Source organism: Rana temporaria, chromosome 8 (genome assembly GCF_905171775.1).
Source record: "Rana temporaria chromosome 8, aRanTem1.1, whole genome shotgun sequence".
NCBI classification, from domain to species: Eukaryota; Metazoa; Chordata; class Amphibia; order Anura; family Ranidae; genus Rana; species Rana temporaria.
In genome coordinates this window covers 65,059,670-65,203,848 of record NC_053496.1, presented here as the reverse complement: position 1 = coordinate 65,203,848, position 144,179 = coordinate 65,059,670, and the positions used below count along the sequence as shown (strand labels likewise).

General features: G+C 43.9%; 2 protein-coding genes across 5 annotated transcripts in view; both read left to right on the top strand.

The window, feature by feature from the left end:
• POLL (DNA polymerase lambda) overlaps positions 1 to 14,833 on the top strand; it is a 52,055-nt gene extending 37,222 nt beyond the window's left edge. For all 4 annotated transcript variants that reach the window (XM_040361928.1, XM_040361927.1, XM_040361929.1 and 1 more), the window contains one exon: positions 13,967 to 14,833. In XM_040361928.1, the coding sequence (XP_040217862.1) occupies positions 13,967 to 14,328 (362 nt within the window). In that variant the 3' untranslated portion in view covers positions 14,329 to 14,833. The remainder of the gene's footprint in view (positions 1 to 13,966) is intronic.
• Positions 14,834 to 62,925: 48,092 nt separating this feature from the next.
• On the top strand, positions 62,926 to 131,246 carry LOC120947014 (mucin-4-like). The gene is made up of 8 exons (XM_040361926.1): positions 62,926 to 63,169; positions 84,934 to 84,994; positions 90,201 to 94,824; positions 104,878 to 105,030; positions 116,074 to 116,224; positions 124,582 to 124,718; positions 130,434 to 130,538; positions 130,928 to 131,246. Exons 1-8 carry the CDS (start codon positions 63,136 to 63,138, stop codon positions 131,069 to 131,071), a joined length of 5,409 nt encoding a protein of 1,802 aa, XP_040217860.1. The 5' UTR covers positions 62,926 to 63,135; the 3' UTR covers positions 131,072 to 131,246.
• Positions 131,247 to 144,179: the final 12,933 nt, after the last annotated feature.

Here is a 144,179-nt window from a genome sequence, read left to right as displayed (position 1 = left end):
CAAAGCAAACGTTTATCGAGGCACAGTTTATTTTTTTTATGTCATTTTATATTAAAAAAAATCCCTAAAATATTATTTACAAATATATAAATGTGTTGTTTACATCTGCAAGGATAATGGGACACAAACTGTACATCCTGTTACTTTATTTTACCTTCCATTGTAGGCTAAGTGAGCCTTGAAAGTGTAAGCTTATTTCCACTAGTCTACTTTTCAGGATCTTCTTCTATGGTGATTGGAATCACCCTCATGTGCCCCCAGATGCTTATTAGACTTGTTCCCATTTAAAAAGGATTTTGTGAAATAATGGTCTGCACCCTTCTTCCAGTGGCCCACCTAAACAAGGAAACCATGAAGGCAATGGAGGGAGTTCCTAAATTCAAAGATCCTACAGATCACTAGTTTAAATCCTTTCTGGCTGGTAGGCCCTGCCTCAAACCTATTTTGCAGTGACCTTAAATGAATCTCTCTACTGCAACAGTGGATTCATCACTGATAAGACTATGTGAAGCAGATGGATGGAGCTTTATGCTTTAGTTGTGATGGCCTGCTGGAAGCATCTGGACTTGTCTCCCATATTGGTCTTTGTCAATACACCTGCACAAGGCACGCTGGTTAAAGTTCTGGTCAACCCTGCATTCAAGGAGCACCTGACCTGCATAGTCTTCAAGGAACATCATCTCTGCGGATCGACCTTTGATATTAATAATGATGCCAATAGGGGCAAGAGCACCCAACTGTGAAAAACCTAGGGAAAGGCTTGCCAAGTCTTATTTCCCTCTCATTTCTTTACTCCCTGAGTATGTACATCTTGGCCTAGAGCTGCACAATTCTGGCCAAAATGAGAATCACAATTTTTTTGCTTAGAATGAAGATCACGATTCTCACGGCGTAAAATCTTTTACATGTATGCAAAAAAAAAAAATGGGCTAACTTTACTGGCTAGTTTTTTTTTTTTTTTTAATTAAAGTAATTTTTTCCAAAAAAATTGCATTTAAAAAGACTGCTGCGCAAATACAGTGTTACATAAAATATTGCAACAACCGCCATTTTATTCTCTAGGGTCTCTACTAAAAAATTATATAATGTTTGGGGGTTCTAAGTAATTTTCTAGCAAAAAAATATAATGATTTTAACTTGAAAAGAGCAGTCAGAAAAAGGTTTGGTGTTTTAAGTGGTTAAACGTTCCTAATTTACATAAAGAAGTCAATGTGATACAATGTTTAGAGTTAACTTTCCACTGATAAAGAATGTTTTCAAAACTTGGCAGGCTGCCCAGACTTGGCAGATTGCCCAGACTTTGACTTTTGGCTGAGAGCAGAGAGGAAATTCTTTGCATACCAACGTGTAGAGAGAAAATTATTTTCATGTCAAAGATCATGAAACCCTGTGTCAAGAATCACAACGGGAAACGATTGCGATACCGATTCTTGACGATTTATCGTGCAGCTCTATCTTGGCCCTTTAAAACTTTTTTCTCCGGCCACCCTCAATGTCTGGGGTAAGAAGCCTGCTAAACTTTCAGAAAATTCTTGCCCCCACTTTACTAAACTGCATAGTTTGCCTTTTTAGCTGCAGAATGATATTCCAGGAATACAAATGGAACCTTCATCCCCAACCCCCTCGTAGCCTCCTTAACTTTATCCTTTGTAAGTCCCCACACAGATTAGCAGAACTACCTCTGCCCCTTTTTGGAGTCTACTATATTGAGTTATTATTCTCCGGCTCTTGCTAGTTTGGTCTCAGGAATAGTATTCCAACTGGATCACTCTTCTCTTTTCCAAAGAGAACATCTGCCTTTTTTGAGGCCTGTAATTCCAACAATCCACCAGATCAGCCTTTCCCTTCCATTTTTGGCTGTGGTAAGTTAGGTAGTGTACCTACAGGTTTCCCTTGGCCTCGTCTCAGAACCCTATTTGTGCTTCAGGGTGGCCCCAGTGTTAGCCCTGGTGTGTTCTTATAGAGTCCTTATTTCCCATTGTTTTTGGCGACCGCCTGTGGACCTTCGAAGCAGACTGTGAACAACATATCCCTGATTTTGCAGATGTCTCGTTGCTTTCGTGACAGCCTGGATCTTCAGAAATCAGTGCTGTGCTGGAATACTCTCACCCTCTGCAGACAACTTGGCCCAGAATGTTTCTTCCGCAAGAAAATCATGTCCTTGTTCTCATGGCTGACCACCTCTCAGCTGTTGCATTGGAGTTGTGGATCTGTGGATAACCCTCTTTGAGACAGATGTGTTCTCCAGTCTGTCCCCAGACTGTTTCAACACCACACTCTGGTGTTTTGGAAACACCTTGGCTGAGTTTTTGAGCAGAGGATCAGGAAGTTCCTGGTATGCTGGATCAGTCTTTCAGCTCTGGAATTGGGTAGGTCCGCCCCTAATGACAGTCTGGATACCAAAATGTGTTGGTTGGAGCATGCAATGTCATCCTGCACAAGTGGTCTGCTGTTTTCACAATTTATTTCTACCAGGGGGAGGTTGTGGCCTCATTTGATGTCGGCTCTGGGGTAAGGTCTTTCTGGCTGCTCTTTGAGATGTAAGCAGTTTGCCATTCTCTGTTGTTCCTTGGTTTGTTTGCTGTGTTGCCCACCCCTCAGTTGAACTGCTTTTGGATGCCACAAAAGTGAATTTCCTTCTATGTCCCTTTAATGGAGATCAACAAGGGCCACATGAAGTCATGCACCTTCTGGAGGAGGATTGGACATTAGCAAACAAAATAAAATTGTAGACTACCTGAGAATAACCCCTTATACTCCCCAGCATACCTCATTTCTGTAGCAAAGCAGTACCAAGAGCATGATCATAAACAAAGAGAGATGAGCTCTGTGACCCTCTATATAGATTCAAATAAAAGTGCAAAAATCCTCTTATTGCTGAGATTTCCCCTTTCTGCCTGTTGAAACTGTTTCTAGTGGGGCAGGAGCTGATGCAAACCTTCTCTAATCTAGGCCCTAAATAGCAGTAAAAGCCCAAATGGGACTGTAACATACACTTTAATTGTGACCCTGCTATGATCCCTGTCAGCTGAATTTCTGGTTTAGGAGCAGTGTTTAGAAAAAGACTCCTACTTAAGGCCAAATCAAAATTTAATGCATGGTAACAGCTGGTAAAACACACATTTTCATAAATGTTATAGCAGTGCATGGCATGCTGTGTGTTTTTTATATCGTTAAAAAATAAACCGTCCAATTCTGGCTGCATCCTGGTGTTTTTGCAGCCAATTCAAAAATAAATGGGCTGCCTTAAAGTGGAACCTGAAGGTAACAATTTTTTTTTTCATTTTGGAAAGAGTGAGGGAAAGTTCTAACCCCTGTCATGTTTTTTTTTTTTTTTTTTTTCTTGTTATCGGTTTCCAAATGAGTAAATTTCCCTTTACTTCCTGTTCCATATCCACAACAGGAAGTAAAAGGAAATGCTTCCAAAGTGAGGGAAATCCCTGGTAGTCACCAGAGTCACTAGAACTAGTGTCCCCGTGGGAGGATTTTTCCCTCGATTTTGTTCAGATGACCACCTAAAGTTTGGGATTTTCTTTCCCTTTCTGTAATTACAATAACCAAGACAAATCGAAAGGGTACATTTCTTTATAAGGATTTAAACCGCAATAAACACCTGCCAGGTGTTATAATCCCTTTAAAATATAAAGCTAAAAAAGGTTTTGGCTTCAGTTATACTTTGGGTAAAACTGAACATTCAGTTTAAGGCCCCATTCACATTGGGTGTTTAGACCTATGCATGGGGTTTCGATGTTTAGCCACCTGCAAAGGGCACAGGTGCACTGTCCAGTGCCACTGCCAGCAGCCTGTCTGTCAAGCTCTATGAGAGTCTGACAACTGTGCAACTGGATGGGGCCTCCTGTGTTATTTCCATTTAGGGCAGTATGTTCCCAGGGAAGAATGCCTGAAATGCAAACTGTACTGACCAGCTGCACCAGCAATAGGACTCGCGTAGAGTTTGACAGGCTGCCGGTGATCTGCCAATATGGTTCCGGCTATCCAGATGGTTCCTGTAAGGACTGCGCAGGCGCAATCCTTGCCGACGGAAATCTCCGAACCTCGGCCGGCATCCAGGGCGACGTGGAATTTGAGGAAAGTGGCCAGTCGGCCTCACGTCCTCGCTTCGCTCGGCCTCCTGGCTCTTTTTTTAACATCCTCCAATCCACGGGGATGTTAAAAAATGAGCCTGGATGCCGGTCGAGGTTCGGAGATTTCCGTTGGCAAGGATTGCGCCTGCGCAGTCCTTACAGGAACCATCTCATTAGGGGAACCTTAACGACAAGTCACCGGCAGCAGGACTGGATGGCGCACCTGTGCCCTCTGCCCATGTCTAAATGCTGGAACTCCCTGCCAGGGCACTGGCAGTTTCAAACCTGCATTTATATGCGTTCAAAGGACATTTTTGAATGCATATACTGTACATGCATGTAATGAATTTTCAGTAGTGCCATTCCCACCAAGCATTTTCCTGTGTAAGTAGTGAGTCAGTTTAGCTGTGTGTAGAGGAAATAGAATTCAGTGTGTTCAGGATTCCAATTAGACACGCAAAACCTGACTAAACGCATGTAAACATGACTAAATGCAGTTAAAGCAAGAACATCTAAATGCAGGAAAAGGGGTTCTGGGAGACATAAAAGTTGTATATACTTCTCAAATCACTTTTTCTGCAGTTAGAGTAGCTAAATGCAGAAGTGTGAGCGTAAAAATAAAATTGCAGTTTATTTTCATTAGAATAAACCACAGCCTGAGTAGAAAAGTCTGGTCCCCTGGCAGCAGCATATTGCACAGAATAGCCCTTGCTCTCTGTGTGGAGACCTTGGTTGCAAAGTTCTGACATGCCCTTTGGTGTATCAGAGCAAGAGCTCTCCAATCAGCAGGAATCAAGTGCTTTGCTGATTGCAGAGCCATGGGTCACAGAGAGCAAGGATCCTTCTCCACAGTATGCTGGCAGGGGGCAAGCTTTTCTACTTGGGTTGTGGCTACATTCTAAAGAAATATGACTGCAAGACTGTGGAAACTTCTGTCTTGATGCACATAGCTGATATTTAGCTGATTTAAACTAAATTTTTAAAGGGGCTTTAATACATTAGTCAACATCACAACGTTTAACGTGAGTTCAGCCAGTTGCATTGATCAGTCAATGAAACTTTGTAAAATGATTGCAAATGTACACTGCAGTTACTGTTAATGCAGATCATGGGCTTGTTCTGTAACATGCTCCAGCCATAAATATAGCACAAAAAAGGACAGCAAGGAATTTTTAGCAGGATCAACAGGTATTTTTTGCACCTAGTGAATAGATGTAACACAATGCTTTCATCAATGTATTTAAAAGACGTTTTTTCACTTGTGGATCAAAGATGTGCACTTACTTTTGCTCTCTTGTGACCCAGAGTCAGCGTATGGCGGGCTATTGCCCTCTATCAGCTGACATCATAGAGCTGCTCCAAGCGCTGGAAGGATCCTGACCATATTCTCTGGATCCACCAGTTGCCTAATTGACAAGTGGCTCTGGCTTTCAGCCAGCTGCACCCGCTCCCTCTCCTGCCCAGCGCTTCCCTGAGAGGCAGACCAGAGAGCAGTGGCTGACAGTCACTGCTCGCCACTCATAAGAGACCTAAGAACAGAGCAATCAGCAGTCATGTGGTCGTTTATGCAGGCCATAGATTATGCAAAAACAATTCTGCAACCATCGCTCAATTCCTTCCATGGAGCTATTGTGTTCTCCCTGCCAGGAGAATGCAATGATTTTTGCTAGTAACTATAGCCGACGACAATATTCGTATGCAGAATATCTGACATGCTGGTACGATAAATCGACTTGGGTACAATGAACCTGCCCATAGATGGTTTGAATCTTGGCCGGTCCCTGCTGAACTGGCAGAGATTCAAATCATCTATGGGATAAAAGTGGTGTGATATAGGGGTAGTGGCGCAGCCTAAGGATGGTTGCTGGATATCCAATTACCAGTGTGTTGATACCTAAAACTCCATGTAGTGTGAGGGTGTGTCTAAAATTTTTCGGACACCTCTGTACGGTGGGCTCATAAGGACCCCCAAATTGGTTTCAGAAGGTGACCCTATTAATACATTTCAGAATTCCAGCAATGGGTTCTAAATCTGTGTTGCTTGTTTGTGCGTGAAATATCTCTGTGATAAATAGTAGTGGTAATTGGGAATATCGGCCCTAAGCGACCAGTGCTAATAGGTATTGATGCCTATGGGCAATGGGAATAAATGAACAATTAGCATAAATTGTAGAATTTTTTTTTTTTTTTTTAAATAAGCAATGGAATCTGTGATTCAATCCTGGTTCTTAAGTGTGTGTCAATTGTGAGTGTGCCAACTCATAAGTGGAAATCCTGAATGATCAAAATATACCTTAAAAAAACTAACTTTGGTCTCCAATTGACCAGAAGAGTGAACCATAAAAAATATATATCAATTTAGTAAAAAACAAAAAAAAAACATAGGGGGAAAAAAAACCATGAACCCTGGGATGTCCACTGATTGGATAAAGTGAAAAACCAATATGATCAACAGTATAAACGTGTGCCTTGATCTTCAGTGTGTCATCCGTGCACCCCCCCTGTTGGATCCCCACTCACCAAATAGATGTCCCCAAGAAGGGGTGTAGAGCCTTAGGGTATCAGGGGAAGTCTGCTGTTAGCTTTCCAGCTGTCTTCAGAGGTATGGTGTCCTCAGCGGGGTGCAGGAACCACATAGAGCGTTGTTTAAAAATAAAAAGAAGAGTCCGCATAGAGTGATATCAAAAATACTCTGGGCAATGTATTAAAATAATATATAAGTATCAAAAATGAAAATAAACAGGCTTGCAAGCAAGATATAAAAACAAGTGTCAGCGAACTAACACAAAGCCGTTCCCAAGAAGTCAAACCCAGGTGAGTACCGCTATGACTTTCTCAAAGGTCAGAAAGTCTATTGGACGAAACGCGTCAGGTGACCTAGCAGCGTCAGACGTCACACGTCAACGTCACTTTCCTGGGTAGCGAGAACAGTGAGGCGTGGAACGCAAATCGATACACCATACGCTCGCCATCCAGGATTGAATCACAGATTCTATTGCTTATTTTTTTAAAATAATTTTCTACAAATTATGCTAAGGCTTCATTTCCACTGACGTTTTTACAGCCACTTTTCTGAGCGTTTTTTACAGCTTAAAAACGCCTGTCCATGTTATTCTATGGCATCATGCCCACATAGGCGTTTTTGAGCTGCAAATGGCATAGGCGTTTTTGAGCTGTAAAAAAAAACGCAGGACCAGGGCGTTCTGAAGATCCAGAGTAGAGCTGTAAAAACGCCAGACGTTAAACGCTCAAACGCTCAAAAACGCTACCGCGGCATTTTTAAAGCTCCAGCTCACAAAAATTTTTTTTTTTTTTTTTTTTGACAAAATAAACATGGACAGGCGTTTTTAAGCTGTAAAAAAGGCTAACAGTGGCTGTAAAAACGCCAGTGGAAATTAAGCCTTAGGCCTCATTTCCACTGGCGTTTTTACAGCCACGTTTCTGAGCGTTTTTTACAGCTTAAAAACGCCTGTCCATGTTATTCTATGGCTTCATTCCCACATAGGCGTTTTTGAGCTGCAAGTGGCATAGACGTTTTTGAGCTGTAAAAAAAACGCGGGACCAGGGCGTTCTGAAGCTCCAGAGTAGAGCTGTAAAAACGCCAGACGTTAAACGCTCAAAAACGCGCAAAAACGCTCAAAAACGCGACCGCGGCATTTTTAAAGCTGCAGCTCACAAAAAAAATTTTTTTTTTTTTTTTTTTTTTTACAAAATAAACATGGACAGGCGTTTTTAAGCTGTAAAAAAGCCTAACAACAGTGGCTGTAAAAACGCCAGTGGAAATGAAGCCTAATTGTTAACTTATTCCCATTGCCCATAGGCATTAATACCTATTAGCACTGGTCGCCTAGGGCTGATATTCACAATTACCACCACTATTTATCACAGAGATATTTCATGCACAAACGAGCAACACAGATTCAGAACCCATTGCTGGAATTCTGAAATTTATTAATGGGGTCACCTTCTGAAACCAATTCAGGGGTCCTTCTTATGAGCCCACCGTACAGAGGTGTCCGATAATTTTTAGACACACCCTCACTCTACATGGAGTTTTAGGTATCAACACACCGGTGATTGGATATCCAGCAACCATCCTTAGGCTGCGCCACTACCCCTATATCACACCACTTCTATCCTATTATACACTCCTCCTTTGGGAGGTTTACTAGGGAGGCAGCAGCCCATACACCCATATTGTAGCGCGGAATTCAATATTTTCACTCAAACCATCTATGGTCAGCTTTAGTTCTTGGTCTTAGTTCCGGGTGGGACAGCTACAGCATACAGATGAGTATGTGTGTTTTTTTTTTATGTTCCCCCAAACTTCTCCTTTTCAAAGACCAAAAGGGAGAAAACAAGAGAAGTTCATTGCTAGGGTTACATACACTTTCACTACTTCACCTTTCACACCTGTACACCCCCTATGGACCAGAGCAGTTTTTAAATTTTCTGTATGGACTAATTTTGCAATGACTTTGTCCCCAAAAAAACTATGTATTATTTTGTTATCTTAAAGGGGTTGTAAAGGTAAAAAATGTTTCCCCATAATAGCTTCCTTTACCTTAGTGCAGTCCTCTTTCACTTACCTCATCCTTCCATTTTGCTTTTAAATGTCCTTATTTCTTCTGAGAAATCCTCACTTCCTGTTCTTCTGTCTGTAACTCCACACAGTAATGTAACTCCACACAGTAATGCAAGGCTTTCTCCCTGGTGTGGAGTGTCGTGCTCGTCCCCTCCCTTGAGGGGGCGAGCAGGAGAGTCAGGACGCCCACTAACACACAGCTCCTTTCTCTATCTGCAACGTAGAGAGCGTCCTGACTCTCCTGTAGTCCAAGGGAGGGGGCGAGCACGACACTTCACACCAGGGAGAAAGCCTGTTCTTCTGTCTAACTCCACACAGTAATGCGAGGAAGTGAGGATTTCTCAGAAGAAATTACATTTTAAAAGCAAAATCGAAGGGTGAGGTAAGTGAAGGAGGACTGCACGAAGGTAAAGGAAGCTATTTAGGAGAACATTTTTTTTTTTTACCTTTTACAACCCCTTTAAGTAATGATAAAAACAAGACTTTCTTTTCATGATATTGTCTTGCGTTAATGATTTTCTTTTTACAGTGCATCCAGAAAGTATTCACAGCGCTTCACTTTTTCCACATTTTGTTATGTTATAGCCTTATTCCAAAATGGATTAAATTCATTATTTTCCTAAAAATTCTACAAACAATACCCCATAATGACCATGTGAAATACGTTTGTTTGAACTCTTTGCAAATGTATTAAAAATAAAAAAAATCACATGTACATAAGTATTAACAGCCTTTGCCATGACACTCAAAATTGTGTATCCTGTTTCCACTGATCATCCTTGAGATCTTTCTACAATCTGATTGGAATCCATCAGTGATAAATTCAGTTGATTGGACATGATTTGGAAAGGCACACCCCTGTCTATATAAGGTCCCACAGTTAACAGTGCATGGCAGAGCACAAACCAAGCAATGAAGTCCAAGGAATTGTCTGTAGACCTCTGAGACCAAATTGTATCAAGGCACAGATTCAGTGAAGGGTACAGAAAAATGTCTGCAGCATTGAAAGTCCCATTGAGCATGGTGACCTTCATCATCAATAAATGGAAGAAGTTTGGAACCACCAGGACACTTCGTAGAGCGGGCCGTCCGGCCAAACTAAGCGATCGGGGCAGAAGGGCCTCAGTCAGGGAGGTGACCAAGAACCCGATGGTCACTCTGACAGAGCTCCAGCATTTCTCTGTTGAGAGAGGAGAACCTTCCAGAAGAACAACCATCTCTGCAGCACTCTATCAATCAGGCCTTTATGGTAGAGTGACCAGATGGAAGCCACTCCTCAGTAAAAGGCACATGATAGCCTGCCTGGAGTTTGCCAAAAGGCACCTGAAGGACTCTCAGACCATGAGAAACAAAATTCTCTGGTCTGATGAAACAACGATTGAACTCTTTTGGCCTGAATAGCAAGCGTTATGTCTGGAAGAAACCAGGCCCAGCTCATCACCTGCCTAATACCATCACTACAGTGAAGCATGGTGGTGGCAGTATCATGCTGTGGGGATGTTTTTCAGTGGTAGGAACTGGGAGACTAGTCAGAATCGAGGCAAAGATGAATGCAGCAATGTACAGAGACATCCTTGATGAAAACCTGCTCCAGAGAGCTCTGAACCTCAGACTGGGGCAAAGGTTTATCTTCCAAAAGGACAACGACCCTAAGCACACAGTCAACATAACAAAGTGGCTACCGGACAACTCTGTGAATGTCATTGAGTGGCCCAGCCAGAGCCCATACTTGAACCCGATTGAACATCTCTGGAGAGATCTGAAAATGGCTGTGTATCAACGCTCCCCATTCAACCTGATGGAGCTCGAGAGGTCCTGCAAAAAAGAATGAGAGAAACTGCCCAATAATAGGTGTACCAAGCTTGTAGGATCATACTCGGAGACTTCAGGCTGTAACTGGTGCCAAACAAAGTATTGAGCAAAGGCTTGTAAATACTTATGTACATGTGATTTTTATTTTTTTTTGCAAATAATTGGGGTATTATTGGTAGAATTTGAAATTTGAAAATAATTAAAGGGTCACTAAAGGAATTTTTTTTTTTAGCTAAATAGCTTCCTTTACCTTACGGCAGTACTGGTTTCATGTCCTCATTGTTCGTTTTTGCTTTGAAGTAGCTGTAATTCTGCTGTGATCTCCACACTTCCTGGTTGCCTGTTTCCTTATAACCATCGTACTGGGAGATTTTCACGGTGGTCTAAGCTGTCATTACTGTGTGTCTAAAACTCCTCAGAACCAATCAGATTCATTTTAAAAACAAAACGCTGCCCTGGATTTGTTTGTTTTTGTTCCGTGAGTCTTCCCGACTCACCTCTCACCCGGAACTTCATGTATGTACCTTTAAAACCGAAAGTGAAACTAGAGGCACATTATATGATAGATTAAATTAAATTTTTAATCATTTTTAAAAGGAATCAGTTAACTTTTATGTCTCTATACCCAATAAACAGTCATTTCAGCAAAAAAATAATTTCCTTTAGTGACCCTTTAATACATTTTGGAATAAGGCTGTACAGTACCTGCCGCCGAGAATGTGTTTTTAGCACGACGGCATCGCACTGATTCTCGGCGACAGGGTGCCGACATCTCGCACTCGCTGGAATAGTAAAAGCACATTCCAGCAAGCGCGTCATAGAAGCGTTGGGAGATCCGACTTGGATTCCCGCCAATTCTACACGTGTGCGGCGTTTGTTATGAATCCTAAGGGGGAACTCCCCGCCGGATTTTAAATAAAAATCCGGCATGGGTTCCCCCCTCAGGAGCATACCAGGCCCTTAGGTCTGGTATGGGTTGTAAGGAGACCCCCCCCCTACACCGAAAAAAACGGCGTAGGGGGTCCCCCTACAATCCATACCAGACCCGTATCCAAAGCACGCTACCCGGCCGGCCAGGAAAGGAGTGGGGACGAGCGGCCCTCCCCCTCCTGAGCCGTACCAGGCTGCATGCCCTCAACATGGGGGGGTTGGGTGCTCTGGGGCAGGGGGGCGCACTGCGGCCCCCCCACCCCAGAGCACCCTGTCCCCATGTTGATGAGGACAGGGCCCCTTCCCGACAACCCTGGCTGTTGGTTGTCGGGGTATGCGGATGGGAGGCTTATCGGAATCTGGGAGCCCCCTTTAATAAGGGGGCCCCCAGATACCGGCCCCCCACCCTAAGTGAATGGATATGGGGTACATCGTCTTCGGGTGGGGGCCGCTCTTCTTCGCCGCCGTCTGGTTCTCTTCCACCGCCGGGGGGGTCGCTTTTATAAAAGCGCCCACCCCCCGGCGGGTTTCCTCCGACGTCTTTGGCGGGGGGTGGTGTGCTTCTCAGGGGGGGGGGCTTCTTCTTCCGCTATCCGGGGGGGTCTTCTCCGCTATCCGGGGGGTCTTCTCCACTCTCCGGGGGTCTTCTATGTTCGCCGCTCTCCGCTGTTGACTCGGCGCACCCCGGTTCTTCCTCCCGCTGTCCGGTGCCTTCTCCTTCAGGGCTGAACGTCTTCTTCTGTGCTGTGACGTCGTCTTCTTCTCTTCTTCTGCCTTCTCCCGATGTTGACACGTCGCCTCTTTTCGCTGCAATGACAGGTGCGCGGTTTGCATCTGACTTATATAGGCCTCACAGTCCCATCATGCTCCGGTACCCACGTGATACCTACCCACGTGGGTAGGTACCGGAGCATGATGGGACTGTGAGTCCTATATTAGTCAGATGCAAACCGCGCACCTGTCATTGCAGCGAGAAGAGGCGACGTGTCAACATCGGGAGAAGGCAGAAGAAGAGAAGAAGAAGACGTCGCAGCACAGAAGAAGAAGACGTTCAGCCCTGAAGGAGAAGGCACCGGACAGCGGGAGGAAGAACCGGGGTGCGCCGAGTCAACAGCGGAGAGCGGCGAACATAGAAGAAGACCCCCCGGATAGCGAGGAAGAAGCCCCCCCTGAGAAGCACACCACCCCCCGCCGAAGTCGTCGGAGGAAACCCGCCGGGGGGTGGGCGCTTATAAAAGCGACCCCCTCGGCGGTGGAAGAGAACCAGATGGCGGCGAAGAAGAGCGGCCCCCACCCGAAGACGTCAAAGAAGAAGCCCCCCCTGGTGAAAGAGCTAAAGAAGACAGGGGGGCCTCCGGAGCAGACTAATAAATTATTTTAAAAACCCGTGTCATTTTTAGTAACTTTAACATTTTTCCTCCAGGTGAATGGGTAGGGGTACGATGTACCCCATATCCATTCACTTAGGGTGGGGGGCCGGTATCTGGGGGCCCCCTTATTAAAGGGGGCTCCCAGATTCCGATAAGCCTCCCGCCCGCATACCCCGACAACCAACGGCCAGGGTTGTCGGGAAGGGGCCCTGTCCTCATCAACATGGGGACAGGGTGCTCTGGGGTGGGGGGGCCGCAGTGCGCCCCCCTGCCCCAGAGCACCCAACCCCCCCATGTTGAGGGCATCGATTTGTTGTTTCGATATACAGTTTTCACTAGGCTCCATTCACACTTGTGTGACTTGTCAGGCCATGCTTCCCAATGAGTATCGTTTATCTGTGCCACTTGAAGTCGCGGTGACTTTAAAGTAGTTCCTGCACTACTTTGGTCTCGCTTTTATTCGACTTGACGGCCATTGACCATCAATGTAAACTCTCAAAAGTCGCATCTGCATGATCTAAATGTAGCACACACATGATCTAATTCTGTAGCACACCATCACATTGGTCAAAGCAAAAGTTGCAATGGAAATTGCACGATTTTGAAATCGCACAAGTGTGAATGGACTAAAGTCCTGTACACACGATCGGTTTGTCCGATGAAAACAGACCGATGGACTGTTTTCATCGGACAAACCAATCGTGTGTGGGCCCCATCGGTTTATTTTCCATCGGTGAAAAAAAATATAACATGTTTTTTAATTTTTCCTATGGATAAAATAACGATCGTCTGTGTGGAAGTCCATCGGTCAAAAATCCATGCATGCTCAGAATCAAGTCGACGCATGCTCAGAAGCATTGAACTTTTTTTCAGCACGTCGTAGTGTTTTACGTCACCGCGTTTTGGCACGGCCGGATTTTTGACTGACGGTGTGTAGGCAAGACTGATGAAAGTCAGCTTCATCGGATATCTGGCAAAAAAAATCCATCAGATTAAATTCCATCAGATATATACGATCGTGTGTACGAGGCATAAGGGTAACCTCTGCTGTACATTCTTACTACTTTGTTTGGTTTGAATTTCCTAAGACAGGTTTACTTTCAAAGAAAAATATTTTATGTTTAGCTGGAATGTTTTGAATAGATCACTTGGCAATTATTGTTTAATGTTTTTTTGACCCTCAGGATTCCTCACCGATGATTTGGTGAGTAATGAAGAAAATGGAACTCAGAAGAAGTACATGGGAGTATGCCGCCTCCCAGGACCAGGGCAGAAACATCGGAGACTTGATATCATAGTCGTGCCATATTCAGAATTTGCATGTGCACTGATGTATTTTACCGGCTCAGCACATTTTAACCGTTCCATGCGTGCTCTGGCCAAAACAAAGGGGATGAGTCTGTCTGAGCACTCCCTAAACAAGGACGTGGTACGCAATGGCAGTGTGAAGGTTAATGCTGGCTATCCTTTACCAACGCCAACTGAGAGGCATGTATTTGAAATCCTTGGGCTTCCTTTTAGAGAAGCACATGAAAGAGATTGGTAGACTGGAAAGATTTTAAAAAGTGGTTTGAATTCCTTTTTGCACACGTGTAATATATAAATTGTCAGATCATAGGGGTTTATAAAAGAAAAATGAATGCCTCCTAAACTCTACATACATTCGGAGCATACCCTCCTGAGCACTGTGCCCCTTTTAAGATCCTTTCCCGAGGGGGGGGGGGGGGGGATATAACAGCAGCAATACAATGCAACCTTTTAAGCGACCATGTTTACCCAGTCTTGCAGTGATTTTATTTTAAAGGGGTTGTAAAGCCTTGTGTTTTTTCACCTTAATGCATCCTATGCTTAAGGTGAAAAAACACCTTGCACTCTCCGGCCCCCCCGAGCATCTGTTTGCTTACCTGAGCCCCAAACCTCCATGGGTGCGCTCACGCGTCGTTCTCCCCGCGGCCTCTCGGCTCTTCATTTGATAGATAGCAGCGCAGCCATTGGCCCCCTCTGCTGTCAATCAAATCCAATGACCCAGCCGCCAGGGGGCGGGGCCTGGTCATACACTCGGCGGCTATGTACATCGAGTGTATGACACGGGAGTGCGCCTGCAAGGTTACCCCCTTCGAGAGAGAGCTTCCCAGAGGGGGTTATCTATTGCGGAGAGGAGTCGCCGTGGGACCCCAGAAGAGGACGATCGGGCCACTGTGCAAAAACTGCACAGTGGGGTAAGTATGACATGTTTGTTTTTTGTTTTAAACACAAACCCATAGTATCACTTTAACCCTTTACACAAAGTCCGTGCTGCTCAGAACTTTCCCCCACTATTCATTTGATTTAGTAACTGTTTTAAATAGAACTGACACAGTTGATTACAGCCTGTGATACGTTTCTAATTTAAATACGCTTTATTTACACAGTTACATTTTTAGGACAAGCTTTGGAGTTCACCTCCTGCATGTACCTTCAAAGCTTGTCTTGAAAATGTAACTGTCAGTCCAGATTAAATAAGTATCACAGTCAGTACTCAACGGTGTTGAAGCAAGTGCACTAATATGGATACAGTCATCTTAAGCAAAATGGAACTCAAAAGGACTGCTGTGCATTTTTTTTACAGAACTTCATCACACAACAAATATTAAATGGTAATTGAGCTGTTGGCCTTGATTTTAATTGCTTCTACTTTAACATTTTAAATGATCTGCTGTATGTAAAACATGAATGTATGGTGTTAGAGGAAGACATTTATTTATTTGATGAGATTATTATCAGTGCAACACACATTTGCTGTCACTTTGCATTTGCTTTCTTTGAAAGTTCATTCTGCCTGTTTTATTATACATTAACCTATATTACAGAACCTTTTAAGATCCTTTAGAACCATGTTTAGTATCTGAAAAGCTAGGTCCCCCAAAATGTCATTTGATTAGTGGGTATGTATTACCATGTTAGGGCACATAGCAGCTGCTTAATTTGCGGACCTGTCTTTGTAAACCGAAAATGAAAATAATGCCATGAAGCTCCTCCGGTGATTTCTTCATGTTCATGTCAGTTAAAATTTCCTCTATGCTCCAGTAACTTTAAAGTGGTTGTAACCCTTATAGTAGATTAAAAAGCACAGTTGCTTTTGCCCCATTTTAAGCTGTAAAAAACCTGGCTGATCCTGCCAGTTCCTGTGTCCCCCTCTGTGTACTGACCACAATAATCATGGCTGCTGAGCCCTGATTATCGTGGTCAGTTTACATGCTTCCGTCATCCGCGGCTACCCTCTGTCCCCCTTCCTTTCTGCTTGTCAGCTCCTGTGTGTGAGCAATCTCTGCCCCCCTCCTGATGCAATGAGTAGCAAAAGTAAACTGTTAACAAAAAAAATCACTGCCAGCCCCCCTTGTATAGCTATAACACACTGTGTAACTGTTTGTTGAAAACGAAGCATGTAAATACCCTTTTTCAGATCTCTTCAGGCCAGTCATGTGACTTCTGGCCGCACAGCGGTCACATGACCTCCCCGGCTGACATCAGAGGGAGATCAACCTGAAGAGATCTGAAAAAGGTATTTACATGCTTAATTTTCAACGAAAACTCACAAACGGTGTTATGGCTGCATAAAAAAGAGGGTCTGGCAGTGAATATTAAAGGCTACAAACACCTTAATACTGACTCCTCTAATACTGGTGGCAGCATCAGCAGTGAGGATGGGGACTTGTGCAAGTCCAACCTTACAGAACTAGGTTTTTTACATCAACGCTACATACAGTTTTGCTCATAAGTTTACATGCCCTGGCAGAATTTATGATTTCTTGGCCATTTTTCAGAGAATATGGATAACACAAAAACTTTTCTTTCACTCATGGTTAATGTTTGGCTGAAGCCATTTATTAACAATCAACTGTGTTTACTCTTTTTAAATCATAATGGCAACAGAAACTACCCAAATGACCCTGATCAAAAGTTTACATACCCCAGTTGTTAATATTGTGTATTGACCCCTTTAACATCAATGACAGCTTGAAGTCTTTTGTGGTATATGTGGATGAGGCTCTTTATCTTCTCAGATCATAGAGCTGCCCATTCCTCTCGGCAAAAAGCTTCCAGTTCCTGTAAATTCTTGGGCTGTCTTGCATGAACTGCATGTTTTGGGATCTCTCCAGAGTGGCTCAATGATGATATTGAGGTCAGGAGACTGAGATGGCCACTCCAGAACCTTCACTTTATTCTGCTGTAGCCAATGACAGGTCGACTTGGCCTTGTGTTTTGGATCATTGTCATGTTGGAATGTCCAAGTACGTCCCATGCTCAGCTTCCTGGCTGATGAATGCAAATGTTCCTCCAGTATTTTAACATACTGCATTCATCTTGCCTTCAATTTTGACCAAATTTCCTGTGCCTTTGTAGCTCACACATCCCCAAAACATCAGCGATCCACCTCCATGTTTCACAGTAGGAATGGTGTACCTTTGTGCCAGAAGGTTTGAGGCTTGTCTCTGTGCGGTATTGGTGTATTGTAAGCGGGATACTTTTGCCATTTGCGTAGTAATGGCTTTCTTCATGACGACTCGACCATTGCCTCATTATTGTGTGTCTTGAAACAGCCACAGCACATGTTTTCAGAGAGTGCTGTATTTCACCTGAAGTTGTTTGTGGGTTTTTTTTTTTGCATCCCGGACAATTTTCTTGGCAGTTATGGCTGAAATTTTAGTTGGTTTAGCTGACCGTCGTTTGGTTTTAACAGAACCCCTAATTTTCCACTTTTTGATTAACACTGCTAATTAGCATTCTCAATTCCTTGGATATGTTTTTATATCCCTTTTCTGTTTTATACAGTTCAACTACCTTTTCCCACAGATTGACAATTATTTTGCTTTCCCCATGACTCAGAATCCAAAAATGTCAGTGAAGCACTGGATGAAAGATGCAAGGGTCTGTCAGGAGTCCTGAAACTCACTGACCTTTTTAATACACACACTAATAACAAGCAAACAGATCACAGGTGAGGATGGTTACCTCTTAATAGCCATTTAAACCCATTTGCATCAACGTGTGTGCATGTCATCAGGCCAAAATCACCAGGGTATGTAAACTTTTGATCGGGGTAATTTTTGTAGTTTCTTATCATTATGATTTAAAAAGCGTAAATACAGTTGATTGATAATAAATGGCTTCAGCCAAACATTAACCACGAGTGAAAAATGTTTTTGTGTTATCATTCCTATTCTCAGAAATGTGGCCAATAAATCATAAATTCTGCCAGGGTATGTAAACATATGAGCACAACTGTACTTAATTTTCACATAATAGTGAATACATAATATTTAGGCTAGGTTCACACTGCTGCCATACGATTTTGATCCGTCTTTCAGTGCAATTATGTAGTGCTAGTTTGATGCAATTTTGATAAGGCTTTGAAAACCATTGAAAACAATGTGATTTCCCGTGGCATGCGATTCTGTGCGACTCAAGTTGCATCTGAAATCACACCAACGTTAACCAGACCTTAGAGTATAGACATGTTTGACCTCTGTATAGCCTATACCAAAGAGAAAACTCAAGTTTGGTCGAATAGATTCCCCAGCACGCTGACCAATCTTATATGATTGCATTTTCTAATGGATCTTTTCACTATACGCATAATAATAATCACCCTGGTATAGCGTCCTGCCAGGTTAAGGCTTTCTGTGATCACTTATGCCTTGTATTTCCAACAGAAAAAGTCAGACGGACGCTTTTCATTGGATATTCCGTCCGTGTCTATGCCCCATCAGACTTTTTCCGTTGGAAATTCAGACGGAATTAGATAGAGACCATGTCTATCGGAATTTCCGTTCGTCTGGATGCAATTTTGACGCACTAAAAACCATGCATGCTCAGAATCAAGTCGACGCATGCTCGGAAGCATTGAAGTTAATTTTTCTCGGCTTGTAGTAGTGTTGTACGTCACTGCGTTCTTGGCGGTCGGAAATTTGGTGTTACCGTGTGAATGCAAGACAGCTTGAGCAGAAATCCATCTGAAAACCCGTCGGAGTTTATTCCTACGGGAAAACCGGTCCTGTGAATGAATGAATGAATGAAAAACGTATATAGCGCGGCACATGCGAACTGAATCGCCTCTGGGCGCTTGATGTTTCGTGTCTCATGACATCAAAAGAGCAGAGTTTTAATCTGTCTTCTGAAAGTCAGGTGGTTTTCCTCCAACCGAACGCTTGTTGGTAAAGCGTTCCATAGTCTCGGACCTTGAAAAGCAAACCTTCTTTCTCCTTTGGACTTGTATTTGGTTTTTGGCACCTTGACCAGATTTTGGTCGGTGGATCGCAGAACGCGATTAGAATTGTAAGGTTCTATCTTGTCGCAAAGATATTGCGGAGCCTTCCCATGGATGCACTTATGTGTCAGGCAGAGTGCTTTAAATACAATTCTGTCTTTTACTGGCAACCAGTGAAGGGTTCTCAGCGAAGGTGAGATTGATTCCCATGTCCTTTTCCCAGTCACCAGTCTGGCGGCCGTATTCTGTACGACTTGCAGACGAGCGATTTGGTACTTTGGGAGCCCGAGGTAAAGGGCATTTGCATAGTCCAGTCTGGAATTCACGATTGTTCCCACCACGACTGCTACGTCTTCTTTGGGGATAAATGGAATAAGTCTGCGTAGTAGGCGCAACAAATGGTGCGATCCGCTGACTACTGACCCTATTTGTGCGTCCATTGTCATGAAGGTGTCAAAAATGACTCCTAGACTTTTGACTTTGGAGCTAGGGGTGATGCTTTGGCCCAGAATGGGCGGCGGTGTCCAGGTTGTTGCCAGTTGACTCTTTCGACTGGCGTGAAACATAAGAAGTTCTGTTTTGGAACTGTTGAGTTTAAGATAACTCTTAGTCATCCAGTTTTCTATCGAAGAGAGACATTTCTCTAAACTGAGATGATGATCCTTTTTGTTGCAGATGCGAAAATACAGTTGCGTATCGTCTGCATAAGAGTGATAAAGTAGTTCTTGGCTACTGATAATATCAAAGAGAGGGCGAAGATAGATGTTGAACAGCACCGGTGACAGGGGGGATCCTTGGGGGACTCCACATGGCACCGTGCATTTTTCCGACGTGAAAGATCCCAGTTTCACTGTTTGTGATCGGTTTTCAAGAAAGGAGGAAAACCATGGTAAATCACCTTCTGCGATTCTGGCTACCTCGGCCAGTCGCATCAGTAACATTTTGTGGTCTACTGTGTCAAAGGCTGCGCTTAGGTCCAGCAGAACCAGGAGACAGGATTCTCCCTCGTCTGCGGCCTCGAGGGCATCGTCCCATATTTTGAGTAAGGCCGTTTCTGTCCCATGTCCGGGACGGAAACCTGATTGAAATGGATCGAGTAGATTGTGGGTATCCAGATGCTGTTGCAGCTGTTGTACCACTATTTTCTCCATTATCTTGGAGAGAATATTTAGGCCTGTTATGGGGCGGCGGTGAGTTGGGTCCTTGGGATCCAAGTTAGGTTTTTTCAAGATGGGCTGGATTGTGCCCTCTTTCAGCAAGGATGGCACTATGCCTTCCTTAAATGACTGATTTATAAGCTGTGTGATGGGAGGCGCCAGAATGTCAGCACATTCCTTCAGCAGCTTGGTGGGAATGATGTCATTGGGTGCTGTGCTGTTCCGCAACGCACCAATGATATTTTTGGTGGTATCGATGGAGATGGGTTCCAGAGTGAACTTAGTTGATTGTAGAAGGTTTCTGTTGGTGTTTTGTAGTTGATTGAAGAGGGGGCTGAGGGGGGTATTATTTTGCAGAATACTTACCCGGATTCTTTCGATTTTGTCGATGAAGAAATCCGATAGTTCATTACAGAACTCTTGGGTGTCTGAATTGGGGACTTCAAGACATCCCGGATTCATGGTCTGGGTGACAGGGCATTAGTGTTTCTTAACTTTTTTTTTGAGTCCTAGACCCCTTCCCAGAAATATTCACATAAACACAACTTTACATGCAATGAATATCTGTACTTTATTTTATTGAAACGTGATTGCCTTATACATATATGATATACACGCAGTTTGAATAAAGTAAACATTTTTTAACAAAAAAAAATCCTTTTCGTACAAAAGGTAATGGGCACTCGTTACAAAAATTAAATACAACCATATTAAACAAAACAATCTTAATTCTGCTCAAATCTACTATTACTACTACTAGAAAATTAGAATTGGTACTTACCATTATGGAGTGGCACAAGATGGCAGTTGTGCAGAAAACGATGTTACAAATTTAAATAGCAAACATCGTCCAACAATGAGTGAAGAGATGCTTAGTGGTTGGCACTATTTAAATTTATAATTTCTCTCAATAGGAAACCTGTATAGTGAATGTAAATGGGGGGGGGGCAGTAGAGTGAATGTAAATGTTATTTTTTAATGAAGTCTATATCATGCTGAAATTGCTACATTGACTTTCCTCAGCAGATATTTAGAAAGGGGAATACACACACAATGTGAAATAAGTCTGCAAACAATCATGTTCCCGTTTTTGCTACTTACAACTCTTGTCATTCTTTGTTAATACATATTTATTGAAGGTTTACATGATGACAATGTAAAAATTTGTGATTGTTAAATATATTGAAATGTATATTGCCAGAAAACGAAGACAGCCATGAGTCTCCTTAAAGTCTATATAATATACAGTACAACTTTTGTTTTTATCACACATTTAGCCTAATCATGCCATTTCTGTTTGATCAGTCTAATAAACACTTTATTTATGATTGCTAAACAGATCATGTTATTTACTAGAGCTTGGCATTTTTAAGTAAAATGGAAATTGGATGAGTGGTTGTTGAAGTTTGTTGCTCAGTTTTACTCTTTGCACATCTGGGCTGTGCAGCAAGTCTTCTAGAAATAGTTATTTATACTGGTCAAATGATTGATTTTAGACTGTAGTAATGCTGAAATGCTGCTTAATGTATAACAATAATGTCAATAACTTCTTCTTTTATGTGTTCTGAATAAATTATATTTTTACATCCAGAACCTGCATGTTGTCTTTCTAATGTGAATTTGCAGCTACGGCACTGACCTAGTCTCAAAATACCAACCTAATCGTTCTCTTCGTTCTTCTCAAGACCTCCTGCTCTCTAGCTCTCTCATCACCTGCTCCCATGCTCGTCTCCAGGACTTTTCCAGAGCCTCTCCAAGCCCAGGGAACTCCTTACCTCAATCTGCCCTTCTATCTTCTTCTCTATTAGCTTTTAGAGGATCCCTGAAAACCCTCCTCTTCAGAGAAGCCTATCCTTCCCACACCTAACAACTGTATTTTAGTTTTGTCCATCTGATCATCCCCCACAGCTACTACCCTTTGTTCCACTTGACCCTCCCTTGTAGATTGTAAGCTCTAACAAGCAGGGCCCTCTGATCCCTCCTGTATTGAATTGTATTGTAACTGTACTATCTTCCCTGATGTTGTAAAGCGCCACGCAAACTGTTGGCGCTATATGAATCCTGTATAATAATAATTATAATGCCTTTAAAATCTAATAACTATTTTGATGGCTCTAAAAAGGAACATTTTATATAACACGCACAATAGTGGTTATTCAATAGGCATTTAAAGCACATTGGTGAAACAATAGTGCAGCGCTAAATGATGTTGTGCTCAATGGTTATAATGACACAAAAAATGAATGCGAACAAATTATGTGTATATATAGAGTCCATGTAAGAACCCTGTGTCACAATAAATGTGGCACTGGATACATAAATAGATCACACAAGTCAGTGCATAAATGGTGATTCCATAGAAAAAGTGATGAATTATATTGACATGAACGTTGAGTTTATAGTTGTCTGAAGGGATCACCAAGGCATCACATAGGAAAGGTAAGTATAATAGGTACTCTTACCAGAGGGTGTGGACTCAGCTGTTTAAATAACAGTAAGTCTTATGAGCGTAGTGGTCTCGGCGGACCTGGATCTCTGCACAGAGGACCTCCCCAGATGGCAATGGCTGTACGAATCAGATGAGATGCATACCATCAATCACAGGAACTGGACGGATGCGACTTCCAAGGCAGGACATAAGGAGAAACCCAGTGGGTTCATGGGCAAAATTGGCAAGATAAAAGAAAAAGGTGCTCCAAATGGTGCAGGTCAAAATAAACCGTGACAGATTTTATTTTAAAATTTAAAAAACATGAATAAAATTTGATCACGTGAGCAATGATAAAAGCAGTATGGGATGCTGTAAAGCAAACCCTTTACAGCATCCCATACTGCTTTTATCATTGCTCATGTGATCAAATTTTATTCATGTTTTTTAAATTTTAAAATAAAACCTGTCACTGTTTATTTTGACCTGCACCATTTGGAGCACCTTTTTCTTTTTCTTCCGTCTTGCCAATTTTGCCCATGAACCCACGGGTTCTCCTTTTGTCCTGCCTTGGAAGTCACATCCGTCCAGTTCCTGTGATTGGTGGTATTCATCTCATCTGATTCGTACAGCCATCGCCGTCTGGGGAGGTCCTCCGTGCAGAGATCCAGGTCCGCCGAGACCACTACGCTCATAAGATTTACTGTTATTTAAACAGCTGAGTCCACACCCTCTGGTAAGAGTACCTATTATACTTGGGTGTGGTATGTGAATTGCGCTCCTCTAGTGGTTCATCTATCGCCACCTGCTTCTGGGCAATGGTTTTTAATTATTAGCCCCCAATACATATCACCTCCATCTGGTAATACACCAAATAAATATAAATGTGTATATATATAAGCACCAAGTGCTTATATACAGATGCTCTTCTCAGAAAAAAAAATTAAAACACAAAACCGCAAAAACCTTGCATATATCTGCTTATACACTTATTAAATAGTGCTCATATTTAGCATATGTGCCCCTGTGCCAGATACAAAGGATCACTGCCTCAAAAAACAAACAAGTATTGTGATAAAAATTTATATGAAAAAAAAATATATGTGTGACAGTTAGATAGAGGATTTCTAAATGGGTCCTCTGCTCATTAAAGTCGCAATATACTAATCAGGTGCTTATATGAATGCTTCTCCCGTGAGGTGTTATAACACAACGAAATGTCACCACTTCAGTGATATTCCTGTCACCGCTAGAAATGGCCACTCACCAGATTTCATTCAATAAATGCCTTTGGTTCATTCCCAGGATAACCACTCCTTTTACACGTGTTTTCACCAATTGCCAGATGCCTTGGATGTGCTAGTGGGGTCTCTTTCTCTCCTACAATAACTCATAAAAAGAGGAGTGCCCCTCATGGTGTAGTACGTAAAAGATGTATTGGTTGCTTAAAAACAGATAAGTATTGCACTCACATTTGGTTGTGCCCGTATGCCGTGTATGCAAAACAGTTGAAAGGTAAAAGCTGTTCCTCTCGAGTTCCCCTTGCGATCAGCGCGTAGTTCTGTGTGTATCAGCAGCCTCATATTGTTACAAAACTGTATAGTATATGGCCAGCATTAGGGATCAGTATTGTAGTTACTGTACATTGAACATTCTGCAGGCTAATTGCATAGCCATTTATGCATATAAATATAGTCAATAATTTGGAACTCTCTCAATTTTTTTTAAAGTAGTATTCCACCTTTATGACTTTAAATAGTTTGCTTGGGGCCAAGTTGGCCAAATGGAACTATTTTTTTCCTTTTACGTAATGATGTGTTCTGTAGTATACACTGTACTGCTTTAGCATTGGCTAGATACAATGTGCAGCGCTGTGTTCCAGCAGCAGGACGGGTGGCTTGCTGTCTGCTGCCGGAACTAAAAAGGCTGTGTTCTGTATAATACTGTTGTAGCATTACAGTATGCAGCGCTGTGTTCCGGCATTAGTACAGGCAACTTCCCATCTGCTGTTGTAACTAAATAAGAGAGGTCTTGTAATTTAGTACAAGGCTTCCTCTGATTAGTAGAAGTAAGAATCATGATGTTATCTTCCTGCCTCTCAACTTAGGCAATCAGAGAAAGCCGTGTATTTAACCGCTTGCTGACCAGCGCACAACAATGTACGTTGGCACAATGGCATGGCTGCGAAAATGGGCATACACGTCCCCTTTAAATTGCGGCTTAGTGGGTGCACGCTCACCCGATGCGTACTTCGTACCCGCAGACTCGATGTCCACCTGTGTCCTGCAATCGTGACCTGGAGCTGCAGAACTGGGAGATGTAAACAAGGCATTTCCCTGTTCTGTCTAGTGCCATAACAGGTCATGTCAGTGGTAGCCCGCCCACCCCCCACATTTAGAATCACTCCCTAGGACACACTTAACTCCTTGATCGCCTCCTAGTGTTTAACCCCTTCCCTGCCAGTGTTATTTACACAGTAATCAATGCATTTTTATAGCACTAATCGCTGTATAAATGACAATGGTCCCAAAATGGCGTCAAATGTGTCCGCCATAATGTCGCAGTCTCAATAAAAATCGCAGATCGCTGCAATTACTAATAACTATTACTATTTTGTAGACGCTATACAATCAATATTTTCTTATTGCAATGTTTACCAAAAATATGTAGAAGAATACATATTAGCCTATATATATTTTTTTGGGGATATTTATTATAGCAAAAAGTAAAAAATATTGCATTTTTTTCAAAATTGACGCTTTTTTTTTTTTTCGCTATGAATAAAAAAAATAACGCAGAAGTGATCAAATACCACCAAAAGAAAGCTCTATTTGTGGGAAAAAAAGGATGTCAATTTTGTTTTGGTGCAGCGTCGCATGACCACGCAATTGTCAGTTAAAGCGACACAGTGCCGTATCGCAAAAAGTGCTCTGGTCAGGAAGGGGGTAAATTCTTCCAGGGCTGAAGTGGTTAATAATACGACTTCTTCTTAATGGAGAGTTCCAGCAGCAGACAGGAAGTCGCCCATGCAGCTGCTGAAACACAGGTTGATTTACTAAAACTAAGGGCTCTTTCACAAGGAGCGGATCAGTATTGATCCGCTCCGTTAGCCCGTTTGGCTCAGCGGGGATTCCTCCGTAAATCCCCGCTGAGCTGTCGGCGGACAGGGCGGTCCCCGCACACAGTGCAGAGACCGCCCTGTCTCTCCTCCGCTCTCCCCTATGGCGAATCGGATGAATACGGACCGTGTGTCCGTATTCATCTGATCCTTTCCGCCGGACGGAAGAAAAATAGGGTTTTCTTCCGTCCGCAAAAGCGGATGTTTGCGGACGTTAGCGGATGCATCATCCGCTAACGTCTGCAATCCCATAGGGATACATTACAAGTCCGTAAACAGACTTGTAATAAACGGACCGTTTGTCCGTACGTGTGAAAGGGCCCTAAAGCGTGCAAAATCTGGTGCAGCTGTGCATGGTAGCCAATCAGCTTCTAAGTTCAGCTTGTTTAATTAAAGGAGTAGTCTGAAGCTAAGTTTTTCTGGGGGAAATAGAGCATCACACAAAGTTATAACACATTCAAATATACTCACGTTTTCCTTATGGTCTTCTTCCCGGTCTTCTCCTCGTTTTTCTCTCCGGCCGGAAGCTGGGTCTATTGATGACGCTCGACTTCTATTTCTTCTTCATCCGTCGCCATCTTCGCCCGGTGACTCATCTATCCCAGGAGTCACTGCGGGCTGCGCCGGCCTCCCCGCCCGGAGTCGAATACTCCCCCTGACTTAATTTATTCATATATGTGCTGAGCTGAGCTGCCATTGGCTCAGCTCAGCAAACGCCTATTGGAGCGCTGTCCTCCAATCAGCGGTTACGTACCGCGCATATGTATAAATACATATAATGAAATGCTGCTTACATCAAGGAGGAGAACTACAAGTCACAGCATGCCAATACAGTATTTTTATGTACGTGAATGCTGTGACTTGTAGTTTTGGATATGGGATGGTTGGGGAACTAACATAGAAAGGGGATATGTGTATTGTACTTTATTTTACCATGATGGGATGGTGATTGGTGCACAACTTCCGATTCTTCGGCCTGCTGCTGCTCCGGCACTACAGCATCGAGCGATGTAAGCTTTACGTGCTTACATCGCTAGATGACGCGTGCGTGCGCACGCAGGCTGCGGCGGCCGAAAGCTCATTGGAGGTCGGCAATCCAATAGAAGAGGACGCATTTTAAGAGGCGGGGATAGGGAAATTGGTGCGAGAGGAGGGGGCGTGTAGTATTATAATTTAGGGAGGGGGCCGAGCGGGGGAGTTACAGGGGAGGGCAGGAGATTACCGGAAGAGAGGAGCGGGCATGCTGGGAGAGGTAGTATTATCATGGCGGCCGTGGAAGAGAACCCGGTAGTGAAGAAAACTTCGGGAGGGAATAAAAGAAGAACTGCTGGGCCGATTTTCATGAAAGTGGCGTCTTTTAAAAGGTATTTCCATTGGCTACATTGTGGCATGTTGTGGAATGGGGCTTCAGACTACTTCTTTAAGCTTTGACAAAAAGACCTGGAAGCTGATTGCTTTCTATGCAGAGCTGCACCAGATTTTGCACTCTCCAGTTTTAGTAAATCAACCATAGTGTCACTTACTGTATGTAGCTAATGCAGCAATAGTATCTTACAGCACACACAGCAGTCACATTGTTATGTAAAGGAAATGGTTTGTTTGGGCCAGCTTCCCAAACAAACTATTTATTGCCATACTAAAGCTGGATTTTTACTATAAGGCCCCGTTCACACGGGCGGCTGTTCTGTCTCTGTTAAAAGTATGTTTTGTTATTTTGAAATTCCAAGACTCCAGGCAGAGCGTTCACTTGCATTTGTACATTGCTATTAACTGCGTTGGAACATTCTTGCTATTGTGCTTCTTGTTGTTTTTCTTTCCTTGTTGCCACTGCTATGTGCAGGTGAAATAGTACACTGCGATTGTACACTGTCGAACGACAATCCCCTTCTGAATTTCGCATTGTGTGTATGAGGCTTAAAGCGGGGGTTCACCCTATAAACAAAAAATAAATAATTTTTTTTTCTTCTAGCATAAAATTAGGCATAGTAGCGCGAGCTACAGTATGCCTGTCTTGATTTTTTTAGCCCGGTACTCACAGTGCAATCGTACATTGAAGATACCGACTCCCCGCGGGTAATGGGCGTTCCTATCCAGAGGGAAGGTGATTGACGGCCGGCTCTGGCACGTCACGCTTCTCTGGAAATAGGCGAAATAGGCTTGGCTCTTCACGGCGCCTGCGCATAGTCTGTGCGCAGGCGCCGTATAGCGCCGTGAAGAGCCGAGACCTACTCCGGCTGTCTTCGGGGAGCGTGACGTGCCAGAGCCGGCCGTCAATCATCCTCCGTCTGGATAGGAACGCCCATTCCCCGCGGGGAGTCGAAATCTTCAATGTACGATTGCACTGTAAGTACCGGGCTAAAAAAATCAAGACAGGCATACTGTAGCTCGCATAAAAAACAAAAAGCCGCGCCAAGAATAGGTTAACCAAGTCCACTACTAAAAGTAGAAGTAATACGATGGATAAAGTCTATGAACTCTTAGGCAGAGGCCAAAGATGCACTTGATAGTACAAGGACACAGGTTCCATATAGTGTGGCACAATGATGTAATGGTGGATGTGAATTCCTCCAACACCCGGTGACATGCATGCAGTATGTGAATTCCTCCACCTGAAAATCAAAGCCTCTTACCAGAAGGTAAGGAATCAAAGCGGATGGCTATAACCCAGCCTCGGCCTTTACTTTCTCCAGGGATCCCAGATCAGGAGTCCGCAGCGTCACAATCGATAGATCACAGTCGCTCCATTGGAGGGAGTGTATAGAAAAGAGGACACATATAGCGTAATACAGTACAGTAACCAAAATTTATTAAAAAGTAGTCTACTTACAGCAGTAATGAATAAAACAGTCAATGTGTTTAAAAGTTGAAAAAGCCGGCCGGCAAACAGGAGCCCTTCCTCCCGAGCGTGGTGACGTCACTGACGCAGCCTCCCAGACGCGTTTCGTCACAAGCTGACGTTATCAATGGGGGTGGGGCTCTCGACAGTGTGGGCTGTTGAGAGCCTGTAGCTCGCGCTACTATGCCTAATTTTATGCTAAAATGTTGCTATGGAGGGTGAACCACCGCTTTAAGGCAATGGTTATATGGCATTTCTCTTGTTGACGACAGTAGACCATGCCTGTGTCATGTGTGTTGAAAAAAAAAGCCACTTTGTATTTTCCTTCAGAAGCTTATATGACAGTAGTAGAGGCCAACTGAGTGTTGTCACCTTTATAACCTTCATGGCAGGATCACCAGGTATTGTTTGAATGAAAGTGGCAGATTTACAAATATTGAAATTACATTAAAGTGGAACTTTACTTAAAAAATAAAAATTAAATTAAATAAAAAATTGTGAACAGGCAGAAGTTTTAATACAGAAGAGACATGCTATGTCTCTTCTGCAATAAAGTTACTTGCCTGCCTGCAGTGTACACTGAGCTGTGCACACACAACCCAGTGTAAACATTTTGGCAATGCCAAGATGACTGACTTACCACGCATGCACGGGTGTGGCATCATCTTGGCCTGGCCAATGGAAATGGCTGGGAAATGATACCCAGAAGCCGCCGGCCTGAAGATGATCTAGGGCAGGGATAAGCAATTAGCGGACCTCCAGCTGTTGCCAAACAACAAGTACCATTATGCCTCTGCCTCTGGGTGTCATGCTTGATGCTGTCAGAGTCTCGCTATGCCTCATGGGACTTGTAGTTTGGCAACAGCTGGAGGTCCGCTAATTGCATATCCCTGACCTAGGGGATCATAGGGCTGGAGAACAGGTGAGTAGAGTTCCACTTTAACATGTTAAACATTATAGGAGATTTCATTTTAACTTTGTTTTTATTAAAACAATAGCATACAACCCATGCACAATGCAGCCGTGAGCCTTAAGAGTCGGTTCACACTAGGGCGACGCGACTTTCAGAGGCGACTCCGACACGACTTGAGCATGAACAACAGGGCAATCTGGGGCGATTTACAACACGACTTGAAGTCGTCTCCAGGACAGGAGACTTTCCAGTGGCCAATCAAGCAACAATCAGCTCTAGGGGAGGGAGGGAGGGGTTTGCCTGAGAAATGTATGTTATCTTCCTGGAAAGTCGCTTCAGTTAAGACAGTGATCAGACTTGGAGGCGACTTCCATTGAAATCAATGGGTACAAGTCGGATTGAAGTAGTACAGGAACTTCTTTTGAAGTCGGAGCGACTCGAGTCGTGTGTATTAACACCGCTCCCATTCACTTACATTGTTTTTCTCTACAGCGCGACTTGGGGCGACTTCAAGTCGGATCCCAAGTCGCCCCAGTGTGAACCGGCTCTTACTGTAAATGTTTTTGTTCTGCACAGAAATGGGAAAAAGAAGGAATAGAGTGCATTGAACAGATTGATATAGCATAGACAACTGCACAAGGTAAACCATTGGACCAAGCAATATAATGTATCTTGACACAAACTATTTCAATCAAATTAAGCTTTCCAGGGGACATCACAAGAAAAGTCTTAAATTGGGTTGATGCATAGAGCATGACGGGTCACAGATTCAACATGTCGGTTCCCAAGAGTTGGGGTGTAATTACCGTATTTATCGCGGTATAACGCGCTCTGGCGTATACCGCGCACCCCCAAAGTGGCCCCCAATCCTGTGGGAAAAAAAGATTTTTTGTTTTTTTGTACTTACAGTTTTGGTGTCTTGCGCGGCGTCCATCTGCGGCCTCGTCGGGTCCGGCGTCCTTCTGCGGCTTCGGGTGTCCTCTTCGGCGGGTCCGGCGTCCGTCTTCGGCGGGTCGGGCGTCCATCTTCGGCGGGTCCGGTGTCCATCTTCGGCGGGTCCGGTGTCCATCTTCAGCGGGTCCGGTGTCCATCTTCGGCGGGTCCGGCGTCCTTCTGCGGCGTCCTCCCGCTCGTTTCCTGCCACGACTTTGAATACTGCGCCCGCATATAGCGAGCGCAGTACACTCGTGAATCTTCGGGCAGGCTCGGGCGCCTCTCGCACTGACGTCCTGTACGCTCAACGCTCAGGACGTCAGTACGAGAGGCGCCGAGACTGCCCGAAGATTCACGAGTGTACTGCGCTCGCTATATGCGGGCGCAGTATTCAAACTCGTGGCGGGAAAGCGGGTATCGGCGTATATCGCGCACCCACGATTTTGCCCTGATTTTCAGGGCAAAATAGTGCGCGGTATACGCCGATAAATACGGTACCTCTAGTTTACGGTTGTCTATGGGGGGGAAGGTTCCCTCTTGTCTGGCTTAGTAGACATAAAGAAGGAGGGGGTTTGAAGAAGAGGAAGGAAATACAAGAAAAAGAAAAGGGGGAACAGGAAGATTACCCCCCCCCCCCCTCATAGAAGGAGCGGTAGGCCCCAGAGGCCTATAACATAAGTAGCATAGTCAATGGCACCTAGGTTAAAGCTCCAAGAACCGCGATGTCTGAAGGATCTGGCGGATGCTGTCGGACCTTGTCGGAAAGAAGACTCACGCATGCATGCTTGGGAGTGACGTCATCGCGGCTCTGGCCACTCACAGTGGTTCGGAGCATGCGTGTTTGTACTTTGAATTTTATTCCGACGGACTTGTGTACACATTGTCGGAAAATTTGAGAGCATGCTACAAAACATTTGATGTCGGAAAATCCGTCAAATTGTCTGATGGAACGTACAAACGGATTATACGTCAAAACCCTGCCATCACACATTTGTTGTCGGAAAATCCAATCGTGTGTACGGGCCTTTAGACTGTGTGTCATCCGGATTCGATCGACATCTAGACTCAAACGGCGTTATGAATGTGAGCTGGTCGAGATTCGGCTAGGCTAGATGGCAGATCTGCAGATAGTGGACATTTTCAATATCTGGCATATTATAAGACTCCCGGAGTTGTTGGAAAGAGTAAACCCCTTGCGTTGTCAGGAGGGACTGGGAGCGCACCGTTGTAAATCCATGACATTATAGGAGATTTTAATGAGTGAATTTATATATACTTTAACCATTTGAGAGCCACGCTATAGACGAAAGATGTCTAGAGCGCGGCTCTCAACTGCCGGGTGGACGTCCCTGGACGTCTTCCTGTTTACATTTCCCCCCCAGGGCGCGCAGCGGGGAAAAGCTGTGCCCGCCATGTCACGTGGTGCTGGTGCGCGCGCCTGGTGGCCGCGATGTCCCCCGGGTACCCGCGATCGGCAGTTACAGAGGCAGGACGTGGAGCTCTGTGTGTAAAAACAGAGCTCCACGTCCTGTCAGGGAGAGAGAAGACCGATGCCGTGTCCCTTGTACATAGGGACACAGATTGGTCACCTCCCCCCACAGTAAGAATCACTCCCAGGGAACACATTTTTTTTTTTTAACAGTAAAAGGGAACACATTTAACCCCTTGATCCCCCTCTAGTGTTAACCCCTTCCCTGCTAGTCACATTTATACAGTAATCAGTGCATATTTATAGCACTGTTCGCTGTATAAATGTGAGTGGTCCCAAAATAGTGTCAAAGGTGTCCGATATGTCCGCCGCAATATCGCAGGCCTGACAAAAATCGCAAATCGCTGCCATTACTAGTAAAAAAAAAAAAAATAATAATAAAAATTTCATAAATCTATCCCCTATTTTGTAGGCGCTATAACTTTTGCGCAAACCAATCAATATACGCTTATTGCGATTTTTGATGTAGAAGAATACCTATCGACTTTTTTTTTTTTTTTTTTAAATGGGATACTATTATAGCAAAAAGTAAAAAAATATTGTTTTGTTTTTTAAATTGTCTGTCTTTTTTTGTTTGTAGCGCAAAAAATAAAAACCGCAGAGGTAAACAAATACCACCAAAAGAAAGCAAAAAAATGATAAAAATATAATTTGGGTACAATGTTGTATGACCGTGCAATTGTCATTCAAAGTGCGTCAGCGCTGAAAATTGGTCTGGGCAGGAAGGGGGTTTAAGTGCCCAGTAAAGAAGTGGTTAATATTCAGCAATATTATCATCAGATGTATCTGATAATGGCACTGCGAACGCTTGAAAAACATGAAAAAGCAAAACTATCATTATATAGTATATTTATTTATTGATTTGAATGTGTAAAGTGCTGTTTAAATTATTATAGATACTTATAAATATATTGTGTGTGTGTGTGTTTGATGAATCTGCTGTAGATTGATAAAGATGATATATGCACAAGCGTTTTCACGTTTAGCTGTGTACAATCACCATATTTTCTATTCCACAGCCCTGACTATGTCTCCTCTTGGACTTTCCAGTGACCCCCTGACACCAACTCTTGTAAAGGTCAGTAAATTGCTGAAAAAATGGAACTCACAGGACAGTGCCAAGCCTCAAGACAATAGTTGATGAAAGATCAAGGCTCGGTCATTAAAGCTTTTCTAAGCAAGTCACACAAAGTGTGGGTCCAGGTGCATGAATTGACAAGTAGGTGGCAGTCCTTTTGCAGTTGTTACAGCTTAACCTAATATCAAGCATGATTGACCAATAAAAGTGGAATATTTTACGGATCTGTGACCCTCCCGTAACAGAATGCTGCCCATTCCTTTCTTTTGTGATGGAATGAAAGAAAGGTGGGCTTGTCTCTGTTAGCCTGGGGTGTCTAATTAGCATTAATAAAAACCCAATTGGAGTTATATGAAGGCTCTGATCACACTTGCACAACAATAACACAGCCATGATGGGTGTTTTCACACCAAGGAGTCGCACGTCGTTCACTGAACAGCGCTAATTGTGAACTTTATGTGGGGATTAAACTCATAAATGTTTTTCAAAGGCATTTGGTAGTAATTGGCTCCCTGACTAGTACAGAAGTGGAGAGATCTGATTAACACAAGACAAGTAGCAGCTATAAATGTGCATCATGTAACAAATATGCTGGACAGCTTGTTGGGTTGCATTGATGCAACTATATACCTGACTAAATATACAGTAAAGTGTCCACCAAAACGTGATGTTTCACTTGTATTCCTTACATCCTCCTGATGCATTTTTCATATTATGGAATGCAGTAGAAAAAGGGAGACCCCCTTGTAAGCTGATAGACCAAGGAACTCAAGGGTAGAGAGCTGGCAGCCACGGGGTAATAAGGAGCCAGCCAGGGATGATGTAGTTAGTGTAGATTTGCCCCCACCGGCGTCATCTGTCTGGCATGCGGGCAAATACACCAAGATTTAGGACTTTCATACCCGCTCTGTCTTCGCACATCTGCGCACGCCCAGAATCCAGGGCACAAAAACCCTATAAAAGTAAGAAAAACATTATAATATCCAAGAGCCAGATCCACATACATGTAGAACGGCGCAGCGTATGAGAGATACACTACGCCGCCGTACCTTACCTGGCGTTGTTTCGAATCCTCAGCGAGTTTGCGCTGTAAGTTACGGCGGCGTAGTGTATTTCTGGCGGCGGATTTCAAATTGGGCGGGTTGGGGGCGGGTTTCATTTAAATGAAGCGCGTCCCCGCGCCGAATGAAATGTGCATGCGTCGTCGCGAAATTTCCCGCCGTGCATTGCGCTAAATGACGTCGCTAGGACGTCATTTTTTTTAACTTAGACGTGAGTTACGTCCATCCCTATTCACGGACGACTTACGCAAAAAAAATTCAAATTTCGACGCGGGAACGACGGCCATACTTAACATGGCAAGTCTATGTATACGCCGCAAAATACCATCTTTAACTATACGCCGGAAAAAGCCGACCACAGACGACGTTAGAAAATGCGACGGCCGCGCGTACGTTCGTGGATCGTCGTAAATCGCTAATTTGCATACCCGACACGGAAAACGCCACCCAGCGGACGCCAAAGTATTGCATCTTAGATCCGAAGACGTACACCTGTCGGATCTAACCCAGAAGCCGTCGTATCTTGTTCTGAGGATTCAAAACAACGATACGACGCAGGAAATTTGAAAGTACACCGGCGTATCAGTAGATACGCCTGCGTACTTCATCTGTGAATCTAGCCCCAAATGTCAGCAAGGGGTGGGGCAAAATTTTTTTTTTTTTTTAAGGTTGAGGGTCTGCTTTAAATTTGTACATTTTCATCTGTTATGCCACGTACACACTACCGTTTTTCACGATTTAAATTGGTCATTAAAAACAATTGTGTGTAGGCTCCAGAGCATTTTTCTCGACGTGAAAAATGGCCATTAAAAATTTAGAACATGCTCTATTTTTTCTCGTTGTTTTTCACGTTGTGAAAAACGGTCGTGTGTAGGCTTTAAAGCGGAGGTTCACCCTAAAAACATGTATTTAACATTCCATTCAGCATAATTCCAACATTTACACTATGCCGTTTTATTTTTTTGCTGTACATACCGTCTTATTGTTATTTTCCACCCGGCTTCCGGGTTCTTACTCCCGCGGGAGTAGGCGTTCCTATGTAGAGGCTAGATGATTGACGCCTTGTGAAAAACTTCCTTCCGGCGCATAAGGCGCGTCACAAGTTTTCCGAAAGTAGCTGGCTCTATACGGCGATTGCGCAGTCAGCTCTACACGGCAGGCGCAGGCGCCATATAGAGCCGACTAGCAGTTCGGCTACTTTCGGAAAACTAATGACGCGCCTTATGCGCCGGGGGGAAATTTTTCACAAGGCGTCAATCATCTAGCCTCTGCATAGGAACGCCTACTCCCGCGGGAGTGAGAACCCGGAAGCCGGGTGGAAAATAACAATAAGACGGTATGTACAACAAAAAAAAACAAAAAAACAGCATAGTGTAAATGTTGGAATTATGCTGAATGGAATGTTAAAAACATGTTTTTAGGGTGAACCTCTGCTTTAACGACGTGCATGCTCAGAAGCAAGTTATGAGACGGGAGTGCTCGTTCTGGTAATACTAGCGTTTGTAATGGAGATAGCACATTCATCACGCTGTAACAGACTGAAAAGCACAAATCGTCTCTCACCAAACCTTTACTAACACAAAATCGGCCCAAAGGGTGGCGCCATCCGAATGGAACTTCCTATTTATAGTGCCGTCGTACGTGTTGTACGTCACCGCGCTTTGCTCGAGCATTCTTTTTTCACGATCGTGTGTATGCAAGGCAGGCTTGACAAGAATCACGTCGAGAAAAACAACCATTTTTCATGTCATGGGAAAAACGACGTGTGTACGCGGCTTTAGGGTAAATGTATGCTTTGAGATCTGAAGTTTCAATCAAAACCTGGGCATACACCAGCTTTCTGAACATTTCTTTTGATTTTCTAAGTGGGGGTCAAATGAAATGTCAGCTTGAGAAAAATTATCCATCCTGCCCATTCAAATTTTCCTGTCACTATGTTTGAAAACATTTCGAACTGTGAACTTTTTGTTTGTGAAAAAGTATTTGCCCCCTTCCTGTTTTTTATTTTATTTTTTGCATATTTGTCACACTTAAATGACTTAAATCATCAAAAACTTTGAATATTGCACAAAGATTACTCAAGTAAATACAAAATGCAGTTTTTAAATGATGATTTTATTTATTAAAATTGATGATAAAGGATTTTTTTTATTGTTTTATTTAAAAAACAAACAAACATGTCATACTTGTTCTGTGTAGTGGTTTTGCACAGAGCAGCCCTGATCCTCCACTTCTTTGGTCCCCATTGGTGCTCTGGGCCCCTCCCTCCTTGCAGAGTGCGCCATAGCAAGGCGCTTGCTGGGGGGGCACTCATGCATGCTCGCTCCCAAGCCGGCTCTCTACGTCCATAAGACACAGAGTCCGTGGCTCAGCCCCGTCCCTTCCTCCCGCCTCACCAGGTGCTCGGAGTCCACCCAGGTGTGTTAGAAAAGCAAATGATTATTCACTTTTCTAACACTGAACTGCCTCTTCGTCAATCAGGAAGCGTGGGTCTGTTACTCGTCACCTGATTGGCTGAAAGGACAGGCGTTGCTATTGGACGCCTATCAGGAGGAGGGGAGGAGACGCATTAATGACACAGATCGCCGCCGTCTGACCTGCTGCAAGGTCCCACAGCTCGCCACCGTCACCCGCTGTCAGAACCTGCCACCGAGATATGGTAAGTGCCAGTCAGACTGTGAGCAGGTGAGGGGGGGCGCAGTGGCAACTTTTAATTGGCACAGTGGCAACATTTGATGGCACAGTGGCTGCGAATGATGGGCACAGTGGCAGCATTTGATGGGCACAGTGACTGCTGTGGCTGCTATTGATGTGCACAGTGGCTGCTATTGATGTGCACAGTGGCTGCTATTGATGTGCACAGTGGCTGCATTTGATGGGCACAGTGGCTGCATTTGATGGGCACAGTGGCAACTTTTAATTGGCGCAGTGGCAACATTTGATGGCACAGTGGCTGCGAATGATGGGCACAGTGGCAGCATTTGATGGGCACAGTGACTGCTATTGATGTGCACAGTGGCTGCTATTGATGTGCACAGTGGCTGCATTTGATGGGCACAGTGGCTGCATTTGATGGGCACAGTGGCAACTTTTAATTGGCGCAGTGGCAACATTTGATGGCACAGTGGCTGCGAATGATGGGCACAGTGGCAGCATTTGATGGGCACAGTGACTGCTATTGATGTGCACAGTGGCTGCTATTGATGGGCACAGTGGCTGCATTTGATGGGCACAGTGGCAACTTTTAATTGGCGCAGTGGCAACATTTGATGGCACAGTGGCTGCGAATGATGGGCACAGTGGCAGCATTTGATGGGCACAGTGACTGCTGTGGCTGCTATTGATGTGCACAGTGGCTGCTATTGATGTGCACAGTGGCTGCATTTGATGGGCACAGTGGCTGCATTTGATGGGCACAGTGGCTGCAATTGATGGCACAGTGGCTGCAATTGATGGCACAGTGGCTGCATTTGATGGGCACAGTGGCTGCAATTGATGGGCACAGTGAGGCTGCAATTGATGTTTTTTTTCAGAATGTTTCCGTTTGTTTGGGCCCCCATAAAAAATTTGAGCACCAGCCGCCACTGCGCCTCACTGGCTGTGACTGACATCACCGGGAGCCAATGGCTCCTGCTGCTGCATTTCAGCCTATCAGGAAGGGAGACTGGGGAGAGCCTCAGGTCTTGTGCACATTGCTGAATCGGGATCGGGCTTAGGTAAGTATTAGGGGGGCTAAGGGGAAGCTGCACACTGAAGTTTTTTTTACCTTCATGCATAGAACGCTGTCAAAACCTGCCTGCCCTATGTGAAAAAGTAATTGCCCCCTAAACCTAATAATGCCACCCTTGGCAGCAACAACTGCATTCAAGCATTTGTGATGGCTGACCCGTTTGATACATCTGAGTTTACATTCATAGAACAGGTCTGGATGAAATTTCAAGGCCTTTTGAATTAAATTAGTTGAGTCAATGATGGCAAGAATGTTCGGATGAACTATTGTTCGAATGAAAATCTAACCATGTATGTTCAGATTACGTTTTGGGGGACAAGATCTTAGAACAGATATACTCAAACATGTGGCCAAATCTGTAGTATGTGTTTGTTCACTACATACACTGTCAAGTCATCATTTGACCACTACCATCCTGAATCTTTGTTAGCTATGCGGCTGTCAACTGGATTCAGGAGTTCTATATATAATTAGACATGTGCGATTCATTCAGTTCCGAATCGAAATTCGGACAAAATTTTCATTATTTGGAGATTCAGATATATCCGAATCTCTGAATCACGATAGTAACGAATTTCAACGAATGCAAAAAAAATTAAAACCAAAACAACAAATTCATTCATTTTCATTTGTTTGCGACTTCAGAGGGTTTTGCAAGTTCAATAATATGTGTCGCACATGTATTGAAGTCACAAAACATCAAAGTTGCAATTAAGCAAAGTCGCACTGGAAACATACCAAAATAATTTCCAAAAATACGAATTGATTTGGAACAACGAATATAACAAATGAATCCAAATATACAAAACAAATTCTAAAAACAACTTATTCTAACATAACAAATATGACGAAAGCAAAATAATTGACATATTGAATTAATTCAAAACCCCAATTTTTTTTTTCATCATGCACATTTTTATATATATTAACCCCTTCCCGCCGAGCGCAAGCATATATGCGGCCTCGGATTTCGGGGGTTATACCGGGATGATGGCCGCAGCTGCAGGCATCATCCCAGTATCTTTTTTTAAAGCGGGCGAGTGGCTTTCCAAGGATAACAACCGATGCGGCTAAAAGCCACTCAGTTGTTATCCCGGAGGAGCGGGAGGGGACCCCCCCCCATGTTATCCCGGAGGAGCGGGAGGGGACACCCCCCCACACCTTCCGCAGCTCTGACCGGGTGTCACCTAAGCGGATGTGCCACTAAAAAAAAATATTAAAAGCCAGCAGCTACAAATACTGCAGCTGCTGACTTTTAATACTAGGACACTTACCTGTCCTGGAGTCCAGCGCCGTCCGCAGCAGAGGACGAGCGATCGCTTGTCACTCTGCTGCTCCCCCCGCCATCCTCAGTGAGGGAACCAGGAAGTGAAGCACTCCGGCTTCACTACCCGGTTCTCTACGGCGCATGCGCGAGTTGCGCTGCACCGCTGATTGGCTCCCGCTGTGCTCTGGGAGCCGAGTGTTCCCAGAGCACAACGGGGGGGGGGGGGGGGTTTTGGGGGCGTTCTGCCTGCAGAAAACCTGAATCTGTGTGGCCGGAAGTGGGTGCAAATACCTGTCTTTAGACAGGTATCTGCACCCCCCTCCCCCCTGAAATGTGTCAAATGTGACACCGGAGGGAGGGGGGGGGGTCCGATCAGCGTGAGTTCCACTTTAGGTATCGTAGTTTGTCGCCATTCCATAAAGCGTGACATGTTTGGTATCTATTTACATCATCTTTCACATTATACAAAAAAATTGGGCTAACTTTACTGTTTCGATTTTTAAAATTCATGAAAGTGTCCTTTTTCCCAAAGAGGTGCGTTTAAAACACCGCTGCACAAATATCGTGAGACATAAAATATTGCAACAATCGCCATTTTATTCTCTAGATGCTAAAAAATATATATATAATGTTTAGGGGTTCTAAGTAATTTTCTTGTAAAAAATACAGATTTTAACTTGTAAACACCAAATGTCAGAAATAGGCTTTGTCATGAAATGATAATCATTTAATACAAGGGCAGTAAATCACGCCCACATTGCTGTGAAGCTGAAGTGCTCAGGTTTGGTCTGCTACAATACATACACACTACACACCATCATAAGTCACTGAAATTGGCCTCCTTGATGGTGTCCATGATCTCTGGAGGGTAATAGGAGTATAGAGCTTTTCTCTGGGTCCCCAAATTCACTGGAGAAATAACCATTTAACATGGGAGTCTATGGAAGGGGTGCCCACTTTAAAAAATCGGTGCTCCCCGGCCGTAGGTCCCCCAGACAACAAACTACTTTGCACACTTGTAGAGGAGAGGGGACCTACGGCCGGCTGGCACCGGGTCCCCAAAGTCCGGGAGATCAGGAGAGGGGGGCATTTTCAGCACAAAGAAATATGCCGAAAAACTTGGCTTATAATCGAGTAGTATATACGGTAATCCACATTGATTAGTAATTTTGCTTTATATATCAAACACGTGACTAAGCATGTTTTTTTTTTTTTACCTTTTGATCTGGCCAGTAAGTCTGTTGTTTTTCAAAAGAACAAGTTGTCCTGAAAATGTATCAGTTAACAGAGTTAAGACCTATCATTTACCTCTAAAATGTTTGCTTACAATGATCAGGTTTTGTTTATTTACTGTATATAAATCCTTTATCCCAAAAGGAAAACAACTGTTGCTGTAACTGCAGTGTGAGCTAGAATTTAGCTTGTTAGTATATCTAAATCTGCTAGTAAATCCAACACTCCCCTCCTCCTAGACTGACAATGCTGCTGTCTGCTGTGCCCTGTGCTCCTTCATCCAGTGTAGGGGCATTCTAATGCCCGGTACACACGATCCGATTATCGGACGAATGATCGTCTGTTTTTTTTTGTATGCTAATCTCACGTCGAATCTGATGAGTTTAATAAAGTCACTAAAATTCTCGTACGACAGAATAAAACTTTGGAAGTGATGTCATGTGTTGTGATGCATTTGTATTGCATTTTCGAATGGCAGCTTTACTGATTAAAGAAAATCGTACGATCTGGCATTGTACGAAAACAATTTCCGTGCATGTCCGATAGAATAAAATCGGATGAACTGTCCCGATCGGCTCTCAAAAGCTCTGTACTAACAATCCGATTATCGTACAATCGATTTGAAAGCGGAATTTTTCAGATCGTGTGTACGGGGCTTAATACAGGAGGTTACAGGCCAGATCACCAGGTGAAAACAGATGGGAGGAACACCTAAAGAAAGAAAACGAATGCAAAACTTTATTACCTCTTTGATATAGTCTTAACCAGAATTACTTTGCTTTGTAGTAAACATAATGCAGACATAACGATGTCAATATATTAATATATCTAATTGGGTATCTACTGCATGACCTTGTGCTTTTTTTTTTTTACTTAGTTGTTTTCATGTTATAGATCCACATTATTATAGTTATCAAGACCATCATTAATATTTATAATGGTTAACAGTTTGATTATATTTTTTCATGTGTGCCTTGTTACATGTATTGTATAATAATACATAGCTTAGAAACCCAAGAAACAGGTATTTACCCTTTATCGGCCGCTAGCGGGGGTTAATACCACACCGCTAGCGGCCGAATCCCGCGGCAAATCCGACGGTATAGCGCTGCTATTTTTAGCGGCGATATACCGCCACTGCGGCTCCCGCCCCAGTGTGAAAGGGGCCTTAGTGTTCTGATTTTTACACTGTTCTGTACATATGAATCCTGATATAGAGGTGTTGTGCATTTGTGAACACTTGTATAGTATCCTTCTTTATGCTTTGTATCTCCTGTACTTTTGTAATGCATTTCTTTTAAAGGGGTGCTTAATAGAGAAATACAGATCTCTTAAAATATATATATATATATTTTTATATAGGGTTTTTTTTTTTTTCAGCCCAAACGCAGTTTCGGCACCTCCAGCACTGAATGTACAGTATGCAATGGCAAGGGGTTCTGCGCTATGCTGAAGGTTTCATTGATGCTGGCTGCTGGGGAATCTATTGTTGTTGGGGGGGGGGGGGGTCTTATGTTGCTGGGGGGTCAATTGTTGCTGGGAGGGATTTACTGTTGAGGGAGGGGTCTATTGTTGCTGGCTGCTGGTAGCCCTTTTATACACACATACTAATTACAAGCAAACAGGTCACAGGTGAGGATGGTTGCCCTTAACCACTTGCTTACTGGGCACATATACCCCCCTCTGCCCAGGTGAAATTTCAGCTTCCGGCACTGCGTATCGCTTTAACTGACAAGTTGCGCGGTCGTGCGACGTGACTCCCAAACAAAATTGACGTCCTTTTTTTTCCCACAAATAGAGATTTCTTTTAGTGGTATTTGATCACCTCTGCGTTTTTTTTTGCGCTATAAACAAAAAAAGAGCGACAATTTTGAAAAAAAAAAATATTTTTTACTTGTTGCTATAATAAATAGCCCAATTTTTTCTAAATGTTTTATTTTCTCAGTCTAGGCCGATATGTATTCTACATATTTTTGGTAAAAAAAAAAATATAAAAAAAAATCGCATAGTTTGCGCAAAAGTTATAGCGCCTATAAAATAGGGGACAGAATTATTATTTTTATTATTATTTTTTTTTTACTAGAAATAGCGGCGATCTGCGATTTTTATTGGGACTGCGACATTATGGCGGACACATCGGACACATTTTTGGCACCATTCACATTTATACTGCGATCAGTGGTATAAATATGCACTAATTACAGTATAAATGTGACTGGCATTGAAGGGGTTAACACTAGGGGGTGAGGGAGGGGTTAAATGTGTACCCTGCATTGTGTTCTAACTGTGTGTGGAGGGGGACTGACTGGGGGAGGTGACCGATCTGTGTCCCTATGTACAAGGGACACAGATCGGTCTCCTTTCCCCCTGACAGGACATGGATCTGTGTGTTTACACACACAGATCCACGTCCTTCTCTCTGTAACCTCCGATCGCGGGTGCCTAGCGGACATTGCGGCCGCCAGGCACACGCATCGGCATCTCAGTGATGCGGCGGGCGCCGCCAGCGCGCTTGCACGCCCCCCAGTGGCCAGGAGGAGCGGAGGCTGTAAAAAGACGGCATCCCGGAGATTTAGAGCCACCCTGCGGCCGTACAAAGTCGTACGGCCGTCGGGAAGTGGTTAATAGCCATTTGTGTCAACTTGTGTGCATGTTATCGGGCCAAAAGTTTTTGCGTTATCCTTCATATTCTCTGAAAAATGGCAAGAAATCATAAATTCTGCCAGAGTCTCTCACTCTCATACTGGTCACTGGAAGTTCAACATGGCACCTCATGGCAAAGAACTCTCTGAGGATCTGAAAAAAATTATTGTTGCTCTACATAAAGATGGCCTAGACTATAATAATATTGCCAAGGCCCTTAAAGGGGTTGTAAAGGTGCAATTTTTTTTCCCTAAATAGCTTCCTTTACGTTAGTGCAGTCCTCCTTCACTTACCTCATCCTTCCATTTTGCTTTTAAATGTCCTTATTTCTTCTGAGAAATCCTCACTTCCTGTTCTTCTGTCTGTAACTCCACACAGTAATGCAAGGCTTTCTCCCTGGTGTGGAGTGTCGTGCTCGCCCCCTCCCTTGGACTACAGGAGAGTCAGGACGCCCACTAACACACAGCTCTTTTCTCTATCTGCAACGTAGAGAGCGTCCTGACTCTCCTGTAGTCCAAGGGAGGGGGCAAGCATGACACTCCACGCTGACTGTGTGTCCTGCTGGGAACTGGCTGTGGAACTGTGGGTCCGGCTGCCCATGGCCTGTGGGGCCTGCTGACCACTAGCCTAGCGTCACCAGACGTCCCTGGTTTTCCAGGGACAGTCCCCAAACTGAGGACACTGTTGCTTTGCAGGGCCGATCCTAGCCGGGTGCACCGCAAGCTGGGGCAGAGGGAGGGGTTCTGCTGGGACCATTGGGATTACACAGAGCGGGGATCTCCCACGGTGGCCACTGTCATACGAAGTTCCACCTCCTGGACCAGCACACTGGTGACATCTATAATAGGAGCTGGTCCAGGAGGCTGGACTTCATATGACAGCGGGCGCAACGGGTAAGCGGACGATCCCCACACTGTGTAATCCGGCAGCTTTCCTCTCTCTGCATTGATGGGCACTGATTAGGCTGAACTGATGAGGCTGTGCTGATGGCATACCTCCCAACCCGCCCGGATTCTGCGGGAACTTCACGCACAGACTGCATGTTCCCGCAGTCCCGCGAAGGGGTTAATTATCCCGCACAGGAAGGAGAAGAAAGGTCAAAGGGGAGACATGCTTACCGGCAGAGCCGGTGTGTGGACTGCGGCAGCTGAAGTGAAGAGGAGATCCGACGACTGGCTGTGCGTACAGGTGAGAGAGAACCAATCTGCGCGGCACTCCCCCCAATACCGATCCGCGACCCAGCTCAACAACCTCAATCCGTGGCTGTCAACAACTTTTCTACCCCCCCCCGCTCAACAACTTTGATCACCAACTCCCCCCCCCCCCCCCGCTCAACAAGAATGTCCCGCTGTGGATTTTTGAAATGTTGGGAGGTATGTGATGGGCACTGGTGACGCTGCACTGGTGAGGCTGCATTGGATGGGCACTGATGAGGCTACATGGATGGGCACGGATGAGGCTGCAGGGATGGGCACGAATCTCTTCAGCATCAGCAAAAAGCTTGGTGAGAAGGAACCAACTGTTGGAGCGATTATTCACAAATGTAAAAAATACATGGGGTAAGGATGATCATAAGAAAAGTGAGATATCACACAGAACTACACAGGAGGAACTTGCGAATGATCTCAGGACAGTTGGGATGACAGTCGCCAATTAAACCATTGGTAATATAATACGCCACCATGAATTGAAATCATGCAGCGCCCGCAAGGTCCTCCTCCTCAAGAATACACATGTAGGGCCCGTCTGAAGTTTGCTAATGAACATCTAAATGATTCAGAAAAGGATTGGGAGAAAGTGCTGTGGTCAGATGAGACCAAAATTGAGCTCTTTGGCATTAATTTGACTAAGTTTGGAGGAAGAAAAATGCTGACTATGACCCTAAGAACACCATCCCTACAGTCAAGTACGGAGGTGGAAACATTAAGCATTGGGGCTATTTCTTTGCTAATGAGGGGCCAATGGATGGGGCCATGTATTGTAAAATCTTGGATGAGAACCTTCTTCCCTCACCCAGAACACTGAAGATGGGTCGTGGATGGGTCTTCCAGCATAACAAAGACCCAAAACATACAAGACAACAATTGAGTGGCTCAAGAAGAAGCACATTAAGGTCATGGAGTGGCCTAGCCAATCTCCCTACCTTAATCCTATAGAAAATGTAAGGAGGGAGCTGAAACTTCGAGTTGTCAAGTGACAGCCAATAAACCTTAAGAATTTAGACAAGATCTGTAAAGAAGAGTGGACCAAAAAACCTGGTAACAACTACAAGAAGCGTCTTACCTCTGTGCTTGTCAACAACAGTTTGTCCATCAAGTACTAAGTCATGTTTTGCTTTGGGATCAAATACTTATTGTACTTACTGAACTCCAACTCAATTTATAACATTGTATCATGTGTTTTTTTATTTTTTATTTTTGGTTGATATTCTGTCTTCATCATTCAAAATACACCTATGATAAAAAATTATAGTAGACCCTTCATGTCTTTGTAAGTGGGCAAACTTACAAAATCTGCAGGAGTTCAAATATTTATTTTCCCAACTGTGTGTGTGTGTGTATATATATATATATATATATATATATATATATATATATATATATATATATAATGGCCCAGATTCAGTAAGCAATTGCGCCTGCGTAACCATAGTTACGCAGCGCAATTGCTGACTTGCGCCGGCGTAACGATTTCTCCTGATTCAGAGAACTCGTTACGCCGACTGCAGCCTAAAATCTGCGTGGCATAAGGCTCTTATGCCACGCAGATTTTAGGCTGCATTCTTGCGATGACCGCTAGGGGGCGCTCCCATTGTGGTCAGCGTATAGTATGCAAATTGCATACTTACGCCGATTCACAATGTTGCGCGCCCCCTGCGTACGCAAGTTACGTCGTTTCCGTACGGCGTGTTTAGCGTAAGGCTGCCCCTTCTAATAGCAGGGGCAGCCAATGCTAAACTATACCCGGCGTTCCCGCGTCGCGATGTTCGAATTTTACGTTGTTTGCGTAAGTGAATCGTGAATGGCGCTGGACGCCATTCACGTTCACTTTGAAGCAAATGACGTCCTTGCGACGTCATTTGCCGCAATGCACGTTGGGAAAGTTTCCCGACGGAGCATGCGCTCTACGCTCGGCGCGGGAGCACGCCTAATTTAAATGATTCCCGCTCCCGGCGGGATCATTTACATTGCGCGCGCTTACGCCGGGCAATTTTGCCGGCGCGCCCTCGCAATTTACGGAGCTACTGCTCCGTGAATCGAGGGCAGCGCAAAATATTTGCGGGGCGCAGGGCAAAATCGTTGCCCTGCGCCTCCGCAAATAGAGCGCAATTCTTTCTGAATCCGGGCCAATATATTTAAACACACACACACAATGGCACACACAATGGCCCGGATTCAGAAAGAATTGCGCTGTATTTGCGGAGGCGCAGGGCAACGATTTTGCCCTGCGCCCCCGCAAATATTTTGCGCTGCCCTCGATTCACGGAGCAGTAGCTCCGTAAATTGCGAGGGCGTGCCGGCAAAATTGTCCGGCGTAAGCGCGCGCAATGTAAATGATCCCGCCGGGGCGGGAATCATTTAAATTAGGCGTGCTCCCGTGCCGAGCGTAGAGCGCATGCTCCGTCGGGAAACTTTCCTGACGTGCATTGCGGCAAATGACGTTGCAAGGATGTCATTTGCTTCAAAGTGAACGTGAATGGCGTCCAGCGCCATTCACGATTCACTTACGCAAACTACGTAAAATTCGAACGTCGCGACGCGGGAACGCCGGGTATAGTTTAGCATTGGCTGCCCCTGCTATTAGAAGGGGCAGCCTTACGCTAAACACACCGTACAGAAACGACGTAACTTGCGTACGCAGGGGGCGCGCAACATTGTGAATTGGCGTAAGTATGCAATTTGCATACTATACACTGACCACAATGGGAACGCCCCCTAGCGGTCATCGCAAGAATGCAGCCTAAAATCTGCGTGGCATGCAGATTTTAGGCTGCAGTCGGCGTAACGAGTTCTCTGAATCAGGAGAACTCGTTACGCCGGTGCAATTGCTTACTGAATCTGGGCCCATATAAATATCTATATATATCTCAGCATTTGGGATCTCTGCTGCAGAATATGGAATAAGACCCCTGCCTCCTGCTAAATTAATCCAATTATATATATATATAAAAAAATCTATTGCTTTATCCAAGTAGTAGTATTATTATAGTGTTAATAAACAGGAGACATTGTAAATGAGTAACCGGTATCAGTTGCTCCGAGTTACCTGACAGCTTGTCCCATGGGCAGTTTTTGGTTGTAAGGTGCCCTCTGCTGGTCTGTCTAATTATTTCAGGTGTACTGATCAGCCTTGAAAATAAAGTTATTTGCGTTTTCACTATGTTATTTGACTTTCCATAGTACTACATGTTTTGTGTTTGAGTTGATATTGCTACATATAAGATGACAATGCACTATGAGCATTGTGAAAGTCAAGTATTTTGTCAGTAAATAATAATAAAAAAAATCCTAATGTAGTGTTTGCTTTCTGTATTTCTACTGCAAACTATCAAGATAATTAAACTTAGATTGGTACATCACTTTAGAGTAACTGATGGAAGCAGTCTGCTGTAGCGAGAAGTAAGGTAAGCATTAGGCCTTGTTTACACTAGAGGTGTTCTCTGAAGAGAGATCTGCATTTTAATGGCTCTTCAGAGAGCAGGGCCCAGATTCATGAAGGACTTACGACGGCGTATCTCCAGATACGCCGTCGTAAGTCTGAATGTGAGGCGTCGTATCTATGCGCCTGATTCAAAGAATCAGATACGCCAGAATTTGTCTAAGATACGACTGACATAAGTCTCTTACGCCGTCGTATCTTAGGTGCATATTTACGCTGGCTGCTAGGTGGCGCTTCCGTTGATTTCCGCGTCGAATATGCAAATGAGCTAGATTACGCCGATTCACGAACGTACTTGCGCCCGGCGTATTAAAATACGCTGTTTACGTAAGGCGTCCGACCGGCGTAACTTTATCCCTCATAAAGAAGGGGTAAGTCATGTTAGGTATGGACGTCGGAACAGCGTCGTATTTTACGTTGTTTGTGTAAGTCGTACGTGAATGGGGATGGGCGTAGGTTACGTTCACGTCGACTAAGCATTGAGCCGGCGTAATTTACGGAGAAAATTTGACGTGATACTGAGCATGCGTGCGCATGCGCCGTTCGTTAGGTGCGTCATTTACGTGGGGTCACAATTCATTACCATACAACACGCCCCCTACCAGCCTACTTACGCCAGCTTACGCCGGCCCATTTACGCTACGCCGCTGTAACTTAGGGCGCAAGTTCTTTGTGAATACGGTACTCGCCTCTCTAAGTTACGGCGGCGTAGCGTATATAGGATACGCTACGTCCGCACAAAGATACGCCCAGATACGTGAATCTGGCCCCTGATGTTTTGGGTATGTGAGCTACAAAAGGCACAGGAAATTTGGTCAAAATTGAAGGCAAGATGAATGCAGTATGTTATCAAAAAATACTGGAGGAACATTTGCATTCATCAGCCAGGAAGCTGCACATGAGACGTTCTTGGACATTCCAACATGACAATGATCCAAAACGCAAGGCCAAGTCGACCTGTCATTGGCTACAGCAAAATTAAGTGAAGGTTCTGGAGTGGCCATCTCAGTCTCCTGACCTCAATATCATTGAGGCATTCTGGGGAGATCTCAAAAGGTGCAGTTCATGCAAGACAGGTCAAGAATTACAGGAACTGGAGGATTTTTGCCAAGAGGAATGAACAGCTTTACCATCTGAGAAGATAAAGGCCTCATCCACAAAATACCACAAAAGACTTCAAGCTGTCATTGATGTTAACGGGGGGAATACACGGTATTAAGAACTGGGGTATGTAAACTTTTGATCAGGGTCATTTGGGTAGTTTCTTGTCATTAGGATTTAAAAAGAGTAAACCCAGTTGATTGTTAATAAATGGCTTCAGCCAAACATTAAAGCGGGAGTTCACCCAATTGTATATTTTTTTCTCTTTTCCCCTTAGCTTCATGCTCGTTTTGTCTAGGGGAATCGGCTAGTTGTTTTAAAATATGAGCAGTACTTACCGTTTACGAGATGCATCTTCTCCGTCGCTTCCGGGTATGGGTCTTCGGGAGCGGGCGTTCCTTCTTGATTGACAGTCTTCCAAGAGGCTTCCGACGGTCGCATCCATCGCGTCACTAGTAGCCGAAAGAAGCCGAACGTCGGTGCGGCTCTATACTGCGCCTGCGCACCGACGTTCGGCTTCTTTCGGAAAATCGTGACGCGATGGATGCGACCGTCGGAAGCCTCTCGGAAGACTGTCAATCAAGAAGGAACGCCCATTCCCGCAGCCCATACCCGGAAGCGGCGGAGAAGATGCATCTCGTAAACGGTAAGTACGGATCATATTTTAAAACAACTACCCGACTCCCCTAGACAAAACGAGCATCCATCTAGGGGGAAGTAGTGTCATGTGCGGGTGAACCCCCGCTTTAACCATGAGTGAAAGGAAAGTTTTTGTGTTCTCATTCATATTCTCTGAAAAATGGCCAAGAAATCATAAATTCTGCCAGGGCATGTAAACTTATGAGCACAAGTGTGTGTGTGTGTGTGTGTATATATATATATATATATATATATATATATATATATATATATATATACACACACACACACATTTATGTCATAACATGCATTAGAGGCAGATAAATAAAATAAATACATCAAGTAAACAGCTCTACTCCCTAAGGGAGCTTCAAAGCACTCAACATCCAATCCCATGGTGTTTACTTGTGCCTGTTCACACCCGAGTGTAGTTTTTAGAGCTTATAGCTTGAAAAAGTGAGTGAGCTTCTTTTGAGCTTCAAGTTTTTTTGGACAGAATAGACTTCTATGGAAGAACCTGGAAAAATGTGCAAACAAACACATGAAACATCACTTAGCTGTCATTTGTTTCCTAATAACTAGTTTATCATTGGCTAAGAATAATAAAAGAAAATGCACATTCCTCAGATGCCAGCAACAACCCACAACATTGCCTGTACAAATGCTAAAAAAAGAAATAAAGCCCACAAAATGCGGTTTAATAGGAAACAATTAAATCCTGTGATAGAATAATATATGATAGTGAAATCATTTTCTTTAAAACACAAATTAAATTGGCATTGCAAAGAAGAAAAAAAAGTATGGTAGAGGTTAAATTTCAGAGCTTTTTCTGCCCACTGAGGTTCTGGCATTTGACAGTTGAATGATGGGGAAGTGGCATTTAGGGCTCATTCACACTTGTCTAAGTCCTCTGAAGAGTGATCTGCGGTGAACACAGCTACAGGTATACAGGTAGGTACATGTACCACAAGGTTACCGCATTTCTTTTGTATAATTGTGTTTGGGTTTTTTTTTTTTTCTGTCTTTTGGATATTCTGTGATATTCCAAATTACGTTCCTTCCTTCATGAACCCTACTACAAATTGCATTGTATATGGTAGTAAAATAAAAAAAAAGCAAAGATCAGTGTGCACTAACCTAGAGCAGCCAGTCGAAAAAAATGTTAATCTCTTTTTCACTAAACTTTTGAATAATGAAACTTAATCTGTATGTGCTTAAATTAAATTAAATAAATAAATTAAATAAATTATATTGTTGCTTTATGGGTCATTTATTATAATATTATATTCAGATTATATATAAATGTATATATATGTAATTTTATATATATGTAATTTTATATATATATATATATATATATATATATATATATATATATATATATATATAAATGTATATATATGTAATTTTCTCAGTCATTATTAGTATTATGTCCTACTAATTCTGTTCAATTGTTTGCTTAAGTTCCAATTTTTTGGATGTGTCATGTTTCAATAAAGTACAGTCAAAATGGCCAAAACATACGGGGGTAGATCCACGTACATCGGCGCATTAATCCGCCGGGCATAGCGTATCTAAGATACACTACGCCGCCGTAACTTATCTTTTTTTTTTCCGAATCCTCAAAGAATTCGCACCGTAAGTTACGGCGGCGTAGTGTATCTTTGGCGGCGTAATGGCGCGGCATTCAAATCTCTGTGATGGGGGCATGTTTTATGTAAATACGTCGTGACCCAACGTGAACAATGTTTTTTTTTAACTGCGCATGCGCCATCTGTGGGGGGTATCCCAGTGCGCATGCTCGAAATGAAACCGGAACAAGCCAATGTTTAAGACGGTGACGTCATTCTACGCAAATCCCTATTTGCGAACGACTTACGCAAACAACATAAAAAATTCAAAATGCGAGGCGGGAACGACGGCCATACTTAACATTGAGTACGCCTCATAATAGGTTTAACTATACGCCGGAAAAAGCTGAACGCAAACGACGTAAAGAAATGCGCCAGCCGTACGTTCGTGGATCGCCGTAACTAGCTAATTTGCATACTCGACGTGGAATTCGACGGAAATGCCACCTAGCGGCCGTCGAAAAATTGCACCTAAGATCCGACGGCGTACGAAGATGTACGCCTGTCGGATCCATTCGAGATGCCGTTGTATCTTGTTTTGTAGATACAAAACAAAGATACGACGCGCAAAATTTTAAATTACACGGCGTATCAAGATACGCCGGCGTAATTCTTTCGTGGATCTGGCCCAAGGTATTCTGAAGGAATAAATACAGGTAGAAAGTTTGACACTGGACTAATGTCGACCTCTCAAGCAGGAAAGTAGCAGCAAGCTCATTTTCAAAGGGACTGTGTTTTCCCTGCAATAGTGCTAAGAATCCACCAGGTGGCAGTTGTTCACAGTTTTATAAACATGAAAAGAGATTCTAGGTTGTGTGTTTAGTATTAGGAGGAAATATTAAACAAACATTTATTTTTACACACAGGGCCTCATGCACATAGAAACTTACCAGCTCCTGTGTGATAAGGAGTAAAATCCTAGCTCTTTTCGGTGCCCAGAAATCTGCTGGTGCCACGTACAGCTGCCAATAAAGTGAATGGCGGTATGTGGTCGTGCTTGGATAAACTTTCAAAGATTCTGCATCTGTGTTTACCCATGCATGTGAGTGCAATACATCTCCCCAAACGCAAAAGTGGCACATCCATGGAGAAATACCGTATGGTGGGTAAACAGCAGTGCAGAAGTCATCGGTGTGCACCCGAGCATGGCCATGTACAGATATCTACTTGTATTAGTGGCTAAATGCACCACGTGTGGCTCTCAAGTTGCCAGAAAGTACCTCAGCACAAACCTAAATGCCTATGTTCTCTTTTTTTTTTTTTTTTTGTTAAAGCGGAGTTCCACCCAAAAGTGGAACTTCCGCTTAGTCCACTCCTCACCCCCTTACATGCCACATTTGGTATGTTATTTTTTTTGGGGGGGGGGGGAGTGGGAGCTTCAGGAGGAGTGGGACATCCTGTCCCACTTCCTTCTTCCGCCGAGGGGCCGCTAAGGCGATATGTCATATCGCCTTTTGGTGGCCCCCCCCCCCCTGTAGGCGATCGCCTGGGACACGTGACAGGTCCCAGGCGATCACCTGTACAATCAGATAGCGCCGCTCGCACATGCGCAGTGAGTGCCCGGCCGTGAAGCCCAAAAGCTGGCATGGCCGGGTGCCCACAGTAACAATAAGGACGCAGGCCGGAGAGGGGGGGGGGGGAGGAGCGGAGCTCCGAACGGAGCGTCGCTGGAACATGGAGCAGATGAGTGCATGTTTAATTCCATAGGGCCAGATTCTTGTAGTTCCTGCGGCGGCGTCGCGTAAGCTATTTACACTACGCCGCCCCAACTTACAGGAGCAAGTGCTGTATTCCCCAAACACTTGCTCCGTAGTTTGCGGCAGCGTAGTGTAATTGGCCCGGCGTATCCCCGCGTAATTCCAAGGGGGCGGCTTGTATTTAAATTAAGCGTGCCCCCGTGCCGTTTGAACTTTGCATGCGCCGGGCTTAAAATAGCCCAGTGCGCATGCTCCAGTTCTCGACGGAAAACGTCAATGACGCCGACGTGTGCATCATTGACGTAAAGTTGTATTCAAGAACGACTTACGAAAACGACGTACCCGACGGGAAAAGACGGCGCGGACCCAACGCCATACTTAACATGGCATACGTGGGACTGGCGTAAGGTTACCCCTCATATAGCAGGGGTAACCTTACGCTTACGCAAACGACGTAAGCGACGGTTACGCGACGCGATTTCGTTCGGGAATCAGGGTATCAGGCTCATTTGCATAAACAAATGAGACCTGAACGTAAACGCCACCTAGCGGCCGGCGGCGAATTACATTTAAGATCCGACAGTGTAAGTGACTTACACCTGTCGGATCTACAGCGTATCTATGCGAAAATTATTCTAGGAATCGCTTGCATAGATACGCGGGTCAAAAAACAGAGATACGATGGAGTTTCCTGAGATACTCCGTTGTAACTCTTCTGAGAATATGGCCCATAATGTGCTAGTATGCATCCCATCCCAGACTCCGGCTGTGTGATTGCCAGAGAGATGCCGTTTACGGCACAGGACTCTAAAGGATCGCTACGGTACACCATTCTTTCAAAGCGCGTGATGTCACCGGCTGCATCAAAAGTAAATATCTCCTAAACGGTGCTTGTTTAGGAGACATTTACTGTACCGATAGGTAACCCTTATTATAGGCTTACCTATAGGCAAATGTCATGCATGGGAGTTTACTCCACTTTAATTACAAAAATCCATCAGTTTAGTAACAAAAGGACACTGAGATGGTGAAGAGAAGTGTTAGTTATTCTCTATAAAGCTATGTGTTATCTCGCTTGGTCTCCTGAAATGGGCACAGTTATTGTATGGTTTTGCTGGGGATAACTTTGCTGCAGTATTTTCTATGTTGTTCACACTCCCAGGTACAGCCATAGACAACTTTTGTTGGTAAAATTGTTGGCACAATATAAATCCTGAATAATAATAATAATAATAATAATATTGTTATCGTGATGTCCCTAAAAATTTCGAGCTGTTCATGATTTTTTGTGACAGCTTCCTGCCAAAATACTTTTTGGTTGGCCAATCTGCAAAAATCTGGCAGCCCTTCAGCTGTCACAAAAAGCTGAATGTGCTGAAGACTCTTTGGCCTAAATCAGAAAATGTTCCCGGAAATGTACACTGCGAGATATGCGGCAATCAGGTTGAAGCGTCGTCTTTGCATATTGCTTTGCTCATCTTAACTCATTGGCACCAGTTAGGTTAATGTTTGTGTTTTCCTGCACATCTGCACTGGTAAAAATAGATTTAGAAAAAGAAATATATCTTACATAGCAGAAGATTAACAGTGATTAATGCTCTGTACTGGGGATATTGATTAATGAGTGCAGTATGCCGATAGCAAGGCTAAACAGCAGCTGATCTGGGTGGCAGGTGAGATTGTTTCATCCCTGAGTGATAAAACATGCAAGCTAATCAACCTGCACCTAGTCTCCCTCCATCCATCTCAGCTCCCTGTTACAGCTGCTTAATGAACTCCGAGAGAAACTTTAAAAAAGAAGCCCTTGTACCTTGTATTCGGCTGGCCTAGAGGTATCGCAGAACACGGAGCAGGATTCCAATTGTCAGGATGGGGGGTTTATGATTTGCAAGAGTTGGCAGAACATTGTCAAAGGGTACACATACACAGGTGCACTGCAGTCCAAAATTATTTTTTTGGTATTTAAAAAAATATTTTTTAGCCAATATTTTAAGGCCGGTTGCAGCACCTAGACTGGCAATATACTGTATTTATCGGCGTATAACACGCACTTTTTTCCCCTTAAAATCAGGGGGAAATCGTGGGTGCGTGTTATACGCTGATCCGCGCTGTCTCTGAAGGCAAGAGGAGCGTCGCCGACGTAGACCGAGCTGAGCCGAATGTGCTCGGCTAGGCTCGGCTCCACTCACAGTCACGCCCAATCCCGCCTCCTGGCCTTTACGTCCCGCCATTGGACCGTTGTTGTGTCGATCATAGGAGCCGGGCCAAGGGGCGGGACTGCGAGAGGAGCCGAATACACAGGACATCCGGCTCTGTGTATCTCGGCGGCGCTAAATTTAAAAAGACATTGTGCTACAATTTTGGGCATGGTGCAGATGGACACTATGCAAGGCTGCAAATTGACACTTATAAGGCTGCAGATGGACACTTATAAGGCTGCAGATGGACGCTGTGCAAGGCTGCAGATGGACGCTGTGCAAGGCTGCAGATGGACACTTATAAGGCTGCAGATGGACGCTGTGCAAGGCTGCAGATGGACACTGATAAGGGGCTTTTAAAATGTAAGGCCCAGATTCTCAAAGGGCTTACGATGGCGCAACGCCATGTACGCCGTCGTAAGTCTTAATCTGGGCCGTCGTATCTATGCGACTGATTCTTAGAATCAGTTACGCATAGATAACCATTAGATCCGACAGGCGTAAGACTCTTACGCTGTCGGATCTTAAATGCAATTTTTTTTTTTGCCGCTAGGTGTAGCCTCCGTTGTTTTCCCCGTCGAGTATGCAAATTAGCAAAATACGCGAATTCCCAAACGTACGCGCGGTCGAAGCATTGAAGTTATGATGTTTACGTTAGATTTGCGACGGGTAAACTTGCCCCTGCTATATGATGGGCAACCAATGTTAGGTATGGCTGTCGTTCCCGCGTCGAAATTTTAAAATTTACGTCGTTTGCATAAGTCGTCCGTGAATAGGGCTGGACGCCATTTACGTTCACGTCGAAACCAATGACGTCCTTGCGACGTCATTTGGAGCAATGCACCCTGGGATATTTTCAGGAAGGCGTATGCGCAGTACGTTCGGCGCGGGAACGCGCCTAATTTAAATGCTACACGCCCCCTACCCGGCTAATTTGAATTAGGCGGGCTTGCGCCAGGTGATTTACGCTACGCCACCGCAACTTTACAGGCAAGTGCTTTGTGAATAAAGCACTTGCCTGTAAAACTTGCGGCGGCGTAACGTAAACCAGATATGTTACGCCCGCACAGTTTTACGCCCAGATACGAGAATCTGGGCCTAAGTTTTTGTTTCCTTAAACTTCCCTCCTAAACATTTTTTCCTTAAACATTCCTCCCAAACTTGGGGTGCGTGTTATATGCCGGCGCGTGTTATACGCCGATAAATACGGTACTTAGTCTGTGTGAAAAAAGAGCCATCTAGTTCAACCAATAAAAGGAAAAAAAATAATACAAAATCCCAAATACCCAATTCTATACCTACACTTAAACCAGAGGAAGGCGAAAAACCCAGCAGAGCATGATCCAATGTGCTTCAGCAGGGAAAAATATTCCTTCCTGATCCCCCGAGAGACAATCGGACATTTCCTGGATCAACATTACCTATAAATGTTGTTACCCAGTTATATTATGTACATTTAGGAAAGAATTCAGGCAATCTACTGGGCTGGACAGTACCAACTCTGGAGGGAGTCTATTCCACATGTTCACAGCTCTTACTGTGAAGAAGCCTTTCCATATTTGGAGATGAAATCTCTTTTCCTTTAGGGCTCTTTCACACGGAGCGGACCGTTTCTGGGTCCGCTCCGTGTGTCTCCGTCGGCTCAGCGGGGATCCCCGCTGAGCTGTCGGCAGATAGGGCGGTCCCCGCACACAGTGCAGAGACCGCCCTGTCTCAGCTCCGCTCTGCCCTATGGGGAACCGGATGCAGACGGACCGTCCGTCCGTCTGCATCAGTTCCGTTCCGGAAATAGGGTTTTCTTCTGTCCGAAAACCGGATCCCGACAGACGCGGACGTTAGCGGATGCTCCATCCGCTAACGGACGCGATCCCATAGGGATGTATTACAAGTCCGTTAACGGACTTGTAATAACGGACAGGCGGAGCGGACGTCTGAAAGGGGCCTTAGACATAAAGAGCGCTCCCTTGTTCTCTGTGATGACTGTGTGGATTTACAGACAGAAGAACAGGAAGTGAGGATTTCTCAGAAGAAATAAGGACATTTAAAAGCAAAATGGAAGGATGAGGTAAGTGAAGGAGGACTGCACTAAGGTAAAGGAAGCTATTTAGGGAAAAATTGTACCTTTACAACCCCTTTAAGGGGGCAAATCCTTCCGCTCCTCAAGTAGTTAAGTGGCTTTGACTGCGACATGGTTGTTGGTGCCAGACAGACTGATCTGAGTATTTCAAAAACTGTTGATCTCCTGGGATTTTCGCGCACAACCATCTGTAGGGTTTACAGAGAATAGTCCGAAACATAGAAAATATCCAGTGAGAGGAAGTTGTTTGGCTAAAAATGCCTTGTTGACGTTCAAGGAGAATGGGCAGATGATGATGGAGTTTGAGATGATGGAAAGGCAACAGCAACTCAAATGATCACTCGTTACAACCAAGGTATGCGGAATAGCATCTCTGAAGCACAACACATCGAACCTTGAAGAAGATGGGCAACAGCAGCAGAAGGCTACTCCTGTCAGCTAAGAACAGGAAACTGAGGCTACAATTTGCATAGGCTCACCAAAATTGGACAGTAGAAGATTGGAAAAACATTGCTTGGTTTGATTAGTCTCAATTTCAGCCACGACATTCAGATGGTAAGGTCAGAATTTGGCATAAACAACATGAAAGCATGGATCCATCCTGCCTTGTATTAACGGTTCAGGCTGGTGGTTTAATGGTATGGGGGATATTTTCTTGGCACACTTGGGGCCCCTTAGTACCAATTGAGCAACATTTTAATGCCAAGCCCTACCTGAGAATTGTTAATGAGTGAGTGAATAACTTGTATAGCGCTGCAAATGCAAACTAAATTGCCTCAAGGCGCTTATTTCCATCCAGTGTTGTCCTGATCCTTCAGAAGAGATGAGTCTTAAGTTTTTTCCTGAAGGCCCGATGGTTTTCTTCCATGCAGAGGTTTGTGGGTAGAGCGTTCCATAGCCGTGGTCCTTGGACTGCAAATCTACGTTCTCCCTTCGATTTGTAGCGGGACTTAGGGATGTGGAGGAGGTTTTGGTTGGTTGATCGGAAGAACGCGATTGGGGGTGTAGTGTTTTATTTTCTCGCACAAGTATTAAGGAGCGTTTCCTTGTGTGCACTTGTGGGTGAGACAGAGGGTCTTGAAGGCGACCCGATCCTTTACGGTTAGCCAATGAAGGGTCCTCAGGGAAGGGGTGATTGATTCCCACATTTTTCCCCTGTTACCAGTCTGCTGCCGTATTTTGGACGTCTTGTAGGCGCAAAATCTGGTATTTAGGTAGTCCTATGTAGAGGGAGTTTGCGTAGTCGAGTCAGGAAATGCTGATCATGTCCATTCCTTTATGACTAGTGTACCCATATTTTGATGGCTCCTTCCAGCAGGATAATGCACCCAGGCCCGTTGTGACAGGACAGGCAAACCAAGCAATTGCTTGGGGCCCCGTGCTGGCCTGGGGCCCCTCCCTTTCAACTTGCTCGCTGCATGGGAGAAGGAAGGAGGATGTGGATGTTGGAAGAATCAAGAACCAAGAAGCCATCTTCAGCAGCAGCCTAACCCCCCCCTGCTTCTCATCTTGAATAAAAAACCCCAGCAGCACCCCTGCTTGAATAAACTCAGCAGCAAACCCCCCCCCCCCCCGCCTCTCAACTTGAAAACAAATATTGTTGTCCATTTTGCTTGGGGCCCCCAAATTCCTTCAAACGGCCCTGAATGCACCATATCACAAAGCTCAAATCATCTCACTGATGGTTTCTTGAACATGACAATGAGGTCACTGAACTGCAATGGCCTCCACAGTCACCAGATCTCAATCCAATAGAGCCCCCTTGAGATGTGGTGGAACGGGAGATTCGAATCATAGATGTGCAGGGGACAAATTTGTAGAGCCTGCATGATGTTATCATGTCATTATGGACCAAAATCTCTAAAGGAATGTTTCCAACACCTTGGTGAATCTATTCCACAATGAGTTAAAGGAAGGCAAAAGAGGGTCCAACCCATTACTAGCAAGGTGTACCTAATAAAGTAGCCGGTGAGTGTAGGTAAGTTACATTCCACTTATCTATTTCTAAATATAAAGGACCTTTTAATAAGGTTCTGCTTCAGTCTCCGGTTCTCTTTAAATATAAAATGATTGGACGTGGTGACTTTTGTTGTTGCCCGGAGTGGTTCTTTAGAGTGAGAATTACTTCCAGCATAGGGATGGTTGTACATCTTTCACAGCCACGATTTTGGCCAGGAAGTGCTGACTTACTGCAAGCGCGTTACTTGTCTTGGGAACTAACTAATCAAAGTATTTGACACTTGTGTTGTGAGGGCAGCTGTACTTTTTAATGGACTAACAACGTCTTGTATTGATGATGTAACCTGTCCCTTTCATTCTGTCAGATATAATGCACTGCCAGGCATTTCTCGCATCTCTTGAAAGGACAGTCCTTCAGCTCTGCTAATCCAGCTGACAAATAATACTGTTAGACCAATAAACAGCAATCGCTGGGACCTGAATGGCTCCCCCTTATTTATTGATCATGTATGCCCCGATTCTTTGGAGATGATCCAGCTGCCATATAGTCTGACACATAAAATAAATACTTTGTTGACAGTGGCACGGCTGCGATCATGGAAGGATGTTCTATGTGAAAGGTTTAGCGTTTATTTCTTTAGTAAAATGTAGGTTTCGGATTGGTACAATTTTCAGTGCTGGGATACACAATTGTTTTGGTGGCAAGCAGGGCAGGACTTAGGCTGGGTTCACACTACGGTTTTCCCGTCCGTCAGCCGCATACGATTTCAGTATTGAAAACGTACGGGCCCGGACGGGAAAACGTATAGATAGAGAATGCATTGCAAATCGTATGCACTCAGATGCATCCGGGTGCGTACGATTTGCTGGCAAAACGTTTTTTAAACGTCCGCAAAACCGTGTTCAACCACGGTTTTGCGGTCGTTTTTAAAACAGTATGGCAACCGCATACGTTTTCCTTTAACATTAATGTCAATGGAAAACGTACATATGTGCGGTTCCATACGTTCCCGTCCGTTTCAGCCGCATACGTTTTTTCATATAAATCGTATGCGGCTGACGGACGGGAAAACCGTAGTGTGAACCCAGCCTAAGGGTGGTGGGGGCCCCTGGGCTTAATAATCGAAGCGGGCCCCTGGAGCAGAGAAGCGGGGGGGGAAGGGTGGGTCTGTTACCGCCGAGGGGGTTGCTGCGATTGCCGTGAAATTGCGGGAGGAGGTTGGCGCGACTGCTGAGAACGGGGGGTTGCCGCTATGGAGCCCGGGGCCCCCATTGGGCGGGGCCCATGGGCTTGAGCCCAGTCAAGCCCAATGGTAAGTCCAGCCCTGGTGGCAAGTAAAATAAACATTAAAATTAGGGTGACTAGACATCCCGGAAATTTCAAAAACAGTCAGTGCAGAATAAAAAAATAAAATAAATCAGAATTACACACCCCCCTGCTCTAGGGTGACCACATTTCCAAACTACCATATAGGGACACTCTCCCTTCCCAAAAATCAGCTTGTGCTGTAACGAATAACAGCACAGTGATTGGACACGAGGCGGGATTTATGATTTCTCCAATCACAATCAGGGGGTGGGATTGTGCTCCCCCAGGCATTCCCGGCCAGGACAAGTACTGTCAGTGAGTAAGGCGGTGATGTGGCAGCCTTTTTTGCAGGAATCAGATTGGCCAGGGGGGGGGGGGCTGTGTCAGTTTCATTCCGGGACACTGTATTGTCCTGGAATGAGTGTACCCGGGACAGACCTGCAAAATGTGGGACTGTCCCGAGCAATCACCCTGGTCACCCTACCCTGCTCATATTAGTGTAGCGCTCACCCCCGCAGGAGCCGCTGGATAGAATAGGGATGGCGTGTTACCTCTGTGAGCGTCTAGGGGAATGATGATGATGAGATGATTAGAGCAATGACGGAATGTCCAAGCAGCAGGTGTCTTTTCTTGTAGCTTTATTTCACCCAACACGGCAAAACAGTAAACTTGAGGTAGATAGGAAAAGATGGGTGAGAAGGAGAATTGCAGATTCAGGCTTGAACAATACAGAAGCAGTCCTGCTTCTAGCGGCACTTTTACTTTGTCTCCACTCCAGCTGGAGTGGGTATAGTGTACCCAGACAGGCTTCTCACACCGACCTGGCAGCCAGGGTATCACTCCTCGGAGGGAACACGGGCCTCTGCCACAGACCTGTCCTTAGAACATAGATCAAATAGAAATCTTATTTAGTGAATTTAGTGCCTGGATCTCCCTCAGGTAGTTCTTTTCTCAACTGGTCACCGACTGACAGGTTGCCAACAGACAAACTCTCAATGTCCGGAAAACCTTGATCCCCGATAAATTGTCAAAGCCCTGTTGGATTGCCTGCCTCCGGGCTCTCCTTAGACTGACTCCCCACCGAACAGCGCAACTCGCTTGGGATCTTCCTCAGAAATTTGGGGGACCCAGTCTAACACTGGGGCCCCGCCACAGCTTCAGTTGCTCCAGGCCAACATGGTCCCGGAACCAAGGACACCTCGTAGCACGAGCGCCCCGGCCTGGTAGGCCATATCGCCGGGGGCCGTGATGTGCACACACCCTGAAGGTGGGTGCCGCACCTGGAACAAGAACTCCGCCTCACCGCGTCTGCTCAAGAAGTACCCTCTCCCAGCATGCCCCGCAAGGGAAAAACCCCTCCGATTGGCTGCTGGCAAAAGGCACTCCGGCCTGGACTCCACTGCCGCCACCTGCTGTCCCGGAGTGAAAAAGCACCTCAGGAACACAGAATGAACCAACAGCACAGCCCAGCTAGAACAGAGGCCCAATTTGCACAAAGCACCTGGGTGAGAGTTAACTAACTCTCTCATCCACCCTCTAAATTTAAAATAGCACCTGGACTGAAAGTACACAGGCGCTACATTAGCTTAGGGATTTGTATGTCTTCCATTATCTGTGCCCCTTTCTGATGATCATGTGCTGGTAATATTTCTTCATTTTCGGGTGCATGCCCATTTAGCTCTGCTTGCATGTTCTTCTGCCTTGGCTCAAGTCCCGGACAGCCGCCTGCCTGTTTATCTCCTTGCCTTCCCTGGCAGAGTGATCTTCCTCCGCTCCCCACCCAGTAGTAGCCGGGACTCGGAGAGTAAGACATGACAGTCTGTGAGGCGGGGGCGGCGGGCAGAGAGTCGCTGATTGCTATAAAAAAAAATATTTCACCGGATTTCATTTAAAAAATCTGGTCACCTTAATTTAAATCCCAACTCAGGGAAATTTGAAAATCCCCCTTTGCAGTAGGGCTGCACCCGCACTGCAGGGGTTGATTGCTCGTTCAGTCTAGGGGAGAGTAAAGACATCTTGATTTATCTGATCCTCTGCTCCCCCATGCTCTGGCAGTGGACTGTCTCTCAATGTCCAATCTAAGGCAATGGACCCTGTATCGGTCTTGATGACGTCAGGACCAGAAACCACTGGATCATGGGGGAGAAGATGCTGTGTGGACTGGTCTAGCAGTGCAAAGGATCAGGTAAGTAGGTCTTCTTTTCTGTGACTCCTAGACCTAAACAAGCAAGTAACCCTTGCAGTGCAGCCCCACTGCAGGGGATCGTTTTTAAGTTTCCCAGAGTTAGGCTTTAAAGTGGATGTAAACCCTCCATACACCCAGTGAAGTGAACAGCCTCAGATGATACACAGAGATGAACCAAATGAAGAGCAAAGCGCCTGCTGCCGTAGGTGCAGGGGATCAGGTAAGTAAAACTGTGTTTTCCGGTACCCTAAACAAGCATTTGATATTTGCAATGCAGAAGCAGACTCAATACGAGGGAAGATTTTCTTTTCCCCGGTGATGGGCTTTAAAGTCGAACTTTAAGAATGTAGCATGAGACTTTAGGGTTCTTCAGAAACAATTAGGTTGAGTTACTAAAATTGGAGAGGAGAAGCTGACTGGCTACCATGCACAGCTACACCTGAGTGTCCTATCCCTATTATCTATTATAAATCAGCTCCACAGGTTCTCTGCACAATTCCTAGAGGTGGCCGGGGCCTGCTCTGTGAAAGTTGCTTTCACTTTCGTTCTTAGTCTACGTTTCTACTTTAACGAGTAAGGAAGTGTGTCTCCCAGCTTCTAATCAATCAAAGTGTTATTTGTAATGCGTTCTTTCTGATTACGGTGGTCCTCATTGAAGAACAGAAGGCTGTCTATGCGTTTGGTGAACTTTATAGCAACTTTGCCTGAAGTTGTAAACCTGGAGCTGCCTGTGGCTTTGAGCCTGAAGCTCCCAGCAGAACTGTCATGGACTACTCTGCATGTGGAAGGGCAGGCAATGGTGAGTGCGTACATTCCATAACTGTGCTACTTAAAGGGAACCTGTGCTGTAAGGCCGACTGAACAAAATGTAGAAATAATTTTTGTTTTTATATTCAGAATTCAGAATACTTTATTGATCAGGATGTCGTGTTCAAGAAATCCAACTTGTAAAAGATCAAACTGTTTTGTAGCTAGTACGTTATGATTATGACCCTGTGCAGTGAAGGACTGAAGGCGGTTGGTGTGCTTGAGGAACTTTATAGTAACTTTCCTTGAAGCTTTAACCACTTCAATACCAGCCACTTTCACCCCTTCACGCCCAGGACGATTTTCAGCTTTCAGCTCTGCCGCACTTTGAATGAGAATTGTGCGGTCATGCTACACTGTACCCAAACAACATTTTTATCATTTTGTTCCCACAAATAGAACTTTCTTTTGGTCGTATTAGATCACCTCTGCAGTTTTTAACTTTTGGTAAACAAACTGAAACAAAGAAAACTATTTTTTTTTCAGAAAATGTGTTAATTCTTAGTCATAAAATATTGTTTTCTCCTTCACTGACAGGCACCGGTGAGGCGGCACTGATGAGTTGGCACTGATAAAGTGGCACTGATGAGGATGCACTGATATGCAGCACTGATGGGCCCTGATAGATGGCACTAATATGCAGCACTGATGGGCACCAATAGGCAGCACTGATAGGAGGCACTGATGGGCACTGACTGGCGGCTGTGATGGGCACTTACAGGCGGCTGTGATGGGCACTTACAGGTGGCTGTGATAGGCACTGACCGGCGGCTGTGATGGGCATTGACAGACGGCACTGATTGGCAGATAAGCAGTACTGATTGGCACTGACAGTTGGCACTGATGGGTAGCACTGATGATGAGGTACTGACAGGTTTACTGCTGGCCACTGAGATGGGCACTGACTGGCACTGATATGGGCACTGTGAGCTGTGTTGTTATGGGGCACTGAATGACAGCTTACGGGCACATTTTAAAAGGTGTTGTGGCACATCTGAGGGGGCTGTGCTGATAATCAATGTGCTGATTATCAGCACAGAACCCCCTCTGGCAGGGAGAGCCGCCGATAGGCTCTCCCTGTCAGCGCAAACCAAGAAATTGCGTTTACCGACACTTCCTGGTTCACACGATGATCAGCTGTGATTGGTCACAGCTGATCACGTGGTAAGAAGCCTTTGTCATAGGTTTCTTACCACGATCAGAGATGCGGCGTGTCAGACTGACGCCGCAATCGCTGCACTGCACGCCCCCATGGGCACACACCTGCATGTTATCCTGCTGGATGTCATATGACACCCAGTCAGGATAACAGAACCACTTTCCGACCGTCATTCTGCATATGGTGGGCAGGAAATAGTTAAAGGAACGCTGTCTGCCCTCATGTTATAAATCTCTGTGGAAACTGTTGGTACTATATAAATCCTGTACACTAATGCCGCGTACAGACGGTCGTTTTTTGTGATGAAAAAAAAACGACGTTTTAAATCATGAAATAAAACAACGTTTTTGAAACTTCATTTTCAAAAACGGCGTTGCCTACACACCATCGTTTTTTCAAAATGCTCTAGCAAAGCGTGGTTACGTTCAGCACTCTTTTCCATTGAAACTAGCTTCATTACTTGCTTCTGAGCATGCGCGGGTTTAAAAACGTCGTTTTCAACGTCGTTTTGCCCACACACTATCATTTTAATTGACACAAAAAACTACGTTTTGAAAAACGACACAAAAAATTCGAGCATATTCGAAAAAATTTTTTGTCGTTTTTCAGAGGACATAAAACGACGTTTTCCCACACACATGGTCATTTTAACCAGTTGGTAACCGCCCTATAGCCAAAATACGGCTACAGAGCGGTTCCTGTACTCTAGGAGGGCGTCAATGTACGTCCTCCCAGAGAGTGAGTTGTGCGCGCCCGAGCGGGCGCGCACACGCGATCGCCGGTGCTCGCCGGGTCTACGGGACCCGCAGCAACAGCACTCGCGGTAAGGAGCCAATGGAAGCGGCTCCTTACCACGTGATCGCGCCGTCCAATGACGGCGCGATCACATTTGTAAACAAACCCTGCGGCTGGGTCACCTGCAGGTCATCTCTCTCCTCTCCTCACACCGTTGCAGCGTGAGAGAAGAGGAGAGAGATTTGTTTCAATCAAAGTAAGTGCCAGCAGTGCCCAGCAGTGCCCAGCAGAGCCCAGCAGTGCCCCATCTGTTCCCCAGCAGTGCCATCTTTACCCCAGGCAGTGCCATCTGTGCCCCAGGCAGTGCCATCTGTGCCCCACTAGTGCCATCTGTGCCCCACTAGTGCCATCTGTGCCACCTGTGCCCCACAAGTGCCCCACCAGTGCCACCTGTCCTACACCAGTGCACACCAGTGCCACAACAGTACCACAACACTGCCAAATCAGTGCCACAACACTGCCACATCAGTGCCACCTGTGCCCATAAGTGCCACCTGTGCCCATAAGTGCCACCTGTGCCCATAAGTGCCAATCAGTGCCGCCTGTGCCCACGAGTGCCGCCTGTGCCCACGAGTGCCGCCTGTGCCACACCAGTGCCGCCTGTGCCACACCAGTGCCGCCTGTGCCACACCAGTGCCGCCTGTGCCACACCAGTGCCGCCTGTACCAAACCAGTGCCGCACCAGTGTCATCTGAGCCACACCAGTGTCATCTGAGCCACATCAGTGCCGCCTGTGCCCATCAGTGCCACCTGTGCCCATCAGTGCCGCCTGTGCCCATCAGTGCCACCTGTGCCACACCAGTGCCGCCTGTACCAAACCAGTGCCGCCTGTACCAAACCAGTGCCGCACCAGTGTCATCTGAGCCACACCAGTGCCACACCAGTGTCATCTTTGCCACATCAGTGCCGCCTGTTCCCATCAGTGCCACCTGTGCCCATCAGTGCCGCCTGTGCCCATCAGTGCCACCTGTGCCACACCAGTGCCGCCTGTACCAAACCAGTGCCGCCTGTACCAAACCAGTGCCGCACCAGTGTCATCTGAGCCACACCAGTGCCACACCAGTGTCATCTGAGCCACATCAGTGCCGCCTGTGCCCATCAGTGCCACCTGTGCCCATCAGTGCCGCCTGTGCCCATCAGTGCCACCTGTGCCCATCAGTGCTCATCTGCACCCCACCAGTGCTCATCTGCACCCCACCAGTGCTCATCTGCGCCCCACCAGTGCTCATCTGCGCCCCACCAGTGCCATCTGTGCCCCACCAGTGCCATCTGTGCCCCACCAGTGCCATCTGTGCCCCACCAGTGCCACACCAGTTCCACCTGCACCACTGCAGTGACGCCTGTGCCCACCAGTGCCGCCTGCTAATCAGTGACCCCAGAGCCACAGCAGTGCAACCAGAGCCACACCAGTGCCACATTTGCCCATCAGTTACACCTGCGCCACTGCAGTGCCACTAGTGCCCACCAGTGTTCTGCAGTCCAGCCTCACTAGCCACCAGTATGGCAAAAAATTTTTTTACCACCGAGCAGGCCTTCCAGAAACTATGGGCGTCTGATGACAGCTGCGAGGAGTCTCTGTCCGATTCCGATTCGGCCTATGAGCCCGTAACAGGAAGCAGGTCTGATACGGATTCAGAGGAGGAACCTGTGCCCGTTAAAAGAAGGCGTTCTGGCGTGGAGCAGCCTACTACTAGTGCAGTGCCGTCCACCTCGCAAGCAGTGCCGTCCACCTCGCGAGCAGTGCCGTCCACCTCGCAAGCAGTGCCGTCCACCCCGCAAGCAGTGCCGTCCACCCCGCAAGCAGTGCCGTCCACCCCGCAAGCAGTGCCGTCCACCCCGCAAGCAGTGCAACAAAGGTCAGGCACCAGTAGGGTGTCCTCTCTGCCCCAAAGGGATAGGGGCCATGCCAGCCTTCCCTATGGCCTTCAAAACCCCCTGTGGCTGCCTTCGAATTCTGGAGCATCAAGTATCCCCCCTTTCACCGCCCAACCAGGTGTACAGGTGAACACCGATAATTTTGACATGATTGATTTTTTTCATTTAGTTTTTACAGACGAATTATTGTCATCTATTGTGGCCCAGTGCAATCTCTACGCTCAGCAATTTATTGTAAGCAACCCCGATTCCAGCTATGCCCGCCCCTTTCATTGGAGAGACCTGACCGTAGAGGAGTTTAAAATATTCTTAGGCCTGACCTTCAATATGGGTCTCTCAAAAAAAAACAAAGGGTACTCCTATTGGTCTACCAAAGCCATCCACCACATGCCCGTCTTCTCATCCCGTATGCCCAGATCCCGATACTTTATTATTCTACGATTCCTCCACTTCAATGACAACACCCAGTGCCCTCCCCGAAATGACCCTACTTTTGACAAATTATTTAAAATTCGGCCACTTCTAAAAAAAAATTCTGAAAAATTCCCCCAGTTATATACCCCTGAACAGCACATATCCATAGATGAGTCCCTTGTGAAATTCCACGGCAGGCTGGGCATCAAACAATTCATCCCAAGCAAAAGGGCCCGATATGGGGTGAAGATGTACAAACTGTGTGACCGAGACACGGGGTACATCTACTCCTTCATTGTTTACGAAGGGAAGGACTCCCAACTACATCCCTGCGAATGCCCCGAATACATCGGAACAAGTGGAAAAGTCGTCTGGGAGCTCATCTATCCACTACTTGGAAAAGGATACCACCTTTTCGTGGACAATTTTTATACCAGCTTGCCCCTGTTTAGAAATCTTTACCGGAGAGACACCCCAGCATGTGGCACAGTGAGAATAAACAGAAAGGGCTTCCCCCAAAAATTGTTGAATCAGAAGCTGAGACGAGGAGAGACGACGTCTTTACGGAACCAGGAGCTATTGGCTGTCAAGTGGAGGGACAGACGAGATGTCCACATGCTCACCACCATCCACAATGACACCTACGTGGAAGTCCCCAAAAGAAGCGGCCCAGTGCAGAAACCATCTTGTGTCTACGACTACAATTTATTTATGGGTGGAGTAGACTTCAATGACCAGATGATTGAACCCTATCTTCCCTCCCGAAAATCCTGTCACTGGTATAAAAAAGTGTCCATTTACTTTTTCAGTTTGGCCTTCTATAACTCTTATGTTATCTACAAAAAAGCAACACAGAATCCCGTTCCATATCTACTCTACCAAGAAGACGTTATCACCGCCCTTTTGTTCCCTGAAATGCCACCAGACATTCTTCGCACTGATTGCGTGAGCAGACTTCACGAACGGCACTTTCCTGACAAAATCCCCCCCCGTCGAACAGGTGCAGCCCGTCAGAAGAAATGCCGGGTGTGTGCCAGAGGAGGAGTCAGAAGAGACACAACAGTTTATTGTCCCGATTGTCCCTCCCATAAGTGCCACCTGTGCCCATAAGTGCCAATCAGTGCCGCCTGTGCCCACGAGTGCCGCCTGTGCCCACGAGTGCCGCCTGTGCCACACCAGTGCCGCCTGTGCCACACCAGTGCCGCCTGTGCCACACCAGTGCCGCCTGTGCCACACCAGTGCCGCCTGTACCAAACCAGTGCCGCACCAGTGTCATCTGAGCCACACCAGTGTCATCTGAGCCACATCAGTGCCGCCTGTGCCCATCAGTGCCACCTGTGCCCATCAGTGCCACCTGTGCCCATCAGTGCCACCTGTGCCACACCAGTGCCGCCTGTACCAAACCAGTGCCGCCTGTACCAAACCAGTGCCGCACCAGTGTCATCTGAGCCACACCAGTGCCACACCAGTGCCATCTTTGCCACATCAGTGCCGCCTGTTCCCATCAGTGCCACCTGTGCCCATCAGTGCCGCCTGTGCCCATCAGTGCCACCTGTGCCACACCAGTGCCGCCTGTACCAAACCAGTGCCGCCTGTACCAAACCAGTGCCGCACCAGTGTCATCTGAGCCACACCAGTGCCACACCAGTGTCATCTGAGCCACATCAGTGCCGCCTGTGCCCATCAGTGCCACCTGTGCCCATCAGTGCCGCCTGTGCCCATCAGTGCCACCTGTGCCCATCAGTGCTCATCTGCACCCCACCAGTGCTCATCTGCACCCCACCAGTGCTCATCTGCGCCCCACCAGTGCCATCTGTGCCCCACCAGTGCCATCTGTGCCCCACCAGTGCCACACCAGTTCCACCTGCACCACTGCAGTGACGCCTGTGCCCACCAGTGCCGCCTGCTAATCAGTGACCCCAGAGCCACAGCAGTGCAACCAGAGCCACACCAGTGCCACATTTGCCCATCAGTTACACCTGCGCCACTGCAGTGCCACTAGTGCCCACCAGTGTTCTGCAGTCCAGCCTCACTAGCCACCAGTATGGCAAAATTTTTTTTTACCACCGAGCAGGCCTTCCAGAAACTATGGGCGTCTGATGACAGCTGCGAGGAGTCTCTGTCCGATTCCGATTCGGCCTATGAGCCCGTAACAGGAAGCAGGTCTGATACGGATTCAGAGGAGGAACCTGTGCCCGTTAAAAGAAGGCGTTCTGGCGTGGAGCAGCCTACTACTAGTGCAGTGCCGTCCACCTCGCAAGCAGTGCCGTCCACCTCGCGAGCAGTGCCGTCCACCTCGCAAGCAGTGCTGTCCACCCCGCAAGCAGTGCCGTCCACCCCGCAAGCAGTGCCGTCCACCCCGCAAGCAGTGCCGTCCACCCCGCAAGCAGTGCAACAAAGGTCAGGCACCAGTAGGGTGTCCTCTCTGCCCCAAAGGGATAGGGGCCATGCCAGCCTTCCCTATGGCCTTCAAAACCCCCTGTGGCTGCCTTCGAATTCTGGAGCATCAAGTATCCCCCCTTTCACCGCCCAACCAGGTGTACAGGTGAACACCGATAATTTTGACATGATTGATTTTTTTCATTTAGTTTTTACAGACGAATTATTGTCATCTATTGTGGCCCAGTGCAATCTCTACGCTCAGCAATTTATTGTAAGCAACCCCGATTCCAGCTATGCCCGCCCCTTTCATTGGAGAGACCTGACCGTAGAGGAGTTTAAAATATTCTTAGGCCTGACCTTCAATATGGGTCTCTCAAAAAAAAACAAAGGGTACTCCTATTGGTCTACCAAAGCCATCCACCACATGCCCGTCTTCTCATCCCGTATGCCCAGATCCCGATACTTTATTATTCTACGATTCCTCCACTTCAATGACAACACCCAGTGCCCTCCCCGAAATGACCCTGCTTTTGACAAATTATTTAAAATTCGGCCACTTCTAAAAAAAAAATCTGAAAAATTCCCCCAGTTATATACCCCTGAACAGCACATATCCATAGATGAGTCCCTTGTGAAATTCCACGGCAGGCTGGGCATCAAACAATTCATCCCAAGCAAAAGGGCCCGATATGGGGTGAAGATGTACAAACTGTGTGACCGAGACACGGGGTACATCTACTCCTTCATTGTTTACGAAGGGAAGGACTCCCAACTACATCCCTGCGAATGCCCCGAATACATCGGAACAAGTGGAAAAGTCGTCTGGGAGCTCATCTATCCACTACTTGGAAAAGGATACCACCTTTACGTGGACAATTTTTATACCAGCTTGCCCCTGTTTAGAAATCTTTACCGGAGAGACACCCCAGCATGTGGCACAGTGAGAATAAACAGAAAGGGCTTCCCCCAAAAATTGTTGAATCAGAAGCTGAGACGAGGAGAGACGACGTCTTTACGGAACCAGGAGCTATTGGCTGTCAAGTGGAGGGACAGACGAGATGTCCACATGCTCACCACCATCCACAATGACACCTACGTGGAAGTCCCCAAAAGAAGCGGCCCAGTGCAGAAACCATCTTGTGTCTACGACTACAATTTATTTATGGGTGGCGTAGACTTCAATGACCAGATGATTGAACCCTATCTTCCCTCCCGAAAATCCCGTCACTGGTATAAAAAAGTGTCCATTTACTTTTTCAGTTTGGCCTTCTATAACTCTTATGTTATCTACAAAAAAGCAACACAGAATCCCGTTCCATATCTACTCTACCAAGAAGACGTTATCACCGCCCTTTTGTTCCCTGAAATGCCACCAGACATTCTTCGCACTGATTGCGTGAGCAGACTTCACGAACGGCACTTTCCTGACAAAATCCCCCCCCCCCGTCGAACAGGTGCAGCCCGTCAGAAGAAATGCCGGGTGTGTGCCAGAGGAGGAGTCAGAAGAGACACTACAGTTTATTGTCCCGATTGTCCCTCCCAACCAGGCCTCTGTTTAGGTGCATGTTTCCGCCGTTACCACACTATTGAAAATTATTAGGTAAACAAAATTCAAATTCCCTGTCATTTTCCTCCACACCCCTTATGCCACTGCACTCTACATACCTCTGCCTTCTCCGGAACCGACCCTGGACTGTTATACGACCACGATTTTGCCTAATGCTAAAAATACCTCTGCTTTCTCTGGAACTGACCCTGGCTTGTTATACGACCACTCTTTTGCCTAACCCTAAACTGTACCTACATCTGCCTGCTCTGGAATTGACCCTGGACTGTTTGACCACGTTTTTTGCCTGCCCCTTGGATTGATCTTTTACCCTGCTATGCTAGTGGGAACACAGGGGTCTCACACATGTGAGGGGCTCCAGAATTGTTTTTCTGGATGAAAAAACTAATTTTTTAGTTTTCTCATTCCCAGATTAGGGTCTGGTTGCCCGGAGGCTTCAAAGAGATTTGGGTGGGAGAAGCCTCTACCCCTGTCCCCATTCTTTCCTGGCCTTACTACCAGGACCAATATTTTGTCACTGCTGGCTATGTACCGACTATGAACAATATTGCTGCCTGGACAATTCCATTCATTGTCGCTGACCACGTCCCTGCCTGCTGCCTGGATCAGGGCTCTCCTCCTGTGGACAATTGCACTACTAAAAACACAGGTAATCCTTTTTTTTGTACCCATTACTCAGCAGAATGTATTTTAGGGTGTAACTCTTGGTATGTACATGCTGTGTTAGAAATATGAAGGGCCTTCAAAAATGTGATAGATTGTAAGGAAATTGGATGTGTAATTTGTGTCCCTACAACACCTGATGGTGCTTCTTGGATGTTGGGTCTCTATGTGGCCAGGCTGTGTAAAAGTCTCACACATGTGGTATCGCCATACTCAGGAGGAGCAGCAGAATATATTTTGGGGTGTAATTTTTGCTATGTACATGCTATGTGTTGGAAATATCCTATAAATGGACAACTTTGTGTAAAAAAAATGCGTTTTCATTTTTTTTCCACATTTTCCAAAAACATCTGCAAAAAAAGGAACTGTTCAAAAGACTCATTATGCCTCATAGATTATACGTTGGGGTGTTAGCTTTCCAAAATGGGGTCACTTTGTGGGCGTTTCCATTGTCCTGGTGCTCCAGGGCCTTCAAAAGTGTAATAGGTGGTTGAGAGATTAGATGTGTAATTTATGCTCCTAGAATGCTTGAAGTTGCTACTTCGGTGTTGGGCCTCTGTATGTGGCCACGCTGTGTAAAAGTCTCACACATGTGGTATCGCTATACTCAGGAGGAGCAGCAGAATATATTTTGGGGTGTAATTTTTGCTATGTATATGCTATGTGTTGGAAATATCCTATAAATGGACAACTTTGTGTAAAAAAAATGCGTTTTCATTTTTTTCCCACATTTTCCAAAAACATCTGCAAAAAAATGAACTGTTCAAAAGACTCATTATGCCTCATAGATTATACGTTGGGGTGTTAGCTTTCCAAAATGGGGTCACTTTGTGGGCGTTTCCATTGTCCTGGTGCTCCAGGGCCTTCAAAAGTGTAATAGGTGGTTGAGAGATTAGATGTGTAATTTATGCTCCTAGAATGCTTGAAGTTGCTACTTCGGTGTTGGGCCTCTGTATGTGGCCACGCTGTGTAAAAGTCTCACACATGTGGTATCGCCATACTCAGGAGGAGCAGCAGAATAAATTTTGGGGTGTAATTTTTGCTATGTACATGCTATGTGTTGGAAATATCCTATAAATGGACAACTTTGTGTAAAAAAAATGCGTTTTCATTTTTTTTCCACATTTTCCAAAAACATCTGCAAAAAAATGAACTGTTCAAAAGACTCATTATGCCTCATAGATTATACGTTGGGGTGTTAGCTTTCCAAAATGGGGTCACTTTGTGGGCGTTTCCATTGTCCTGGTGCTCCAGGGCCTTCAAAAGTGTAATAGGTGGTTGAGAGATTAGATGTGTAATTTATGCTCCTAGAATGCTTGAAGTTGCTACTTCGGTGTTGGGCCTCTGTATGTGGCCACGCTGTGTAAAAGTCTCACACATGTGGTATCGCCATACTCAGGAGGAGCAGCAGAATAAATTTTGGGGTGTAATTTTTGCTATGTACATGCTATGTGTTGGAAATATCCTATAAATGGACAACTTTGTGTAAAAAAAATGCGTTTTCATTTTTTTTCCACATTTTCCAAAAACATCTGCAAAAAAATGAACTGTTCAAAAGACTCATTATGCCTCATAGATTATACGTTGGGGTGTTAGCTTTCCAAAATGGGGTCACTTTGTGGGCGTTTCCATTGTCCTGGTGCTCCAGGGCCTTCAAAAGTGTAATAGGTGGTTGAGAGATTAGATGTGTAATTTATGCTCCTAGAATGCTTGAAGTTGCTACTTCGGTGTTGGGCCTCAGTATGTGGCCACGCTGTGTAAAAGTCTCACACATGTGGTATCGCCATACTCAGGAGGAGCAGCAGAATATATTTTGGGGTGTCATTTGTGGAATATACATGCCATGTGAGAGAAATAACCTGTTATAATGACAATATTGGTATGAAAAAAAAAAAAAAAAAATCTTAATTTTGCAAAGAATTGTGGGAAAAAATGACAACTTCAAAAAACTAACTATGACTCTTACTAACTACCTTGGAATGTCTACTTTCCAAAAAGGGGTCATTTGGGGGGTATTTGTACTTTATTGGCTTGTTAGGGTCTCAAGAAATGAGAGAAGCTGTCAGTACTTCAGGTGTGATCAAATTGTTCAATTTTCAGAAATTGGTACCAAAGCTTGTAGACCCTATAACTTTCACCCAGACTAAATAATATCCAATTTTTTTTTTTTTTTACCAAAAATATGTAGCAGTATGCATTTTAGGCCAAATGTATGAGGAAAATTACTTTTTTACAAAATGATATGATAGAAATGAAGAAAAATTCATTTTTTTACAAAATTTTCGTTCTTTTTTCATTAATAGCGGGAAAAAAAAACGCAGAGGTGATCAAATACCACCAAAAGAAAGCTCTATTTGTGGGAAAAAAAGGACAAAAATTTCATTTGGTTACAGTGTTGTATGACTGAGTTATTGTCATTCAAAACGTGAGAGCACCAAAAGCTGAAAATTGGTCTGGTTATTAAGGGTGTTTAAGTGCCCAGTTGTCAAGTGGTTAAATGACGTTTTCAAAAACGTCGTTTTTTTTTATCACAAAAAACAACCGTCTGTACGCGGCATTAGGGTCAGGATGGGGCTGTATAATTAGCACATTGAGCCACATTTTTTCCACCCCCTTAGGCTGAAAAGGCAGACAGACAGGGTTATACACGTCATGGCTGCAATGCTTTGCTTCAGAGACACAGCAAAAATTATACCCTTTGAATCTAGCAATGTATGTGGTTAGGGAGCAATGATGCAGCATTTACAGGGTTAAAACAGGTGCTAATGAGGTAACATATAGCCTCCTCGCATCTGTCAAACGCCTCTAAGCCCCCGTTCACATCGGTGCAATTTGACATGTCAAATTGCATGCCAAATCACAGCCTATTGCCAGCAACGCTGCTGTCCCAATCGGTGCAATGCCGACTTTGCAGCGCCGCAACAATTTCCAAAAGTAGTTCCTGCACTACTTTTGGCAACATCAGGGGCGATTTCAGTAGACATCTATGCATGAACCCGCACAGATGTCTTTCAAATCGCCCCTGAACTCGCACTGGAATGCGGGTTTGAAATAGTGTGAGTTCAATGGAACTCGCACGATTTTAAACCCGCGTTTAGTATGCCTTACTGATGGTCAGCAACCCTGCCTGGGACAAATATATAATTTATCTAATTAGTTGTTTGTCAATTAATAAACCAGCTACAGTAGTACATTAGACAATCCTATGGAACATGCATAAGAAAAAATTCAGGAAGTTGTGAAATCTGTCGCTAGTCGTCTCCAGTGACTGCTCAAGAAACTTATGAGGCTCTTTTACACTGAAACATTAAAAAAGGCAGAAGCGGAAGTGGTCAATCTTATACATTGTGTGTACGGTCACACCGAATGAGGCTTTTAAATAGTGCAATTTCAAGTCAAGACACACTATTTCAAAGCCGCATGTCAGTGTGACTTCAGGTGCGAGTTGGAAGACATCTGTACCGTACGACTGTCATACCTGAACCTGCAAAAGTTGTAGTGCACAAACTACTTTCAAAATCAGCGTGACTCTGATTGAGTCGCACTATTTTGACTTCTTCCATTGCAGAAAATAGGGTGCTAATTGTCATGTGATTTGAAACTTCAAATTGCATGACAAGTTGCACAGGTGCGACCGGGGCTGAAGTGACACTGAGGCTGGGTTCACACTACTACACTACTTTCATCCTACTTTGCTCTGTGTTCAATGTTTCCCTATGAGAGCGTCTTGTAGCGTCCTACACAAGTTGGTCCGACTTTGAAAATGCTCCCTGTACTACTTTTGGTCCTACATTGATCCTACTTCAGGCCCATTGAATATCATTGAGGCTGGGTTCACACTTGTCCTACAAACAGTCCTACATTGGGAGCCTCATGTAGCATGACGTGTGAAAATCAATGTTTCCCTATGAGAGCTGTCTTAACTGGTCCTACATAAGTCGGTCCGACTTTGAAAATGCTCCCTGTACTACTTTTGGTCCTACATTGATCCTACTTCAGCCCATTGAATATCATTGAAGTCGGACCAAAGTAGTATCCTGTTCATGAAAGTAGGATGGATGTAGGACCAATGTAGGATAAATGTAGGACCAATGTAGCAGAGCAAAGTAGGATGAAAGTAGTGTAGTAGTGTGAACCCAGCCTAAACTCGTGTTTAAAAAAATACTATTGTAGCACTACCCCCGTAGGAGCTGCTGGTTAGTTTTGGGTCTTGCACGTGTAGCGCTCACCCCTGATGGAGCCGCTGGATAGTTTGGGATCGGCGTATTAAGTTACCAAGTTCTCTTGTCTAGGGGTATAACTTGTGAGTGTGGATAAGGAGCAAATGTCCAGACAACAGCGTGGATTTTCCAATGCTTTATTCCAAGGCTAACATAGCCAACATCAACATAGCACACAGTAGAGAAAGGGTTGATGAGCAAGAGGAAACTGTGGTATCAGGCCTTGGATATCAAAGCATGGAGAGAAAGCCTGCTCTCAGTACAGATAGCTCAAACGTCGCCACTCCCCCCGGAGTGGGTAAAGTGCCCTGTACACACGATCGGTTCGCCTGATGAAAACGAACCGATGGATTTTTTCATCAGATATCCGATGAAGCTGACTTTCATCAGTCTTGCCTACACACCATCGGTTAAAAATCCGATCTTGTCAGAACGCGGTGACGTAAAACACGACGACGTGCTGAGAAAAATGAAGTTCAATGCTTTCGAGCATGCACCGACTTGATTCTGAGCATGCGTGATTTTTGACCGATGGATTGATTTATCCGCGGAAACGGTCCGAAGGACCGTATCCGCGGATAAATCCTCTCGTGTGTACTAGGCATTAGAATCAGTTACGCATAGATATCCATTAGATCCGACAGGCGTAAGGCTCTTGCGCTGTCGGATCTTAAATGCAATTTTTTTTTTTGCCGCTAGGTGTCGCCTCTGTCGTTTTCCCCGTTGAGTATGCAAATTGGCTAAATACGCGAATTCCCGAACGTACGCGCGGTCGCCGCAGTGAAGTTACGACGTTTACGTTAGTTTTGCGCGGCGTAAAGTTCCCCTTGCTATATGAGGGGCAACAAATGTTAAGTATGGCCGTCGTTCCCGCGTCAAAATTTTAAAATTTTACGTTGTTTGCTTAAGTCGTCCGTGAATGGGGCTGGACGCCATTTACGTCTAAATCATTGCGACGTCATTTGGAGCAATGCACCCTGGGATATTTTCCGGACGGCGCATGCGCAGTACATTTGGCGCGGGAACGCGCCTAATTTAAATGCTACATGCCCCCTACCCAGCCAATTTGAATTAGGCGGGCTTGCGCCCGGTGATTTATGCTACGCCGCCGCAACTTTACAGGCAAGTTCTTTGTGAATAAAGCACTTGCCTGTAAAACTTGCAGCGGCGTAACGTAAATCAGATACGTTACGCCCGCACAGTTTTACGCCCATATATGAGAATCTGGGCCTAGGTTTCTAGTTTTGCCACACAAAAGCTTCATTTGTGGAGTCCATTGTCATTTATATAAATGTATGCACATGACCAATCCATTTTCCATGTGTAAGCATGCAATGGCCCGGATTTTATTTTTTGTATTTCTTCTGACTTTTTAAGTACAGTAACAGTACAGTAACTACAGTAGTTTCATTGCTATTTTTTTTGCACACAAATACACTAAAACACATTTTTGAAAAATGTTCCCATGCTGGTTTTCCTTTGTGCACACCTCCTTTCATGCAAAGAAAATATTTTTGACTTGTTTTCAAGCACAACAAAGTTTATTCTTTTTTTTTTTATTATTGATAAATTGAACCTAGGTGAGAAAGATGAAAGCTGATATGAGTGTGCTAAAATGGAGCGTATGAGGAAGTGTTCTAAGAATAATACCATGTCAGGTGACAGGCTCTGTTTTATAGAGCATCGGATTGTGCAATTCTGGGAATTACATGGCTGCTAACCTTTATTTTGTCTGTAGTCAGAGATTGTTTCATGCTTCTTTTCATGTATTGCAATTGTTATTAACAGTTAGGAGGGTCCTCTGTTACATTGTTCATGGCATTCACTGCCTACCAATGCCAGCTTTTTTTGTCACAACAGCCCATAAGCACACAACTTTGGTGTCTAAAGCAACACCCCTCTGCTAGAATTACCTGTTTTACACATATTGTTTTGCTAGTCATAATTCAGGTTAAAATATAGTGAAAATATCGAAATAAGCGTATATGAGTTACCTATATTTCTGCTAAAGATAGGAATAAATCTTATTACCTTAGAAGAACTGCAACAGGCGATGGCCTCCTTTTCAAATTCTAAAACTCCTGGTAGCGATGAATTACTGATAGAACTATATGAAAAAAGTTGGGGATATACTATTGCCTGAATTACTTACCATAATCACAGCATAATGTCATTATGAGAGAACCCTCTCTCATAATGAAAAAACAAACAAGAAAAGCGCCTCTGAGTGATTTGTTTTAATGAAGTAACAAATTAGTATATCCAACACTTACATAGTAGTAAATGAAGCGATACTCAGGACGGGACAATGGCGGTGTCCTAGCTGGTATAAGGTCCAGAGATAGAGGGTGCATCCAGGGGTGTCCTCGGCGGGGAGAAACCGGCTATGTCCGTAGATGGAAGTGGCGGCTGAACCGGAGTCTCGTGGACTGGCGTGTGACGTCAGCTGCACAGAAAACAAACAGGGAACCACTGGGTTCTCTCATAATGTCCATGTATGAAGCAGTAATAGTTGTATTGAAGCTGGGGAAGGAATTAACCAGAATCCTGCCGCTCTATTTCACTTTTAACTACTGATCTAAAACTTATAACCAAAGTACAATGAAACTCTCAAACGTGATAGCCAACCTTATTCACCATGATCAATCAGGATTCATTCCCAATCGATCAACGACGAACAACTTTCGTAGACTGTACTTAAATATGCAAGTACCTACAGATAATATGGGCAACAGGGCTATGCTATCACTCAATGCCACTAAGGCATTTGATAGCGTAGAGTGGCGATTCCTATGGAGGGTTCTAGACAAGTTCAATTTGGGGCAAACTTTTTTCTATTGGATTGAGCTTTTATACATAGCACCCTCCGCCTGCCTTCAAATTAACAATGCATTTACCTTCATCCTTTGAGCTGAAAAGAGGAACGAGGCAGGGATGCTCCTTATTTCCACTGCTCTTTGCCCTTGCAATTGAACCTTTGGCAGCGGCTATCGGGGTAGACTACAGCATATGATTTTGACTATTTCGAAACACAGAGGAAAAATTGGCCTTATATGCTGACGATGCTCTGCTTTTTCTGGGCAACACCTCTGACTCCATTTCAAACCTTATGTCACTAATTTGTAAATTTGGATCCTTTTTCGGCTTCACGATCAACTGGGAAAAACAAATACCCTGTATCAAACTGGAAATGTTGCAGGAACCAAAAGACTCAGGAGGGTTGGTGGTACCTAACCTGCTATACTACTATATGACTGCAGAACTAAAGCATTTCACGGCCTGGCGTGACCCATCCAACCATGATCCCATAAAACGTATACTAGCCACTGTACTTCTAATGATAATTTGTTGAGTGTTTGGAAGTGGGGGAATTTAGATTTAAATATCAGTACCCTACTTTATAGCTGATTGACAAAATTTGGTGTAAAGCTAAACTTTTCAGTTAGTTGGGTTTCACCTCTTTTACTCGTATCTTTAACAATAAAAACCTTGTTGAGCTTCAGAAACTGCAGAGGTTTAGTACCTGGGCCATTTATGTTCTTGTTTACATCTTACAACTGTATCAAGGTCAAGTGCTGAAAGACTTTCAGACACTGAAGGAGGAATATGGTATTGCCGAATAACATGTTTTACAAATATCTACAAATTTGACATGCTATTTCTTCCCAAGATACTCGCATACAGTAGCTTATTTATGTCTGAAGTATCACATGCCATGTTCTCCATTGATAGAACCCAATGGTCTAAAGACATAAAACATATTTCAGATGAGGAATGGTCTACTATACTTGAAAATATACCCAATGTACCCTGACTATAAGCACATGTCTACCGCGTTGTGCTGGATAAAAAATTATGCTTGCGGTCATAAGTGTGCGCAGCCTATTGCATTAGGGTGTGTACCCCAAAGCTCAAACACACATGCCTTTCTCTGGAGCCTCAGCTGTACAGGGCAGTGAATAAATGGGACGTGCTCTGTGTTGAGTGGATCCTGTATATTCACAAACTTAGGCATACTAAGCACAGTTTACTATTCTTCAGTTATGAATGGACAAATGAGAGAGTGTGTTCACTGTGTTAATTTAGTAAAAGAATGGGGCTTGTAAATTACATATCCCCTTCCCCTGCTCTCCATCCTGAAACATCCCCCGCAGCAGCCTAGGGAGAGAGAAGGGAAGCCAGCGGCACTGTGGGATGGGGTGGGGGGCACAACATTGGGGGAAGCCCAGGCATTAGGGAGAATTGGCACTGCATATAGTGATTAGTGTGTGCCCAGGCACACCTGGCACACCCCCTGCGCACGCCTATGCTTGCGGTGTTCCTCTTCCTCACTGTAAGGGTTAAATGCTTGCTTCAGCCAAGGGGGTGGGAATAAGCACAGTACTGACCTTATTCTTCGTTCCCCCAGCAGCTGCCACTTTCTCTGGTGCTCCCAGGATGTGGGTGGGCCCTTTTGGTAGCCCCCCTTCCCACACCCCCAAAAGTAAGGCGGTAATACTCATTTAATCTACGGGGTGAACATCATACCTGGGATGGGTCCTGGACGGGAGATATATTTCCCCACAATTTGGGTTGTGGTCCCTTTAAGGGAGAGTTAAAGGGACAGCTTTAGTACTCACCAATGCATAGTGAGGGATTCCAGGTTAGTGCAGTTGGAGAGGAGAGGACAAATTTAAGTAATCTCTGGATTGATAAATTCTTATTTGGAGCCCAGGATGCGGAGAGACTTGGGGTGGGAAAGAGCCTCCAAAACTTGATTACAGGGACTTTGATCCCAAAAGGGTTAACCTCCTGCAAGGGAGGCTAGTAAAGCAACAGGAAGTTGTCAGTAGGTTTCTATGAGGTGGTGTGAAGTAGTCCACAGCTTTGAAATTGTGTGGACTGTCTGGCTATTGAAACCTAGTTTTGCTGAGCTCCTATGGCTTTTCTTGGATCCTGAAACAGACAGGAATCCTAATCCCAAGTGTGGGATGGTGATACTGGTGGTGAGCTATTTTTGTGGTCTTCATTATTACTAGGACTAAGGACTGTTCGCCTATATTTCGCTAAAGAACGATGTTTGTGTTTGCTTGTTTTGAGAGCGTAAGACAATTTACGCTTTTAGAATCGGCTGACTGATGATCTTGAGCTCTCCAGATTATAGAGGGATTAACTGAGTAGAATGATTACTTTATTCTTTACTTCCCTGACAGCCAGCATTCTCTGATACTCCCAGGTTGTGGGAGGGCCCTCAACATCCTCACGTACAATAATACAGAACCACTGATTCTGCATTGTACATGATGACATCAGAGAGACATGACCGATCAGCAGGATAGAGGAGTGGCTTCCAGGGACTGCAGGAGAGAGGAATAAGGCAATTATTTGTTTGACATTTTTGCAAATTTATTAAAAATCAAAAAAACAAAAAAAATAACATGTACATAAGTATTCACAGCCTTTGCTCAATACTTTGTTAAAGCACCTTTGGCACCATTTACAGCCTCAAGTCTTTTTGAGTACGATGCTACAAGCTTGATACACCTATTTTTGGGCAGTTTCTCCCATTCCTCTTTGGAGGACCTCTCACGCTCCAGCAGGTTGGTTGGGGAGCGTCGGTGCACAGTCATTTTCAGATCTCTCCAAAGATGTTCAATCGGATTCAAGTCTGGGCTCTGGCTGGTCCACTAAAGGACATTCACAGGGTTGTCCGGTGGCCACTCCTTTGTTATCTTGGCTGTGTGCTTAGGGTCATCATCCTATTGGAAGATGAATCTTTGCCCCAGTCTGAGGTTCAGAGCGCTCTGGAGCAGGTTTTCATCAAGGATGTCTCTGTACATTGCTGCATTCATCTTTCCCTCGATCATGACTAGTCTCCCAGTTCCTCCTGAAGAAAAAAACTCACCATAGCATGATGCTGCCACCACCATGCTTCACTGTAAGTATGGTATTGGTCAGGTTTCGCATTTCCATTTGCTTCATCAGGAAGGGCTTCCTGATGACGCAAATGGAAATGAGAAATGCGTAGAGGCTGCTGGGTGATATTCGTTATTTTTCTGCCAAACAAAAACTAGGCTGAGGCACACGCCGACAGAGGAAACACAGCGGCAAATACGCCGACATTACCCACCCTGCATACCCGGCTGGATCAGCTTGGTGCCGGCGCAATCGCACCATCAAATGTGAGTTTAAAAGCTGTTGTTTTTAACCTTTTAATAAATAGTGGTGACATACTATGCTATGATGGCTATCCATTTTTATGAGCAATAATAGAGCAAGAGATTTTGTCACACTGCTTGGAAAAGCTGCTGATTGACCTATTGCTACGGAGTGGTTATCCTGTAATGAACCAAAGGCACACACTCATATCCATCGGGTGAGTGGCCATTTTTATTAGGTGGTGGTGGAAGCACTTTAAAGGTGGAAGTAGAAGCAATAAACCACGAAATAGGAACGGCATTGAAAGGACTCACTAAGGACTTGAATTTTTTTCATACAAGGTTACACCTTTTACAAATCTCTCACCCTAACTGGTTGATAATATTGCACAATTTTTTGCATATGCACTTTGTTGAGTTGATGATTGATAACTTGTTAATAATATTGCACATTTTATTCACAAGTTTTTTTTTATATAATATTTGAATTGGTCTGTTCGCTATAATACAGATTTAGAGTATACCATATTGATTGAAAAGGTGGTATTGGGAGTACTATCCGTAAGGATTTCTCACAATAAATAGGGCATACACATTTATTTAGTATAAAATAATCTTTTGGCACGATAAGAAGTGGTATGATTTAAATTGGCACAGAAGTTAGCGCAATCCACACACTGGTCATTATGGGGTATTGTTTGTAGAATTTTGAGGAAAATAATTAATGTAATCCATTTTGAAATAAGGCTGTAACATAACAAAATGTGGCAAAAGTAAAACGCTGTGAATACATTCCTGATGCACTGTAGGTGGAACAACCAATGTCATATATTATAATGTGACTATTAGTCCTGCCACTAGGTGGTAGTGTGTTTTATGTTTAACGCTTAAAGGGTCACTAAAGGAAACATTTCTTTTAGCTGAAATTACTGTTTACAGGGTATAGAGACATAATAGTTAACTGATTCCTTTTAACAATGATTAAAAATAGATTAAAAAAAACAATCATATAATGTGCCTGCAGTTTAGTTTCGTTGTTGCTGTTGTTTCCTGGTTCTCTGATGTACAGAGAGCCAATAGAGGGCAGTGATACTTTGTCTAAAACTCCTCAGCACCAATCCAGTTTCGTTTTACACACAGTAATCACACCTCCTTGATTAGTCACCACAGTGAGAAATCTCCCAGTACTGTGGGGATCAGGAAACGGACAACCAGGAAGTGTCCAGAACAGAGAGGATTTACAGCAACATCAAAGCAAAAACGAACAATGAGGACATGAAACCAGGACTGCAGTAAGGTAAAGGAAGCTATTTAGCTAAGAAAAAAAATTCCTTTAGTGACCCTTTAAATAATGTAGTGGAACTACATGGTTATGATGTCATTTCCTGTGTCTGTGTTCCTGTTGTTTTCCAGATGTTGTTGGTCATTTATCCAGCAACATCTGACTGGTAAAAGAGTCCTATCTGCAGCAGCTTTCCAACATTCTAAAGCCAGAGCAGGCTTATGTGTTGGTGCAAGTTTGACTGCTTCTTTATACTCTGCATATAGCTGAGTTGTTGGGTTCTTTACGGAGACACTTAGGCCTCGTACACACGATAGGTTAACCAGAGGACAACGGTCTGAAGGACCGTTTTCATCGCTCAAAACCGATCGTGTGTGGGCCCCATAGGGTATTTAACCATAGGTTAAAAAAAAGCCAACTTGCTTTAAAATTAACCTATGGATTCCTAACCGATAGGTCAAAACCGATCGTTAGTAGGCACGACCATCGGTTAAAAATCCACGCATGCTCAGAATCAAGTCGACGCATGCTTGGAAGCATTGAACTTCATTTTTTTCAGCACGTCGTGTTTTACGTCACCGCGTTCTGACACGATCGGTTATTTAACCTATGGTGTGTAGGCGTGACGGACCATCAGTCAGCTTCATCGGTTAACCTATGACAACGGTCCTTCAGACCGTTGTCCTCTGGTTAACCTGTCGTGTGTACAAGGCTTTATGGTGCTCAGCAGTGTGGAGCCAACAGTGGAGTTGCCACCATCTACTTAAATTAGTTAGTTTAGTTCTTGATTATTTGCTGAACCAAAATAGCTATTTGCCTGCTTAACTTCAGACTTTTAAGTTCACATCATTTGCAAGCTTTACTCTGTTTTCCTTCCTTACATTTTTGGTTGATGGAGTTGAAAACAGAGACTTCAGCACAGGCTGAGACCCAGGAGAGCTGACGATGGAATTCATCAGCTTGTTTTTGTCTGGTGCTCTCTGGATTTTAATGTCTGGCTGCTCAGCTAAAACCTTAGGAAACTAGTGTATCTGGAATGGATTTCCAGTGACCCTCCTCTCCTTTTCACTGTCAGAGACATCTGTCCTTCTTTCTGTTCATCCTGCAGGGACGGAGGCAAGTGTCAGCTACTGTGATAATTATACTAAACCTGACTCTAAAAAGAGAGAGTAATAGACCTGCCTATGCATGTGGTAAATAGTTTAAATTGCATTATTACACTCTCAGTTTACCTGACAAAGTACATTTGTTTGTTCATTAAGGCTTCCCTGCCGAGACTGCCGCAGATTCCGCAGAAAACTGCAACAAGAATTCCTCTACTGAGTAAGTTATTATTACATATATGTTTAGTATAGCAACCCATGAGGACGGAAATAAGGGACCTGCCACTGCTTACTGCAAGCATATAGGATGGGAGTTGAGACTTGTCAGGCCCCGTACACACGTCCGAGGAACTCGACGTGCCAAACACATCGAGTTCCTCGTCGAGTTCTGTGTTGAAGCCGCCAAGGATCTCGGCGGGCCAACTTTCCTCATTGAACAACGAGGAAATAGAGAACATGTTCTCTATTTGGCCCGACGAGTTGCTCGTCGGTTTCCTCTGTGAAAAGTGTACACACGACTGTGTTTCTCGGCAGAATCCAGTTCCGATCGAGTTTCTGGCTGAATTCTGCCGAGAAACTCGGTCGTGTGTACGGGGCCTCAGACTTCATGGGCTACTTGCTCATTCCAGGTCATTGACTCGTTATATTGTAAAAACAAGTTTAAGAAGGCATCCCTGAATTCTGCACCTTTACAAACAAGTCAGCAAAAAACGTTCCCATATTTATGTGCTCATAGGTCTTCTTTGAATGCTTATGTATTTGAGAACTAATCTAAGTAAATGGCACATATTTTAGGATAGTTACACCTATACGGTGGTTTCACCTGCCTTAAAGCCGGGGTTCACCTAAAAAAAATTTTTTAACATTACATTCAGCCGAGTTGTCATAATGAAAATCGGCTGTTTTTTTTTAATCTTATCCCCGTACATACCGTATTTTCACCGCCGCTTCCAGGTATGTCTTCTGCGGGACTGGGCGTTCCTAATTGATTGACAGGCTTCCGACCGTCGCATACAGCGCGTCACGAGTTGCCGAAAGAAGCCGAACGTCGGTGCGGCTCTATACGGCGCCTGCGCACAGATGTTCGGCTTCTTTCGGCAACTCGTGACGCGCAGTATGCGACGGTCGGAAGCCTGTCAATCAATTAGGAACGCCCAGTCCCGCAGAAGACGACCCAGAAGCGGCGGTGAAAATATGGTATGTACGGGGATAAAATAAAAAAAAACAGCCGCTTGTCATTATGACAACTCGGCTGAATGTAATGTTAAAAATTTATTTTTTGGGTGAACCTCCGCTTTAATTTCCTCTGCCAGTGGCATACTCACCTATCCCTGATCCAGAAAGTTATTGTTGGCAACACAGCCGATTTTTTAAAATCTTTTCTGAGCGCCGCTCATGCCCTGTGCACTTTCCATTCAATCTAATGAAGGGTTTGTACTCTGCCTGATAAAGGAGCACAAAGTCTCCCTGAATGGAGAGTGGAAATTGCATGCATGGGCCAAGTACCGAACACTTTGCCAAGTGGCTATGCAGTTTCATCAGCAGTATCTTGCTGGATAGGGGACAGGTGAGTATAGGATTGGCGGCGGAGACAAGAGGCAGAGAAGGCTACAATATAAGTGCAACTTTATCAACATTTGTAAGAAAAACTGACATTATTTTGGACTTTTATATATAGACTGACTAGCCTGGTAACAGTATTTAGAAAATACCCATACTGGCCTAAAAAGTTAATTTACAATTCTTAAAAGCTATTACGTTCTGATTAATTATCCATAAATCTTTTTGAAATGTTTGTTTAATGAAAAATCATCTTGTTCTTTTAGTGAGTTTGAATTACTACTGATGTCCTTAACATGACTTTTACATACAGTAAGCACTTGCTTGATGTAGTGTGCCTATTGCCAAGATTATATGTTATATACACATGGTTAGGCACCTGGTGCTTCAGATTTCTCCATTTGTCTATCCATTGTTTTTGTGTTACGGTACATATTTCTTGGCAGTATGCACTTATGCAACTGTAAGTCAACTTTGCTAGGAGTTGAAAGTAGTTTGTGAACCAATTTAGACTAGCAACTAAGCAACCATTTCGAAACAACAGTACTGCCTAAGTTTAGTCACCCAATGGTACTTGCAAATACTTTTTTTTATTAAACTCCAGATTCTCTTTTATGAGCCAGTCCCATGATGGCTTACTCTGAATTGCAATCTTGACAGTTTGGATTTCTGCCATGTACCTCTTCAACATTCCATAAACCAAAAAGTCTACTTTTTTGACCCCCGGGTGCATTTTGCTTGTTTTTGGGACAGCAGGAATGGCAAAAATTGCAGTAAAGTCAGGTTTACAGTTTAGTATGCTCTTTGGTTAGTAGAGATGGGCACATTCGCTATATGAATAATGAGGGCCAGTGATTCTAATGGTGCTCTGGGAGATAAAGATGTTCCCTACCTAACAGGTTTTCTTCTAAGATTGCCCTGTATTTGGCTCTATCCATCTTCCCATCAACTCTGACCAGCTTCCCTGTCCCTGCTGAAGAAAAGCATCCCCACAACATGATGCTGCCCCCACCATGTTTCACGGTGGGGATGGTGTGTTCAGGGTGATGTGCAGTGTTAGTTTTCCGCCACACATAGCGTTTTTGCCTTTAGGCAAAAAAGTTCAATTTTGGTCTCATCAGACCAGAGTACCTTCTTCCACATTTTTGCTGTGTGTCCCACATGGCAGTATTGCAGTAACACATGTTTTGCTATACACATGTTTATTCCCTTTGTGTGTATTGGAACAAAACAAAAAAAGGGAGGGAAAAAAGGCAAATTGGACATAATATCACACAACTCCAAAAATTGTGGATAAACAAGATTGTTTCAAGCATGCGATGCTCCTTTAAACTCACCTGTGGCAAGTAACAGGTGTGGGCAATATAAAAATCACCTGGAAGCAGATAAAAAGGAGAGAAGTTCACTTAGTCTTTGCATTGTGTGTCTGTGTGCCACACTAAGCATTGACAACAGAAAGAGGAAAAGAGAACTGTCTGAGGATTTGAGAACCAAAATTGTGGAAAAATATCAACAATCTCAAGATTACAAGTCCATCTCCAGAGATCTAGATTTGCCTTTGTCTACAGTGCGCAACATTATCAAGAAGTTTGCAACCCATGGCACTGTAGCTAATCTCTCTGGGCATGGACGGAAGAGAAAAATTTATGAAAGGTTGCAATGCAGGATAGTCCGGATGGTGGATAAGCAGCCCAAAACAAGTTCCAAAGAAATTCAAGCTGTCCTGTAGGCTCAGGGAGCATCAGTGTCAGCGCAAACTATCCGTTGATATTCAAACGAAATGAAACGCTATGGTAGGCGACCCAGGAGGACCCCACTGCTGACAGAGACATAAAAAAAACAAGACTACAGTTTGCCAAAATGTACTTGAGTAAGCCAAAATCCTTCTGGGAAAACGTCTTGGGGACAGATGAGACCAAGAGAGCTTTTTGGTAAAGCACATCATTCAACTGTTTACCGAAAATGGAATGAGGCCTACAAATAAAAAACACAGTATCTACAGTGAAATATGGTGGAGGTTCAATGATGTTTTGGGGTGGTTTTGCTGCCTCTGGCACTGGGTGCCTTGAATGTGTGAAGGCATCATGAAATCTGAGGATTACCAAAGGATTTTGGGTCGCATTGTAGAGCCCAGTGTCAGAAAGCTGTGTTTGAGTCCGAGATCTTGGGTCTTCCAGCAGGAAAATGACCCCAAACATATGTCAAAAAGAACCCATAAATGGATGGCAACAAAGCGCTGGAGAGTTCTAAAGTGGCCAGCAAGGAATCCAGATCTAAATCCCATTGAACACCTGTGGAGAGATCTTAAAATTGATGTGGGGAAAAGGCATCCTTCCAATAAGAGAGACCTGGAGCAGTTTGCAAAAGAAGAATGGTCCAAAATTCCCGGTGAGAGGTGCAAGAAGCTTATTGATGGTTATAGGAAGCGACTGATTTTAGTTATTTTATGTCCAAAGAGCATGCAACCAACTATTAAGTTAAGGGTGCCAACAATTTTGACCAGCCCATTTTTGGAGTTTTGTGTGACATTATGTCTAATTTGCTTTTTTTCCTCCCTTTTTTTGTTCTGTTCCAATACACACAAAGGGAATACACATGTGTATAGCAAAACATGTGTTAATGCAATACTTTTCTGTGAGAAATACTTGATGTTCTGGAAAAATTTATGGGGTGCCAACAATTTCGGCCATGACTGTGTATATATATATATATAAAAATATATATATATATATATATATAAAAATATATATACACACACACACATACTGTATATAGTTTTTTTTTAATGGTGCTGATATTGCTGATATTAGAAGGAAAAAAGGCTTTTTCCTCACCTTACAGCAGCTTCTCACCACAATTCTCCACCTCTGGGCTGGAGAAGCTGAGATTTTACAGAGATGGCCAGTGAGATCCTCAGATCTCACCTTCATAAACTGGTTGTCTATGTAAAAGTGAATGGCAGAAGGGTGTGTCCTATGATAAAAATTGAAGAACATGTTCTCTGCTCCTCACCTCAGCTTCATAAACTGGCACACATGACAGATCAACCAAGATGATTAGGATCTTGGCTTTTCTCACTTTCATAAATGGACACCTCCTGTGTGGGAGATTTCCCCTCCAGGATCCTCTTCCTTTTTATAGCACACAGGACGTGAGAGTCGGACCCAAGAAAACCCACCAAGGAAGACCCGGGAAATGCAGTCAAAGCGGGATTCCACCCACGATTTGTATTAGCAGTTAGCAGCTAACAGTGTAATAAGGACACTTACCTGTCCAATTCACCTGCGATGTTGGTCCCCCGACGGCGATCGCAGGCGATCCCTCGGTCCTGACGCCTCCATCCTGGCGCCTCCATCCTTACTAAGGGAAAAAGGTAGTGAAGCCTTACGGCTTCACTGCCCGTTTCCTACTGCGCATGCGCAACTCGCACAGCGCTTTGTGAATGGGAGGCTGCCTTCTGGGATACACACAGTTCCCAGGAGGCAGTGGCAGTGGCTCATTCACAAGTGGCAGTGGCTCATTCACAAGAAGACACGGCGACGGAGGACGAGCCTGAAGATCCTCTGCGATGGAAGAAAAGGCAGAAGAGCTACTTCCGCATAACAACCGCCCTTTCAGGTGAGTATAAAAAAAAAATTGGAACTCCAATTTAACCCCTAACTTCCTGCTGGTGGCAGCATTAACCACTACCTGCATACACACTGATTATGTAAACAAACCCTTAATATTCACCCTTAACAATTATAATTGAATTATAAATACTTATTACTGCAACATACTGTATATTGACTATTACAAGCATAATTGACTAAATAAAAAACTGATATCATTCACAAAATTGTTCTAATAATGTTTTCATTTTACAGTGCCATGATAGAAAATGGGGATGAGTGCAGCGAGCTCTCAAGAGATGGTTTTAATCCACATATTTCTTGCCCAACATCCGGAGTTCAAGAAGGAAAACAAGAGACTACCATGGCTAAAGAGGGTATTGGTGCAGCTATGAAGCATCAAATTGCAACTGAGACTGGTATTGATATTACAGCACAGATGTTGCCTTCTGGGGGAACTCAAAGCCATGTTCATGTGGTTAGAACAGCAGTTAGTGAAACCTCAGCTCAACAGCCCACAGATGTTGGCCAAAAAAACAGCATACTTCATCATTTAATAGATCCTCCACCAATCTCTGTTGCACCATTTTTTCAAGGGAAGCCCACAGCTAATATTGCTATGCCATTTAGTGTGGAGACATGTTCAGAAACTGGAACATCAAGTGTCATCATGGGCGATGATTTGGAAATTTATGAAAATATTAAACCTACAGCCTATGTAACGAAAACCACAATCTTTAACAAACTTGAACTTTCAGAAGATGCTTTTGCAAGAAAACAGATATTCGGCGAACTAATGTGTGATCCACAGGGAACAATTGAATCGTTGGCAATACACAGTGAATATAAAGGTGACAGTGGTATAGGGGACTCTGAACTTCGAATAGACAACACCACCGATCTTTATAGTGATTTGGAAACACTGCAGCTAAATACACTGGAGCAGAATAAAAATTATTTGAAAATCAGTAAAAAAATTATGAAAAATGAAGATTTAAGTGATGTTTATATGAGCTCACCAGAAAAATGTCAACTTAAAAAATGTGATCCTGCAGAAGAAATAACATGTATGTGGGTAAAACACTCTGATCCAAATGCACAAAGTCCTTATATACAAAGATCGAATGTCAAAGATTGTGTCTCAGACAAATTATATAATGCATCTTCTCTGGCTAAAGTATGGCATGTGCCAAGATCTTGTCTGCCTGGGAATAGCTGCAAGGGTATGCCAACCTGTGGCACAGAATGTGTGGGGAAATGCTGTGGTGAGATCCTTAGTGAAAATCTTGTGACATCAAAACTTTCAGGACCTTTATGTGGTCCATTTGGACAGCCAATAAATGCATCTATGTCAGTTTTCACCTCACTTGAACAGCAAATGAATAACCAATGTCCTACACCCACTAAAGATCATAATTCTTTTGATGGTGAATGTACTGAAGGATCTGAAGGTCCGAAGGATCTTGATTGTGATTTAGCAGAAGGCTACTTCACAAAAGTAAAGCACTGTGAAGAAGATGGAATATATTACTTTAAAGAAAAAGAACAACAGAACAAACCTCCCTTCATTAGTGTAAATAAGGACATACACGATATGGGCTTTAAAAACACGGACACTACGCATGTGGAAACATGTTCTAAGGAAACAGGTGTTACACTTGGAAGGCTAACAGCACAGTTAGGCATATCCAGTGGTGAAGACAACACAAATATGTCCACTTCTGCTGAAGGTGACACTAATAACTGTAACAGCATTACTCTTGTAAAGCCAGCATTCCATAAAGACGGTGAGCTACAGGACCATATAACATCTGTAATTACAATTCAAACCAAGGGCACAGAAAATAGCAAATTTTCACATAAGTGTTCTCAGCTGGAAGATATAAAGGAGATGTCAAACATAAAATCTGTGCTCTGTCATAGTCCATCCAATATGGGGGCAAACACAGAACTGGGGGTTCAAACCTCTGTGTATACGAGAAACTCGACAGCAATGAAGAATTCTATCAAGACATTTGAACAAAATGATGCTTATAGTGGTGTAATGAATGCAGAACATCACAGAGATATTGAACTTTCTAAACAAAGACAGAAACCTTGTTTTAGAGACTCCAGGCACTCTTCTGAACCACCATTCCAAAGCCTAACTTCTGCTGATCCTCCCTACTATAGCACAACCTCCTATGATTATCCACCATACCAGAGAACAAGCTCCTCTGTTTATCAGAGCACAGTTTCCTTCCCTGATCCAGCAAACAATAATGCAACATCCTCTACTGTTCCATCCTACCAGAGCACTGACTACTCTCATGATGTATCCTACCAGAACAAAACTTCTTCTGAACCAGTTTACCAGAGCATGACCTTCTCTGATGGTCTACCATACCAGAGTAAACCCCCCTCTGATAATGCACCATACCAGAGCACCACTTCCTCTGGTGATCCACACTATCAGAGCACAACCTCATTTGATCATTTGCCAAATCAGAACACAACATACTCTGCTGATCCACACTGCCAGAGTGCAGCTTCCTTTCCTGATCTAGTCAATAACAACAAAGCCTTTTTTCCTAATGCATCTTACCAAAGCACAGGCGTCTCCACTTACCCATGCTACCAAAGCACAACTTCTTTGGATCCAGCCTACCAAAACATGACCTCCTCTGATAATCCACCACACCAGAGCACAACCTCGTCTGATGATCCAAAACACCAGCGCACAATATCCTCTGATGATCCACCACACCAGAGCACAACCTCCTCAGATGATCCTCCATATCAGAGCACAACTTTCTCTGATGATCCACCACACCAGCGTATAACTTTCTCCAATGATCCTCCCCATCTGTGTACAACTTGTTTGGATCCAACTTACCAAAACATGACCTCCTCTGGTGATCTAGCATACCAAAGCACAATATCCTCTGATGATCCGCCACACCAGAGCACAACCTCCTCAGATGATCCTCCATATCAGAGCACAACCTCCTCTGATAATCCACCACACCAGAGCACAACCTCCTCTGATGATCCAAAACACCAGAGCACAATATCCTCTGATGATCCACCACACCAGAGCACAACCTCCTCGGATGAACCTCCATATCAGCGCACAACCTCCTCTGATGATCCACCACACCAGAGTATAACTTCCTCCAATGATCCTCTCCATTTGTGTACAACTTTTCTGGATCCAACTTACCAAAACATGACCTCCTCTGGTGATCTAGCATACCAGAGCACAATATCCTCTGATGATCCACCACACCAGAGCACAACCTCCTCTGATGATCCAAAACACCAGAGCACAATATCCTCAGATGAACCTCCACATCAGAGCACAACCTCCTCTGATGATCCACCACACCAGAGTATAACTCCCTCCAATGATTTTCCCCATCTGTGTACAACTTTTTTGGAACCAACTTACCAAAACATGACCTCCTCTGGTGATTTAGCATACCAGAGCACAGTATCCTCTGATGATCCACTACACCAGAGCACAACTTCCTACGATGATCCACAACACCAGAGCACAACTTTCTATGATGATCCACAACACCAGAGCACAACCTCATCTGATGATCCACCACACCAGAGCATAACTTCCTCCAATGATCCTCCCCATTTGTGTACAACTTTTTTGGATCCAACTTACCAAAAAATTACCTCCTCTGGTTATCTAGCATACCAGAGCACAATATCCTCTGATGATTTTCTACACAAGAACACAACCTCTTTTGATGATCAACCGAACCAGTGCACAACCTCCTCTGATGATCCACCACACCAGAGCATAACTTCCTCCAATAATCCTCCCCATCTGAGCACATCCCCCTCCGATGACCCACCACACCAGAGTACAACCTCCTCTGATAATCCACTACACCAGAGCACAACCAACTCTGATGATCCTCCATACCAGTGCACAACCTCCTCTGACAATACACCACACCAGAGCACAAGCCCCCCAGATGATATACAACACCAGAGCACAGCCTCCTCCGATGATCCTCCACACCAGAGCACAACCTCCTCTGATGACACACAACACCAGAAAACAACCTCCACTCATGATCCACTACATCGGATCGCAGGCTCTATTCTTGATTCTTACTACCAGGACCCAGCTTCCACTCCTGATCAAGCCAATGATAGGCCAAACTTCTCTACTGACCCACCCTACCAGAATACAATTTCTTTCGATCCATTGTGCAAGAACATGACTTCCTCTGGTGATTTGCCATACCAGGGCACAACCTCGTCTGAAGATCTGCCACACCAAATTAATAATGTCTCTGCTGATTCCATTTGCCAGACCACAATCTCCCGTCTCAAGCTACCCTACCAGAGCACAGCATCCTCGCCTGATCCAGCCAATGATAGTATAAACTCCTTTCCTGCTCCATTCTACCATAGTACTGACTTCTCTTCTTATTCACCATCCCAAAGCACTACTTCTTCTGATCCACCATACCAGAGCATGTCCACCTTTGCAGATTCCCCCTGCCAAAGCGTAACCTCTTTTCCTGATCAACCCTACCAAGTCACAAGCTCCGTACTAAAATCAACTTTTCAATTTAATAATACATCACAAGATCAATCTGGTCAAAGGGAAAACATCTACTTTGATCTAAGCAGCCAGGGCTTATGTAATAACACTGTTACAGGTAATCTATGCACAAGTTCCTCTCCTGATGTAACAAAACCAATACAAGATGAATATGGAGCTTTAGTCAAGAAGAATGACTGTGCTTTCCTAGAGGAATTAAGAAGAATATTTTTAGATTGTCAAGGTCAAGGCTTAACATTTTTAGACTCGGGGATTGTCTTAACAAAAAATGTGACTGTGGACAACAGCATTGCTCTCATTGCTCTGGTGAGTTCACTTCATCAAATTCAGATAGTAATGCAAAATAAGTTAACTGAGAATATTTTGGGGCACCAAATAAAATCCAATAATTTTTACTTAATTATAATCTAAGCACCAACATTCTTACAACATTAAGCAATAAGATCAAGCCACATTTTATGGTGTTTCAACAGTGCACTAAGTAAAAATATAAGACAAAATTATGTGATCCAAGACTGAAATGTAAACATAACAACAAAATCTTAAAATATCATACTTATAAAATAATCCTACCAAGGAGAAACATTACCCATATGCATATTAAAGCACACTACACTAATACAGTAGACTGTGCACTTTGCAAAATGCAGTTGAACTCTGCAAGTGCAGGTGGCTCAGAGCTTCGTACAGTACACAAGGAGAAGCTTGTGCTGACTACCATCATCAAATCAAGTGCAAACAAAAAATTCATCCCCCCCCCCCCCTTGCACGTGCTTGGGTATCCTTTGCTAAGTGGAGTTTGCCTCATTTACTAAGCTCTGGAGCAACTGCACTTTCAAAATGCACAGTCTATTTGCCTTTAGTAAATCAACCCCATTGTGTCTGTAGCGGCTCTGCTTATATTCAGTAAGCACTAATATGGTTCTGTTGATCTTATTGAGGTTACTGAAGGTGTCTGCTGTTTGGGATACAGTGACGTCTTGATTTACACTGATTCTTTTATCCAAAAATTTGGAAAAATATAAACTCATCTGGCCATTTCTTCTTAGATTGTTTGCCCGGTTGGTACAATTCCCACAGTTCCAAACTGTTCCAAAGCAACATGGTGATGGACATACCGTAAATCCATGATCTGTACCCACTCTAGACCTTTGGTGTACAGTATCTGTAATTTGAAATGTGGCCTTGAGAATACTTACTTGGGTACTTGCCTTTTAGCGTACAGACAGAGATTCACATGGCACAATCTTATGTACAATATGGCTCTGTGCTCACTGTAGTATACATCGCAATATAACATTTCTGAAACGTAATTGTCTCTTTCATTCTTTTACCTTTGAAGCAGTGGCGGCTGGTGCTAAAAACAAAAAATTGGGGGCGCAAACAAATCTCTCCAGGTCCACACTCACCAGCAGATGCCTTGGGACTTACCTACAAATGGAGACCTCCAGCGGTCATTGCTTACTGTGAAAATGACAATGGCAGTGAAGGGGTTAACCAATAAGGGGGTGTTAAATGTGTCCTATTGTGTGTTTCTTACTGTAGGGGGGCATGGCTGGACGATCAGTGATAAGCCACAGAGAAGAACGGGGAAGGTTTGTCCCCGTTCTTTAGCTCCTGTGACCTGATCGCGGGACACCGGTGGTGATCGGGTCTGCGGGTCCCACGGGCACGGTCACGGAGCTGCGCACCGGGACCCGCAAACAATCGACGTATATCATTGTGCGGTGGTCCTTAAGTGGTTACATATTTTTGTTTATATGTTTACATTCCAACACTGGATTTTATGCTTTTTAATTGGGTTAGAACTTCTGTCATGGCTGTTATGGCCTAATTTGGAAAATCTCCCCTGTGTTTTTATCCCGAAACAAAAGGAAAATAAATTAAAGAAAAGGGAGTCAACAGAAAATCACTGACAGAAATAAAAATCTCATTGTGGTATTGAAGATGTAGCACATCCAACATTGATCCTTTTAAACTAAAAAAAAAAAAAAACAATAATATAATGATCACCCCTCACGTGTAAAGAAAAAATATATGTATAAATATATATATATATATAGTGGATACAAAAAGTCTAAACACCCCTGTTAAAATGTCAGGTTTCTGTGATGTAAAAAAATGAGTCAAAGATAAATAATTTCAGAACTTTTTCCACCTTTTATGTGACATATAAACTGTACAGCTCAGTTGAAAAACAACCTGAAATCTTTTAGCGGGGAAGTAAAAATAAAATAATGTGGTTGCATAAGTGTGCACACCCTCTTATAACTGGGGATGTAGCTGTTTTCAGGATTAAGCAATCTCATTCAACTCAGTACACACCTGCCATCCTTTTAAGGTGCCTCTGATTAACGCCAAACAAAATCCAACTGTTCTAGTAGGTCTTTTCTGACATTTTCTTGGCCGCATCCTACAGCGAAAGCCAAGGTCCGCAGAGAGATTCCAAACCATCATAAGGATCTCATTGTTAAAAAGTATCAGTCAAGAGAAGGATACAAAAGAATTTCCAAGGCATTAGATATACCATGGAACACAGTCATCATCGAGTGGAGAAAATATGGCATAACTGTGGCAGCTGGTGCTCCAAATTTTTTGGGGGTGGCGCAAACAAAGTGAAAAAAAACCCCAACATCAATTGCCACCACTGCACCCGTTAAACGCAGCCACTGTGCCCATAAAACTCCACCAGTTTGCCCCCAAATGCAGCCAGTTTGTCCCCAAATACAGTCAGTTTGTCCCCAAATTCAGGCAGTTTGTCCCCAAATGCAGTCAGTTTGTCCCCAAATAAAGCTCTCCACGCTCCCTCGATGTCGCTTTAGCCAATTAGGTGACCGGTAACCAGACCCGGTGCACCTGATTGGCTGAAAAGCGGGTCAGTGTAAGGGAAGTGATTCCCTAACACAGCATTGTTTAACCTCTTGACCACTGGGCACTTAAACCCCCTTCCTCACCAGACCAATTTTCAGCTTTCGGTGCTCTCACAATTTGAATGACAATAACTCAGTCATACAACATTGTGCCCATCTGAAATTTTTGTCCTTTTTTTCCCACAAATAGAGCTTTCTTTTGGTGGTATTTGATCACCTCTGGGTTTTTTATTTTTTGCGCTATAAAAGAAAAAACACTGAAAATTCTGTAAAAATAAAAAAAAAATTCTTGTTTCTGTCATATTAGCAGGTATTGCGGAGTATTGGGGGTATTGCAGAGTGTGGGGGGTATTGCAGAGTGTGGGGGGTATTGCAGAGTGTGGGGGGTATTGCAGAGTGTGGGGGGTATTGCAGAGTGTGGGGAGTATTGCAGAGTGTGGGGGGTATTGCAGAGTGTGGGGGGTATTGCAGAGTGTGGGGGGTATTGCAGAGTGTGGGGGGTATTGCAGAGTATTGATGGTACTGCAGAGTATTGCACAGGGAAGAATGGATGGATCTGTGACTGCATTTGTCACAGATCCATCCCACAGCAGCTGCTGACACCCCGCGCTCCCCCCCTCCTCTCACACTGTACCAATCGGTACAGAGAGGAGAGGGAGGAACCGGCGTCATTACATGACGACGGTTTGTTTACAAGTGATCGCTCCGTCATTTGACGGAGCGATCACGTGGTAAATCGCCGATATCAGCGGCGATTTACCGCGATCTGTGATGCGCCGGGTCTTCTAGACCCGGCGCTCACAGATGATTCTGGGAGCGCGCCGCAGGGGGCGCGCGAGTGAAGGATTCTGGGAGGACGTCCCAGGGACGTCGTCCCGGAATAACTCAACCGCTCTGTAGACGTCTTTTGTCTATGGAGCGGTTGGGAAGAGGTTAACCAGGGAACGCATAGCCTGTGGGTCCTCTGGTTAACCAATTGGAAGCCAATTAGAGCTCACAGGCTGTAATCGGGAAGCCTATTAAAGCCCATCGCTCTAATCAAGTGCTTCCAAAACACACCCACCGGTGTTATTCAGATGGCCGGCACTCAACAGAGGGCCGGACACCCGAATAGTGGGCGGCAGCGGCGACAATAGATCGATTCATGCAATGCAGTGATGGGTGCAGGAGAGAGGGGGCGGCGCTCTTGCGCCCACTATGGACGCACCGCCACTAACAGTGACATTACCAAGAACTAGACGTCCCTCCAAAATTGCTTAAAATACGAGAAGAAAACTGGTCAGGGAGGATGCCAACTGCCAAGAGGCCTACAGCAACATTAAAGGAGCTGCAGGAATATCTGGCAAGTACTGGCTGTGTGGTACATGTGACAACAATCTTCCATATTCTTCATATGTCTGAGCTATGGGGTAGAGTGGCCTTTTCTTGCAAAAAAAACATCCAAGCCCGGCAAAATTTTGCAAAAATCTGAAGTCTCCCAAAAGCATGTGGGAAAATGTGTTATGGTCTGATGAAACCAAGGTTGAACTTTTTGGTCATAGTTCCAAAAGAAGTGTTTGGGTAAAAACAACACTGCACATCACCAAAAAAACACCATACAGACAGTGAAATATGGTGGTGGCAGCATCATGCTTTCGGCTGTTTTTTTTTCAGCTGGAACAGGGGTCTTAGTCAAGTAAAGGGAATGATGAAAAGTTCCAAATGCCAGTCAATATTGGCACAAAACCTTCAGGCTTTTGCTAAAAAGCTGAACATTAAGAGGAACTTCATCTTTCAGCATGAGAATGACCCAAAGCATACATCCGAATCAACAAAGGAATGGCTTCACCAGAAGAAGACTACATTTTTGGAATGTGCCAGCCAGAGCCCAGACCTGAATCCGACTTAAAATCTGTGGGGTGATCTGAAGAGGGCTTTGCACAGAAGATGCCCTCGCAATCTGACAGATTTTGAGTGTTTTTTCAACTAAGAGTGGGCAAGATGTGCCATGCTGATAGACTCATACCCAAAAAGACTGAGTGATGTAATAAAATCAGAAGGTGCTTTTAACAAAGTATTAGTTTAACCACTTGAGATCCGCGCTATAGACGAAATACGTCCGCAGCGCGGCTCTCAAGTGCCAAGTGGCCGTTTAAAAACGGCCTTTTATGTGCATTACCCGCGCGCGCCACTGGGTGGCGCGCGGCGGGTAAAAACTGTCCCGACGCATCGCCGAAGACCCGATGCGTGTACCTGGCGGCCGCGATGTCCGCCGGGTACACGCGATCGTCGGTGACACGGCAGGTGACAGCAGGGACGTGGAGCTCTGTGTGAAAACACAGAGCTCCACGTGCTGTCAGAGGAGAGGAGACCGATCTGTGTCTCTTGTACATAGAGACACAGCATCGGTCCCCTCCCCCAGTCACCCCCCTCCCCCCACACAGTTATAACACACCCAGGCTACACAGTTAACCCCTTCCTCACCCCCTAGTGTTAACCCCTTCCCTGCCAGTCACATTTATACAGTAATTCGTGCATTTTTATAGCACTGATCGCTGTATAAATGTGAATGGCGCCAAATTTGTGTCAAAAGTGTCCGATACGTCCGCCGCAATATCCCAGTCCCAATAAAAATCGCAGATCGCCGCCATTACTAGTAAAAAAAAAAATAATAAAAAAAATCATAATTCTGTTCCCCATTTTGTAGGCGCTATAACTTTTGCGCAAACCAGTCGCTTATTGCGATTTTTTTTTTTTTTTTACAAAAATACGTCGAAAAATACTTATCGGCCTTAACTGAGATAAAAAATAGTTTTTTAAAAAAAAATTGGGATATTTATTATAGCAACAAGTAAAAAAAATATATATTTTTTTTAAATTGTTGCTCTTTTTTTGTTTATAGCGCAAAAAATAAAAACCGCAGAGGTGATCAAATACCACCAAAAGAAAGCTCTATTTGTGGGGAAAAAAGGACACCAATTTTGTTTGGGAGCCACGTCGCACGACCGCGCAATTGTCAGTTAAAGCGACGCAGTGCCGGACGCTGAGATTTCGCCTGGGAACGAAGGGGGTTTATGTGCCCAGTAAGCAAGTGGTTAAGAGTGTGAACACTTATGCAACCATATTATTATTTTATTTTTTATTTTTACTTCCCTCCACCTAAAAGATTTCAGTTTGTTGTTCAACTAAGTTGTACAGTTTATAGGTCACATTAAAGTTGGAAAAAGTTCTAAAATTTATTTTTGTCTCATTTTTTTTTCACCACAGAAACCTGACAATTTAACAGGGATGTGTATTATTATTATTATTATTATTATTATACAGGATTTATATAGCGCCAACAGTTTGCGCAGCGCTTTACATCAGGGAAGACAGTACAGTCACAATACAATTCAATACAGGAGGGATCAGAGGGCCCTGCTCGTTAGAGCTTACAATCTAGAAGGGAGGGTCAAGTGGAACAAAGGGTAGTAGCTGTGGGGGATGATCAGATGGACTCAAATGCAAATACAGTTGTTAGGTGTGGGTAGGATAGGCTTCTCTGAAGAGGAGGGTTTTCAGGGATCCTCTAAAAGCTAGTAGAGAAGGAGATAGGCGGATAGATTGGGGTAAGGAGTTCCATAGGCTTGGAGAGGCTCTGGAGAAGTCCTGGAGACGAGCATGGGAGCAGGTGATGAGAGAGCTAGAGAGTAGGAGGTCTTGAGAAGAGCGAAGAGAACGATTAGGTTGGTATTTAGAGACTAGGTCAGTGATGTAGCTGGGGGCAGAGTTGTGGATGGCTTTGTAGGTAGTAGTTAGTAGTTTGAATTTAATTCTTTGGGTGAGCGGAAGCCAGTGGAGGGATTGACAGAGAGGAGTAGCAGAGACAGAGCGGTTGGTAAGGTGGATAAGTCTGGCCGCAGCATTCATGATGGATTGAAGGGGGGTTAGAGTATGCAGCGGTAAGCCAATGAGAAGGGAATTGCAGTAATCAAGGCGAGAGATGACCAGGGAGTGAATTAAGAGCTTTGTGGTGTCATTGGTTAGAAAGGGGCGTATTTTGGAGATGTTGCGAAGGTTGAGGCGGCAAGATTTGGACAGTGATTGAACGTGAGGTTTAAAGGACAGTTCAGAGTCCAGGACTACACCTAGGACCTTGACATGTGGGGATGGGCTGATAGTTGTGCCATTAATTTTGACAGAGAGATCAGGGGAAGAGGCACGTGGGGGAGGGAAAATGATAAGTTCCGTTTTAGATAGATTGAGTTTGAGGAAGTGGTGCGACATCCAAAGTGATATATCCGATAGTAAATTAGTGATACGTGAGGAAAATGAAGGAGTGAGTTGAGGGGTAGAGAAATAAATTTGAGTGTCGCCAGCGTAGAGATGGTATTGGAAGCCGTGGGAGGCTATCAGCTGACCCAGGGAGGAGGTGTAGATTGAAAATAGGAGGGGTCCAAGAACAGAACCTTGGGGGACCCCAACTGAGAATGGAAGAGGAGAGGAGGAAGTAGAATTGTAAGTAACGCTAAAGGTACGGTTCGATAAGTAAGTAGAGAACCAGCGAAGAGTACAGTCACGGAGACCAAAGGTGTGAAGTTTTTTGAGGAGGAGTGGGTGGTCAACCGTATCAAAGGTGGCAGAGAGGTCCAGGAGTAGGAGCACAGAATAGTGTCCCTTAGTTTTGGCTGTTAGTATATCGTTTGTAAGTTTTAGGAGAGCAGTTTCTGTGGAATGTTGAGGACGAAATCCAGACTGAAAGGGATCAAGAAGGTTATTATCAGCAAGGTGTACGCTCAGTCGGTTGTAGACTAGACGTTCAAGGAGTTTGGATAAAAAGGGGAGCAAGGAGATGGGACGTAGGTTGTCAAGATTGGATGGGTCCAGTGAGGGCTTTTTAAGTATGGGGCTGACTAGTGCATGTTTCAAAGAGTTAGGGAAGATACCAGAAGAGAGGGAGAGATTGAAGATGTGGGTTAGAGAATGTAGAATAGAGTCAGAGGGTGAACGTAGCATTTGCGAGGGAACAGGGTCCAGAGCGCAGGTGGTAAGATGGACGTTGGCAAGTAATTTAGCGACCTCGTCTATAGTGGTGGGGTTGAAATAGGGAAGTAAAGATTGTACCTGTGGGCATGAGGTGGGAAGTGTGGAGGGTATCTGAACAGTAGAGATCTCCTTGCGAATTGTATCAATCTTCTGTTTGAAGTGATTGGCGATCTCCTGGGCAGTGAGTGAGTTGGTGGGTGGAGGCAGTGGGGGACGAAGTAGAGAGTTGAAGGTAGAGAAGAGTTGACGGGGACGGGATGATAAGTTTTTAATGAGGGTGATGAAATAGGTCTGCTTGGCAGTGAGGAGGCTGGAATTGTATTTTTGGAGGGCAGATTTATACTGGACGAAGTCTTCCTTGGACTTGCTCTTGCGCCACTGGCGCTCAAGAGCACGGCTGTGTTTTTTCAGACTTCTGGTATCATCTGTTTGCCAGGGTTGAAGGGGGCGGGGCCTTATTCTGCGTGTAGTGAGGGGGGCCAGTCTGTCCAGTGATGCTAGAAGTGAAGTGTTGTAGACAGAAGTGGCTAGGTCAGTGCAGGACAGGGGTGCGATTTTGTCGTAGAGGTGGTCAGTCGCAGAGTATAGAAGAGAAGGGTTGATATGGTGAAGGTTTCTACGAGAAGCCGTTAGGCGTTTGGGTGGAGAGGAGGTGGAGGAGAAGGAGAGAGTGAAGTTAATAAGGTAGTGATCAGATAGGGGGTAAGGATAGTTGGAGAGGTTACGTGGAATGCATAGGTGGGAAAAGACAAGGTCAAGGGTATTGCCTTCGGAGTGAGTAGGAGCCTGTATCCATTGCTTCAGGTCAAAGGAGGAGGTTAGACTGAGAAGTTTTGAAGTTGCAGGAGTGCTAGCATTAGTAGGGATGTTGAAGTCGCCAAGAATGATTGTGGGGATTTCAGAAGAGAGAAAGTAGGGTAGCCAGGCTGAGAAGTCATCCAGAAAGGATGATACTGGGCCAGGGGGCCGGTAGATCACAGCTATCCTTAGAGAAACTGGGGAGAAGAGACGAACACAATGCGCCTCAAATGAGGAGAGTGACAGAGAGGGAGGTGGGTGAAGTACCTGAAAGGTGCTATGTGGGGCTAAAAGGATTCCAACACCCCCTCCTTTGTGTCCACTGGCTCTGGGGGAGTGAGTCCAAAAAACACCACTGTGAGATAGAGCAGCAGAAGACGCAGTGTCGGATTTGTGAAGCCAGGTTTCGGTAACGGCGAGAAGATTAAATGATTTAGCGATAAAGAGATCATGGAGGGAGGTCAGTTTGTTACAGACGGAGCGAGCATTCCAAAGGGCGCAAGAGAAAGGGAGTCTGGTCTTGGGAAGAAGAGTAATGGGAACTAGATTGTGTGCATTGCAGCCAGAGGGTGTAGGGTAATGGGTGTGTTGAGCACAGTTAGGAGGCCCAGGGTTTGGTGATACATCACCAGAGGATAGGAGAAGCAGAAGGGTGAGGGAGGTAATGTGGGAATGTGATTTATATGAGGGGACATTCCCCAGTGGTTTGGAGTATTGGGCGTGTAAATTTAGAGTTAGCCAGAGTTGGTGAGCTCAGTAATAAGGGGAGGACAGAAGTGAGGGTGATATATACAAGGTGTGGGGTGGAGAAGAGGGATGAATGAAAGCCAGTTTAAGGATTGAAGATGCAGCTGTCAGAAGGAGTGGTAGACAGAGCATTTTAGTAGGGGGAGGAAGAGCAGAGAGTGTGAACAAGGTTACCTGTCCAACAAATCTCCAATTTTTTTTCATACGCTTTGTGCATTCACTGAAGTGCAGGCTCAGAAGTGCTCCCACTTAGATAAATCCCCCCACTTTGAGAAAGAACCCCATTTGCAAACGTGCCACCCCTAGGCAAACGACGAAAAAAAAAGTTCTGACTATAGTGCTTAAAACATTATACGCATGGCCATCAGATAAATAACACACAGTATATTATGTGAAAAATTGCATATTAATCATAAAGAATCCTGAACACCAGTCCATGAAAAAAAAATGTCCATTAAAATCCAATATAGTTGATCTATCTGACTGTGCAATCCCATCCACCAGAACAGATCGTGGCTTAACAGAAAACTCACACCTCAGTTCCCTTCACCCCAACTATGGGTGTCCTCTCTCTCACCTGCTTGAATAAACCTCACCAGGGCCATCTTTAATGTTGATTGGACCCTGGGCAAAAAAAATCTTGGGCCCCCAATGCAATTTCACGCTCCACATGCTCGGAGACATACAATATGGTTACAGAATATCATTACCACTTACTGACTAGTTGCTAGAGGTTACAGCACACATTACAGCTCACTGATTAGTTGCTAGAGGTTACAGCACATGATTTCTGCCTGTTGATTGATTAATAGAGATTACTGTACAGTAATACTGCTCACTGCAGAGGGGCATGATATAATATAAATGCTGCCTTTATTTATATATCAATGTGATCTTCTCATGCCGTACATAACTACTAACCTGATTTCTTGATTTTCAGAGAGATGGATCTGAGCTGGGAATGGTGGCTCCACCTTCAAAGCTTTTCTTCTACTACCAGCTGGGAAAACATTTTTACATCACTAAGCAGTTGAGTGAGCAGTGGTATTGCGCTCAAGACCGAATAACAAAAGTTACCATGCTGATGAAAAAGGTAAATGATATATTGGGGCCTGTAGCAGGAACCAAAAGCTCATCTATGATAGCACCTTCCTTCTAGTCATTTTAAATAAATTATACATAAAATACATAAATACTTAGGAACATACCCTAAGCCCTATTTTTTTTATATTTTAACCTGCAGTGCAGGATGTGAAAAATTCAAAAACTGCAAAAAAACTGTCATTATATCGGTCACTATGCCATCTTTATCCTGACTGTATAAGGAATCATGCACACAGGGCGTTTAAATGCCAGAACTCTTAGAAAAGGCGATGAACATGCCTAAATGCGTGTAAATGTACGCACGTCCGTCTATACACTAGATGAGTTTAGGCACAAATGCAGCAATTTAGAATTTGGATGCAAGGTTTAGCACTGGGAAACACTTTTTGAAAGATTAAAAGTGCATTTTATATACAACTATATAGATCAGACCAAAATGAGGGACAAATACAGGGCAAAGAGGGACAGAGTGACATTGCTCGAAATCAGGGACAGTCCCTCGAAATCAGGGACAGTTGGGAGCTATGCATGCTGAACCTCTGTTACCCCACTCACAGTAACAGAATGGGGTCCTGCTGTGCACATAGTGTAGACCTCATGCATGCTCTCACTTAACTCCTTCCTTCCTGTACCTCGTGACCAGGCCATGAATCTCCGTAATGCTGGTTCAGATCCAATTGCTATGGCAACCGACTGTTAAGGAGGGAGCCAGACATTGACCCCTCACTACTGGATGACCTATCACCTTACCAGGCACCACTCCTAAAGAATGGTTGCTTGTAGCTTGTTCCTTCACTTGGTAACCCATAGCAACTATACTACTCTTCTTGTCTTTGCTGAGTTAACCCTTTGTAATGATATTACTTCATACCCCTATGTGCTTTACAGACCCAGAACCAACATGCACCTCTTTGAATAACTTCAGACCAGGCTCATAATGGTTAAGGTAATTTTTACTGATCAGGTTGCAGCATACAGTTCAATATGAACAACTTTCTTCTCCTAACTACTGTGGTGTGGCTGCCCAGGCATACCTCTGTAAGGTGAGAGTCTATTATGGCATTGTTCGTGGCTTGGATGTCTCCAGAAGTCCTGATGTCTTCATCAGCAGTCCCGATTCCACGTACAGAACAGAACCAACCAGTTCAGCTAGGAAGAGCCAACTCATGGATCTCAGCCTTCGCTCTTTTTATAGCACAAGTGGGCTGGTTAAGACCAAAAAGCCAGAAACTGGACTTCTGCAAGTTAACCCCTTTCCCCACCTGGGCCAGTCGCTAACTTACTAGAACCAAACACAATTCAACCGCTACATGCTTTTGATCTTTTTTTTTTTTTTTTTTCAGCCTCTTCCAATTCATTTGTAAACATCTATGTGTGCATGGACACTTAGGCTAACATAAATGTGCTTTTAGCCCTGGTTCACACTGGGTACGATTTGGAACGATTTGAGATGCGATTTGACATGTCAAATCGCATCTCAAATCGGCGGCAATTGTCGGCAATGGCACTGTCCTAATCAGTGCGACACTGCATCTGCGATTTCAAAAAGTAGTTCCTGTACTACTTTTTGCGATTTTGGGCCGCGATTTACATTAAATTGCGGCCGAAATCGCGGCAAAATCGCAGCCGCGAAATCGCGGTAAAATTGCGCATTTTTACCGCGATTTTGAATTCGCAGCAGTGTGAACCTAGGCTTACAGTCAGAAAATAACACAAAATTCCTGTTTTTAAGTCCACTGTGCACAGGGCTTAAATCTCCATCACTTGCTAACCTTTAGTGAAGGTGATGTTTCAGACGCTGTCTCAGCTTTCTCAGAGAAGTCATATGCACAGCAGTTGCAGAGAACAGCTTCTGCGCAGGCCAAACTTTTGCAGAACTTCCAGCATACGGTTTACCTCATAATTGGCATCATAAATTGTTCCAAGGAGAAAATTCAGCAAGTAGAATCGGAGAAGGAGAAACAATTCCATTTGGCTTCCTTTATTTAAAATTATTGCTCAAATTCATCTTTTTTACCCTCCTCCTCCATAACTACATCTCCCCATTGCATTTCCCTAATCATGATAAATTCCTGTTCATATTCTCTCCCCTCTCAAGTGCGATAGCTCAAAAAGGAAGTTCTTTCCCCCCCTTGCTCGTCTCAGCAGCTATTTGGCTGTTTGCCGTCATTATTTCTTTAAAATATTTACTCATGAATATTAAGCACTGCTATTAACAAGGGAACCTGCTGACAGATTCTAGGGTAATGGAGACTATCATTTCTAGATATTCTCAAGCCCAACGGGAGTGTGGCAGGCTGAGGGGGAGGGAGCATTTGTAATTAAAATTTGAGACTCTTCGATTAACTTGTGGTTAGTGTATTTTTGTTTTCACAGCCTCAGAACAGATAACAGTAGGTACTGCAGGTTGCTGTAAGGAGAGTTTGGTTGATACTTTTTTTACAGTTGTGATTGGCTGTAAATAATTCATGGCCTCCATGTTGTTATGGTTTATTAGGCTTCCATGTTATGTTTTCCTGTGTTCTACCCACCAGAGCAACTCAGGCAACAAGTGAATGGCTAATGCAGTTCAGCTTAGTCTCCATTTATAACAGAAAGCAGATATAGCTTTCCGCTATTTTCAGTATTACTCAACATTGTGAGCTGCATTTTACAAGCCATTCATAAAATGCAACCCGTGGTGGGGATCTTGTGGTGAGTTCTCTCAGTCACATGACCTGGCCTTTTTTTTCCCCCCACAAACATATTTTTAATCACACCGTGCTTGCATCAGAGTACCGGAGCAGGTGAAGAGCAATACATTTTTTGAACCGCACTACTGTACGTTTTGTTTTTGAGCAACACTATAACCTCGATAAGGCCATACTACTGTTTTATAGACCTCTCTGTTAAGATTAGGAGGTTCACAGGCCTCTGGATAGTACTGCAACCTCTTCATATTCATTGTTTGGACTCTTGCATACAGTATACGGGTGTATGCAAAAATTCTACATTTTTCTGTTTTTGTGCATATGCCCATATGTTAGGGTGACCAGACATCCCCGATTTCAGGGGACAGTCCCCGGATTGAGGACACTGTACACGGACGAAGTCTGTCCCCAGTTTTGTCCCCGCATTGGATTTGAACAGGGGCTGGGGCAATTTCAAAGACATTCAGTGCAGAATAAAAAAAAAAAAAACAGAATTACACACCTCCACTAGCTTAGAGGGGGGGGGGGGGGGTTTCCATTATCTGTGCCCCTTTCTGATAATCATGTGCAGGTCGGAGCAGAGGGAATATTTCTTCAGTTTCGGGTGCCCATTCAGCTCCACTCACATGTTCTTCTGCCTTGGCTCAAGTTCCGACCAGCCGCCTGCCTGTTTATCTCCTTGCCTTCCCCGGTGGAGTGATCTTCCTCCGCTCCCCACCCAGTAGTAGCTGGAGCCCCGAGAGTGAGACTTGACAGGATGTGAGGTGGGTGGCGACGTCAGAGTCGCTGATTGCCGCCATTACTAGTAAAAAAAAAATATGTCCCCGGATTTCATTTTAAAAATCTGGTCACCTTACCATATGTTGTACCCATGTTTAGCTCTGTCATATACACAAGTGCAGCAGTGCACAACCATTCATTTCAATCACAAGCTGTGCGCTGCACCTGGGCTGCCTGGGTGGAGGAAATACACTGGCAATTACGCTAAACAGGTTCAGCCAGCCAAGTGGCCTTTAATGTGCTTCCTTCCCTCAGATAAGCATGTGTCTGTACTGTACATAATGGTTTCTGTGAACTGATCCAAAAATTTGGTGTGCACAGAAATATTTTACATGCAACTGCAGATTTCACAAAAATTCCCTGGAAATATCCCTTACCATTTTCATCATCTTCACTCTTTTTGGTGTGGGTTAAACTAAAAAATAATACTGCTCTAATGCTGCAGGTGAGTCCGGTGGCTGGTGACACTGTGTGCTGGTTGTGATATAAGGTTCATCAGGCTGAGCTTAGACTACGGAAAAATGGCGCCTGGCCGCACACAGGATTAGCAGACTGTAAGCCGAGGTTCAAACTGACAGCGGGAATGAAATTGTCCAAATTCAGCTAAACTGGCACAATTTCATTACCGCGTGTCAGTCCCGACTTTGGGGGTGATTTCAGAGACATCTGTGCGGGTTTCTGCACAGATGTCTATTGAAATCGCACCCCGAAGTCACCGATTTGGACGGTACCTTTGCCAGAAATAGCAGCCGATGTCATCACTACATCGGGGCTAAAACTAAGATAGTAAAAACGAAGTTACTTACTGGTAACGTTCTTTCCCGGAGACCTTGGCTCCTCCCCTCTGTTGGAAACACCGCGCCAGCCCATAAATTTCCTCCTCCCCTGCTGGTCCTCAGTTCTTTTAGAGCACCTCCAGTTGCTGGGGAGACACAAGAAAACATGATACACATCGTTAACCATATCACAATTCCTGTAAGGAAATCTTATACATACCTTTGGGTGGGTTACCCGGCTGTCCTGAAAGACTACGGGAAAGAACGTTACCAGTAAGTAACTTCGTTTTTCGCCTAATCATCTTTCAGGACAGCCACCTGAGAGGATAACCGAGCACTTACCCTAGGGCGGGACCACAGCTTGTAAGACCTTACGTCCAAAGGTCTGATCCTTAGCTGACCAAAGATCCACCCTATAGTGTCTTACGAAGGTGGCAAAACTGGACCATGTCGCCGCTTTACAGATCTGCTCCGGCGTTGCTCCAGCTCTCTCTGCCTGTGAGGCTGCCATAGACCTTGTGGAGTGCGCTTTGATACCCTCTGGGATCGGTATGCCTCCTAAACTGTAAGCTTGTTCAATGGCTTCTTTTAACCATCTAGCTATAGTGCGCCTGGTAGCTCTATGTCCTTTTCTAGCTCCAGAATGCAAAATAAATAAAGAGTCCGTTTTCCTTAAAGTTTTAGTCACTTCTAAATAATGCAAGACGCATCTCCTGACGTCTAAGCTATGGAATTTCACTTCCTGTTCTCTAGAAGGGTTCGGACAAAATGAAGGTAATATAATTTCTTGTTTTCTATGCAATCTTGAGATTACTTTAGGCAGGAATCCCGGATCCAACTTAAAAATTATACGATCTGCGAAGATCTGAAAAAAGGGGTGTCTGATCGATAGGGCCTCTAACTCACAGACCCGTCTTGCTGTGGTGATTGCCACCAAAAAGACTGCTTTTAGTGTCAGCGTCTTTAGATTGCAATCCTCCAAAGGCTCAAAAGGTTTGGATGTCAAAGTTTGTAGTACCAATGACAGGTCCCATTTCGGGAAGACTGAAGTCTGAATAGGTCTCTGCCGGCTCAAGGATCTGAAGAATCTGACTATCAATGGGTCAGATGCTAGCCTTTCCTCTAGGAACACTGACAGTGCGGATACTTGACCTTTTAGCGTACTAAGGCTTAGTCCTTTTTCTACTCCCTTCTGTAAAAACTCTAGGACGGCCACTGAACTCTGTGTATTAAAGGAGTTTTCTGTGCACCATTTGCCAAAGCACTTCCACACCTTTTCATAAATTTTGCATGTCTCTATCTTTCTACTTTTCAGTAGAGTCGCAATTAAGTGGTTCGAGAAACCTTTTGCTTTCAGCAGCTGCTCCTCAGAAACCACGCGGCCAAGTTCCACTTTTCCACTTGGGGGCAGTATACTGGGCCTTGGGAGAGTAGGTCCTCCTGGACTGGCAACAACCAGGGGGGTTCTATAGCTAGCTCTTTCAGTATAGAGAACCACGGTCTCCTGGGCCAGTGAGGTGCTATGAGAATCAGGTTGGTGTTCTCTGCACGCAGTTTCCGTAACACTTGTGGAATACTGGTGGAGGAAAGGCATAACATGTCCTGAAAGTCCACCCTTGTGCTAAAGCATCCACTCCTAGTGCTCCGTCCTCTCTGTTTAGAGAGAAGAAGGTCTTGACCTTTTTGTTCTTCTTGGATGCGAATAAATCCACTTGAGGTGTTCCCCATTTTAGTGTGATCTGCCTGAACACCTCCTGATTTAGTTCCCAGTCGCTTTCCCTCAGCTGAATTCTGCTGAGGAAATCCGCTACTGTGTTTAAATCCCCTTTTAGGTGGATTGCTGATAGCGAGAGAATGTTCCTTTCTCCCCATGTCAGGATTTCTTTCGCTAATGCCCACAGGGTTCCGCTCCTTGTTCCACCCTGCTTGTTTACATAGGCAATAACTGAAGCGTTGTCGGATCTTATTTGAACATGATGTCCCTTCAGTTGTCCCTGGAAGAATTGAAGTGCAAGCCCCACTGCCTTCAATTCTTTCCAATTGGAGGATCTCCTCCTCTCTTCCCCTTTCCAAATCCCTTGGGTTATTTGGGAGCCCAGATGTGCTCCCCATCCTATCCCACTTGCGTCCGTGGTAAGGATTTGGGAAATGGGAAGTGTCCACAGCCGACCCATGGTCATGTTTTCCACCGTCCTCCACCACCAAAGGGTTCTTTTTACCTGTGTCGGTATTTGAACCTGGGTGTCTAAGGACTCCTGCCTGTGGTCCCAAATCTTTGGAAGGAACATTTGCAGTGGTCGGAAATGTAAGGCTGCCCACTGAACAGCTGGGATTGCTGATGTTAGCAACCCCAGTGTTGACATGATCTGTCTGATGGTACATGGTGAATTCACCTGAATTGCCTTTGTTTCTTTTTGGATTTTTTCTATCTTCTCTTTGGGTAGAAAAATCCTTTGCTGCACAGAGTCTATCACGTACCCCAAGTATGTAATCTGTTGTGGGTGGGTTTTAGATTTGACTTTTCCACATTTATTAACCACCCTAGGTCTTATAAAAAAATCTGTGTGGTCTCGAGGTTCTTTTGCAACCTCTCTGGGGTTTCTGCGAACAGCAGCAGATCGTCCAGATATGCAATGATGGAAATGCCTTGGACTCGCAAGGGTGCCAGGGCTTCCGCCAGAATCTTGGTGAAGATTCTGGGTGAGGAAGAGAGGCCGAAGGGTAAGGCCTGGAACTGTAAATGTAAGGTTCTGTTTCCCGTCTCTATCGCCAATCTCAGGAACCGTTGGTGGTCCTTGTGTATTGGGACGTGTAAGTAGGCGTCCTTTAGATCTAAGGAGACTAGGAAACAGTTTGGAGGTAGTAAGGCTTTCACTGAATAAATTGAGTCCATTCTGAACCTCTTGTAGGTTATGGACAAGTTCAGGGGTTTGAGGTTTAAGATTGGTCTGACCTTCCCCGTTGGTTTTTGTACTCCAAAAATGTGGGAGTAGAACCCGAGTCCCCTTTCTTTTTTGGGGACCTCCACTACTACCTCCTGTTTTTTTAGATCCTCCAGGGCTCTCAATAACCCTTCGGCCTTTCTTCTGTCCTTCGGAAGTTTCGTTAAATAAAATTTTCTTGGGGGTGTTCTGGAGAATTCCAGATGATAACCTTCCTTTATGATCCTCAATATGAATCGATTGGAAGTCACCTTTTCCCACTGAGGGAGGAAGTCCCCCAGTCTTCCTCCCACTGTGAGCAATCTGTCATTTTTTATCATAGGCTTGTTCAGGAGCACGAAAAATAGCTCCTGCTTTGCCTTTCCCCTTCTGGGCCCAGGGTCTTTTTTGATTGTCTACCTTGGGTGTGAAGCGGGGACCTTTTGGTACCCAATTAAATTTGTTCTGTCTCTTTTTGGTCTGCTGTGGCTGACTCCAGGGTGCTTTGCGTTTCAGCGGAAACGCTTTTTTCTTATCCGCTGTACGGTCCAGCACTTTCTCTAATCCAGGCCCAAAGAGCAGGTCCCCTGTAAATGGGATGCCGCATAATTTGGTTTTAGACGCGCAGTCCCCCTGCCATGTCTTTAACCATAAGGCCCTCCTAGTTGAGTTAGCTAATGCAGACGATCTAGCTGCCATCCGTACCAGTTCAGCTGAGGAGTCTGCAATATAAGCTATGCCTCTCAACAATGTGGGAAATGAGGATAGGATTTGGTCTTTTGCCGTCTCCTCCTCAATGTGCTCCTGAATCTGGTTCAGCCAAAATTCCATGTTCCTGGCTACCACCGTGACTGCCATTGCTGGTTTCAAACTACCCAGCGTGGAGTCCCAGGTTTTTTTTAGTAATGAATCCATTTTCTTATCCATAGGTTCGGATAGAATGCCCATGTCCTCAAAAGCTAGGTCTGTGTGCCTTGAAACTTGAGAAAAGGCAGCATCCAGCTTTGGTGTCTTATTCCAAATTGAGGATGGGTCATCCGAAAATGGGAATCGTCTTTTCAAAGCTTTGGAAAAGAATGGTTTGCTTTCTGGTTCCTGCCATTCTTTTTTAATTGCTTCGATCAAAACATCATGGACTGGGAAATTTTTACTTTCCTGGTCGCCTAAACCCTCATACATTTGGTCATGCAATGATAATGGTTTTTTCTCTGTTTGAATACCCAGAGTGGCATAAATAGCTCCCAATAAGTGATCTACATCCTCCAAAGAGAGTTTGTAGCGGGAGGGCTTCCTGGAATCACCTTCCCGAGCCTCCTCCTCTGATTCCTGTGAACCGGACACTGCGCTGTCAGGTTCCTCTTCTAGCTCCTCACTAGGAACTCTTGAAGGGCCTGCACTAGTGGAAGGTCTTACTCCCGGGACTGACGTTGTTGCCTGTACAGGAGGAGCTGACTGAAGCTGCGGGATCTGCAAATTTTCCAAAAAAATTTTGAATGACCCAAAGGTGTTAGAAAGTTCTTTAACTGATGATGCCAAATCACTTTGTTCCGCAGTGTGCTCCTGTACTAACTTATCAATACAGTCGCTACAAATAGCCTTTTTCCATGACTCCCTAAGTGTGACTTTACAGGATGGACATCTTTTCTTTGAACTGTGGGTATTCTTGTCTTTGTCAGTTTTCTGAAAGACACAAGTGAAAATATATACCCCATGATTAGTACCGTAGCCTTCCCCCTGCTACACAGCAGGTGCGCAGTGTCATCATATGGGCTTACCACACTAGGGGCCCTATGAATCACCCTCTGACACTGAGGGGTTAACCCACCTCCCCCTCCCTATTACCCTGGGGGGTGTAGAGGGATGGTGAGCTATTTTCTTAGGAGAGGGGAAATCCACCCTAGGTTCCCCTTACCTTGCTGTGGCTGGAGCTGGTCTCTGCTGGAGCAACATCTTTCCCTTCTGCTTCCGACATGTCTGTGTCACCAGCCCGCGTGTGCTGTCTCTACAGCGTCTATGCAGCTCCCTCCAGCCATTGCCTGGCTCCGTTTTTGAATTTTGCGCCCGGAACCGGAAGCCGCGAACCCGGAAGTACCCGCCCCCATGCCGGAATGACGTCACCCGCCATCGGCTCCGAGCGGTCCTAGTACACAGCGTGGCTTGCGCGTCTGGAATCCCCATTCCTCCGGCAGCCACACGCGCTGAGTATGGGACGCTGGCTGCACCTCCTCGCACCGCACTCGGTGCATACAAATACGGAGCCCCCCCGACTTACACCTGCGCTCAGGGATGTGAGGGTGGCCGTCTGTTTCAGGTTAGTACCTGTCTTTAAGTCCAGAGAGTCCCTGCTCCCTTTCAGGACCGTCTTGCCTGAGCCTCCCTTGGCTCTCCTGGCTTGTTCCTATGGGTCTATTTATGGGCTGGCGCGGTGTTTCCAACAGAGGGGAGGAGCCAAGGTCTCTCAGGTGGCTGTCCTGAAAGACGATTAGGGGAAAAAATGAATGAGAATTAGCTTCTGCGTGGTTCTCCACGAATGGAAGACCCCACCCAATGCTTTTTGCCTGAAATGCATTAGGGGGGTTTTTCTATGGGTGAAGAACCAAGCTGAAGCCAATTCTCATCATGTTTACTATCTTAGCTTTATAATCTGCTGATGTTTTGTGTGGCAGGGTTCCATTTTCCTGTAACCTTGTGTGGCAGGGTTCCATTTTCCTGTAACCTTGTGTGGCAGGGTGCCATTTTCCTGTGGTTCGTGTTATCTCATTCATTCCTATCCCTAACAGATTTTGCTGTTGATTCACTAGCTAATCACTTGGAAGAACTTTTGATGGAGTGCCACCATTTAGACAAGCAATTGTTTTTTGGGGGTAGGTGATAGAGGATGGTAGCACTAACAGCAGCTTGATGTGAATGCACTGGCAACAGGGATGATGGCTTCTTACAATACTGAGGTTACAAAAATGAATAAACAAATATATAATAAAGTGTTGTATATGTGTATAGTTTTGTGAGCTTAGGGACAACGTTGTGCAAACTTTTACTAGATGTCTAAGGCCAAAGTCATTCTAGCCAATGTCACTGCTAATAGGATCCAAGAAGAAACAAAGGACTGCATCAGGGGGATTATGGAGGGTTCTACACTCCCCTCAGTTATTATTACTTTTACAAGGGGCCACAAAAACAATAAAATGCTATATACTTCCAATATTGGACATGCCTTTGCACAACAAATCCAAATTAAACTGGTGTTATTTTTCCAGGCGCTGATGGTGCCCAGTAAAATGCAGTTTGTTCTGCATTAAAGCATAATTAAATTCTAACAGGTTGGACTTATCTGTCTCTTCTGTCATACTGTAAGTACTTATCCCTGCCTGTCAATGTTAATGTACACTAAGCCACACATGCGCAGCTCAGTGTACATTTATGACATAACTTGGTGCCATAATGATGTGACTCGTGGCTGAAGAGTCCAAACCTAGAAGGAAGACTCGGGAGAAGATGGCAGCACCTGTGACAGACAAGAGTGCTGACACTGCAGCGCTGGAGGAAATTGTTTGACAGGTGTTTAGACGCTCACTTCACAGTGGGCATTTGGCGCCTAACTAAGCTCAAAAATCAATCAATCAATCAAGTCTGCTATAATGTGCTAATACGCTGTGCATACTAGTACATTAAAGTGTATGTACATACTAAAAATAAACTTCTGTTATTTACTTCCTTTGTTCTATTAAATGTACCATTAAAACATTTTGTCATATCTGTTAAAAAAATGTTCCACTTTAATGTATTAATACATCTCACTTTGATCATAACAATTTATTTATTCTTTTTTTTTAATCTGCTAAAACGGATCTTCTCTGTTTCCTAGGTTCCTGTCACCTCCAACTGGATGAAGCAATTACATAACTTCTTACTTCTCCCTAAGCACCCCAGACTTCTGACTCCATATGCGGCTATCAGTAACAGGACTGGCTCTATACTCTTTCTGATGGAAGACAAACCCCTACTAGGCACTAGAAGTAAAATTCTTTGCAACCATTTATGTGTAGTTATAATTTTTTTTGGCACAATGACATATTCATGGCCATACATAAGTGACTATGAGGCCTAGTATTTTGTGGCTGCATAATGATTTTTCTAGGCAGCAATGTTGTTTGGCATATCATTTTGGACAGTCTTCATGAATATGTTGTTTCACACTAGGCATTAGATGATATTTGGCGTCCAGATCAGCATAAACAGTAGCAAGGCCATCTCAAGTGCAGCAGTGAGCAGTAGTAAAGTTTATCTCCTGAGTGCTGGAACTATACTGCCAGAGCTCATTTATGCCAGCAATTCTGGTCTTAGACCGACTGGGTATACACTGTCCAAAGGAATAGGAGGATGCTAGCAGAGGGGCAGGGGAATAGAGGATCTTGAAAAATAATTATTAAAGGATGGGTAGTTCATTGTGATGTTCTTCTGTCGGCTATTATTGGGGCCCTTCAAGAGCATTGGTGCACTTAACAACAGTTCTAATTAAGCTGCATGCAGTATAGGTATAGTATAGTCTCTGGCAATGTGGTAAAGGTTTGGTATATTGTGTCTAATGCCGCGTACACACGGTCAAACCGATGAGAACGGTCTGATAGACCGTTTTCATCAGACCAAACCGATCGTGTGTAGGCCCCATCGGTTATTTATTCATCGGTTAAAAAATTTCAATCTTGTTTTAAATTTAACCGATGGATACCTAACCGATAAAAAAAAAAACAATCGTTTGTAGGCACGTCCATCGGTAAAAAATCCACGCATGCTCAGAATCAAGTCAATGCATGCTTGGAAGCATTGAACTTCGTTTTTATCAGCACGTCGTTGTGTTTTACGTCACCGCGTTCTGACACGATCGTTTTTTTTAACTGATGGTGTGTAGGCACGACTGACCATCAGTCAGCTTCATCGGTTAACCGATGGAAAAATCCATCAGACCGTTTTCATCAGATGGACCGATCGTGTGTACGCGGCATTAGAGTTGGTACAGGTGCAGTCTAGGTTTGGAATAAATGCGGTATAGAGTGCAGTATGGATGCGGTATTGATTGGGTTAACTTGGTGTCCAGCTCTCAGTGGCTCAGTCCCTGTTGGCAGTATCAGCAATGGGTGAATAGCCCTCTCACCAAGCCCCGGGATGCTGCGATGACCTCTTGCAGTACAAGGGGGAGCTCCTTCGGTCTCTCCTCGAAAGCCCTTTGGTGATTAGCGGTGGGAAGCAGAGGTCGAGTGGATGCTACAGTCTCCCTGCATCAGTGTGATTGTGTCCTTAGTCCAGCTCATCTCCTCTAGTATGGTCTCCTACTGGCATGTGATTATTTCAGACAGACATGCTCTCTCTCTAAATTCCTCAGTGCAAAGTGGAAAAACTTTCCTGAGCAGTTTAATAAAAAATCACCTCTCCACTCCTCCTACTGCAGTGCCTATTGGGATCTGTAATGTAATGTAAGAGTCTATTTACCCCATGCTGCTGTCTCAAACTACCACTGCCGGGATTCTCAGGGCTCTGTATAGAAGTCTATGGGCTTGCTTGGCGTTAGTTCTCCCCCTCCTGGCCAGAGAAGAATGGTGCAGCATAACATCAATATCTCAGTAGAGCAGTGGTTCTCAACTCCTGTCCTCAGGACCCACTAAGGCCCCTTTTCACATCTGCAGAGGCGCATTGCGGGCGGTATTGCCGCAGTTTCCAATTGTTTTAAATGGGAAGGAGCGGTGAAGGAGCGGTATACATACAGCTCCTCTCACCGCTCCAAAGATGGTGCTGACAGGAGATTTTTTTATCTCTCGCCAGCACATCGCCTCAGTGTGAAAGCCCTCGGGCTTTCACATTGAGTATGCAGTGAAGGAGTTTTTCAGGCGGTATAGCAGCGCTATTTTTATCGCTGTACTGCCTGAAAAACTCCTTAGTGTGAAAGTGGTCTCAGGCCCTGTACACACGATCGGACAAAACCGATGAAAACGGACTGAAGTTCAGTTTCATCGGTCAAAACCGACCATGTGTGGGCCCCATCGGTCCGTTATCCTTCGGTCAAAAAATTTAGAACTTGCTTTAAAATTGAACCGATGGACGCCTAACCGATCGGTCAAAACCGACGGTTAGTACGCAAAAGCATCGGTTCAAAACCCGCGCATGCTCAGAATCAAGTCGACGCATGCTTGGAAGCATTGAACTTCATTTTTCTCAGCACACCGCTGGGTTTTACGTCACCGCGTTGGACGTTTTTTTAACTGATGGTGTGTAGGCACATCAGACCATCAGTCAGCTTTATCGGTTAACCGATGAGAGCGGTCCTTCGGACCGTTCTCATCGGATGGACCGTCCGTGTGTATGCGGCATAACAGGCCAGGTTTGCAAGATAACTGAAATATATCACAGGTGATATCATTTGCTGCTCAGTGATTGTAGAATTTTAGGCTCGATTCACAACTATGCATGTTGCTTTTGAAAGTTTTTGCGGTGCTTGCTGCGTTTTTCGACACAGGTTTTTACCGCGATTTGCGTTTTTTTTTATATAATTTTTTGTTTTTAGCCGTCAATTTTTATTCTTTTACATTTCCTTTAACAACCAACTATAAACAGGTAAAAACAAACGCAAATCACGCTAAAAACTTGGTACTTGCTTTTTGGATGCGGGTCCATTGAATTCTATTACATGCAAAATGCAGCTTTTTGCGGGAAAAAAAGTCCCTGAACCTTTCCAAAAACGCAGAGGCACTGAGCATTGATGTGAACATGTTCCATAGGACACCATGTTCAAAAAATTCCCTGCATTTCTGCAAAATGCATCAAAAAACGCATTAGTGTGAATAGAGCCTTAGTCTGCATCTCCCCAAGGTAATACTTATATTTTGGCCTGTTAGGCTGGATTCACACCTAGGCAGTTTTAGTGCTTTTTGCATTTTGCAGATTTGCACTACAGAACGTGTTCTATAGGAAACCGTGGTAAATGGATTGTAGTGCAAATCTGCAAAATGCAAAAAGCACAAAAAATGCATAGGTGTGAATCCAGCCTTAGTGGGTCCTGATGGCAGGAGGCCACTGCAGTAGAAGGAGAGAAGAATAAAAGGCAATGAGGGTTATTTACTAAGGCTTGATTCACACCTATGCATGTTGCTTTTTAGCGTTTTTGCAGTGCTTTTTGCGGTGCTTGCTGCGTTTTTTGATGTGCGTTTTTACCGCAATTTGCGTTTAAATTTTTTTTTTACATAAATTTTTTTTTTTTTACATTTCCTTTAACAACCAGCTATAAACAGATAAAAAAAAACGCAAATCGCGGTAAAAACGCGGTACTTGCGTTTTGGATGCGGGTCCATTGAATTCTATTACATGCAAAACGCTGCTTTTTGCGGGAAAAAAAGTCCCTGACCCTTTCCAAAAACGCAGAGGTGCAAAAAAGCATTGATGTGAACATGTTCCATAGGAACCCATGTTAAAAAATTTCCCTGCTTTTCTGCAAAATGCACCAAAAAACGCATTAGTGTGAATCGAGCCTTAGACTGGAGAGTGCAAAATCTGGTGCAGCTCTGCATAGAAACCAATCAGCTTCCAGGTTTTATTGCCAAACCATAATTTAACAAGCTACAGTTAGAAGCCGATAACCATGCACAGCTGCACCAAATGCAGTCGCGACTGCTTGAACATGACCAGATCTGGGGGGAGGTGCTAGGGTGGGTTGTGCCTCCCCCAGATTTCAGTTGCTCCCCCCCACAGATCTTCCCGCCCAATATGTTTTGGAACAGCAGTGTAGCTGCAGCAGCCTACACACTGTGCAGGTGGAGGCTCAGGCGGTTTGTAAAGGATTGCACTAGCTCTAGGGTCGGCACCTCATCCCTTTAAACCCGAACACATATTAACTACACAGGTTCTGAGGCTAATTCAATGCAGATATGGCACCGAGTGAGTTTAATTACCACCTTAATCAGCCACATAACCTGTGTAATTAACCGCTTAAGGACCGCCTCCTGCACATTTACGTTGGCAGAATGGCACGGCTGGGCACATGCATGTACAGGTACGTCCTCTGCTAGTGTCCAGTCGCGCCCGCGCCCCAGTCCAAAGCACTGGGACCGCCGGACCCGCGGACCTGATCCCGCGATCGGTCCCCGGAGCTGAAGAACGGGGAGAGCTTCCCCGTTCTTCACTGTGGCTCCGTCATCGATCGTGTGATCCCTTTTATAGGGATACACAATCAATGACGTCACACCTACAGCCACACCCCCCTACAGTTAGAAACACATATTAGGTCATACATAACCCCTTCAGCGCCCCCTTGTGGTTAACTCCCAAACTGCAATTGTCATTTTCACAGTAAACAATGCATCTTAAATGCATTTTTTGCTGTAAAATTGACAATGGTCCCAAAAATGTGTCAAAATTGTCCGAAGTGTCCGCCATAATGTCGCAGTCACGAAAAAAATCGCTGATCGCCTCTAGTAGTAAAAACATTTTTTTTATAAAAATGCAATAAAACTATCCCCTATTTTGTAAACGCTATAAATTTTGCGCAAACCAACCGATAAACGCTTATTGCGATTTTTTTCTTTACCAAAAATAGATAGAAGAATACATATCGGCCTAAACTGAGGGAAAAAAACGTTTTTTTTATATATTTTTGAGGGATATTTATTATAGCAAAAAGTAAAAAATATTGAATTTTTTTCAAAATTGACGCTCTATTTTTGTTTATAGCGCAAAAAATAAAAAATGCAGAGGTGATCAAATACCACCAAAAGAAAGCTCTATTTGTGAGAAAAAAAGGATGCCAATTTTGTTTGGGAGCCACGTCGCACGACCACGCAATTGTCTGTTAAAGCGACGCAGTGCAGAATCGCAAAACCGGCCCGGGTCCTTTAGCTGCCTAAAGGTCCGGGTCTTAAGTGGTTAATTTGTGTTCGGTTAGGAAGGGATATGAGGTAGCAACACTAAGGCTGCCTGGTTCACATCTATGCATTTTTTAGTGCGTTTTCAGTTTTGCAGAAACACACTACAGTCCATTTAACATGGTTTCCTATGGATGTAGTTGAGTTCTGTGCATTTTCTGGAAAGGGACAGGGTTTTTATTTCTGTCTTTTGGTTCCATAGACTTCAATGGTTTAAAGATGTGTTTTAAAAAAAAAACGCAAAATGCACCTAAAATATGCAAACTGCAACCTGCACAAGTGTGGATCAAGCCTAACTGGCTCTCAGCTCAGTTATGTGCAGTTGGAAGTGCAGTCGCTGTAGATCTGAGGGGGACATGCAAGGAAAATAAAAAACAGCATTTTTGCTTCCACATGATTGGATACGAGAAATCAGCAGAGCTTCCACTCATTTTCGACCCTCCCATCAGATATACAGCAACCGCACTTGTCATGCATAGTATATTTGCCTTTAGTAAATCAACCTCAATGTGTAGTGAGAAACACAACAGTAAACTCTCAGGCTTAGCTCAGTTTTGTGAAGAGCACCGCGGCTCAGGGCTTTGGGCCAATCTGAATGCAGCTTTTTTTCTCTTTTGATGGGTAGGCAGATGGAGGCTGTGTTTCTTGATCCTAGGAATGGTTCCCTGTAAAGTTAAAGTGGGCTTTCGCCTAGGTTCACACTGCTGCGAATTCAAAATCGCGGTAAAATGCACGATTTTACCGCGATTTTGCGGCTGCGATTTTGACGCGATTTTGATGCGATTTCGGCCGCAATTTAATGTAAACCGCGGCCCGAAATCGCAAAAAGTAGTACAGGAACTACTTTTTGAAATCGCAGATGCGGCGTCGCACTGATTAGGACAGTGCCATTGCCGACAATTGCCGCCGATTTGAGATGCGATTTGACATGTCAAATCGCATCTCAAATCGTTCCAAATCGTACCCAGTGTGAACCAGGGCTAAGTGCGTTTTGCACCAAGCTCTACAAGCAGTTAATTTGACCTCATGGCTTTTGCTCTAATACAGTATGTATTGTCAGCTGTGAGGCTTTTCATAGAGAAGTGTGTGCCTTTCCCAATCATATCCAATCAATATAATTTACTACAGGTGGAATCCAATCAGGGTTTGGAAACATCTCAGCAATGATCAAGAGAAACAGGAGGCACCTGAGCTAACTTTCAAGTGTTGTCGCAAAGGGTCTGAATATTCATGTCAATGTGATATTTCAGTTTTTTCCTTTTTCATACATTTGCAAACATTTCTAAAATTCTGTTTTCACTTTGTCATTATGAGGTGTAGATTAATGAGAAAAAAATAATAATTTAACCACTTAAAGCGGTTGTAAACCCGCATATGGATTTTGACAGGCAGAATCAACCAGGTTCTGATTAGACTGATAAATATAAAGTAAATTGCACATACAATTGTAAGGGCTCTTTCACACGGAGCGGATCCGTATTGATCCGCTCCGTTAGCCCGTTTGGCTCAGCGGGGATTCCTCCGTTAAAGGGTCACTAAAGAATTTTTTTTTTTTAGCTAAATAGCTTCCTTTATCTTACTGCAGTCCTGGTTTCATGTCCTTATTGTTCGTTTTTGCTTTGAAGTTGCTGTAATTCTGCTGTGATCTCCACACTTCCTGGTTGCCTGTTTCCTTATCACCATCACACTGGGAGATTTTCACGGTGGTCTAAGCTGTCATTACTGTGTGTCTAAAACTCCTCAGAACCAATCAGATTCATTTTAAAAACAAAACACTGCCCTGGATTTTTTGTTTTTGTTCTGTGAGTCTTCCCGACTCACCTCTCATCCGGAAATTCATGTATGTACCTTTAAAACCGAACGTGAAACTAGAGGCACATTATATGATAGATTAACTTAAATTTGTAATCTTTTTTAAAAGAAATCAGTTAACTTATATGTCTCTATACCCTGTAAACAGTCATTTCAGCAAAACATTTTTTTTCCTTTAGGCCCCTTTCAGACTGAGGCAGGAGCTGCGGTTGCGGTATAACGCCGCTAAATATAGCGGCGCTATACCGCCGGGATTACCACGGGATTCGGCCGCTAGCGGTATTAACCCCCGCTAGCGGCCGATAAAGAGTTAATACCGCCCGCAATGCGCCTCTATAGAGGCGCATTGCGGGCGGTATTGCCGCGGTTCCCATTGTTTTCAATGGGAAGGAGCGGTGAAGGAGCGGTATACATGCCGCTCCTCTCACCGCTCCAAAGATGCTGCTGACAGGAGATTTTTTTGTCTCCCGCCAGCGCATCGCCTCAGTGTGAAAGCCCTCGGGCTTTCACATTGAGTCTGCAGTGCAGGAGTTTTTCAGGCGGGATAGCAGCGCTATTTTCAGCGCTTTACCGCCTGAAAAACTCCTCAATGTGAAAGGGGCCTTAGTGACCCTTTAATCCCCGCTGAGCTGTCGGCGGACAGGGCGGTCCCCGCACACAGTGCCGAGACCGCCCTGTCTCTCCTCCGCTCTCCCATATGGGGAATCGGATGAATACGGACCGTGTGTCTGTATTCATCCGATCCTTTCCGCCAGACAGAAGAAAAATAGGGTTTTCTTCCATCTGAAAAAGCGGAACTATGCGGACGTGGATATAAACGGTCCGTAATAAACGGTCCGTTCGTACGCCCGTGTGAAAGGGCCCTAATGTGGTACACTTTGACAACCTGGGGCAAAGTGACTGGTTCTTTTGAAAGAACATCCCCCCAACAACTTCCCTTCTGTTTTTCCATTGGACCCAGAAAAACCCTTTCAGTTTTGTGTCAGATCTTACACAGGGTAAATAACTTCTTCCACCTCCCCATGTGAAAGTGTTCAGGTCTGATGATTGTCCGCTCAGGCCTAAGCACTGCATCCTGGGAAGAAGGGGGAGAGGTCACATGCTCCCCTTTATATAGATAATGGAATATTTCCTAAAGGCAGGGGAGTTCAGCAAAGTTGAATACCAATGGGGGTTTTCTTTTAAAAGAACATGAGAAAACTGATGGATTTTCTTAATATATGCTCATCCAGTATTTCAGAATGGATGAGCTGTGTCACCTGTCCTCACCAACAGATGGGCACTGCAGCTAAATTGTGAGATATTGGAAGACTTCTAAAACTGGTACACACAGAATCTGGAGCAGCTGTGCATAGTAACCAATCAGCTTCTAGGTTCTATTGTCAACGCTTTATTGGTTACTATGCACAGCTGCAGCAAATTCTGTGTGCTCTAGTTTTAGTAACTCTCCTCCATTGAGTGGGAAAAGGCAAGTATTGAGTACATTTCTGTGATCGCTTTACGTTCTCAGTGATGATTGCTACAGCATGGATGTCTCTTTCAATTCTTAGAATAGATGACCTGCAGATGTGTGCCTAGCTTGAAAATCTTACCTCATTTTTATAATTTTTTTTATAAATTTACGCAATTAAAGAAATTTCACCTTTATTTGGCAGCTTTGGAAATGGCACCACTGAGGTACGAAGTAAACATACCAGCAAGAATTTGGGAAATAATGATTTTTCTGGAATATTGCAAAATAAATAACGTATTACCAAGAAACATAGAAGATTCCATCTTGTATACCCCACAGGTAGGAAGCTCTGGAAATCATTTTTTATTTCAATATGTTTCTGTTGAGTTTTATATAAAAAAAGTGACAAAGGGTCAAACAAAAGTCAGAGAGTTCTGCCACACAGGGCAATAACACATCAGTAGAGGATAGAAAACAATGGCTGTAATGAGGATTAAGGAACTAAGTGCTTCGACATATCAAGAGGTTACGCAGCATGACATACAGTATATCATCAGCAGATCATTTGGCGTACCAGAGTACCCATGCTTTCCGGGATTTCTCAAAAGCAGTGAGTCTGATCTATGAGCAAGACATTTTTCATGCATAGAATATACCTGAATCAAAGCAATAACCTTTGATGGATCAGGTACCGTCTACCTCTTCTAATGTCTCGTTATTGTGTGTTTTGCTGCTAGCAAAATTGGCAACTGCAATGTGGTAAATATTGGGCAAGTCCTCACTCTAGAAACAATTTTAACCTATTAGGCTTATTTACAGACAAATACACTACGTTGAAGGGCTGTTGGAAACATCCATCAATAGGGTTGCCACCTGTCCAGGATTCACCTGGACAGTTCGGGTTTTGAATCATGTGTCCGGGTTTCAGTCCACCTGACCAAGATAGTCATACACAAATCTGTTAGAGCCGGTTCACACACAGGCGACCCGACTTTGGGGGTGACTCGGCAAGGCGATCTCAAGGCGTCTTGAGAGGCAACTTGCAAAATGACTTCAGTATTTAAATGGTTTCATTCACTACAATGGGACGCGACTTGTCAGGCGGCTGTGTCGCCTGACGAGTCGCCCCAGTGTGAACCGGGTCCTACCGCTGCTGCTTGGGGCCGGTTTGTCATTACTGAAGGGTGGGGTGAGTAAGTTGGCCAAGCAAGTTGGCCACACCCAATAGGGCGCTCTGTGTGCTACATTACTACTCCCCTTGGGGCACCCAAATGTATCCCAGGTCTTTTATAATCCTATAGTGTTTACTACAAAAAATAAATAAAAAAATTGCCCTGTGCCGCAAAAGTGTTTGGGTTTGGCTTGAAGAAAAGGTGGCGAGTTTCCCCATTGAAGTCAATGGAAACGAAAATAATTTGTTCCGCATTGACTTTATTGGCATGCAATACCGCATGTGACCAGAGGTGGGGGGGGGCCCTGGAGAGCCTCGGGAACACACGAAAAAGCCAGAGGGCGGCTTGGCTAACCTTGGCAAACCTCGGAAAGGCTCGGGAACGACGTATTTCTGAGTCTTTCCGATCATCTCCGAACTGCGCTGTTCGGCTCTGCCCGGCTCCCGCGCCCCCCACTTCAGGCCAAATGCGGTACTGCACACTGCTTTGGCTTGAATCCTGCTAGTTTCGCGAGACAACACTCGCAAACCGAGTTAGGATTTAAAAAAAATACAGTGCTCATATTGCAAAAAGCTTGTTACCGCGTTACTCACAATTCGAGGTTCCACTTTATGTAAAAGTAGTAGCACGTGCAGAGATATTGTAATAAATATACTGAAAAAGGGATTCCAGTATTAGTGGCGGTAAAGTGTCCAATATACAAATGTCTAAATTAAATTGGTCGCTCTGTTCACACACGATCTGTGTCCTGTGTTCCAGCCATCACCACAACTTGTGTCTTAACCCCCTAAGGCAGGGATAAGCAATTAGCGGACCTCCAGCTGTTGCCAAACTACAAGTCCCATCATGCCTCTGCCTCTGGGTGTCATGCTTGATGCTGTCAGAGTCTCGCTATGCCTCATGGGACTTGTAGTTTGGCAACATCTGGAGGTCCGCTAATTGCTTATCCCTGCCCTAAGGTAATACACTCACCAGATGAAAGGTGGATATAAGCCCATAGGAAAATCCTTTCTTGGACCGGCAGGAACAGGTGTATCCATCTATGTGTCACTCATGACAAGAGAAATGCAAGTACACATAGCGTAATTTCGTAAACACTATAAATGTATTTAATAAAAAGAGAGGTAACCCCCTATATCAGTTACACTCACAAACAAATGCTAAACATAGGCGTTTCAATAAATAATTATGTCGGAAACAATCTCCGCTCTCACCACTAGATGGATCACTTCATAATGCAGCGTACCCGGGCTGAGGTCATGCCCTCCGACAGAATTCACCTGAATTCACAAAGACCCTGAATTCACAAATGACAATTTAGCTTTCTACAAATGCTGGAGCTCCCATTAAGTGCAGCAGTAATCTCTTGTTTAACTACTTGCCAACCAGCCGCCGCAGTTATACTGCGGCAAGGTGGCTCAGCTGCGCGAAGCGCCATACCGGTACGGCAGTCCGTGCACTACCTTTTGCATGCGCCTGCCATGGGTCCTCACCCGTGGGTCTGGTGGACTCGATGTCTGCTGGCTACCTGCAATCGCAGGAAAGAGAGGCAGAACGGGGATCTGCCTTTGTAAACAAGGCGGATCCCCTTTCTGACAGGGAGGAGAGAGAGATCAACTGTTCCTAGTGATCAGGAACAGTGATCTCTCTTTTCTTCCTGTCAGTCCATTCCCCATACAGTTAAAAATACCTCCCTAGGGAACATAAAAGGATAATTTCACTTTCATGGAGAAAAAAAAATGGCAAATAAAAGAAAAAATAATATAGCATGTACAATAGTGATGCAAGTCATATTGTAATTGAATTTTATTAAAAATGACCTTTCCTGTTCAGTCTGCAGTGGCTGTAGTTTTCTATAAATGCAAAGCAATATGGCTACCTGGAGGTGTTCTGTACACAGAGGGCCAGATTCACGTAGGAGGGCGTATCTTTGTGCGGGCGTAGCGTATCCTATTTACGCTACGCCTCCGCAACTTAGACAGGCAAGTGCAGTATTCACAAAGCACTTGCTCCGTAAGTTGCGGCGGAGTAGCGTAAATTTGCTGGCGTAAGCCTGCCCAATTCAAAGTAGGCTGGTAGGGGGCGTGTTGTATGGAAATAAATCGTGACCCCACATAAATGACGCTCCTAAAGAACGGGGCATGCGCGCACATGCTCGGTATCACGTCGAATTTACGCCCTAAGATACGCCGGCTCAATGCCTGTGACGTGAACGCAACCTACGCACAGCCCCATTCACGTACGACTTACGTAAACGACGTAAAAAGATACGCTTGTTCCTACGTCCATACTTTGCATTACCTGCACCTCATATAGCAGGGGTAACTTTACGCCGGTCGTAAGCCTTACGTAAACGGCGTAGCGGGTGCAAGTACGTTCGTGAATCGGTGTATCACCCTAATTTACATGGGGTGAAGATGCATCCCACCCCTCATCCTTGCTTTCCCACTGCTCTTCCCTCAGCCCCGTGAACGCTCTTTGTAAAGTTTACAAGAAATTTTACTTTTCCCTCAATAACATATAGAAAGTTGTGGTTTTGCTGATGTCTAGATCATTTCTCAACATCATAAAATAATGTCTCAAATTTAGTATTATCTCAGCACTGGTTTGTGGCAGGTGGTGGGTAACGCTACACCTGCTGGGTTGGTGGAAGTTAATTGAGCTTCCCAGGTTTTTCTTGGCTGGTATTTTCTGAGTCTGACCCCCCATCCTGTGTGCTATAAAAGGGTCAGGAGTCTGGACCCTGGGGGGATTCCATTTTTGCCATTCTGGCTGTGCGGTTCTGACCTGTTCAGACTTATTACTAAGTGCCATTGCCGGAGTCTGGATTTCTAGTGCCATGCTAAAGGTCGGAGTTTTCCATGCTTAAGGGGATTGCTAGTACTTGCAGTCCTTCCTGAAGATACTGTCCATGGACTCTGCCAAAAATAAACTCTTTTCTATGCAGGTATGCTGGGGCAGCCAAAAGCTTGAGTTAGGGACTAGGGATGTTAGGAAAATGGCTGCACTTTATTTCAGACTGTTGTCTGTATATGCCATCATGTTAATTTATTCATGTAAAGTGTTTAAAACGTTGCCTTTGCCTGGTCTGAAGTTACTCAAGGTGTGTAATGCAAGTAACCAGCACATATAGTCAAAACACATCAGGGTATGAAGATAAAAAGAGTTAATACGGTATAAAGATACAGTGGTTACCAAGGTTAACAAAGGTCTCTCTAGCAGCTTGTCATAAGCCTGTGCATTAGACAGGTGAGATAGCCCTTTCGCAGCAAGAGAGATGTTGGCACTTCTTCAGCTGCGAGCTGTCTCCCAAAGCAACAGCAGCAGATCTGCACCGCCGGGGGGCCCTCATCCTGTACACAGGTAAGGAAGAGAAAGAGTTAAGTGAAATGTATGCATGGAGTCCACACTAGGTGCAGGTGGGACCCCATACCATTACTGGGAGTGAGATAGCGGTTGTAAGCTGGACAGGTGGACAGGGCATGGGTTCTGCATGTCCTTCCTAACGGCACAAGAGAACGTGGTGGTGTACAGTAACATCAAAATAGTTTATTAGAGCTTAGTCAGCTGTTCAAGTTACCCCCCTGTGTAGGGCAGTGACCCAATTCAAAGTGTCTAGTGTAGCCCAGAAGAAACCAACCCAGGGTAGGCCTCTAAAGTAAACCTTGTTTGGCTCCGAACGAGGAGGGAAACATGGGGGACGTGGCGACTAATCACACCCCACCTACTGTACGGGTTGTTGAATGTCTTTTCCCCCCCAAACTCCTAGAGAGAGATGTTTTTCCTTTCTGGATGCCTGAGTGCACATATGTTATTGTTCCCTCTGAAAACATGGATTTTGATCCAGGAAACTTATCAGGAACTTTTTAAATTTGTAAAACCCCATGCATAAATATATATCCTCTAATAGATATTTGGGATATGTATAGTATATAATGTGAAAGCACTGTATGAAACAAAGCCTATGTGCATAAAATTGTAATATACAATTTCTCAGAAATAATTAAATTACTATGCTTGCATATACTTTCAATTCTTCTTTATCTTTTAGCCTGGGTTCACACTCTTGCGATGCGGGAACCAGCACGATTCCAGTACCGGTTCCCGCATCATATCTCCCCCGCACGGCGCAGGCAGTTCACATTGCCCTCTGCAAACAGCTGCAGGTGTCAATACAAAGTTAATGACACACCAGATCGGTTTACAGATCGCAGTGAAAACTGAGGATTTGGACAGGGCCCTGCACCTTTTTTGGGTGAATCCAATGCGAGTTCAGCCATACAACTGTATGGCTGAATTTGCATTGCACAGACATCGCATGTGATCCACACCAGTAATGCGGTGCGAATCACATGCAATGTATATATGCGATCCCAGGCTGAAATAATTTTAACAACAAATAAATAAAATAAGATTATTACATATAAGATAGATTTTAGTTGGATTGTAATCGGAAGAAAAATACTTTACGAGTAACGATCAGACAATTTTCGTATCGTGCATACACAACTTTTTACATCAAATTAAATGAAAATTTCCAACGCAACAAACTCCAAATCTCTTTTTCATTTAATGTGTACTGTTTTTGTACATGAAAAATCAGATACGAAAGACTGTGCGTGATCAGAAACCATAAACAACAATATTTTACACTACAACGTTTCTACGTTAAATTAAAAAACGAAACCCTTGTTGTTTGAGAATTTTCGTACAATTAGTACCATCCTCGGGTTCGACTTCGTAAAACATTGAGGGAAACCAGACGTTCGTTCACCCAATTTTATTATAGTGTGTACCCAGCTTAAAAATTGATTAGTACAATTTCTCATTTTAATGTGTTAGTTTGAAATCCAAACAATCTATTTTTATTTGACTTTTTTAGGGTTTATGGTTTGACCCCAGCAGCCTTGATAACAATGATGACCTCTACGAGCTTCAAAAATGTCTAAAAACTTCTCTATCGCTTTTTCTATGTAGAGGACAACAGGTATGTATACACCACCTCCGGAATAGTGAAATTTGGAAAGGATTTTTGAACTTTTACTCAGACAAAAGAAAATAATCAAACAACTATCATACCATATTTTTAAAAACATTTTTATACTGCCCTTTGATTTCTTACGTGAAAAAAGAATTGGCATTTCGGTTCCTACAGGCGAACAGTTCAGCGTACTAAGCATATGAGTTGATTTCTATGTAAGTATTGGACTGGTAACAAGCATGCCCCACCTTAGGCAACTTTTCATTTAGTGGTATATTGTTGTAGGCACTAAAAATTAATTGACTAAGCTAAATCTTATCTAATCTCTGGATAATCTGTGAAAAATATGCAGCAAATATGTGTTTAGCACCTAAACTTTTCTTTTGCATTGTCAGGAATTTGATCCATGCTTAGAGGCCTTGCATAGCATCACGTGCCATCTTCTGGAGGAAGACCAGATACATCAAGCCCATTTTTTAATCACATCTCACCAAGGACCCTTCCCATTTTCCCTTCCTCATTTTCCAAATATGAATTAGATGGTTGAAAATCTAGTTCAGAAAAAACACTTGAAGAACCACTTGAAGAATACATGAACTGTTATGCTTTTCCATTTGGTAGAATATAGCTTGTAGTGGAACATCTAAGTACAAAGTGTATAGATTCAGAGAAATAAAGAGGACAATGGGGTCCTTTGTTGTAACTTAACTATAATTTGGGATGTCCATGTAATATGACTACAACTGGACTGTATTTGTTTATATCACATCTTCAGCATAAGTGGAACGGCCACAGTTGTTGGGAGAGGCAGACTATTGCTTCTTTCATTTCAATTATTTTATCTAAACCTTCAGGAAAAAATGGGAAATGAAAATGTCACCTCACAATATTACTTATAATATTACTTATTATTATTACTATTATTATACAGTATTTATATAGTGTCAACAGTTTGCACAGTGCTTTACAACATTATCCAGGATGTAAAGATCTGAGGTCATGGGAGTAGTACAATACAATTATCCAAAATAGTCCAGCACTACAGCTCACATATTACTTATACATATCATTTTTTTTCATGATATGACTAGGAAAAATCTGGTCTGAAATGTGTCATCATTGTTGGCTGTACCTGAACTTTTGTTGTGCGTGAAAGACGTGGGCAACACACAAAACATAATCAGAGTAACACTGGATTATTCAGATGAAGTATCTGTTTTTCTATGTGGCTTTATGCACAATACCACTGTCCCTGTAGGATATAATTTAAATCTGGACCTCAGTATGGAAGTGCTTACATTGGGAAGCCTCCATGTAGTAAGGAGGGTGTCCTCTACATTATTAGCTTATAGTGTTGAAACTATATATACAGTATGGCCCAGATTCACGTAGGGCGGCGTAAGTGTGGGCGGGCGTAGCGTATCGTATTTACGCTATGCCGCCACAACTTAGAAAGGCAAGTGCTGTATTCACAAAGCACTTGCGTCCTAAGTTACGGCGGCATAGCGTAAATGTTCCGGCGTAAGAGCGCGTAATTCAAATTGTGAAGAGGTGGGCATGTTTTATGTAAATGAAACATGACCCTACGTAAATGACGTTTTGAACAAACGGCACATGCGCCGTCCGTGGACGTATCCCAGTGTGCATGCGTCAGATAGAATGCCTAAGATACGTCGAACACTGCCTACGACGTGAACGTAACTTACGCACAGCCCTATTCGCGTACGACTTACGCAAACGACGTAAAAAGATACGCTTGTTCCGACGTCCATACTTAGCATGGGCTGCGCCACCTAGAGACCTGCTTTAGCTTTACGCCGGCGTATGTCTTACGTGAACGGCGTAACTAATTGTGACAGGCCATTCGGACTTACGACGGCGTATCTGGAGATACGCTGTCGTAAGTCTTTGTGAATCCAGGCCTATGTCTTTCCTAGCAGTCAAATGCCGCATACACAAGATTGGGCTTTTTCCCAGCCAAAAGCACATCGGAATTCCATCGGAGTAAAATAGAACATGTTCTATATTTAAACTCCGATGGAATTCATTGGAATTTCCGATGGAATTTTTCCGATGGGGCATACACACGGTCGGAATTTCCGATGGAAAAAGTCCGTCTGACCTTTTCCATTGGAAATTCCGATCGTGTATATGGGGCCTTAGTCCTATTTAGACTTGATTCTCCAACCTGATTTATCCACACCTTTGTTGCTAGGCATGTATAAAGTGTACCACAGGAAGGCAGAATATGACAGGCTCTACAAACAGAGCTCCTCTATAGGTATTGTGTACACCTATGGTAAAGAAAAGTTTGCCTGGAGCATTAAGGATAGTTTTAACAAGGAGGTAAAGGAGCATTTTTCCTTTGGTTCACCGGAACCTACCAAGTCGAAATCGGCTACCATTTGATGGTTTTGCTGTGCAGTTCATACTACAGACCTTGTTTAGCATTGCATGCCATCTTTTGGAGGAAAGATCAGATATGTCAAATACATGTATTATTCTTATCAAACCAAGGACCTGTCCCATTTTATTTCTGTTTATTTCAAATATTAATTAAGTGGTCCTCCAAGTAGTAAAGAGAACTCTTGATTTTGAGGGGTAAATCCATTACATCAACGATAACTTAAATAATTCCTATTATTTGCCCAAATGCATACAGTATGAGGTTTAAAGTAGATGTAAACCCTAAAAATAATTGTAGTACTACCCCCGAAGGAGCTGCTGGTTTGTTTTGGGTCTACGCTCTGGCTTTCAACCCCTAAAACTGTCTCAAACCCTCCCTTGGCACAACTGGTATCAGCTATGCAGACCTGTGTAAGCACACAGCAAAGGGGCCCCCTCAGTAAGATATCCGCACTGAGGCGCCTCCCCGCCAAGCCTCACCCAGCTCTCTCTAATAACAGTGCTAGACATGTGCACTGCCAAAAAAAATAGTTTTTTTTCGTTTATGTTATTTTTTTTTATGTTATTTTTTTTTTTTTTTTTTGTAAATTCGGGAAATTCGAAAAATTAGTTTTTTTCGTTTTTGTTTCATTCGTTTTTTTTTATTTTTTCATAAATTTGGGAAATTTTCGGGTTTCCGAAAAAGCAAAAAACTGAAAAAAAAAAATTTCTGAATTTCCAAAAAAAGAACAAATGCAACGAAAAAAAAAAGGATTTTTCGGAAATTCGGAAAATTTACGAATTTTCTAATTTTTCAATTTTCTAATTTTCGAAAATTTTCTAAATTTTCAATCTTCAAATTTCGAATTCGGAAATACGAAATATCTAAAATTCTAAAATTGAAAAATTAGAAATTTGAAACATTTTTCAATTTTCGAACTTCGATTTTTTCAATTTTTCGGTAATACGAAAATTAGAAAATTGAAAAATTGAAAAATTGAAAAATTCGAAAAATTTGAAAAATTCGAAAATTTAAAAACTTTGAAAATTCGTAAATGCTAATTTTTGGAAATATGAAAATTCGAATTTTCGGAAATACGAAAATTCGTAAATTCGAAATTTTCGGAAGTCCAAAAATTCGGAAATAAATTCGGAAATTACGGAAATTCGTAATTAACGAATTTCCTAATTTTCGTAAAAAAACGAATTAGAAACAAAACGAATTGCACATGTCTAAACAGTGCTACACAGTCTGATGGAGCCAGTTACCCAGTTAAACAGTATGAAATTAACTATCAAAAGTTTACTATAACTAAACAGGCAGTTTTAGATAGTGTACTTCACTAATGTGGATTGGCTGATCAGACCAACCCTCAGTACAAATTACCCCAAAAGTCTGTGCACTTATGCGTTGGCATGTGTTGGCGCGCAAAGGGGGAATTTGTAATCCAATAAGGGAACAAAAAAACTGGTGGAAGAGGCCCGAATAGTCAAATCACGGTGATTAATGTGAACGATCCACCCTCCTGCAATACAGCCAGTATGCTTGGGCAGGTGCCCGTCTCACCCAACCAGGTCAGGCCTTGTCCTTCCAAAACACTCCATCTGCGAACTCCAATCACAGTCTTTCAGGATGACAGTCTCTGGATCTAACACAGATCACCGCGCCAAAAACGTCCTCTTCCTTAAATTACCTCCCCCAGCAGGCTGTGCGGGAGCAAAGCATTCTAAGGGTTGTACAGTTTCTCTCTGGGTATTGTAGTCTATAAATAAACCAGGGCAATTGCAGAAATTAAAGTATAAAACTAAATAGCCATAGTAACAATTCTCAATAATTTCCAGAATACGAACAAACTATTAGGCAATTATGCTCCACCGATTCCTGTGTATATATGTGTTCCACTCCAGAGAAATCAAATAACCACCCAACATCAATCAGGTAATGTGGAGGGTATTGAGAGTGAAATAATAATAATAAATAAAAACAAATGTGCCAATACCAAGCACAGTGTTGATAAAAATATATAATAATCTGAAAGAGTTCAGATAATGATAGCAGCAATAATTTCTTCAAAAAACATATAAAGTGCAAAAAAGCAAAATAGCTCCAACTGATCCAAAGTGCATAGTGCAATAATGAATGAAATAACTAGTGAATAATGTCCATAAAAGTAAAAAACACTAAGAATGGAAAAATATATATATATAAAAATATAAATAAATATTCAATACCATGCATGGGTGAAAAAAACTCAATCCATAAATGACTGCAGTGAAAAGTGTCCCATATAATTCACCAAGGAATTAAACCATCAACAACAATGTCATCAATAAAAAATAAATAAAAATAAAATAAAAAAGGGACGTGTCCAGTGCATATACGTGCAGATGAAAACAATCCGATACTCAAAAGGAAATAACAAGCATAAATATAAAGTGCATAAGTGCTTCACTTCTATTCAAATTCCATGATGATTGCTTCAGTGCATGATAGTAGACGTGCATACGTGCTTCCAAAATACAGACGCCAAACCTTTCCACAGTGCAGAGGTGAAGATAAAAATTATTTCTGCAAGCCCCTTACCTTGAAGAGGCTTGTATAAAAGCCTTTAGTAATGTTTAATGGGAGGGTGGATTTTTGCTAACACATAATGCTCCTATATCTGGGGGGGGAGGGGGGGGCACAGTTTGGCTTGTTTGCAGTGGGCTCCAGATGACCTTGTCCCAGCACTGCATGGATCAGAATTATTAAGTAGGAAAGAAACAAAGTCATCTTATTGACTGACATAAGTGAACCGGAAGCTTGGCTGTCTGAAATTATAAATCTTGCGGCAGGTAAAAGATTAAACTTTATTTTATAGGTGCTACAGTGGGGATCGGATTGGGCATCCCAGGTAAAACATTGTATTAATGTGCATAACAAAGCCAAGGAAAGATGGATAAATCTCCAAAATGCATCAAATTACAGATTCGACATTCTTATAATATGTCAAAAAAAGTTAGATTTTATTTCCATCATTTACACTTTCAAAATTACAGAAAACAAAAAAATGGCATCTGCAAAAGTTTGGCACCCTGCAGAATTTATAGCATGCGCTGCCCCCTTTGCAAAGCTGAGACCTGCCAGTGTCATGGATTCTTCTCAATCATCGTCTGGGAAGACCAGGTGATGTCAATCTCAAAGGTTTTAAATGCCCAGACTCATCTGACGACCTTGCCCCAACAGTCAGCACCATGGGTTCTTCTAAGCAGTTGTCTAGAAAACTGAAAGTGAAAATAGTTGACGCTCACAAAGCTGGAGAAGGCTATAAGAAGATAGCAAAGCGTTTTCAGATGTCAATATCCTCTGTTCAGAATGTAATTAAGAAATGGCAATCATCAGGAACAGTGGAAGTTAAAGCAAGATCTGGAAGACCAAGAAAAATATCAGACAGAACAGCTCGCAGGATTGTGAGAAAAGCAATTCAAAACCCACGTTTGACTGCACAATCCCTCCAGAAAGATCTGGCAGACACTGGAGTTGTGGTACACTATTCGTGGAAAAAGGCTATTGTGAAAAGAAACTAGATGTCATTATAGAACAGTTGTCAACCATACCATCCCCCTCCGACTATAACATCACAATTACTACTAGACCACAGATTAACCATGAATGGAGTTTCGTTTCAGGCTTCCATTCACAGTACAAAGAAGTCGAAAAGATTTTTTCTGCCCATTGGCACATTTTAATGCTTGACAAAATTTTGAGAAATGTGATTCCGATGAAACCAAGCTTTATTTATAGAAAAGCACCTAACTACGGTGATAGGATTGTTAAGAAGGTACTGGACCCACCTGGTAGGGCTCCAACCTTCCTAGAGAAAGACGGCTTCTTTGCATGTAGAAAATGTGGCCTTTGCAAAGAAGTGTCTAACCGTGTTAGAGGTATGGAATCATTTATGTCCCGCAACGATGAGACCTTCCAGATTAAAGATTTTATTACTTGCAATTCTACTTACGTTGTATATGTACTAGAATGTCCATGCAAGTTCCTCTATGTAGGCCGCACTAAACGAAAGTTGAAGATAAGAATTGCAGAGCATATAGCCAATATTAAAATTGGCTATAAAGATCATAATGTGTCCCTCCATTTTAAACTTTATCATGATGAAAACCCAGCCGGACTGAGATTTTGGGGTGCTGAACATCTCAGCCCAAATTGGAGGGGTTGCAACCGGATAAGAGAGTTATCTAAACTTGAAACGAAATGGATCCATTGTCTCGATACTCTTGCTCCGAGAGGTTTAAACATAGAACTGGATATTAACTGCTTTATAAGTGATTTTTAATTTCTTGTATTGCCCAGTTTCTAGTATTAGTACCTTTTCCTTTATTTATAATAATTTTTAGACATCTCTACTTTTTTATACATATAGTCATTTTATTTACGATTATATATATATATTTTACTTTTTAATACATATTAACATATAGTGTATCATTACTACAGTTATTGAACCCATCAGTGATACATTTTATTATTTGTGTATATATATATATTTTATGATGATTTTAATAATTCTACCTAAGGACTAATCACTACACTTTGCCTCTCTGAGGAACAAGTGACTATTAGGTTTATATATATATAGATATATTTTTTAATTATCTGGTTTTTATCTAGTAACATACTGAATTTCTGCTGTTATGACCATTTCCTTATATATATATACTGCTTATATATATGTTATTATAGTGGAGATCTGGACACACTGTAGTTACACAGATTGAATGTTTTTCAAGGTCTCCATTTATTGTTTTTACTATGTGTTTATATTAAGTATGCTTGCAGGAAGAGGTTCCGACTGATGACCTGTGACCCCAGCGTAGCTATTCTATTAAACATAATATTTGGTCCATTATATTATTCCCATTAAACCATATACCTTCTCCGCAACATTGAGGCATATACTATGTGCCGATGTAGTTTGGAGATTGTTTTGTGCAAGATAACTTTATGTCCTCGGCGCTGTATAATATGCATAGTATTTGACTCCCGCCTTTAGGGCGGGTTTTACCATGATTGCTATGAAACAATGCGCCGCTCCCGTTCACTGAGTGGATGGTGAGCTCTATATAATAAGGACACTGATACCGCTGTCCCACGCCCTCTGTGGAAGTTGATTGGACAACGAAACCGGTCAGGGCGGGACTACAGCGGCGATCCGGAAGTGACGAGTGCGCTCCATCTGTGCGCTCCACCAGTGTCCTATCCAGGAAGAGACTCGGCGTTTCGAGTGTGGATCGAATCTCTGGGGATACGGACACTGGTCGGAATCTACTTGCACTTACCCAACATGTGTATTGTCATCTACTGTATGGTACGTGCATTTTGAGCGGGGATCCTATGTGAGGGGATTTCTTTACTTTTATAAATTAAACGGGTTCACACTATGTCTTGGCATCCTTTTATATTTTATATGGAGCTTTACCCTCACTGACCCCCATCTTGGAACGGATGATCCGGTGTAAAGATACCTTTCAATGCCCATATTATCTTACTTTCTGGTGAGTGAATACCCCAAAGGGGAGTGTGCCCCACGCGTGGTGACTTGTCTGGGAAAAGGTGTAGGATCTACTATGGACTATCTGCACATCTGAGATTTATAAAACCGGCACCTAACGAATGCACTCTATGTAATTGGACATTTAACCAATATCTAGCGCTGTTTTTCATTTCGAACTTTTTTGTTCTATTTATTTGATCACTCATACACTATTCCACTATAAAGAGATACTTGTACAAATATGGGCCCCCGATTCAGATACCATTTACGGCGGCTTATCTCCAGATACCCCGCCGTAATTTAAAAACTGCGCCGTCGTATCCTTACGCTGATTCTCAAAGGCAGATACACTTAAAAAATAGGCTTCCCCCGCCGACGTAACTTGCATACGCCGGCGTATAATTGTGTGCAATTTTACGGTGGCCGCTAGGGGCGCTTCCATAGATTTCCGCATAGAATATGCAAATGACCTAGATACGCCGATTCAGAAACGTACGTGCGCCCGGCGCATTATTTTACGTCGTTTACATAAGCCTTTTTCCGGCGTTAAGTTACCCCTGCTATATGAGGCGTACGCAATGTTAAGTATGGACATCGGGAGCGTCAAATTTTCCGTCGATTACATCGTTTGCGTAAGTCGTTCGCCAATAGGGCTGTGCGTAATTTACGTTCACCTCGAAAGCATTGACTATTGCGGCGTAATTTGGAGCATGCGCACTGGGATACGTTCACGGACGGCGCATGCGCCTTTCATTAGAAACGTCAATTACGTGGGGTCACACATAATTTGAATTAGGCGGGCTTACGCCAGCTCTTATACGCTACGCCGCCGTAACTTCGGGCGCAGAATCTTTCTGATTACCATACGCGGCTCACAAAGTTACGGCGGTGTAGCATATAGGAGATACGCTATGCCCGCATAAAGATACACATTTGTATCTGAATCTGGGCCATGGTCTTCATGGAAGAGTCATCAGAAGAAAACCTCTTCTACGTCCTCACCACAAAAATCAGCGTTTGAACTTTGCAAATGAACATATATACAAGCCTGATGCATTTTGGAAACAAGATCTGTGGACCGATGAGGTTAAAATAGAACTTTTTGGCCGGAATGAGCAAAGGTACGTTTGCAGAAGAAAGGGCACAGAATTTAATGAAAATAACCTCTGTCCAACTGTTAAGCATGGGGGTAGATCAATCATGCTTTGGGGTTGTATTGCAGCCAGTGGCACAGGGAACATTTCACGAGTAGAAGGAAAATGGATCCAATAAAATTTCAGCAAATTTTGGATGGTAACTTGATGCCATCTGCGAAAAAGCTGAAGTTAAAGAGAGGATGGCTTCTACAAATGGATAATGATCCTAAACACACCTCAAAATCCACGGGGGATTACATCAAGAGGCGTAAACTGAAGGTTTTGCCATGGCCTTCACAATTTCCTGACCTCAACATAATTGAAAATCTATAGATAGACCTTAAAAGAGCAGTGCGTGACAGACAGCCCAGAAATCTCAAATAACTGGAAGACTTTTGTAAGGAAGAATGGGCAAAGATACCTCAAACAAGAATTGAAAGACTCTTGGCTGGCTACAAAAAGCGTTTACAAGCTGTGATACTTGCCAAAGGGGGCAGTACAAGATATTAACTCTGCAGGGTGTCCAAACTTTTGCAGATGCCATTTTTTAGTTTTCTGTAATTTTGAAAGTGTAAATGATGGAAATAAAATCTAACTTTTTTTGACATATTATAAGAATGTCTAATCTGTAATTTGATGCCTTTTGGAGATTTTTCCATCTTTCCTTGGGTTCATTATGCACATTAATACAAATGTTTACCTGGGGTGACCAAACTTCCGACCCCCACTGTAGGAGCCCACTAGAGTGATCTTTAACCTGGGCTCAATTATGTCTCAAATAAGGCCAGTAACATGCATGGTGCTCCTCGCTAATGTTACCAGGCTGGTATCTATACTCATCATTTATGAATTGCTTATTACTGGAGCCCTTATCTTTATTGTGGCCACTTTGCAGCTCATAGCCACTATGCACTAAGTGCTCAACTGGAAACTAGCACACCAAGGAGGACTACTGAGTACCTAATGTGACAGATTTTATTCTGTTTATCCTAGTTAAATAAGGGATACCTTTCATGTATAGGGTTTTCCTTTTAACCAATGTGTTTTTCCTCTTTGAGAGAGTAGAATTACTAGAACATGAATCATTTTAATAAGTCCTTAAATGTGCGCTTATATAATACTAACATAGAAGCAAGTGATACCTAATTATCTCATTTTTTATTTCCTAGTATATAGCAGAATTTTCTATTAATTTCACAACAGGAAGGTAAATAGTTTTTTCTTTTTTTCTCTTATTAAATTTAAGATTTAATTTACATTACTTTTACAATGAATCTGCAGCCATTTGCTCTTCATGCCCAGTGATGTCTCTTTTTATTTAATGAGCTGCTGTTTCATTTGATTACTTTTTCTGATTTATATAAATTTGCCAAGGTAAGCTACCAATGTTTCCTGTAAAATCACAGCATTTTTAATATTTTTTTGAAGGTTTGTGACTAAAAGAATAAAAGTAGATGATTCAAACATATGGTGTTGATTATCATTTGAGACAAATCAAATGCAAACTTGTATTGCATTCATAGACAAGCAACCTTATATTATAATATATTATAAATTTACTGTTGAGCGTTTTATCTTTAGGTACAACTGTACAGCTGATTATACTGTAAATTGAAAGCCCAATTTCAGGCTCCTCTCTTCCTCTTGAAGCCCCAGTGGTATGATGTTAGTGTTCTCTATTTTCAATTTTTTAGAGCCCCTCCTTTTCCATAGTTGGTCCTCACTGATAAAGAAAGCAGCACTGATGTCACTGCTCTGAGGACAATAACACAGCTAATGCAGGACACTGTGGTGATGCCACCTTAAAGGGGTTGTAAGGGTACATGTTTTTTCACCTCAATGCATTCTATGCATTAAGGTAAAAAAACATCACATTTTTGCCAGCCCCCGTTTACTTATCTGAGCCCTCAAAAGTCCTGCGTCGTGAACGAGCAGGCTTCTCAACTGGGCTTTTCGGCTCTTCTCGGCTCATTCATTGGATGATTGATAGCACGCAGCTATTGGCTCACGCTGCTGTCAATCAAACCAATGACGTGGCGTGCTGGGGGGCGGGGCTGAGTGATAAAGCCGCCGGCTGTATCACGGGAGCGTGCCCCCAAGCGAACCTCCTTGGGAGAGAGCTTCCCATAAAGGGGGTTAGCTCTTGCGGGGAGGAGCCGAGACAGCCACCGAGGGACCCCAGAAGACCAGGATCGAGGCCACTCTGTGCAAAACAAGCTTCATGGCATGTTTGTTATTTTTTTATATTTGAACCTTTACAACCTCTTTAAGTGGCAGGTTCATTATGCTCTTTACTCACAGTAGGCCATCAGTCCCCCATATCAAATGAAGATTGCCAGCAAAATCTAACAGATATGGGAAATTCAGTCAGGGGCCGACAAGCCTTATTATGTAAAAAATATGATAGCCTTTTCTATCCTGAACACTAGGGGGGGGGGTTAACTCTTAGAAAGTAAAAGTCACCATAACTTAGAGAAGGCTTGCTATAGAGTCTCTCTGGTAAAAATATAGAGATAATGTGCACCGTCAGCATCCTTATGCCCTGTGTCAGTGGTCTTTTATTCATCTCAAAGGGGTTTTGTGCTCCCATATAGGTCTATGGGGATGCAAAACCCACTTGTCAGCTTCAGGCCAATGCGCATGTCAATGAATTTTGAATAATCTCAAAACATTTTAAATTTATGTCATCGGCAGAAGCCAAAAGCCTGTCAACACAGAGTGTTAAAAATAACCTAAGGTGGTCATAGATAAAATAATAGGGAAATTGTACCTGCATGTCCTAGCATACTATTGCATATTGGGATTGCCCTAATGTGCATGTTTATGAATCAAACTTGCTTTTAAACATTTCCTTGTTTGGGACTTTTTAGGTAATAACCTTACCTACACCATTAATACAATATATATACATATATATATATATATATATATATATATATATATATATCTTTATTGTAGCATTTCTTAATAAAAATGTATAAAGCAATGTGCACACAATATTCTTGCTGTTCAGTTATACATTTTCCATATATTTAGACATCATACAACTTCTAGTATCCATGTTTCCACCCATCAAACCTACTTTGCACATATCATTCCATATTCAGACTAGAGTACACATAATAACTTTCATATTTGTGATTGATGAAGGAACTTCTATACGAGTTTCCCAAGCCAATGGTTCACTATCCGTATTATTTGCACAAAGGCGTACAGTATGAGGTTTAAAGTAGAACCATAAAAATAATGATATTTAATTTTCTGTGTATCTGACTACCCTTCTGACTACCCTTTTTATAAAACAACATGGCATTAAACATGTCACCTGAGTCCATGTTCACCAAGAAGACGAAGAAAGTCCCAGGAGTAATAATATTTATGTAATGATCCCTGGTGAATCCTGTACACATCATAAAAGGTGTTACAGTGATGGGGAATGTGCATATATCTGTTGTTTCGTAAAGTGATTCAGTGCTTTAGTAGTTTCCCAAATCTCACTCTTCAGTCTACCCTATAAGACCTAAAGGGTGTTTTTCAAGTAGGACTCCCACTTTTCCATCAACAGGTAATCCTTTGATCGGGCATTAGAAAGATTGTAAAGTATTTCAATATGCCTCCTCTCCACTGCCAGATTCCATATCAAAGCCTGTAAAGTTCCAAATAAATGTTAAGTTAATGAACCAAACCTGCTTTTTAACACCTTCCATGCTATTTTTTTCTATCTGCTAGTGAGGATCATCCCTGGTCTGTCAGAAGAGCTGCTGGAGACCTTGTCTATGTTCATTTGGAGCACCAAGTCAGACTTTATGGACTAGGGGACTGATTAAACTGTAACTGACACGCATATTGTGTTACTTAAGCCCCATACACATGGTCACACGTTTTGCCAACCAACTTCAAAATCTGCAAGTTTTCGAATTTGTCTGACCGTGTGTACGGTCCATCGAACCAACTTTTTCGGGTTTCATCCAACAAAAAGTTGGGTCTGCAAACGGACCAACTTTCAGAAAAGAGCAGAAAAACCATGTGATGTTGGGTAATTTTTAGAAAAGTTTGCAGAAAAGTCTGAGCGTGTGTATGCTATGGGTGTGACCGGACAAATCTATTAGGAAAAAAATCCAATGGAAAGTTTGTTGGATGTGTGACCGTGTGTACGAGCTTTTAGTCTCTATCTTTGGTCTTCTAACTTTGTGGGCTGTTAGTATATCCCTATATGGATAAATTATTCAACTAACCATACCTTTAGGCATATATAGGAGAACAGTGTGCATGTTTATGGAAAAGGAAAGGAGTGTGTGAACACTTCTGGTCACCCTCTTTAGAATAAAGGGTGGCACCAATCTGCCTGATTTTCATATAGTATATGTTCAGTGAATGCACATATTTTGCTGGTGGATATTGCTAATGTAATTTAAAGTTTTCCTGACGTGTGAAGCTTGTGTCAGAAGCCTGCAGTTAGCTTCTATTGCTTAAATATAAACTCAGTTACTGTATAAGCATAACATGACAACTAGGCGTTTGGCAAAGAATAGCCAAGGAAGTTCAAACAGACAGTTTTGATTATTAATGAAATTTATGAG

Bases quoted from the DNA above. Each gene is read 5' to 3' on its own strand.
- LOC120947014 (XM_040361926.1), top strand. From the start codon at position 63,136: ATGGACTACTCTGCATGTGGAAGGGCAGGCAATG. The intron at 84,995-90,200 runs GTAAGTTATTAT...TTCATTTTACAG, and splicing joins AACAAGAATTCCTCTACTGA to TGCCATGATAGAAAATGGGG. The intron at 130,539-130,927 runs GTATGTATACAC...TTGCATTGTCAG, and splicing joins TTCTATGTAGAGGACAACAG to GAATTTGATCCATGCTTAGA.